This window comes from Trachypithecus francoisi, unplaced genomic scaffold (assembly GCF_009764315.1).
Source record: "Trachypithecus francoisi isolate TF-2019V2 unplaced genomic scaffold, Tfra_2.0 Lachesis_group5, whole genome shotgun sequence".
Taxonomy (NCBI): Eukaryota; Metazoa; Chordata; class Mammalia; order Primates; family Cercopithecidae; genus Trachypithecus; species Trachypithecus francoisi.
Window position 1 is genome coordinate 92,781,877 of NW_022681470.1, and position 114,833 is coordinate 92,896,709.

General features: G+C 51.2%; 6 protein-coding genes and 1 long non-coding RNA gene across 13 annotated transcripts; 3 read left to right on the forward strand and 4 right to left on the reverse strand.

The window, feature by feature from the left end:
* Window positions 1-6,884: 6,884 nt before the first annotated feature.
* On the forward strand, window positions 6,885-15,504 carry NES (nestin). Its single transcript, XM_033196923.1, has 4 exons — window positions 6,885-7,821; window positions 8,951-9,075; window positions 10,764-10,837; window positions 11,087-15,504. Exons 1-4 carry the CDS (start codon window positions 7,039-7,041, stop codon window positions 14,962-14,964), a joined length of 4,860 nt encoding a protein of 1,619 aa, XP_033052814.1. The 5' UTR covers window positions 6,885-7,038; the 3' UTR covers window positions 14,965-15,504.
* A 7,661-nt stretch (window positions 15,505-23,165) lies between these two features.
* LOC117074987 lies at window positions 23,166-38,809 on the forward strand. The gene is made up of 2 exons (XR_004433804.1): window positions 23,166-23,300; window positions 37,428-38,809. It is a non-coding gene; the product is annotated as an uncharacterized LOC117074987 (long non-coding RNA).
* Window positions 25,059-43,058, reverse strand: BCAN (brevican). 3 transcript variants are annotated; one of them, XM_033196955.1, is made up of 14 exons: window positions 42,303-43,058; window positions 38,420-38,518; window positions 37,407-37,781; window positions 36,917-37,091; window positions 36,489-36,616; window positions 35,743-36,036; window positions 32,921-33,154; window positions 31,717-32,361; window positions 28,216-28,323; window positions 27,509-27,667; window positions 26,831-26,913; window positions 26,316-26,460; window positions 25,853-26,043; window positions 25,059-25,559 (listed from the first exon to the last, which is right to left on the reverse strand). In XM_033196955.1, exons 2-14 carry the CDS (start codon window positions 38,508-38,510, stop codon window positions 25,452-25,454), a joined length of 2,736 nt encoding a protein of 911 aa, XP_033052846.1. In that variant the 5' UTR covers window positions 38,511-38,518; window positions 42,303-43,058; the 3' UTR covers window positions 25,059-25,451. The 3 variants fall into 3 exon arrangements, with proteins under 3 accessions (XP_033052846.1, XP_033052845.1, XP_033052844.1); XM_033196954.1 differs by having other exon boundaries at window positions 42,299-43,058; XM_033196953.1 differs by lacking the exon at window positions 42,303-43,058 and having other exon boundaries at window positions 38,420-38,629.
* A 17,888-nt stretch (window positions 43,059-60,946) lies between these two features.
* On the reverse strand, window positions 60,947-68,087 carry HAPLN2 (hyaluronan and proteoglycan link protein 2). Of its 3 annotated transcripts, none has more exons than XM_033197426.1 (7): window positions 67,369-68,087; window positions 66,746-66,886; window positions 63,107-63,214; window positions 62,522-62,875; window positions 62,214-62,330; window positions 61,898-62,080; window positions 60,947-61,571 (listed from the first exon to the last, which is right to left on the reverse strand). In XM_033197426.1, exons 3-7 carry the CDS (start codon window positions 63,189-63,191, stop codon window positions 61,288-61,290), a joined length of 1,023 nt encoding a protein of 340 aa, XP_033053317.1. In that variant the 5' UTR covers window positions 63,192-63,214; window positions 66,746-66,886; window positions 67,369-68,087; the 3' UTR covers window positions 60,947-61,287. The 3 variants fall into 3 exon arrangements, with proteins under 3 accessions (XP_033053317.1, XP_033053318.1, XP_033053316.1); XM_033197427.1 differs by having other exon boundaries at window positions 66,746-66,935; XM_033197425.1 differs by lacking the exon at window positions 66,746-66,886.
* An 18,050-nt stretch (window positions 68,088-86,137) lies between these two features.
* GPATCH4 (G-patch domain containing 4) lies at window positions 86,138-93,435 on the forward strand. Its single transcript, XM_033200681.1, is given in 9 exon segments — window positions 86,138-86,239; window positions 88,488-88,621; window positions 89,085-89,158; window positions 89,260-89,352; window positions 89,458-89,544; window positions 91,456-91,547; window positions 91,803-91,853; window positions 92,091-92,670; window positions 92,673-93,435. Coding segments are annotated over 8 exon segments (1,101 nt in total). The 5' UTR covers window positions 86,138-86,239; window positions 88,488-88,542; the 3' UTR covers window positions 92,718-93,435.
* Window positions 93,436-93,625: 190 nt separating this feature from the next.
* On the reverse strand, window positions 93,626-96,603 carry NAXE (NAD(P)HX epimerase). Of its 3 annotated transcripts, none has more exons than XM_033200682.1 (6): window positions 96,135-96,603; window positions 95,912-96,020; window positions 95,646-95,756; window positions 95,451-95,564; window positions 94,379-94,526; window positions 93,626-94,045 (listed from the first exon to the last, which is right to left on the reverse strand). In XM_033200682.1, the coding sequence occupies exons 1-6, from the start codon at window positions 96,314-96,316 to the stop codon at window positions 93,843-93,845; spliced, it is 867 nt and encodes a 288-aa protein (XP_033056573.1). In that variant the 5' UTR covers window positions 96,317-96,603; the 3' UTR covers window positions 93,626-93,842. The 3 variants fall into 3 exon arrangements, with proteins under 3 accessions (XP_033056573.1, XP_033056575.1, XP_033056576.1); XM_033200684.1 differs by having other exon boundaries at window positions 94,362-94,526; XM_033200685.1 differs by lacking the exon at window positions 95,451-95,564.
* A 5,612-nt stretch (window positions 96,604-102,215) lies between these two features.
* On the reverse strand, window positions 102,216-107,876 carry TTC24 (tetratricopeptide repeat domain 24). Its single transcript, XM_033200686.1, has 10 exons — window positions 107,171-107,876; window positions 106,807-107,010; window positions 106,070-106,198; window positions 105,792-105,904; window positions 105,376-105,467; window positions 104,013-104,135; window positions 103,756-103,862; window positions 103,160-103,273; window positions 102,942-103,038; window positions 102,216-102,519 (listed from the first exon to the last, which is right to left on the reverse strand). Exons 1-10 carry the CDS (start codon window positions 107,874-107,876, stop codon window positions 102,438-102,440), a joined length of 1,767 nt encoding a protein of 588 aa, XP_033056577.1. The 3' UTR covers window positions 102,216-102,437.
* Between the last annotated feature and the right edge of the window lie 6,957 nt (window positions 107,877-114,833).

Consider the following 114,833-nt stretch of genomic DNA (forward strand, 5'->3'; position numbering starts at 1 on the left):
ACACACAGCCTAGAAATTCTCATGTCTCTTCCCTCCTCTCCACCCCTAGGCTCAGTTCTCATCCAACCTTGCTGGTGGCAACTGCCTTCTAACTCGCCACCCTACCCCAACCCCCCAAGATGATCTTTCTAAGATGCAAATCTGAGGAGGCTACCCTTTGGTTGAGGTTAAAACCCTTCATGGCTCCTCGCTGCCTAGAGGGCAAAGGCCCATCTTCCTCCCTTCACCATGCCTGCCTCCTCCTCTGGGTTCCCTTGCTCATGCTTGCCTGTCTATAAGGGACACACCCCCTGGCTCCCAGGCCTGTCCTTTAACACACCCATAGGCTCCTTGGGGAAGGGCTCCATATCGCTCATCTTTGATTCCTTTGCAACATTTATTGGGTGCCTACCGTGCACCTGGTATTCAACAGGTGCTTAATAAATATTGTTTGGCCGGGTGAGGTGGCTCACACCTGTAATCCTAGCACTTTGGGAGGCCGAGGTGGGTGGATCACTTCAGCCCAGAAGTTCAAGACCAGCCTGGGCAACATAGGGAAACCCCATCTCTACAAAAAATAAACAAAATTAGCTGGGTATAGTGGCATGCACCTGTGGTCCCAGCTACTCGGGAGGCTGAGGTGGAAGGATCACTTGGGCCCGGGAGGTCGAGGCTGCAGTGAGCCCTGACAGCACCACTACACTCCAGCCTGAGGGACAGAGTGAAGCCCTGTCTCAAAAAGAAAAAAAGCTGGGCTCGGTGGCGCATACCTGTAATCCTAGCACTTTGGGAGGCCCAGGTGGGAGGATTGCTGGAGCTCAGGAGTTTGAGACCAGCCAGGGCAACATAGTGAGACCTCTTCTCTACAAAAATAAAAAACAAAAGACTAGCTGGGTGTGGTGGCACGTACCTGTAGTCTCAGCTACTTGGGAGGTTGAGACAGGAGGATCGCTTGAGCCTGGGAGGTTAAGGCTGCAATAAGCCGTGATTGCACTACTGCACTCTAGCCTGGGTGACACAGTGAGATCCTGTCTCAAAAAATAAAAGGAAGTAAAATTAAAAAAAAAACAAATCAGTAGGGAAACCAAGACCCAGAGGGGTCACTTGATTAGTTCAGATATCCCATAGTGACACAGGGCTCCTCGTTCAATGTTTTTTTCACTCCACTGGGCTGCTCCTTAGTTTCTACTCCCAGGACAGAGAATGGGAAGGCCACTTTTCCAGCTGTGGACATGAAGGGAAGGAGAGGGCAGGAAAGCCAGTCCCATCATCCCTCCAGTAGGGAAAGGAGAAAATGGAGTGAGAAGGAACATTCCCACCTCCTGGTGTCAGCTCCAAGCCTCCCTTCTGTGGCTGGGGAAAAGCAGGACAGAAAGGCAGGGGCCAGCCTGGGTGCAGAGCTCCCAGGTCCCAGCCGGGCTGCCCAGAAGAGGCCCTTCCCTTTCCCTGCTTCCCTTGGTACAGAGCTTCTCAAAGTTGATCCCCTGCCACCTGGTCTCCATCCTGTTTGTTTCCCTTTCCCCATCTCTTTTCTAAGACTCATTGCTGACCTTATCCTTGCCACACACATCCAGTGGGACCTGTCTAGCTGGGAAATGGAGGGAAAGGGAGAAGAAGGGAGAGCAGAGGAGGGGCTAAGTTAGGGATGAGGGCAAGAGTGACTTCCTGGCCCTTGCCCTAGCCCATGCATTGTGAGGCAAAGAAGGTTGGGGTAGGGGAGGTAACAAAAATGAAAGAGTTTTAGATCTGTCTGACCACTGCCTGCAGAGTTCTGTTGTATCTCCCCCGCCTGTCCTATAATGATTTTTTGGCAGATTCCAGAGCTTTCTGGGCACTTTGGGCTACACAAGTCCTACATAGTTCAATTGACCCAGTTTTTAAACTTCAATCTCCTATCCCATTAAAACACTCTTCATTACTTGCTAGCCAAGGCTTGATCCCAGGTCCAAAGACTGGCACTGGGGAGAGGAATGGTCTGCTCTTTGCACCCACCCCTACCCCTGTAGCTCCCTCTGATGCTTATTTCCCCTCTGTAGGAGAGGAAGACACAGGGTAGGTGCCACTTACCTAGTGTTACAGTCAACCTCCCTCAGACGTGAGCCTCCCTTGGGTGTGGTGACATCCGAACCGGCTGCACCATGGGGGCTCCTTTTTGGGGTCCTCTTGGCCCACAGAACCTCACCTGTCTCCTCCTGTGCCCCTCTCCTTTCCCCATTCATCTCTCTCCAGGCTCTGTGTCTCTTGTTCGGTGAGGCCAAGAGAGTGGATGAGCAAGTCCCCCACCCTGAAAGACAGCTGGCCTGGAACGGGATGCCAGTGTGTCCTTCGGCAGGCCCTGCCTTGAGGAGTCCTTCCTTGGGGAGGCTGCACGCACTCTCCTTGGTAGGCATCGTCCTTGCCCTCTGAGCAGAGGAGGGAAAGCCACAGCCTGCCATCCCGAGCTGGCCATTCCATACTCCAGTGCTGCTGGTCACGGCCTCCTCACATTCCACCTGCCTTCTCTAATGCAGACTTGGGTGGGGAGAAGGCCTTCAGGGTGGGGGCTGGCAATTTCCTCTGGGCTGTGTGTGTGCTACTCAGAGGCCATTATTTTTAGTTTCAGAACTTAGACACAAGTTCATTCAGAAAGTCTTCATCAAACATTATTCCAGGACGGGCGCAGTGGCTCATGCCTGTAATCCCAGCACTTTGGGAGGCTGAGGCAGGTGGATCACTTGAGGCCAGGAGTTCGAGATCAGCCTGGCTAACATGGTGAAAACCCCATCTCTACTAAAAAAAACACACACAAAATTAGCTGGGCATGGTGGCACAAGCCTGTAGTGCCAGCTACTTGGGAGACTGAGAATCGCTTGAACCAGGGAGGCAGAGGTTGCAGTGAGCCGAGATCACACCACTGCACTCCAGCCTGGATGATGGAGCGAGACTGTCTCCAAAATAAATAAATAAAATTTTAAAAATTTAAAAATTAAAAATACAAAAACATGATTCCAAGATCCCTTACCATCTGGTCATCTTCTTCTGGGATTAACTCCAATCCATCAAGGTTCCTCTTAAAATATAGTGTGCAGTACAACACTCCAGATGTGGAGGACAATGGGAATGTTGCCACTGCTCATCTGGACACCTCACATCTATAGTCACTTATATCCTTTTCACTTTTTTAGACAGCCACTTAGTATTGGTTTCTTCCTAACAAGCTTGTAGTCTTCTAAAACCCCCAGCTCTTTCTTCTTCGCTAGACATGCCCTACTCTTCAGCTGGTCTTTATTCTCCTCTTCTTATGCTGTTGATTTTTTGAAACCAAAAGCAGAATTTTACGCTTATCCCTATTAAATGTCTTTTTTTTTTTTTTTTTTTTTTGCGGAGTTTCACTCTTGTTGCCCAGGCTGGAGTGCAATGGTGCAATCTCAGCTCACCACAACCTCCACCTCCTGGGTTCAAGTGATTCTCCTGCCTCAGTCTCCCGAGTAGCTGGGATTATAGGATGCGCCACCATGCCCGGCTAATTTTATATTTTTAGTAGAGATGGGATTTTTCCTTGTTGGTCAGGTTGGTTTTGAACTCCTGACCTCAGGTGATCTGCCCACCTCGGCCTCCCAAAGTGCTGGGATTATAGGCATGAGCCACCGCCCCCAACCTGTTTTTTTTCTATTTTGTTAAAATATAACTCTCAGTTCTTGCATAGTCTGTAGATCTGATAAACATGGCTTCCATGTTTTCATTCAAGTCTTTAATTAAAACTTTTAATTGTCAGGACCAAGGACAGAATTCCCTCTGGGCAGCACACAGAACCTCCCCTAAGCTTGCTCATGGCCATCTCTGGGGATGACTGCTCAGCTGACTTTGTATCCAGTGGCTGTAGTACCACATAGCTCATATGTCCTGAGTCCAGAGACCCAATAAAAGGTACAGCCAATGGCCCCACAAACATCCCAGTAACCAAATGCAGTCACCAGGGAAGGAGAGGAAGGGAGGGCCTAAGTTTCTCTAGGGAGGGCCTTATCTCTCTAAGTGCCTCGAATATTGGGTATCTGTTTAGAATCTGGTAAGCACTGACATCAGATCCTCTAGGCTGTGAATGCTGGAGCCTACCATCTCCTGTTTTAGGAAAATCAACACCACACTCTTCCCCAGAATTCTTAACCATCTCTATTCCCCATAATTCCTAAAACTCACCAAGAGTGATTCACGAGAGGAGGTTTTCTTCAGCTTAATAGCTTTCATTGTGATGGTCCTCGAAAAAAGCTTTATACAAAGACTTCCCCATACATGGTCTTATTTGATTATTAGAACAAACTTATAGGGATAGGAGGGTATTAACCTGCTTTACCAAATAGTTAAACTCAGACTCACTTAGAGAAATTATGTGATTTGTCCAAGGTCATTCAGTTAGAAAGTGCAAAAGTCGGCCGGGCGCGGTGGCTCAAGCCTGTAATCCCAGCACTTTGGGAGGCCGAGACGGGCGGATCACGAGGTCAGGAGATCGAGACCATCCTGGCTAACACGGTGAAACCCCGTCTCTACTAAAAATACAAAAACTAGCCGGGCGAGGTGGCGGGCGCCTGTAGTCCCAGCTACTAGGGAGGCTGAGGCAGGAGAATGGCGGGAACCCGGGAGGCGGAGCTTGCAGTGAGCTGAGATCTGGCCACTGCACTCCAGTCCGGGCGACAGAGCGAGACTCCGCCTCAAAAAAAAAAAAAAAAAAAAAAAAAGAAAGTGCAAAAGTCATCTGCTCTTTGCATGAGACACAGTTCCAAATGTCTGCCCTCTGGGTGAGGGTGAGGGGTTCAGAAAGGAACCCCCAGCCCAATGCCACCCTACCTCTTTAGGGGACTCCCCCAAGAATCCCAGGGGATCTCAAACATTTAGTCTCCCTCTTCTCCCAGACAGAAAGTGAAAGAGAGAAGGAGGTCAGGTGCGGTGGCTCATGCCTGTAATCCCAGCACTTTGGGAGGCCAAGGTGGGTGGATCACCTGAGGTCAGCAGTTCAAACCAACCTGGCAAACATTGTGAAACCCCATCTCTACTAAAAATACAAAAATTAGCCTGACATGGTGGCAGGCAACTGTAATCCCAGCTACTCAGGAGGCTGAGGCAGGAGAATCACCTGAACCTGGGAGGTGAAGGTTGCAGTGAGACGAGATCACATCACTGCACTCCAGCCTGAGCAACAGAGCAAGACTCCCTCTCAAAAATAAAAATAAAAGAAAGAGAGGAAGAGATTCCAAGCCAGCTCTGCTGGCCACAGCTCTAGGGAGTTCTCAATCCAAACCAAACAGCAGGATTTATGAAGTAATGCAAGGTTGAAGGAGCCTGGGCATCCCAGATCCTCAGCCTCCTGGCCTGCACTGACTCTTAGTCAATCTCCTGTCACTAAGCCCTCCCTCGTTTCCATTCTACATATTGGTGGTGAATTCCAAAGCCCCATTGGCCTGGGGACAGTGATGGGGTCCTCAAGAGACTCCTCAAGGGGAGGGGGTATTGATGGGATGACTTCCTGGTTATTGACCTGGCTGTACCCTCTACCCAGAAAAACCCCTCCATCCTTTGTGCTGCCCGGCTCTGTCCCTAGCACCTTGGAGGCTGATCAAGTATTGTAGTCATCTTATTATGTTTACCTCCACCACCAGACTATGAGTGCCCATCATTGTTGACCTCACATCACCAAACTATAAGCATTTCCAGGGCTGGGACAGAGTCCCAGTAATCTCTTTGGTGCTGACACAAAGTAGGTGCTCAATTAACACTTGAGCTAAATTAGATTTAGCAGCTTGATCAGAAATGCCTTCCCCAAAGATCCCCTCTGTCTCATTATCCCTGCATCTCCTCCCCAGCCCTGCTTCTCCTTCACTGTAAATCCCCCAAATTCCGCTTATCCTTTACCTCCCAGCTCAAGGATGCGCCCCGTCCAGAAAGACTTCCCTACTACTCTCACCCTTGGTGAGCTCTCTACTTCATAAACTGTAGAATCCTTAAAAGGCTGTTTTGAAGATTAAGTCAGATCGTGGAAGTAAAATGTTAGAACACGACTGGGCACATCATAAAGGCTGGATAAACTTGGGCTAGTCGTTAGGAAGGAAAGAGTAGCCTCTTCTGCTGCTTCCACTTCTGAAAGCCGCCAGAGGGCGTCCACCACCCAAAATTCTCTGGCAGGGGGTGCGGGAGAAGAGGCCCTACCCCAAGAACAGAACTTTCTAAAGTGGATGTTCGAACCTCGCAGTTATACGGAAGAGTTGTAGGAAGGATGGAGAGACAAATGTTCTTAAGCCCATCATGGCCCTTCACCTGGTCGCTCCCTTTTCTGATGGAGACTCAGGCAATAGCGTGTGTGTGTGTGTGTGTGTGTGTGTGTGTCCGTGTGTCCCAATATCAGACATTTGTTCTTGTTTTTCAGGCAGTGTCTCTCCAGCTTCTTTCTGCAATGCTGTAGTACTCTCTCCAGTATTCAGGAGGATGAGCATTTGTTATTTCAAAAAAAAAAAACCTGGCCACATCCATTTCTTTCAGCAGCCATGCGATTTCCATCACTGCTCCCATTTTATGGATGAAGAAACTGAATCTTAGAGGAATTCAGTAAGTGATACCTCTCTCGGATGTGTTGAGTAACTGAGACTGCACTCCCTCCAGGCTGGAGTCCTGGTACCCCCACTCCCACAGGCTCGGTTCTGTGCATTATCTGCCTTTTTCGCGGATTGTGACCCTTCTTCATGGCCTCCTCCCTCAGAAGGCCACCACCGTCAGATCCGATTCTCCATGGTAGGGCTTCTTCTTTGGTTCCACTCTCCAGCACCCTGGGGAAGCAGGGACAGAGGCTGCTGCCACTCTCTGACCTCTAAGGGGTTAAGACCTGGGTCCCGCCCCTTTTCCCTCCCGCCTGGCGGGAGTATGAATAGCCTCGCTCCCACTCCCGACTCTCAGTCGCTCAGGCTACTCCCACCCCGCCCCGCCCCGTCATTGTCCCCGTCGGTCTCTTTTCTCTTCGGTCCTAAAAGCTCTGCGAGCCGCTCCCTTTTCCTGGTGCCCCGCGTCTGTCCATCCTCAGTGGGTCAGACCAACAGGATGGAGGGCTGCATGGGGGAGGAGTCTTTTCAGATGTGGGAGCTCAATCGGCGCCTGGAGGCCTACCTGGGCCGGGTCAAGGCGCTAGAGGAGCAGAATGAGCTGCTCAGCGCGGAGCTCGGGGGGCTCCGGGCACAATCCGGGGACACCTCCTGGCGGGCGCGAGCCGACGATGAGCTGGCAGCCCTGCGGGCCCTCGTTGATCAGCGCTGGCGGGAGAAGCACGCGGCCGAGGTGGCGCGCGACAACCTGGCTGAAGAGCTGGAGGGCGTGGTGGGCCGATGCCAGCAGCTGCGGCTGGCCCGGGAGCGGACGGCGGAGGAGGTAGCCCGCAACCGGCGCGCCGTCGAGGCGGAGAAATGCGCCCGGGCCTGGCTGAGCAGACAGGCTGCAGAGCTGGAGCGCGAGCTAGAGGCTCTACGCCTGGCGCACGAGGAGGAGCGCATCGGCCTGAACGCACAGGCTGCCTGTGCCCCCCGCTGCCCCGCGCCGCCCCGCGGGCCTCCCGCGCCGACCCCGGAGGTGGAGGAGCTGGCAAGGCGACTGGGCGAGGCGTGGCGCGGGGCAGTGCGCGGCTATCAGGAGCGCGTGGCGCACATGGAGACATCGTTGGGCCAGGCCCGCGAGCGGCTGGGCCGGGCGGTGCAGGGTGCCCGCGAGGGCCGCCTGGAGTTGCAGCAGCTCCAGGCTGAGCGCGGAGGCCTCCAGGAGCGCAGGGCAGCGTTGGAACAGAGGTTGGAGGGCCGCTGGCAGGAGCGGCTGCGGGCTACTGAAAAGTTCCAGGTGAGGAGGTTGAGGGCCTGGCTAAGAGAAAGTCCCAGAAAGCTCCAGAAAGTTCCTTGTGAAGCTCAGAGACCTTCTGGGAAGGGAGTGGGGCTAGCTGGCTGTTGAATCAGGAGCCAGTTCTCAGAAACCTGGTGCCACAAGTCCTAGACTTTTACAGTCCCGTCTAGTGTAGAGTGGGAATGGTGGGGCTTCTCGAAACACATCCCTGGGTGGGCAGTCAGGCCCAAGACCCACTGCAGCAGCCCCCCCACTCTCTGGGTGGCACCGTCTGGGTCTGATGATGACCGGGGCTCCTGGCCCCTCCCCAGGCTCTGCTGTTACTAGGAAGATGCCCAGCACTATCGCCTCTGCGCTGAGTCTGGTGGCCTGGTCACTCAGAACCTCCAAGTTCCTCACAGCCCTCCTCCCCTTGAGGGGAGGAGTGAGGGGCCATGATGAATGGCTACCAGCCCCCTCCCATGTCATGGCTTCTTGGCTCCCTGGAGCACATTCCAGAGGCCCATAACAGCTGCTCCTTCTCACAGGGCACAGATGTGACCAGCAGCTGCGAAAACAGCTTCTTGCCTGAGCCACACAGAGGTGCCATGGCCACCTCCCCATCCCTCCTCTCAGAGGAGAGAGAATCCAGAACATGTGGGAAATGGGGTGGGGTGGGGGTGGGAGCCTGCTGTGAGGAGCAGGAGACAGCTATGGGAGATGGGACCAATGGGGGACTGGGGCTGTTTGCCTTCCAGTCCTGCAGGCTCCAGGCCTCTTGATTAATCGTTTTTCCTTCTGCTTTCACTTTTTTTTTTTTTTCCCCTCTTCTCCTCTCCATAACCCATCACCTCCCCTTCCTGTGGGAGCTGTATTCTGAGCAACATGTGCTACCATTTAATCAGCATCCTCAGAGGAGGAGCAGTGGGAGAGGGCTGAGAGGGCTGACAGGGGCCCTAGGCTTATCTTGGCTGATCCAGAGGGGGGTCTCTGGGCAGGGAGTAGGGTAGGGGAGACGGGGGTCTGCTGCACAGAGAAATCAGCCAGGGAGCAGGAGGTGCTTCCCAGGCAGCAGCAGCGGGCAGGACACAGGTTGGTTCGCAGAAGGGACCCCAGCCCCTCCGCTGACTGCCTCTCGCCTGCCCTGCAGCTGGCTGTGGAGGCCCTGGAGCAGGAGAAACAGGGCCTACAGAGCCAGATCGCTCAGGTCCTGGAAGGTCGGCAGCAGCTGGCGCACCTCAAGATGTCCCTCAGCCTGGAGGTGGCCACGTACAGGTATGAGATGAACCCTGTCTACCCAGGCACACAGAGGTGCACACACATGCTGGGGCAGACTGTGTGGCTGAAGGGGACCAGAGGTGTAGGTGATGGTAACTCTGCTGCCACTGGGTTCTGTAACTCTAGGTTAGTCACTTCCATACCGAAACATGTCCTGCCTGAAACCATCTGCTCTCCCATAGGTTGGAGACCTGAGAAATGTCCTGTGCCCAGGAGATTGCCCCAGGAGAGATGATATTGCCGAGTGGGACAGCCTCTGGAGAGGGGCTGGACCCGTGTGGGGCAACTGCATCCAGACCCTTCCCCCAAAGGGCAAAGCTCCAACTCTATGCATGCCCACACCCCGGGGGCCGTGTCCTTTGGCAGCCACGGAAAGGAGGCATTGCAGGCATGGGGTGGCTGCACTGACTTGCCGCCTGACCTGGGCCTCAGCCTTGTCTAGGGGCTGAGGGCTGGGCTGGGGGACTTCCAAGGCCTCTTCTAGCCTGGATGTCACGGGGCCTGACTCTTCTGATGCCCCCTAGTGCCCTTGGTCCTGCCCAACCTTTCATTGTCCACATTTTCTGTTTTCCTAGAAATGGCTGAGACCAAGGAGGGGCGGCTTCTCACTTGCTATGTGGCCTTGGGCAAAGCCTGCAGTCTCTTCTGGGAAATTGGTCCTGTTGGCTGAGGGGCCATTGATGGACCCTGAGGAAGGGGCTCTGTGGCTGGTGAAGGGCCATATGAGGTCCAGGAAAGGAGGGGAGGCAAGGCCCAGAGACGGAAGGTCAGTGAGGCTCTGGGGAGGATGTGGAGGAGAGGGGCTCCACCATCAGGGAAGAGAAGCCCAGAAGGAAGGCCGCAGCACTGGGAAGGACAGAGGTGAGGCTACAGCAAGTGCTAATCAGGCTCAGAGATCATGGAGCAAAGCAGAGAGGAGTAGCTGCTCAGCCTAAGTTGTTGAGTTGATTGGTCCCTGCTCCCCTCATTGGTTCAAGGGGCACTGAGGCAGGGGCCTGGACACAAAGATCTCCGTGCACCGAAGAGCTTGGGATCCAGAGTGCTTAGAGATCCTAAGATGAGGGCCCTGACCCCAGATGAAACCACCGATGGGAAGGGTCTGGTGGGCCCCGAGGAATTTAAATGCTGGTTTTTGAGGCATGAAAAGGATTTGGAGAGGGGGAGCTGAATTCATTTGCTTTTGTCTGTCGCTAGCTCTGGGGGCCACCGGGGAAGGAGGAGGGAGCCCATCCCATGGGAACGGCCTGAGAATTCCTGCTTCCCCAGAATCCTCTCCTTCTCAGACCCTCCAGATGGTGACTTGGACAATGGCAGCAATTAGCATGAGAATCGGTCCCCCACACAGAGGATGAGGTCATCGGCCTGGGGTGGGAGGAGGAGGCTGGCCTAAGCCTTGTGTGCGTGTGTGTAGGGCAGTGTCCGACTGTGTGGGAATCTGCTTCTATGTCTGAGCTCTGCTGTGTATCCCAATACGGTGTGACTCTGTGTGACCAAGTGTGTGATGTCTGTGGGTATGTGACTATGTGATTTCACCCTGAGTGTGACTTTTGTGTGACAGTGTCAAATGAAGAGGAAGCCTGCAGGGCCAGGATGGTACAAGCTCAGCCTGAGTTGTCCCCAGCTGGCTTGCTGCCTGCAGGCCTGGGGGCAGAGGGCTGACCCCACTTTCCCTCCCTCCTCTCCAGGACCCTCCTGGAGGCTGAGAACTCCCGGCTGCAAACACCTGGCGGTGGCTCCAAGACTTCCCTCAGCTTCCCGGGTAAGAGGAGGGGCCAAGATCCCACAGAAACTACCCTTCTTTGCTCTTCATATCCCAGACCTGTCTTTCCCTAGAGGCACCAGTCTAAATCTCAAGTCCGTGGCCTCCAGTGTCAGTGAGCATGCTCTCAGCCCAGCCGTGGGCACCAGGGGCAGGCGCATGGGCACTCTTGCCAGTGGTGGCTGCTTTGTGGCTCCCCTCACTGCCAGTGGTATACTGATGCTGTTTCTTCCCCCTCTGCCTTTCCAGACGTCAAGTTGGAGCTGCAATTCCCTGGGACCCCAGAGGGCCGGCGTCTTGGATCTTTACTCCCAGTCCTGAGCCCAACTTCCCTCCCCTCACCCTTGCCTGCTACAGTTGAGACACCTGTGCCAGCCTTTCTTAAGAACCAAGAATTCCTCCAGGCCCGTACCCCTACCTTGGCCAGCACCCCCATCCCACCCACACCTCAGGCACCCTCTCTTGCTACAGATGCAGAGATCAGAGCCCAGGATGCTCCTCTCTCTCTGCTCCAGGCACAGGGTGGGAGGAAACAGGCTCCAGAGCCCCTGCAGGCTGAAGCCAAGGTGGCCATTCCTGCCAGCGTCCTGCCTGGACCAGAGGAGCCTGGGGGCCAGTGGCAAGAGGCCGGTACAGGCCAGTCCCCAGAGGACCATGCCTCCTTGGCCCCACCCGTCAGCCCTGACCACTCCAGTTTAGAGGCTAAGGATGGAGAATCCGGTGGGTCTAGAGAGTTCAGCATATGCCAAGAGGAAGGTGAAGGGCAAATATGGAGGTTGGTAGAGAAAGAAGCATCCATAGAGGGTAAAATGGTAAGCAGCTTACAGCAGGAAATATGGGAAGAAGAGGATCTAAACAGGAAGGAAATCCAGGACTCCCAGGTTCCTTTGGAAAAAGAAACCCTGAAGTCTCTGGGAGAGGAGATTCAAGAGTCACTGAAGACTCTGGAAAACCAGAGCCATGAGACATTAGAAAGGGAGAATCAAGAATCTCCGAGGTCTTTAGAAGAAGACTTAGATACACTAAAAAGTCTAGAAAAGGAAAATAAAGAGCTATTAAAGGATGTGGAGGTAGTGAGACCTCTAGAAAAAGAGGCTGTAGGCCTACTTAAGCCTATAGGAAAAGAGGACACACAGACATTGCAACCCCTGCAAAAGGAGAATCAAGAACTAATGAAATCTCTTGAAGGTAATCTAGAGACATTTTTATTTCCAGGAAAGGAAAATCAAGAATTAGTAAGTTCTCTGCAAGAGAACTTAGAGTCATTGACAGCTCTGGAAAAGGAGAATCAAGAGCCACTTAGATCTCCAGAAGTAGAGGATGAGGAGGCACTGAGATCTCTGACAAAGGTGAATCAGGAACCCCTGAGGTCTCTTGCGGAAGACAACCAAGAGGCCTTTAGACCTCTGGAAAAAGAGAACCAGGAACCACTGAACACTCTAGAAGAAGAGGACCAGAGTATTGTGAGACCTCTAGAAACAGAGAATCACAAATCACTGAGGTCTTTAGAAGAGGAGGACCAAGAGACATTGAGAACTCTTGAAAAAGAGACTCAACAGCCACAGAGGTCTCTAGGGGAAGAGGATCAGATGACATTAAGACCCCCAGAAAAAGTGGATCCAGAACCACTGAAGTCTTTTGACCAGGAGATAGCTAGACCTCTTGAAAATGAGAATCAAGAGTTATTAAAGTCACTCAAAGAAGAGAGTGTAGAGGCAGTAAAATCTTTAGAAACAGAGCTCCTACAATCACTGAAGTCTGCAGGACAAGAGAACCTGGAAACATTGAAATCTCCTGAAACTGAGGCACCACTGTGGTCTCTAGAAGAAATAAATCAGGGGACAATGAAACCTCTAGAAATTCAAGAACCACTGGAGTCTGTGGAAGTGAACCAAGAGACATTGAGACTCCTAGAAGAGGAGAATCAGGAACCATTGAGATCTCTGGGAGCACGGAACCTGGAGAATTTGAGATCTCCAGAGGAGGTAGACAAGGAAAGTCAAAGGAATCTGGAAGAGGAAGAGAACCTGGGGAAGGGAGAGAACCAAGAGTCACTGAGGTCTCTGGAGGAGGAGGGACGGGAGCTGCCACAGTCTGCAGATGTGCAGAGGTGGGAAGATACGGTGGGAAAGGACCAAGAACTGTCTCAGGAAAGCCCCGCTGGGATGGCTGGAGTGGAAAATGAGGATGAGGCAGAGCTGAACCTGAGGGAGCAGGATGGCTTCACTGGGAAGGAGGAGGTGGTAGAGCAGGGAGAGGCGAATGCCACAGAGGAGGTCTGGATCCCAGGCGAGGGGCACCCAGAGAGCCCTGAGCCCAAAGAGCAGAGAGGCCTAGCCGAGGGAGCCAGTGGGAAGGGAGGGGCTGAGGGCCTCCAGGACCCCAAAGGGCAATCACAACAGGTGGGGGCCCCAGGCCTCCAAGCTTCCCAGAGGCTGCCAGAGGGGATAGAGCCCCTGGTGGAAGATGAGGATGTGGCCCCACGGGGTGACCAAGCTTCCCCAGAGGTCACGTTGGGGTCAGAGCCTGCCACGGGTGAGTCTGCTGTGGGAGCTGAGCCAGGCCCGAGGCAGGAGGTGGGAGGGCTGGAGGACTCAGGCCATCTGACCAGGGAAGAGGTGATGGAACCACCCCTGGAAGAGGAGAGTTTGGAGGCAAAAAGGGTTCAGGGCTTGGAAGGGCCTAGAAAGGACCCAGAGGAGGCAGGTGGTCTGGGGACAGAGCTCTCCGAGTTGCCCGTGAAGAGTAGAGACCCTTGGGAGTCTCCCAAGGGTTGGGAGAAGTCAGAGGCTGAGGCCCCCAAGGAAGCAGAGGAGGCGTTCCCTGCTGAGACCCTGGGCCACGATGGAAGTGATGTCCCTCCACCTCAGCCCCTGGGGTCAGAGGAAGCTGAGAAGGATGTACCACCAGTGCTGGTCTCCCCCAGCCCAACATACACCCCGATCCTGGAAGATGCCCCTGGGCCCCAGCCTCAGGCTGAAGGGAGCCAAGAGGCTAGCTGGGGGGAGCAGGGGAGGGCTGAGGCCCTAGGGAAAGTAGAGAGCGAGCAGGAGGAGTTGGGTTCTGGGGAGATCCCCGAGGGCCTCCAGGAGGAGGGGGAGGAGAGCAGAGAAGAGAGTGAGGAGGATGAGCTGGGGGAGACTCTTCCCGACTCCACTCCCCTGGGCCTCTACCTCAGGTCCCCCACTTCCCCCAAGTGGGACCCCACTGGAGAGCAGAGGCCACCCCCTCAAGGGAAGACTGGAAAAGAGGGCTGGGATCCTGCTGCCCTGGCTTCCAAGGGCTTTGAGGCCCCACCCTCAGAAGAGGAGGAGGGGGAGGAGGGAGAAGAAGAGTGTGGCCGTGACTCTGACCTGTCAGAGGAATTTGAGGACCTGGGGACTGAGGCAGCTTTTCTTCCTGGGGTCCCTGGGGAGGTGGCAGAACCTCTGGGCCAGGTGCCTCAGCTGCTACTGGAGCCTGCAGCCTGGGATCGGGATGGGGAGTCTGATGGGTTTGCAGATGAGGAAGAAAGTGGGGAGGAGGGAGAGGAGGATGAGGAGAAGGGGAGGGAGCCAGAGGCTGGGCAGTGGGGGCCAGGGTCCTCTGTTGGCAGCCCCCAGGCCCTGAGTAGCTCCCAGAGAGGGGACTTCCTGGAGTCTGATTCTGTGGGTGTCAGCGTCCCCTGGGATGACAGCTTGAGGGGTGCAGTGGCTGGTGGTCCCATGACTACCCTGGAAACTGAGTCCCAGGACAGTGCTGAGCCTTCTGGCTCAGAGGAAGAGTCAGACCCTGTTTCCTTAGAGAGGGAGGACAAAGTCCCTGGCCCTCTGGAGGTCCCCGGTGGGATGGAGGACTCAGGCCCAGGGGCAGACATCATTGGTGTTAATGGCCAGGGTCCCAACTTGGAGGAGAAGTCACAGCATGTGAATGGGGGAGTGATGAACGGGCTGGAGCAGTCTGAGGAAGTGGGGCAAGGGACGCTGCTCGTCCCTGAGGAAGACCGAGGGAGCCCCTTTCAGGAGGAGGAGGGGAGTGCCCTGAAGACCTCTTGGGCAGGGGCTCCTGTTCACCTGGGCCAGGGTCAGTTCCTGAAGTTCACTCAGAGAGAAGGAGATAGAGAGTCCTGGTCCTCAGGGGAGGACTAGGAAAAGACCATCTCCCTGGCACTGGGGATTTAGGGGTGCAGGGAGTGGGAGGATGTCTCCAAGCCCACTCCCTGCTCAGGAGCAGCACTCTTAACTTATGATCTCTTGACCTGTGGTTTCTGGCTGAGAGGCCTGGCCGGCTAAGGTGAAAAGGGGTGTGGCAAAGGAACCTACTCCAAGAATGGAGGCTGTAGGAATATAACCTCCTGCCCTGCAAAAAGGATCTCTTGCCTGCACCATCTCATAGGCTAAGTAAGCTGAATCCCGATAGTACTAGGCCCCCTTCCCTCCACATCCCATCAGCTGGAAAAGCCCTGTAGCCCAGAGGCTTCTCCAAAGGAAGGATGACATGCTGGCTTTTGTGCCCAAGCTCACCAGCCCTGCCCCATCTCTCACTGCAGTAGCACCACCCTCCTGGGCTGTCTGGCCTGTGGCTAATGGAGGTGATGGCACTCCCGTGTCCTGACCTCCCCATCCCTGCCACCTGTGGCCCTGCCTGGCTAGTCCCTGCCTGAATAAAGTAATGCCTCTGCCTTCAAAGTCTGGACTCTTCCTTCTGCCACTCAGAGGAGGCCCTCAGAGTTAGTACAGGAGTGGAGATGGGGTGGTGGGGTAGACTGTCGGGGTGGTGGGGGAGACTGTCGGGGAGGAGGGAGGAGATGCTGGTGCTGGGGAGGGGCTGCCTCCTGAGGAGAGGAGGACCCTGGAGACCTCCTTGGGGGATGAGGGCAGACAGACCCAAGCTGCAGACAGCAGTGTTGGGGCCTGGGGAGGGCCAGGGGCTGTAGCTTGGCTGGGGGAGGCCAGTCCAGGTGACCTCAGCGCCTGCAGAAGCCAGGCCTGTCATCATCTCTGCCCACAGCACTGATTACAGGGATTAGGCCTTGGGGCCACCCCCACCCTTGTATGTCCCCCACCATTAGCCCCTTAGTGCCGCCAGCATAATAAGCCCCCTTGTCTCTAAACCCAAACAAGTCTGGCCTGATCTGCTCCACCTGGCTTGGTGGGAGCAGGGTGAAGGAAGAGGCAGGCCTGTTCGGCTTCAGTCTGGCTGCATGGCCTCAGGTCAGCATTGATCCTCTGAGCCTCAGACTCTGCCACACAATGAGAGAGGCTGGGCCAGGTGACCTGGGAGCCTCCCAGGGCCCAGGAGAGTAGGAAGGAGGCTGAGGACAGCATAGCTCTTCGGTAGGACTTCCCTCCCACGCTGCAGCAGGAGGCAGGGGAGAGGGGAGAGTGGGGGCCTGAACTGTCGGGGTGGGGACTGGGGCTGTGCTGATGACAGTGCTGTGCTGGCAGCAGCTTAGCCCAGGGGTCCTCCAGCCACAGCGTCTCCTCCTCCCCCCACTTCCCAGGAACTCTCTGTGTCCCTGTGTAGGACAGGGAGGGGACCAGGGGTTCCTGGATTAGGTGGGGCCTGCAGGCCTTGAAGTCAGGATACCTAAATAGAAACCACTCGCTGCTTCAGCTCTGCAGGGAAGGAAGATCTGGCGACACCTCTAAATAGCGCTGGTGGGGGTGGGATAGGGGCTGCCAAACAAATGTTCCAGTTTGGAGCCGATCCCAAGTCCGGGAGCAGGCTCTCCCTCCCTTTGGGCTCAGGGCTGAGGGCTGGAGAAAGATGAGAAGATGAAGTCCCAGCCCCTCTGGCTCCTACTCCTGTCCTCCAGTCAGAGAGGGGTGGGTAGGGGCCTCCCTGACAGGGCCTCACTGTCTGCCTCTCTGCCTGTCTTCATCTAGCACCTCTGTCTTGGGCACCCAGGCTCCATTTCACACCCACTATGCCCCATCCCTCAGGGGCCGGGATCCTGTCTCTCCCCACCCCACCCTCCTGGCAGCCCAAGCCTCCACTCTCTCCTTCCTGTACCCACTGCTAACAAGGCCCTATCTGATCCTGCCAGGCTGCTAGGCCTGGGGCCAGTGCATTGGCATCCAGGCAAGGAAGGTCCACTCCCTGCTCCTCCAATGGGACAGAGGTGCCCTGTGCTTGATCTCCCCAGGCCCTCGGGCACCTCCGCTTGGGCAAGGGCCGAGGACGGGGGCCTAGCCAAGCAGTCCTTCCCTGTGCCTGGTGCCCACCCTACTCCCCTGCCCACAGGACTCCTGATCCCGTATAGAGTTACCAAACTGGCCATTGCTGCCAACAATCTCAAACAGGGTAGAAGCGAGGACTTCCCTAAGGGGATATGTCGTGGGAGGCGTGTTCTCTTTGGAAGTGATTATCAATGCAGCAAGAGGAGTGAGGGTTGGACAGTAACAGGGACATTCCTGGTGTTGAGAACAGGAGTGGTCATCATTTGTCAACAACTATTTACTGAGCATCTACCACATGCCATGTGCTGTGCAGGCACTGGGGAGCCACAGATAAAGAACAATGGGCTTCCTCACTCAGGCAGCTTTACCTACCAGTTGAACAAGGGCTTCTGAGTGGAAATCATATCTGAAAACAGCGAAGTGCCCTAGGTTATGGGAGCAGAGTGCAGGGGACCTCGCCTGACCTGGGCTGGGGGCGTACGGGAGGGGTAGACAGGGAAGGCTCTCCTGAGAACCTGAAAGATGAGCAGGAGTGGGCAGTTGGGGAGGAGGGGGAGGAAAGGGGTTCTAGTCAGAGGGAACAGCATGTGCAAAGTTCAGAGGCAGGAAGAGAAAGCCTGGGCAACTGAGGAAGAGAAGGAAGGCTCCTGTGCTGGACGGTGGAGGAGGGAAGAGAAAGTTCATCATGAGACTGAAGAGAGAGTCAGGGTTTGGGGACAGAGGTCTTATTAGATAGCCAGGAAATAAAGACTTCTACGTATTTGGAGGCAATGAGTGAATTCTGAAGCGAGAGCTTCTAAAGGGTTGCAAGCAGAGGTGACCTGACCAGGTTTGCGTTTCTTTCTTTTCTTTTCTTTTCTTTTTTTTTTTTTGAGAAGCAGTCTCATTCTGTCGCCCAGGCTGGAGTGCAGTGATGCGATCTTGGCTACTCCAATCTCTGCCTCCCCGATTCAAGCAATTCTCTTGCCTCAGCCTCCCAAGTAGCTGGGATTACAGGCGCCCGAGGCCACGCCCAGCTAATTTTTGTTATTTTTTGTTTGCTTGCTTGTTTTTTGAAACGGGAGTCTGATTCTGTCACCCAGGCTAGAGTGCAGTGGTGCGATCTCGGCTCACTGCAACCTCTGCCTCCCCAGTTCAAGAGATTCTCCTGCCTCAGCCTCCAGAGTAGCTGGGATTACAGGCACCTGCCACCACACCCAGCTAATTTTTGTATAGTAGAGACGGGGCTTCAGCATGATGGCCAAGTTAGTCTCAAACTCCTGACCTCAAGTGATCCGCCTGCCTCGGCCTCCCCAAGTTCTGGGATTATGGGCGTGAGCCACCACCCCCGGCCCAGGTTTGCATTTCACGTCAAACTCTGGCTGCTGCGTGAAAACAGGTTGGTGTGGGCAGGAGGGCTTCAGGGAGGCTGCTACTGCCATAGTGCAGGCAGGAGACAGTGGCGGTGGCAGTGGTGGAGAGGAGACACGTGAGGAAAGGGAATCTCAACCAAGGACTTGGTAATCTATGGTAGGGGAGGGAGGGGGATATGCCAGCAGAGGGTCCCAGGTTTTTGGCTGGGCAGCTGGGAGACATAGGACTATTTTCTGAGCGGCAGAGTCCAGCAGACCTCCAGGAGGAGGTGCTTGAGGTGGGTGGACACGTGGAGCTGGAGCACAGGAGAGAGGGCCAGGTTGGAGACAAGAATTAGGGGGTCGCTGGCCTAGAGATCCCCCCGAGAGAGCATGTAAGATGAAGAGAGCCCTGGACAGAGCTCCAGAGGAGCTCCTGACAGAGAGGAGATGACCGGGAAGGAGCTGGAAAAGGAGGCCAGAGTAGGAGCAAAACCAGGGGACTGCCGGGTCTCAGACATGCTGTCATCATGGGAGTTTCTGGGACAGCAAGACCTTTGTCCTGGTCATCGCCCAGAGCCTAGCTCAGTGCCTGGGAGCCCAGGAGGTGCTGAATAAATGCGTGTTAAATAAATGAATGGCCATGACAGACAACGGGACACACTTCTGAGGGTGGAGTCCCAGGGGAGGGAGCACAGAGGGACAGTATCCCCCCTGCCCCCACCCCTCCAATCAGTGCAAGGACAAGTGGGAGGTTATTCTGGGGCCTCCTCTGGGTAAATATAGCTTTTGGATGGGGTGGGGCCGGGTTGGGGGCCGGAGGTGGCTTCCTCGGTTTGTTTGGGGCACTTCCTTATAAGGCTGTGCAGGCTGAGGCGCCTCAGAGGGTGAGGTTAGGGGCTGAGCTCTCCATTCAAGCCAGCCTGATGCTGTCCCATTGCTGCTGCTGCTGCTCCTGCCGCCATTGCCACCAAAGTCTCAGAGAAAATCAAAGGCCTAGGTGTGGGCTCGGTCAAGGGAGCACAGAGTGTGGTCTCTTAAAGGGCTCCTTCAGCCTTAATGTCTGTGTGAGAGCCCAGCCCTGGAGTGGGGAGAGTGCATTCTTCCAGGGTCCTCTCAGAAAGAGATGCTGGACACCTCCTTCCCCCATGGGGCCTTCCTGGGACTGGGTCATCCCCAGAGGCGCCACACAGCTAGGACATCCTGTGGTCTAACTTTGATCCCTGCCACTGCAGGGTCTGTGCCTCTTTCTCTGGTCTCTTGAGATGAAAGAATCAGAATTAATTTATTGCCTCCAAAGAAAGGCCCTGGTCCTCCACTTCCCTCCTCACCCCCTTCTCAGCCCCTCCCTGGGGAACCGGCTGCTGCCACTTGACCCTGTGGTGTCACAGCTGCTGTCAGCAATGCCATCCTCATGAAGCAGGGAGAGAGGAATGTGATTTAATTTCAGCTGGAATGTGCTCTCTAAGGCTGCCCATGGAAGGGAGAAGGGATGGAAAAAAAGCCCACCTAAGCCCAGGAAACCCGAGACGACTCTGGGCTTGGGCACAGGCTCCTGGGTCCCAACTGGACCCCCAGCTCCACCCACAGGGGAGAGCTAAGTTCCAGGATGGGTCCTACAGCAGGACAGATAGAAGTTAGACTTGAGGGTCTTCCTGAGAGGTGGGAAAACAGGATGTTTCTTGAATGCAGCTCGAGTACCTAAAGAAAGGACTCAGGCACTCTGTTCCTGAATCTACAGGCTGACATTAAAAAGACTAGGATGAGAATCTCAAGTGGCTGAACCAGGGGAGGAGCTGCTTAGCTGAGAAGCAGAGAGGGGGACAGAAAGAATGGCCCGCAGAGGAAAATGTAGCCCTCTCTCTTTCCTCTCTCATGGCACTGGGGTCTCCCATCTACCTCCCTGCTGAGAGCCCTCTTTCCCCTCTCTTTATTTTTCTTCTCCTTCTCCTTCTCCTTCTTCTTCTTCTTCTTTTTTTTTAAGAGATGGAGGTCTTGTCTGTCACCCAGGCTGGAGTGCAGTGGCACTATCCTAGTTCACGGCAGCCTTGGTCTCCTTGGCTCACAACAGCGATCCTCCCACCTCAGCCTCTCAAGTTGCTGGGACTGCAGGCGCAAGCCACCAGACCTGGCTAATTTTTGTATTTTTAGTAGAGATGGGCTCTTGCTATGTTACCTAGGCTGGTCTTGAACTCCTGGGCTCAAGTGATCTGCCTGCTTTGGCCTCCCCAAATGCTGAGATTACAGGCATGAGCCACTGTGACTGGCCTCTCAGCCTTTCTAACACAGCATTCCCACACCAAGATCAGGCTTGTCTCTTCTTCCACATTTCAAGGGTAAAGGCCCTGCCTCCTACTCCCCAAAGCCTTCCCCAAGCCCCACTATTCCAGGGGCTCCAATGTGGATGTCCCTTCTGTACTTGATGCTCTGGCCCCAAAGGGATGGACCCTAGGTCCCAGAGTCTCAGGCCCTAGAGCCCTCTTCCTTCCTCAACCTTCTCTTCTAGTCACAGTCTCCCCTCCCCCCAGTCCCATTCACTCTCCCCACCCCCATGACTCAGCTGCGGCTCCAGAAATAAACCAAGGCAGGTGCCAGGAGGCCTCTGTCGAGGAACCCCCTCCCAACAGCTGCCGTCTCAGCTGCTTGCAAGTGCCAGAGCCCCAGAGCCCCAGGAAGGGTGGCTGGGAGACTTTACAGTGGGGGAATGCTCCGCTGGCTCTGGCCCCCTCCTGGGTCTTCAGGACTCCAACCTCTTCGCAAAGGGGAGACATTTGCCACTCAGGGATCCAACTCTCCTTCCCTGTCTCCGCATTTTCACCTCTCTTCTGTCTTCTACCTACTTTCCTCCCTCCTCCCTGGTCCCTTCCCAAGTTCTGAGTCTTTTTTTTTTTTGAGACGGAGCCTCACTCTGTCGCCCAGGCTGGAGTGCAGTGGTGCGATCTCCCCTCACTGCAAGCTCCGCCTCCTGGGTTCACGCCATTCTCCTGCCTCAGCTTCACAGTAGCTGGGACTACAGGCGCCCACCACTACTCCCGGCTAATTTTTTTGTATTTCTAGTAGAGACGGGGTTTCACTGTGTTAGTCAGGATGGTCTCGATCTCCTGACTTTGTGATCCACCCGCCTCGGCCTCCCAAAGTGCTGGGATTACAGGCGTGAGCCACCATGCCTGGCGCAATTTCTGAGTCTTTTGGTCTCTCCAGGATTTCTTCCTTTCACTTGCCAGGAAATTATGTCAGAGAGAACTTCGGTTCACCTTGATGGGGAAACTGAGGCACAGAGCGATGTCCCTTGCCAGTGATACTAGGAATTCCTAGATGCCACTTGGGGTCTATATGGCATGGGCCAGGGCAGGCGAGGTGGCTTATGCCTGTAATCCCAGCACTTTGGGAGGCTGAGGCGGGAGCATCGCTTGAGCCCAGTAGTTCGAGACCACCTTGAACAACATGGAGAAACCTCATTCCTACAAAAACAGAAACAAAAATTTTCCTGCCTGGTAGCATGCGCCTTGTAGTCCCAGCTGCTCAGGAGGCTGAGGCATGAGAATCACTTGAGCCTGGGAGGCAGAGTTTGCAGTAAGCCAAGATCGTGCCTCTGCACTACAATCTGGGCAACAAAGTGAGACCCTGTCTCAAAAAAATGAAACAAAAACCCATGGGCCAGGGGACTGTGGGCTAGCCCCCTTAAATCTTCCAGTCCTGCGGTCGACAGCCTCCCCATTAGCAAGCTCTCTAAATACTAAGGAAGACGCATCCGGGAATAAACACAGAAGCCACAAGATCCACCCACTCAGACAATTAACTAGTCTAGAGTCTCTCAGTGGGGGGAATTTCCTCACATTCTTCCTTTTCTCCTGTTTTCTTTTCTTTTTCCTTCCTTCTTTCCTTTCTTTCCTTTCCTTCCTCATGTTCTGCCCCTGCCTCTTTCAGTTCTCCCTTCTCAGGAGGAAGTAGGCTGCTTTGCAGAATGCAGAGCGGAAGTCAGATCTCAGGAAGGACCTCCAGTCTGTGGATTGAAAGAACTTGCACAGCTGGGAGAGACAGCACCTGGGCCCTCACTCCAGGCAGAGATCTGCCTGCAGCCCCCAGGGAAAGTCCACTCACCCACGGGAGTCTGACGGGCTGAGCATTTTTGGAAGTCTTTAGGAGCTGCTGTGTCACAGCAGGCAGCCGGAACAATGGGACTCTTTCTTTCCCTGTGCAGGAGACAGGCCCACAGACAGGGCCTCACAGCTGGGACAAAGGCCCCAGTGAGGTCAGGACAGTGTTGTGGGAGTTGGGAGTGTGGGGGAGGAATGGGGAGGTAGGTGTGTGGTAGAGCAGCCTGGAAGGAAGGAAGCTGGAGGCCCTAGCAAATAAGTTGGGGCTCTCTGGAAGGCCATCTCACCAGGCTGCCAGGCCCCTCGGCAATGTTCAAGCCCCTAAATCTCACCCAGGCTGGGTCTCTTCTCTCCATACACATTCTGATCTCCTTCATTCCCAGGAAACTGAAAACTCTGCAAAGGGGGCCCTGTTTAGACATGTGGGAATGAGGCTGAGCGCTTAACCACACGTCCAGGGGCTTGGCAGGGGTGAGCACATCGTTAGATTGGTGCTGTGCCCTGGAAGCAGAGGCAGACACAGATGTGGCCCCTACTCCACATCCCCAAAGATGGGGCTGACACTCTATGAGGGGCCAATTCCTCCTGCCCAAGGCCAGGATAGGACACACACATACGCGCACACACACACAGGGACTGGGCCAGGGGTTGGACTCTGTGCAGGACGCTGAGTCACCCGTGGACCAGCTCCGCCTTCACCAGGAAGCCCAACAAAGCCAGGAGAGGGCTTCCGTTTCCGGGCCCCGCCAGAACACCCGGGCAGGTATCAGGGACAGGGCAGGATTCCAGCTTCAGCCTGTCTACCTCTGAAGCTCTCCTGATCAATACATCAGAGAAGATGACGGAGCCCTCCTGCCGCTCTTAGGGAGAGTCGGTGAGAATGCCTTGATAGGAAACCAAAACCCCTTCCAGCTCACCACCATGGGCTCTCTGGGGAATCCAATATACTATCAAACTCCACCTCAGGGGACCTCCCTTAAGAGCCCAAGGACAGACACTGTCCCTCCCCAGCCTTAAGGCCCTACTTTCAAAGGCCCACCTTGATCTTCATCCACTCACAGTTCCACCTAAATGCCCTGAGAGCCCTAAAAATGAATTGACTGTACAATCACAGGGTAATACAGGATAAAGTGAGGATCTACTCTGGCCCCAGAATCATCCTCTTCCCTATAGCTCCTTAAGAAACAGAAGTCCCTGCTCCCTAGCGACGCAGGGCTGAGTTGTGTGGGGGGCAGAAGGTGGGGCAGGTGAGGCCTGGGGTGAGGAAGGAATGTGGTGATAGGTGGGTGTGGGAGGTCACACTGGTATATCAGAGACCAGCTGGTTTCAAGTTTAGAAATAGGGTGGGGAAGGGCCAGGAGCTAGGCAGGGATGGCCTGGGGGAGCCCCAGCTCCTACCAACACAGAGCTGTGTTGAACCTGTGTCTGCCTGTCTTGCCCACTATCTCTGGGTCTCCCAGTATTACTATCAGTCTTTGCTCCTCTGGATCTGTCTCTCTGTCTCTGGATTTTACTGGCTTCAGAGAAGGAATAAGTATTGTCCTTGTGGGTGATGTGCTGTAACTAAGTGGGCACATGCAGGAGTGTGTACACACAACAGTGTGCACGTGTGTGCCTATGTGTGACTGTGTGTGCCTGAGGATCTGCAGGAATGTCCTCTCATCATGAGGACAGACCGCATCCTGATATGCACTTCACCAACAATTCTGTGCACTGGGAAAAGGGTGCACACACACACACACACACACACACGCGCGCGCGCGCGGGCGCTGGGTCACTCTCTCTGCAGTTCTCAGAGTGACCTCATCCTCTCAACCTCCGCTGACTCACAGCCCCCAGGGCCAGCTAAGCCTGGCCGGAAGTCCAACCCCCCACATAGCCAACCCCCCCCTTCCCCTCCCGCCTCCTCAGGACGCAAGACCGCGGCGCCCCCTGGCGGGATCCTGGGGCTCCTCGCACCCCTCTGCCAGTCTCCTTCCGCGCACGCTTACACGGCCCTCTCAGAGCGCCGTGCTGGGTCCGCGGCGCCCTCTGCTGGCCGCTGCCTGTGCGGGCTCCCAGGTCGTTCTTCGGAGCTCAGTCCGCCGCAGGGCTGGGAACCTCCCCTTGGCCCTTAGCTTGTTTCCCTATTTCTTGCATCTCTGCCTCCTCTGCTGGACGTAAACTTCCTGCGGCCTAACCCCCGGACGTGCTGCAGTGCCAACGGAGCTCTCCCATCACCCTCACTCTCACACTCCCATGAGAGAAGGCCCTTCCGGAAGCTCAGAACTGGGATACCAAGGCACCAACCTCTGCCTTCCTCTCTGGGACCCCAGCCCTTCTCCTGGGACCCCAGCCCTTCTCCCTACCAGGACAGAGCTCATTGACGTCCACTTGACTCTGAGGCACTCAGGGCACTCCATCTCTTTGCAAACATGCTACATCACTCCAGCTGTCCCCCAGCACCTGTGCATTCCTTCATTCCATAAGTACTTCCTGGCAGCTATTCTGGCACTGTTCTACTTGCTGACATCTTTGGGACATCTCTGACCTTTGGAAGCGAATAAACCCCGAAGCTCTATGTATCCTACGAGGCCCTGCCCAACCTAACCTCTCTCTGTCTGTCACAGACATACACACAGAAGCATCCAACTTGCTTGGGCTCGTAGGCAGTTTTATTTCCTGTTGATTTTACAGACAGTTCATCCTGCAAGCCCATTCCCTTGGAAAATCCAGAATGAGTGGGCACAGTGCTCCCCAGAGAAATGGAGGGGACAGGATGGCTGCCAGGGAAGGGCAGTTGAGGCACTTAGGGATTTACCCCGGCCCTGATGGAAGATCTGGTGCCCAGGGTAGGGGGAGAGGGCCTGGGCTGGGCTGGAGCCTCCCAGATATTTCCCAGAAGCCCCTTCCGGAACAGTCACCTGGACTCTAGCGCCACCCCTCGTCATGTTGTCACATCCTGTGGTGGCAGGAGCACAGGGTATGAGGGAGAATTTGGGTGACAGGGCAGTGCTGTGGCCGGCAGCGTTCAAGGCCTTGCCCCCTAGGGACCTGGCGTGGGGCTGGAAGGGGGGATCAACAGCGCCTTCCAGCGTCCCAGCAGCCTCCCCTGACGTCCTTTTGGGTCCTTCTCTGGGTGCAGAGCTCGGGCCTGGGGAAGACAAACACTCACCCTCCACCCTGGCTCCTCCTCCTCCTCTCCTCAGAGCCTGCCCTCTGATGTTCTTGCTCAGCCCATAAGAGCCCAGAATGTGGCTGCATGTTATCAGACATCAGCACTGAAGGAACCCCAGAGCCTCCAGCCCACCTTTTCCCCTTTGCCTCAGAGAGGGGCAGTGACTGCTCCAAGGTCACATGGCCAGTGACAGGCAAGACTGAGAGTGGAGCCCAGGGCTACCGTTGGCTACTGTCTCCCACTCCTACATGCCTCCTCCTGTCACTCACAGATCTTCTGGGCACACAGGAGATCTGGGGGGCCTCCCAACGGCCATTCTCTTGGCATCGGATCAGCGGCAGATTGCGCTGGGCCAGTCCTTCCCGGCACCGGTAGCGAAGCACTGTGTCCACCTCATAGCGCAGCCGTGGGCGGCCAAACACTTGAGCCAGGGGCAGCTCCGGTGGCGGCCCACAGGACACTGCAAAGGAAGACAGTTAGGAACTGGGAGCCTGGCTCTGTGGGTGACTGTTCCCAGAATCTCCATGGGGAAGAGAAAAATGGGCCACAACATGACAAAAAAAATTAGGGATTCAGAGTGGACCCATATAACTTGTTAGCTTTCCCATGGTCTGGAACATGTTCTGACTCCTCTGTGTAGCCTTGCACTCTCTGTCTACAAACATCAGTTGCCCTGGTCCCCTAACCCACCCCTCCACTTCCTTGCTGGGACCCTCCTTTGCCTGCCCTCACCCAGCCCCATCTTGCAGGTGTAGGACAGGTGGTAGTTGCAGGGCACATCACTCCATTGTCCCTGATCATGCCACACCATGACCACGCAGTTCTCTCCAGACAGGAAGTAGCTGTCAGGCTGCCCAGGGTTCCAGTTCTCATAGAGCTGGGGGGACGGAGGAGGTGGTGAGGAGCTCCTACACCAGGAGCACCGGGAGAGGGCCTAGAGGATCTGGGGAGGAGGACGGGTGAGCAGGGCCCAAGAGAGGGAAGGCTAGGGCTAGGGAGTAGGGGACCTCCCGGGGAAGGGGAAAGGAGAGGGCAAGGACTTTAGGGGAGGGAGAATGGGAGCCAGAAGGGAAGAGAGAGGACACAAGGAAGGGAGGAGAGCCCAGGGAGAAGAGGCAAAGGGCACGAGAAAGGGAAGGAGGCTGGAAAAAGAAGGGGGCAGGGTCAGGAGGGGTGGGGGTGGTAGGGAACAGAAGTGCTTAGAGGAAGTGAGCTAGACGGCGGGGGGGTCGACTGGGGCCTCTCACCAGGGGGACACCATCCGACCACAAGAAGTCGCCTTCAATGGTCCTATCGTTGAGCCCGATCCACTGGTACTCCCGGTACCGGTCTAGGGAGACGAAGGGGTGCAGTGAGCGCCACCGCCAGCAGATGGCGGCCGTTCCCCGCTCCCGGGCGGTCTGCGGTGACTGCCTGGGAAACCCTTACCAGCGATCCAGCACCCGCCCTTCCCAGGTTCTTCTACCTCCCTCCAGTCTCTGCTCAAGGGCCAGATGGAAAGCAGGGGAATGGGGGTGGGAAATAAGGAAGATATGAATCCAGGCTAGAAAAGGGGAGTTTTGGAAAAAGAGTAAAAATTTTTAACAAGATTGGAGTTGGGGGAGGCCGACGGAGGTCGGAGAGCCGAGAGGTTGGAGGGACTGGAGGCGGCCCCTTGCGCGGCGGCCCCTTGCGCGGCGGCCCGGCCCACACAGGCGCACTCTACTGCGAGAACCTCCACTTTCCGTTCCCGAAGGCCACTGCCTAAGCGTAGGTTAGGGAAGGAGGGAGAGAGAATGAGAAGGGGAGTGAACGAGTGAGTGAGGGAATGCACGCTTGAGAAAACCAAGGAATGAGTGCATGGGTTAATGAGGAAAGCGGTTAGGCGAGTGAGAGAGAGCACGCATGGCGGGCGGGGGGCCCCTCCCACCCTGTTCCCAGCCCACTGTTGATGAAGTCCTGTTCCTCGGGCGTGCTGATGCTGGCCAGATGCGCGCCGTACATCCGGCACTGGGTCTCTGCCTCCTCCCAGCTCCTTCGTGTGGAAAAGTGTTTGTAGCAGGCGCCCTGGAAGGCGTCCCAGCCCGGGTTGCAGAAGCTAAGGCCTGCGGCACAGACGGATGGAAATCTTAGGGCACCAAAACCCAGAGGGCCAGGTCCCCTGGAAGGGGCTGGTTTCCTTCCACTACCGCAGGCCGACAGGGGCGGGACTAAGGGGCGAAGGGGGTTGACGTCAAAGAGCTAGTAGAGAATGAGGGGGCTAGCATGAGCCTAGAGGGGCTCTTGGGCAGGGGCGCTGGCGTCTTTTATGAGAGACAGGGACCAGGGTGAGGGATGGAGTTCTGGCCTGAGTCTCCATCGTAACGAGCAGTGCTCTCCTCTCCAGGAGAATGGAGCCTGTCATGTATTGACCACCGATTAAATGTCAGGAGTATGCTTTGCACTGGTCTCAAATGGACCCCCTATGAGAGGCATTTTGGCTTCACTTAGATGAGAAAATTGAGGGTAGGACTCAAAGAAGTTATGCAACTTGCCTAAAACAGGGACTCATTAATGACAAGGCCAAAACCAACGTCCTCCCTCCCCCTTCCAGAAGCAGCAAGTTGTGGCAGGGTCCAGGCTTCAAACCTGTGCCCCGTCCCTCAACACTCACCAACATCGCACAGGTCCCCCCCATAGCCAGGCAGACATAGGCAGCGGATCCCTTCCTCTTCTTCCAAGCATGTCCCACCATTGTGGCAGGGGATGGGGACACAGTCACCTGAGAGGGGGAAAGAAGTGAGGCCGGGGGAGCGAGACAGCCCGACTCTGCAGCCTGAGCCCTCCAGAAGAGTGTGCAGAGGGCCCCCCAGCCCTGATCTCTCTGTCCTGGAAGCTATAACAGCACCCTAAAAGTTCTCCCTAGAGACTGTCTCTGGTCACAACCCAGCCCTGAGTTCTGGGTTTCTTTCCTCTTCCCGCTCCCCACTTCAGCACTGGCTCGGCCTTGTGCAAGCCACTGTTATGGCCACCAGTGTGAGCCCAGCCCAAAAGGGACTGGGGAGAAGTGGCCAGGAGGGCCCTCAGAACCCAGCCCCATGACGGAGAAAGATACTGGGCACAGAAAGTTATAGCTCTAAACTCTTATCTGGCTTCTGTGTGATATTGGGCAGGTCATTTTCCTTCTCTAGGCTTGGAGTTTAGTCCCACACCCCCTTGTCTTTGTGCCAGGTCCCAGCACAGTTCTGTATAGTCCAGGTGGAATGAATGGAAGTGAAGGAGGGAACAGAAGGATTACCATAGCAACAGTGGAGGGTGGTCTCCCTTGACTGCTCCTGAGACCTGATATTGGTGTAGTCCAGGTGAATACTAACCATTCTTCCTGCTGTCCACTGGGCAGTCAGCCAGCCCCAGAAGTTGTTAGTGGAGATCCAGCCCATTTTCCTCACTCTAGGCCCTGCCCTTTCTCCCCCAGCTTAGGAACTAAGTTGCAGCAGCTTCCATTGTCCTGCAGTGCTGACTGGCCTCACACATGCAGCTTTCTCTCAACATCACCCAATATCTCACCTCCCCTTCTTATATCCACAGACTCTTCCACTTACCAGACTCCCTCTCCGAACTCTACTTTGGGCCTCCTGCAGGTTCTCCAACCTAGAATCCATCTCACTCCTTCCTTCTGGCTCCCTGTTCTCCAGGCAGTCCTCTTAGACTGACACACTACCCTGAAGGTCTGCAATCTGTTGCCTGGCTCTAGCTCCATCTGGCTAAGCCATCTGCTTTACTGGACTTTTTTTCTATGGATCCTGGGGTAGGATGTGGCTGTGCTTAGGATGTGCTTGGGTGCTATAGGAGCTGTCAGTTTCCAATCCTTTCTGGTTCAGATGACCCAGGGGAAGATGGCTCCACAGAACAACTGTGTAGGTCATGGCCCTCAGCTATGGTAAGGTCAAGGCCCTCAGCCATGGGAGGCAAAACCACTCCAGGGCAGAACCCTTCAGACTTTACCATCCACCTCTGGAAGCCATGGCCAAGGCCCACAATGCTTTACGCTGGCCTGGCCACAGATCCGACTGCCTGGTGGGAATCAGTAGGGGTGGAGAGAGGAGAAGCTGGAGTCGATTCAAAGAATTTTGCTGGGATGACCTAGCTGTTTTGGGTGAAATGAATCAGCTTTTCCAGCACCACTCCTCCTGTCATCTTCCCTCCTGCCAATAGCTTCTTCCCAGCTGGTAGTGCTGCCCACCTCCCAACCCCAGAGGAAGAGGTATTTCATTTAACCCGTTAAGCACCAGGCCCCATGGAGGGTAGAATCCTGAACTTCGTCCCATTTCTCACACTTTCCTGTCCCTCCTATTGTCCTTTCTGCTCCTTCCCATTCAACCCTCCAACCCTGGGGGACAGAGGCTCTCAAACTTGGTCTTTGGTCCCCTACCCAGGCCATGGGTCCCTCCCCTTGGCTGTGGGCTACAGAACCTGAACCCAGCACAGGCAGAATCGGGTGAAGAACTCTTCTTCTTGTCATCTTCCCTCTCCCTTTTTGGGGACAACTACTCTGCACAACCAGAAAGTTTTCTCTTTCTTTCCACTGAAACAGCAGTCAAGGAGACCTCCCACTTACCCTCCAGGTGGGGGAACTAAGATACTGTAGATACTTCCAGTTGTGCTCCTTTTCCCACCAAACCCCCTCCCTATTCACCATAGGGCTGAACTCCAAGGCCAATTTACAAGGACGTAACAGTTGACATGGGTAAGCCTGGATGGGACACAGGATGTGATCCATCTAAGACAGGGGTCCTAGGGCTGAGGGAATCCCAGCCTTCCCCAGGGACTTCCACTGGGAATCTTAGCCTTCTTGAGTAGGGAGGGCTTCTCTCAGACCCCAGAACCTGACTCCTTCCTTCGCACTCTCCATCACTTGCTCTTCGATCTGTGTCTTCTCCAGCATTAGGTACTTTGAGACCCTTTGGGTTTGGGGAGGGTGAAGCCATTCCTTCTGGAGAGTAGGGAATGGTCATTAGTGCAGGAGTTAGTGGAGAACAGGAAAGCTGTAGGTAGTGGGATGAGCGTTAGACACCACCCCCTGCTGAGATGCAGGGCTGGGGGATGAGGGTGAGGGCACCTGAATGCCAGGGAACTGCCTCTATGCTGAGAGACCCTCAGTTCCCTCAGTTACTATGACACTTGGCACCACCAAGATGGACTGGAAGTGAATATAAATGCACAACCCATGCACCCCAGGCTGTAGGGGTTTCTCCTCATCAGGAGTGAGGGACTGCAACTCCCAGTACTGCCTCAGACTATGGATGATGACTTCTCCAGGGGTAATGTGTACAGTCACATTTTGGAATTTCAGCAGCCAGGGAGGAAAGTGTAGACAGGCCTGAGAAGGAGAGGCTGGGGGAACAATGAGGGCTGTTAGACTGCCAGGACAGACAAGGGGAGAAGTTGAAAATGAAAAATGAGGCCAAGACACACACACACAGAGGGAGAGACATGGAGCCAGAAAAGAAGCATCCAAGTGCTCCCCATGACACAGATCCATGGAATGAGAGGGGTGGACAGCAGGAGATGGAGACAGAGGGTACCAGAGCTTGGTTACAAAGCGGTTTAATAGAGATTTATTTCCAAGGCTTGTTTTCCATGAAACAGTCAAAAAATACTTCACAGAAGTAGTTGCTTAAGGCTCTGTTGGGGTACGGGTTCTCCTGGACTCCAGAGGTTGGAAGGTGGGGAAGGGACTCCCAGGCTTCCCTGAGATCAATGGGAGGCAGCTAAAGGGGATGGCACACAGGAGGAGGAAGGGAGTAGTGGAAAATCGGCTGAGCCCTGAAGACTGCAGTAGGTGATGAGGACCCCTGGAGAGGCCTGAGGATGCTCTGTGGGACTGGTGAGATGTGAGCCACAGGTGGAGGGCCCAATGGCAAGGAAGGGTCACAGATGGTCAGTGGCAGGGCTGGGGTCACAGGGTGAAGACTCGGAGAGCTGGGATGGAAGTCACAAGGTGGGTATCCGAGATTGGAGACCCATAGGTAAAGGTGGGTAAGAGAATGAAGGCAAAGGACAGGAGAGTTTGGGATGATAGTGGGTTAAAGGACTACAGGTCAGGTGACCCAGAGCTGCAGGGGGAGGAAAAGGAGTAGGGTAGAGAGGGCAGTTGAGCCTTGGGCAGAATTACCTGATGCGGGGACCACGGCCACTCCACCTCGGCTGGCGCTGTCAGTGGGCAGCACTGGCTGGGCCTGCACTGAGGTCCCTGCCGGGGCAGTTCTTCCAGAATTATCTTCAGAGGGGGCCTCCAGCTCCCTGGTACCCTCAGGGGCCCGTGTGGCTGGAAGCAGGGAAGGGGCACCCTCAGAGCTTCCTGTCTCCTCGCTCTCTCCTCGAGGGACCCCAGATAGCTCAGGACCACTGGTTTCCTCCCCCACCTCTCTTGCCCCAGCCAGAGTGGAAGGTGATGGGAATGCTAGGTTCCTCTCCCTGGGAGTGGACAGAGTCTCAGTAGGTGGTCCATGGACCCTTGGAGGCCTGGGAGTTTCTGACTCTCCATCAGGAAGTGGTGATACACCAGGCTGCAAGACTGCCCTTGCTGGCGCCTGGGAGAGTGACTCCTCCTGGGCTGCTGGCTCAGTGGGGAGAGAGACCTCAGGGCCCGGGCTGTTGAACTCGCTGGGCCATGACCACAGAGCCTCATCCTCCACCTCTTCCTCCTCTTCTTCTTCCTCTTTCTCTTCTTCATCTTCATATTTCTCTTCTTTCTCCAGTGCCTTGCCTTCCTCTTCTGAGAACACCGTGGGTGGTACCATGGATTGCGTTTCAAATTCTAGGCAAAGCACAAACGGTTCAGCACCAGGGACAGCGCCCGCCCGAGGACCGAAAGAGAAAAGGGAAGGGGAGAAAAGGGGGGCTGGGGAGGGTGAGCCCTGGGGAATAGGGAAGAGCCCGCCCTGAGGACAGGTGATCCTTGCTCCACACTGGAAGAACTTGACCCCAGCTACATTGTTGAGGCAACACTTGAGAAGGCTCTGTGAGCCATCATTAGCCCCGGAGAATATGATCATTGCATCTCCCTCCTACTCTGTCAAAACTCTAGTCTGTTTTGGATGTGTGAGGTGGAAGAGGGACCAAAGAAGGGAGGCCCCGCCTTTCCAGGGCGCAGCTCCTTAGTGCAAGCATCTCTAGCTCCATAGATTTGGGGGTGGAATTTACTGGAAAAGCAAAAGTTGGGAGAGGGACAGGAAAGGTGCCCTGCACCCCTGAGCTGCTGAGCAAGGACAGGGCAGAGTCATGCCATCCATGACTCGAGCATCAACCTAGGCTTGCCTCTTCTGCCCCCAACTTCTTTCAATCAAGACGTCCTTAGGGTAAGGGATTCGAGTTACCTAGGACTGTCCTAGGGGCCTCTGCTGGGTCTTCTGGAGTGGAGCTTCCACCTCCTCCATCTTCCATGATGGGGATGGAGTAGATGGCCCCACGGGATTCGCTCTCCATGGCTTCCTGAGGCAGCTGCAGTTCCTCCAGGGTCTCTGTCACTGTGATGATGGCCTCTAGTCCATCAGAGGCTGGGTCGGAGGCCGGGTTGGAGGCCTCAGGAATGGCAGAAGGCTGGGCCGAGTCTGTGGCAGGAGGAAAGTATTGATGCGAGGCTGAATAGGTAGCTCTGCCCTCCCAGGTCACAACCTGCACCATGGAATTCTCTCAATTCTCTCACATCTTCCCAGTGGAGCACCTACTGGGGCACAGGGAGCATCCCAGAACTTCATCACTCATTTCTCAAGCATTCATCAAGTGCCTACTCTGTGTCCTGCCAAGCATTCTCCTGGGCACTGAGGATACAGTGTAGAACAAAACAGCAAACCTCCTACCCTCAAGGGAAATTATATTCTAGAACAGATGACAAACAAACATACATTATAATGTTACAAGATAAAGAACACTTGAGCAGAGTTAGAAGATAGAATGATGGAAAGTACTACTTTGGAGTGGTCAGGAAAGGTTCAAGTGAGAGATATTCCCTAGCGGGAGGGGCTGGAGCCAGCAAGATGGATGAAACAGCTTTAGCACCTTGGGATCTTGGGCTTGGGACAAGGTGTGAGGGGTCCCAGCCATCCCCAAATTCTTTTATTTTTTAGACAGAGTCTCGTTCTGTCACCCAGGCTGGAGTGCAGTGGCACAATCCCAGCTCACTGCAACCTCTGCCTCCTGGATTCAAGTGACTCTCCTGTCTCAGCCTCCCGAGTAGCTGGGACTACAGGCATGCATCACCACTACCAGCTAATTTTTGTATTTTTAGTAGAGACAGGGTTTCACCATGTTTGCCAGGCTGATCTCGAACTCCTGGCCTCAAGTGGTCCACCCACCTTGGCCTCCCAAAGTGCTGGGATTACAGGCGTGAGCCACTGCACCCAGCCTCCAAAATTCTTGAAATAGGAGGGGAGAGGCTTGTCATTCCCTCAGGGTAGCTGGAGGGCAGAGTGCAGGAATAACTTCAGACACCACCTGAGGATCTCAGTGGTGGGGCAGGTAGGCAAGGGAAAAGGCCACCTCCTTCTGGGACCTACTCCCTTCAAATAACCAGAAGTTTAGAATGGTTTACTTGTCCTCTGGGGAAGGGAGCCAAGAGCAGAACACCAATGAAGTGAAGGTGGAATTGGGCTAAGAAAAGCCCTGAAGGCCGTCTGTGCTCAGCCAGGCAAGACAGGACAGTGCGTCCCTGCCCTTATCACCTGCTCCAGTGAGCCTTACTCCTCACCAGACCTTGTGTCCTTGCTGCCTCTGTCGTCCACCAATTGTAGTCCCAACTGTAGTCATATTCCCGCTCCCCTGACCCTCCTCATGATCCAGACCATTTCTTTCCAAAACAGTGCTTGGCTTGGCACACAATCATAGCCAGTACACAGAAGTTTTAGCTATTACTACTACTACTACTACTACTACTACTACTACCACCCTTGTTCCAGGAGGTCTTTTCAGATGGACCTGTCTTCCTATGGACTTTTACTTGCCCACCCCTCCCCAGCCCCCAGCCAGATATGTCCACAGATCTGTCCCAATGGAAGTAATGCTTTTCTCTCAGTCTCTGCTCATCCCAGGAGTGAGGCATCTTGTCTTCCCTTTGAATGGGGGTTCCCATGGCAAAAGCTGTGTCTTCATCCTTCAGACCAAGTGCTCCCTTAGGGTGAAGGCTGTGTCTGCTCCTTCTGTTTCTGCTTCCAGCTCTTGTAACAGCATTTCAGGCTTACAACTGGGGAAGGACCTAGACACCCCATGGCAATGCCTCTCTTATTGTCAGTTACCCTTGGCCTGGGCCTTTTGCCTCTGAGGGTCCCAGAAACTGCCTTCCCCTCAGCTCCCAACATAAGATATGGGCAGGTTTGGGTGCAGTGGCTCACACCTATAAATCCCAGCACTTCAGGAGTCCAAGGTAGGCAGATTGCTTGAGCCCAGGAGTTCAAGACCAGCCCGGGCATGAAACTCCATCTCTACAAAAATTTGCTAGACATGGTGGCATATATCTGTGATCCCCCCTACTCCAGAGGTTGACATGGAAGGATCCCTTGAGCCCGGGGAGGTTGAGGCTACAGTGAACCATGATCGCACCACTGCACTCCAGCCTGGGGGACAGAGTGAGACCCTGTCTCAAAAAAACCCAAAAACAAACCATAAGACGTGGGCAGAAAGCTATCTCTATTCCCAACTGTGCTTAAGGTTCTGCTCCCTTTAGGGGGAATTGAGTCCATCCACCAGTATTTGGTAGTTAAAGATCTGACACCTTCTTAAGCTGTAGTTTCTGGAAATCCTCCAGAGGGCTCCTGAGGGCATTTGGTTGTTGACTGGAAGAACTTGAGCAGATTACTCATTGATTTCACAGAATGTTGGTCAACTCTGTTCTGCCAATAAGCTGGCAGGAAATGGGAGCTTATTCAGCAGCCCAGCTGGAGCAAATAAGGCATGGACTACTAGTGGGAAGGCAGATAAGGAGAGGCCAAAAGGTGACCACCCCTTGGGCCAAACAGCTGACAGACACCACACCAGAGGGCATGCCCAGATTTAGAACCCTAGATGACAAACTGGACTTCACCCACGACCCCTTCAGGTAAATGGCAAAGCCCTGAGCTAAACTGATCAGACTAGGGTAGGATTTTTAGGGCTCAACTTTGCCTTTCTGAGATTGGTCTCAGCTTCTGCAGGGAGGTGGGCTCACCTCGGAAGCAGTAGACGTTGAAGCGGCTGTGCTTATTGGGGAAGCCAGTCTGGTTGGGGAAGAGGAAGAGAGTCTTGACACCAGGCAAGCCCCCACCACAGCGCTGGCTGGGTGTGACAATGGGGTAGCGCACACTGCCATCAGCCAGCCACCCTGGGCTGCAGCGGTCCAGGCCACCATCCCAGGCGGCATACAGCTGGCCCGTGGTGGCAATCTCTGCACCCCGCTCCTGGCAGTACGCCCGTGCTTCCTCCAATGTCAGCTTTTCTGGAGGGTCACCCAGGAACAGTTCTCCTAGGTGGAGAAGAGAAGAGTGGGTTACCAGGCAGCTGGTAGCTCCTTCCACTCTGGTCTCCCATGGGAACCCTGGGCAAGCTTCTCCAGTTCCCTCATCTGTGGCAGGGACTCAACTACTCTAGGATCAAAATCGGAATAGAACCTCAAGATGGACATTAGAGCTCAAAGAGATGGGGCCCAAACTTCTCATTCTGCAAAGCCATGCACAGAGTCCACCCAGCAGGTGGTAGATGAGTTAAACTCGGTATCCTGCCACCTGGCTGAGACTTTGGTCATGAGCTTGCCTCTGTGACAGTGTTTGGAGAGAAGGACATCAATTTTCTCCTTACTCCTGCTTGCATCCTTAAACTCAGGAGGGATAGTAAAGTCCTGCCGAGGCCCCGGGAGGACCTATGGGCAGTATGGGGGCATAGGAGATTGTCCCCTGGGAACCTCTCACTCCTAATCACCATTTAGGTCTTCAGCATAACAGTAGACATCATAGAGGTCATCCGGGTCCACCACACCATAGTTCCGGACCCCAGGGAAGCCATCCATATCTCCATAACAGGCCTCTCGTGGGGTCTGGATGGGATACCTGGGGAGGAAGGACAGAATCACTTAGTACAGATGCTTTCACCAGGGAGCCAGCCCATATTGACTCTACTGAATCCCACTGCCACCACAGTGCAGCCACTTGCTGACAGCTCACTGTCCTCCTAGCTCTACAGGGATGCACATGCTCACGGTCCTCACCTCCCCTCCTCAGACCAGCCTCATCCCCCAGAGGCAAAGAGCCCTGCGTGTCCAGCCTGACGCACCAGGCAGCACCCAGCAGAAGAGGGGCCATGACCACCTCAGGGGCAAATAGAAGCCCCAGTCCACAGCCCCTGCCCACCTCACGGTCTGATCCGACAGCCAGCCAGCATCACATTGCTCATAGCCCCCAAGGTAGGCGGCATAGAGCTGCTCCGGGGTGGCGATGTGGGCTCCAATGCGGGCACAGGCTTCCTGGGCCCCAACAAAGGAGAAAGCGTAGCGGGCAGAGCCCTCTCGGTAGAGAAAGACGACCCCTGTGGGGCAGAGAGGACCCCTGAGCCAGGTGAGCACCCAGCACACTGGCCTCCCCTCACCCTCCTTGTCACTCCTCTGTACACAGGGGTAAAGTTCAACTGTGCTCACTCTACAGCATGAGGGACTTAACTTAGATGGTGGGGAGAATTTCCTCCACCTGAAGAGAGAAAGGAGGCCTGTGTCTCCTCACTCTTTTTCCAACCCAGGCTGCGCCTTCCAGCTACGTTTGCTTCCCTCTCACACTGTGGGCTCCCGAGGGCAAGACTCCTCCCTTCCCTCCCTCCCTCCCTCTGGGAATCTCCCTGCCCTCTCACCTTTCACCTTGACCTCCACAGCGTCGCTGCTGTCATCGATGCCGTGCTGGACCTCGCAGCGATAGATGCCTGAGTCGTTGGGGCGCAGCTCGCTCAGCGCCAGGGAGACATCGGTGAGCGACGCTGGGTACGCAGGCAGTGCCACGCGGAACCGGTAGGCCTCATTCACCTTGACGCGAACTCCCCGCGCCACCAGCACCTCTGCCTCCCGGCCCCCAGACAGGAAAGTCCACTTGACCCGCGGAGATCCAAGCACGGCCCGGCGGCTCGGCGGCGGCCGCAGATAGTGGACGTGGCACGGGATGGTGAGGGCGCCACCGAGCACGCCCTGCAGTGGCGCGTGGCCGGAGATGCGCACGCGAAAGGCGCGGTCCTCTGTGAACGGGTGGAGCCTGCTGGAACTTAATGCTGTAGACCCTCAGAGTCCCACCCGGTGGGCTCCAAGCCCCGATCCAGGATCCCTCCTTCCAGCCCCAGGATTCCCGGGCCCCTCTAGAACCAGGGGCCAGGGTCCTGCAGCCCTACCTCTGGGTCCTCCAGGACCATCCCGGTCTCCAAACCCATCCCCCAAAGTCTCCCAGTCAACTGTGCCCCCAGATTCCTTGCCCTGCTCTCAAAGTGTTCCACTTCCTCTCCAAAATTCCTAGACCACACCCCAGGGTCCTCCAACCTCGTCCCCTGAGTCCTCCAGCCCAGTTTCCTGGTCTACTCCCTTTAGGGCCTCCTTCAGGGTTTCTCCTAGTTCCACCCCTTTCCCACCTGCTAGCTCCAGGATCCCCTATCCTCCACCTTAGGGACCCAAAGCCTTGCACCCAGTGCCCCTCGCTAGTCCTGCCCCATGATTTCTCCAATCTACCAGATGCTCACAGCTCAGCCTTTATTTCCAAGTGTTCCAGCCTGGACCCTTCCCCACAGCCCTCCCAATTCTCTCTCTTCTTGGGGCCCCTAAGCCTGGAAGCAGTTGGTTAGGACTGAACAAGACAGAGATGGTGACCCCAAGTGGGGTTGCTTACCTGAGCTGTCTCCTTCCAGAACATCTGCTAAAGCTGCAGGAGCCTGGGCCAGGACCAGGGCTGCCAGCATGGGCAGGAGTAGCTGGGCCATGCTGCAGGCTGACAGAAGGACACGAGAAGGAAAGATGGGGTTAGACTTCAAGATGGACTTCCCCCGGCTCCCTACTACACTCATGTGGGTTCGTTCATACATATCCTGGCTCCAGAAGTCCCCTACCTTCACATCACCAGGGACTCTCTGTTTCTGATCCCCATCTTTCCACCTAGGGATTCCTTCTCAGAACCAAGACCTGAGTCCTAGTCAACTCACTATGTGACTTAAGCCAGCTCCTTACCTTCTCTGGGCCTTTATTTTCTTATTTATAAAAGAGCATCATCATTACTATCTCATGAGTTGTAATGGAACCACGTGCTTTGAGAGTGCTTTGTATCTTAAAACTCCTGCACAAATGTATAGCACCAGGCACACAGTAGGAGCTCAGTATATAGCATGAATGGTGGGTGCTATTATACTCAGAATTCCGTCTGCTCCTCCCAGTGCCAGACTCCTTCCTTGAACCCAGAGCCTTCTCCCATAGTGCCTCTCTAGCCTTTCCTGCCTTCTAGACTGTCCCTGCCTCCATGGACACCATACCCACCTGGCCTTTTCCAGGAGGGCCTTCTAGACTGAACACAAGTAAGCACAACTTCTCCTGAGCTCACCATCTCCTCTACCTCCTCCCCACCGTTATTTGTAAGGAAACTCTTCTCTTTACTCCCCAACATTCTCCATCCCCCTTCCTTGGCTGCCTCCTCCCTTCTTCTCAGCCTCTCCTTTCTGCCTGGCACGGGCTTTCCCACCGGAACTCTTGGCTCAGAAATCAGTTGGGACAAAGCCCCTGTCTCTGCCAGTCTGGCCTCCGTCCAGCCCCTCCCTTCCCCCACCCTACCTTTTGTGAAAGGCTTGGGCTGGAGGGTGGACTAAGGGGGGTGAGAATAAATGGGAGGGGCTACCCCTTCCTACCCCTGGCTATCAGAAGCTGTAGAACTCGGAATATTCCTCGAAGCGCTTATACTGTCATAAAAAGGATGTTGCATGACACTGAGAAATGGAGACTCAGGCTCAGAGAAGGACAGGGCTGACCCTGGATCCCTAGCAAAGAAAAGTCAGGCATGAGGGCAATGTGCTCCCAGGAGACAAGGCTCAGAGCTACATCATCTTTAGGGGTTGGACTAAACTTAGAAGAGCATGGAGATCCAGGTCTGCCATGGAATAGGCCAATGATGCAGCAAGAGAATTGAAGGTTAGACTACAGGCAGGACTCCTAGAAATCAGGTTTATTCCACTGGCTGTGCACTCCCATTCCAGGCCCACTGTTTATCCCCCATCTTCCCTGCCCTGTCAGCCTCTGCCTTCATACCTGCCCCTGTACTTTCCTAAGCCTGAGCTGATGGGAAATTTCCTACTTTTCCCAGATCCTCCCACCTCCCTGCCATCATAACCTCCATCTCTCCCACTGTGTCTTGGTATCATTTCCTAGGGTCAGAGTTGGGAGAGAAGCGGCACAACCAGATGTTTAGGGCCTCTCTCTGACCTTTGAGAGGGAGGAGGTTCTTGATGGGGCCAGATTAGAGGTGCCGAAACCAGCTCCAGGCATGGGGGTGCTTGGGAGGACTGTTCTGGGGCTGGAGTGGGGACCATTGGGCATGAGCAGCCAGTGCCCACTGGGTGCTGGGAAAACTGTTTGCCATGCATCTGAGCTGTGCCAGGGCCTGGGCCTGGCCCCCTTCTGGCGCCTCCCTCCCTTCTCTTTGGGCTGGAGCTGGAGTTGGAGCTGCTCACAGACCTGGCTCCCATCTCTCTGACAGGTGGCCCAGAAACCCATATAGTTGGAGTCACTTTGGGGCCAACACCCGGTACCACTCTTTCACCTCTGTTCTGACAGTGGGAGAGTGATAGAAGACGGTCTAAGGCCAATGAGGACCTAACTGCTCTGGAACATGGAGGGCAACCTACCCTTGACCCCCAAAATGGGAATCACTGACCAGTGAGACCAAGAGGGCAGCCCCGTGCAGTTCTCAGAGAGCTCTGTCTCTCCAGTCTCGGGCCTCAGCCTCCCAGGTGCAGCTAGGAGCCCTGGAGGAAACTCAGACCCACATCTGGTACCAGCCTCGGAACCCAGGGGTCCAGGGTTCTGTGGCCTTCTCTATCCCACACACCACTCACCTCCACTTCGTCTTCTCTTCCTCCAGAGCAGGCCACACTTCTCCGTCTCTAACCCTGAGAGCTCAGTAGTCATGCTGTCCCTTCCCTTGATGCCACAACATCCCCCTCCCTGTTTCTGCTCCAGCCTCTTTATCTCTGCCCTTGTTTTGAATTGCTTGAGCTGTTCAGGAAACTTTCCTCTTGTCACGTTTCTGTCTGACCCTGGATGTCCATCTCACTCCCAGTCTTCATAGACCCAACCCAGAGAGTTAAGACCAGGCTCGCTCGCGCTCTCTCTCTCTCTCTCTCTCTGTGTGTGTGTGTGTGTGTGTGTGTGTAGGCCTGCACGTGTGTACACACATCTAACAACACCCACCACCTCCATGCTGAACACCCATCAGCTGGCAGCCAAAGCCTGTCCCATAGGAACTGAGCTCCCGCACTCAGCAGGGTCAGCAGGGAGGCACAAGAAGCCAGAGCTTTGGCTATAGCAGGAGGGAAGCTCTCTGCTACCCCCTTAACGGCTTCATGAGGAGCAACACGAGCCTACAAGATATCAGCGGGGCCTTAGGGCCTGTAGGAGTAATTGCAATCATCATATAAATAGTCCTTTTTATTGGAAGCACAACTGATAATACTATTAGCAATGTCACCAGCTGAGCTGTTGCAGATCCCTCTCGTATAGAATCTGAAATGTGGATGATGCTGTTATAAATAGCAAAGTTAGCCATAACAACATAGGCACTGGTAATACTGTGGATGGGTCTATGAGTAACAAGTTCCCTGATCTTACTGTTATCATCTGCAATCTAAGTAATGCAGATAATAATGGTGCCCCTCAGAATTGATGCCAATCTCTTGGTCCTATTAGAACCATGTAGGCAGAGCTATTTTAATAGGTGGGGGAATACCTGACAGGATATGGAAATACCTGGGAGAGGGAATTCCCAGGCCCCTGGGAATTGGACTTCCTGACAGTGCTAGGAAGGAATGCAATATTGGTAACGGAATTCCAGCTAATAGTTGGAATATTACTAATGTCTACCTGAGCCAGTTCTCCTAAATGCTTCCTGAGGATAGCCTCAACTGTGAGAAAAAGATTGTTTATAATTTGATCATCACACCGATGAGGAACCCGAGGTTCAGGGGAGTCAACTAACTACCCCAAGGTCACAGAGCAAGGAGCCGAGCTGGGATTCCAGCAGAAATGGGCACCCCGACTACCCCCTAGAGAGGCTCCGATCAGCTGTCCTGCCGGACTACAGTAAGGTGTCCCCAGAAGGGATGCTGGCCGCTGCTCCTGGAGCTGCCTGCGCGTGGGGAACGGAGGCAGGGACTGATCCCGACTGCTACCGCCCTGCCTGGGACAAGGTCGGAAATCTAGGGGGCAGCGCTGGGACTGGAGCGCGCAGCAGGGAAGACGTGAGGACCCGAGGAGTTGCTGATCAGACTGCAAGCAGCAGGGGGGCTGCCACTGGCAGAGCTGGCAGCGTGTAGATCAGAGATGGCAACAGCAGCTGCGGGAGCTCGGGGCTGTCCGGCAGCCTACCCCGCTGCGGTGTCAGGAGTCGACGAGTTGGGTGCCCCAGAGCCTCGAGGCAAGGGCTGACAGGCCGGGGTTGCAGACCAGGCGGGCACTCCCTTCTCTCTGTCCCCGACCCCAGGGCGGGCAGCGGGGCTGCGGAGGCACTCACCTACCCAGGGCTGGGGTTGGGGCGCGGCACTGAGAAGTTTGTAGCCTCCTCCGGGGGTCTCCTCCGGGTCTACGTCCGGGTCCTGCGGCTGCAGCTGAGACTGCGGCGGGGACTGCGCTAGCTCAAGAAGAGGCTGGGGCCGCAGGACATTCGGAAGAGGGCGCCGGCCCTCCCGGCACCGCACAAAACCCCCTTTCTTCCCCCCTCCCCTGCCCCGCCCTCCCCGGGGCCACCCCCGCCCCCTGGTCGGGAGCGCCGGGGGCTCGGGACGGTCACGGGACCTGCTGCCTTCTTTGCGTTGGCTCCCGGCGGCAGCGGCGAAAGCAAGGACGAGCGAAGTAGGACATCGTTCAGCGGATGAGAAGCCCAGGGCTTGGGGAGGGGGGGGCAGGAGGGGCGGGGAGGGAGCGTTCGCTGAGCTAGAGGATGACGATGTTGCAGCTGGAGAGGTGGAAGTTGGACAACCGGAGGGACTTCTCGTTGGTCAAAGAAGAAGGAGGAGGGATTCAATTAGACGTAGGAAGTGGATGAAGGGAGAATGGGGGCTTTGCTCCTGAAAAGAGGCACCCTCCCTAATAAAAATGGGAAACTCTTTTCTGGAGGCAGAATGGAGTGCAAATGACCGTAGCTACCTCCCTGGAGGCAGCTATGATTGGGCTTTGGCTCCTGTGGTGCTCCCACTCCCTGCACAGAGGAGGAGCTGACTTTGCAGCTGGAAGGATGGAGGTTAGACAGTAGAATCATGGGTTAAGCAAAGCAAGTCAGGAAATCTCTAGACCTGGGGTGGGGGTGGGGTGCGGGTGGCACTGTGAAGGGACATTACCAGTCATGCAAACCAATGTGCAAAATTCAGGCGTTGCTGGGAGCCCAGAAGGCCTACTGGCCAGGGCTGTGGATGCTGAATGTGCAGCCTGATGCCAGGGGGTGGGCCTTGAGTGCTGCCCAGCCAGGAACTCCTCAGTGCCCAGAATACCAATGACCCTTCTTTCCCCCAGCTCCAGGGCCTCTCTGCTTCCCTCTCCTTTCCCAGGCTCTCTGCTTTTCCCTCCTCCCTCCTGGGACTGTAGGCAAAGCCCCTGGCATGGACAGTGGGCAGGACAGCCAGATGCCTAGATTCCCTCCCCTGGATACCAATATTGGCACCAAGGATAGCTTTGAAGGGCTTTGATCCCCATAATCTCCACAGCATTTTCAAAATACCCCAAGTAAAGTGAGGTGCGCTCAATGCAAATGCAGCCTCAAGGCAGATCCCCAGCCTTCCATCTAGACTGCACCCTAGGTCCCTCTTGGGAACTCTGGACTGCTCCCCACTGAATGTGCCAGCGTCCCCACTCACCACTGCCTGGCTTTCACTCCCAGCGCTATGGACTTGGTTTCAAAGGGCTTTGAGAAGCTCGCAAAGAAAACCCACTCCAAATCTTTGAGGGTCTAAAGGGAAGATTCTGGCACCTTCTCAGAGACCCATCTACTGTAGGAACAGGACAAGAAGACCTGGGGGGTAGGGAGGGGTGGATGGTAAATTTCCTTACCAAGAAAAATGCAGGCTGGGTGCGGTGGCTCATGCCTATAATCCCAGCATTGGAAGGCCAGGGCGGGTGGATCACCTGAAGTCAGGAGTTCAAGACCAGCCTAGCGAACATGGTGAAACCCTATCTCCACTAAAAAAATACAAAAATTAGCCTAGTGTGGTGGTGGGTGCCTGTAATCCCAGTTACTCGGGAGGCTGAGGCAGGAAGGATTGCTTGAACCTGAGAAGCGGAGGTTGCAGTGAGCCGAGATTGTACCCCTGCATTACATCCTGGGTAATAGAGCGAGATTCCGTCTCAAAAAAAAAAAAAAAAAAGAAAAGAAAAGAAGGCCGGGCGCGGTGGCTCAAGCCTGTAATCCCAGCACTTTGGGAGGCTGAGACGGGCGGATCACGAGGTCAGGAGATCGAGACCATCCTGGCTAACCCTGTGAAACCCCGTCTCTACTAAAAAAATACAAAAAACGGCCGGGCGCGGTGGCTCAAGCCTGTAATCCCAGTACTTTGGGAGGCCGAGACGGGTGGATCACGAGGTCAGGAGATCGAGACCATCCTGGCTAACACGGTGAAACCCCGTCTCTACTAAAAAAAAAATACAAAAAATTAGCCGGGCGATGTGGCGGGCGCCTGTAGTCCCAGCTACTCGGGAGGCTGAGGCGAGAGAATGGCATAAACCCGGGAGGCGGAGCTTGCAGTGAGCTGAGATCCGGCCACTGCACTCCAGCCTGGGCGACAGAGCGAGACTCCGTCTCAAAAAAAAAAAAAAAAAAAAAATACAAAAAACTAGCCGGGTGAGGTGGTGGGCGCCTGTAGTCCCAGCTACTCGGGAGGCTGAGGCAGGAGAATGGCGTAAACCCAGGAGGTGGAGCTTGCAGTGAGCTGAGATCCGGCCACTGCACTCCAACCTGGGCCACAGAGCAAGACTCCGCCTCAAAAAAAAAAAGAAAGAAAGAAAAGAAAAGAAAAAAGAAAAATGCCCCAGAAAGGGATGCAAGACTGAAGGGAACAGAGGAAGGTGCCTGGGAGAGTCTGGGGAGGAAGGGATCTCAATCTATTTACTTTGTTAAACAAATATGAGTTGAATTGAATTCCAACTGTGGACTAGGAACTGTTCGAGGTCTGGAAATGCAGTTCCAATCTTCTAGTAGAAAGAGGGGATCTGAGAAGGCCTTTAGGGACAGGTCTGGGCAGCCTTAGGATGTCTTTTTGCTCCCCTTAGATGTTGCATCTCAGAGCTGCAAGAAAATCCCCCTTCCTCAGGACAGTCTCAGCATGGATGCGTGTGTCCAGCCTATCTCCACACTGGCTCTACAGGGCTTGAGGCCAGCCAGGCTGAGCCAGGCAACCGAGCGGCTGAAATTTAATCCCAGTGGTGGCTCAGATGTAACCACAGTTCTTGCCTCAGGGAAACCTGGCTGTGACCAGAGAAGGCAGAGAAAGTGACCTTCCTTACCACCTCTCCTCATGACCAGAAGGGTTGGCACTCACTTCGGTGCCCTGGGGGAGTCCACCCTTGACTGAGGCCAGCAGCACCTGGGTCTGGACAAGGGCTGGTATCAGACAGTCTGTTCCAAAAGGCAGATCCCTGGTGGGAGACCAGACGTGGTAAGAGAACAGACAGCTGCTGTTGCACAAACGAGGACTCTGGCATCACAGGCACTGAGGTCAAATTCCTGTTTTGTCATTTGCAGTGGCAAACCTCAGAAAGGGCCCTGTTCCTCCTCTGAAGCTCTCTTTTCTGAACAATGGGCTGAATAATATCTACTGCACTGGGCAATATCTACTGTACCTGAACTGGGCAAGGGAAACCCCTGGCTCATGACTTGGGCTCAGCAAAATCTAGTTCTTTTCCTTTCCCAGTCACATACACATGCGCACACACCCAGCAACCTAATCTGCCCAGATCGCCTGGCCAGGAGGTCAGAGGACCACTCCCCTGGAGGGCTCATTATTTGGGAGTAGAATCCTTTCCAGAGGATTTCTCAGGGGAGGAAATGGGCACTCTGAGCCTTTTTCAACATTTCCAGCTGAGAAATGTATACTGAAGGCTAACCTGCAGTTTGAACCAGCAATTGCTGATCAGGGACTCTCTTTACAGTTACAGCCCCTTGGCCATATGCATCTTCCCCTGTTTCTATTCACTTTCTTTTTTTTTTTTTTTTTTTTGTTTCTTTTTTTTTTTTTTATTTTATTCTATTCACTTTCTGAGAGGAGGCAAGAACCAAGACCTCCCTCTGCCTAGTCCGTCCAGATCTCAGAAAGAGATCCCCGGGACTGGCTGAAAGCAAACAGAATCAATGGCAGCGGGAAGAATGAAAGTCAAATTTCAAGTAGAACCTCCTGTCTCAGTAACAGGAGAAAAATTTCTCCAGTAACCTTGAGTATCTTCTGAACACAGAAACTGAGACCCGAAGAGGTCAAGCAACTGTCCAGAGTCACACAGCATGGAATTGGCTGAACCATGACCAAAAATCAAGTCTCCCAGGGCAACGTTCTTGCCAGGGCTCCCCAGATGTCTATCAGGGCAGAGAGAAAGAGGGAGGTGGAGAGAAGAAAGAGAGAGAGAGGGAGAGCGTGGACAGCTCTCCTCCCTCTCCCACATGCAGCCCAGCTGGCTGCCTCCCAGTCTCCTGGGCCCTGGGGAATTTTCCAGCCTCTCTGGATGAGAACAATCAATCTCCTGCCTCCACCAGACCCCCAACATCCCCCATCCATGCCAAAGCCGAGGCCATGACCCAAGTTCAGAAAAGAGAATATCCCCTCCATGTTCCTGTACCCTGAGTTCCCCCATCTCCAGTGTTAGCCCTGGGCCTTCCTCATTGGATTCTATTCCACAGTGGCTACTGGGAGAGCCTGTCCTGCCAACCTCCTTGAACACCTGCCTCCTTTCTCCCAGACTTGGGGTGGGGGCCTAGGCAGCTGAGTTCCTCTCCCAGGCCCTGCACAGGCATCTGGGTCTTGTGCCATGGGCATGTGGGAGTAGGGCTGAAGAGGGGGATGTGGCTCTGAATGCTGGCACAGCTGTGTTCAGAGAATGGGGGCTTTGAAAGCTTCTGAAAGAGGCCAGGAAGCACAGGACCCCAGCCCAGGCGGGAGGGGGTGGGGGGCAGAAATGGCTGAGTGTGGCTCTGAGGGTTACTGCTGCCACAGACAGGGAGTGTGGAGTGTGGAGTGGGAGGGGAAGTGGAGCAGTAGGGAGACAGCAATGGGAACTACAGGCTGAACAGCATCATCAGAGAGCCTCCCTGCTGCACCAGCAGGAGCCAGAGTCCCCATGAGCTGGTCAGACTGCGCTTTGAGGGTTGCAAACCCATGTGTTCAGAGAAGACCACCAGCTTGTTCCACAAAGAATAGTGGGAGGAATTGGAGGGCTGGAGCCCGAGTACATCTGACTCTACCTAGTGAGGTCCCACCAGAAGGCTGCCTGTAGTGCCTCTCCCAGCCTCCTATGGTGAAGGACCACTTATTTCTCTGTGATGTAGGGGCAGGTACTAATCTCTCTGTGCTTCAGTTTCTTCACCTGTAAAATGGTAATAACCCCTTGTTGTATGGTTTTGATGTTGGAGCCATGTAAATGTTTTATATAATTAAAATACAAAATTAACTAGAGTTTACATTAATTTTAGATTAAATTAAAAAGAAGAAAAATAAAGCAATCCCTAAAAATATAAAACAAATTATAACAAATGTACCTAACTGTATATGAAGTTGCAGCAAAACCACATAGAAGAATTTTCTTTCGGCCAGGCTCAAGCCTGTAATCCCAGCACTTAGGGAGGCAGAGGTGGGCGGATCACCTGAGGTCAGGAGTTTAAGACCAGCCTAGCCAACAAGGTGAAACCCCATCTCTACTATAAATACAAAAATTAGCTGGGTGTGGTAGTGTACACCTATAATCCCAGCTACTGGAGCAGCTGAGGCAGGAGGATCCCTTGAACCTGGGAGGCGGAAGTCTCAGTGAGCCAAGGTTGTGCCACTGCACTCCAGCCTGGAAGACAGAGTGAGACTCTGTTTCAAAAAAAAAAAAATTTATCTCAAGTGATTATAAAACTCAGCATTTTGACTATATCTCTCCAGCCCTCGAAGGGCGAAAGGAGCCATGGATAAATTTTAATGTTGGCATTATTATTTTGAGAGTTATATACACACACACACACACACACACACACACACATATATGTATATATATATATATGTTTTTTTTTGTTTTTTTTTTAAATGGAGTCTTGCTCTGTAATCCAGGCTGCAGTGCAGTGGTGTGATCTCAGCTCACTGCAAGCTCCGCCTCCCGGGTTCACATCATTCTCCTGCCTCAGCCTCCCAAGTAGCTGGGACTACAGGCACCCGCCACCACGCCCAGCTAATTTTTTATATTTTTAGTAGAGACGGGAGACGGGGTTTCACCGTGTTAGCCAGGATGGTCTCCATCTCCTGACCTCATGATCCGCCCGCCTCGGCCTTCCAAAGTGCTGGGATTACAGGCATGAGCCACTGCGCCCAGCCTATTTTGAGAGTTATTATAACGTACTATTTATCATAATAAAGTAAATAAGTAATTAGTAATATTAATAGTGTTAGAAACCAAGATTTTGACTGTAAGAGAAGGAAATTTAAGGAAAAACTGCTAATCTTTTTTTTTTTTTGAGACAGAGTCTGTGTTGCCCAGGCTGGAGTGCAGTTGTATAATCTTGGCTCACTGCAGCCTCCACCTCCTGGGTTCAAGAGATTCCCCTGCTAGTTCTCCCAAGTAGCTGGAACTACAGGAGCATGCCACCATGCTCAGCTAATTTTGTATTTTTAGTAGAGACGGGGTTTCACCATGTTGGCCAGGATGGTCTTGAATTCTGGCCTCAGGTGATCTGCCCACCTCAGCCTCCCAAAGTGCTGGGATTACAGGCGTAGGCCACCATGCCCAGCAAATACTGCTAATCCTTCATCTGAATTGAACTATCAGCATGAACTCGTGCCACTGAAAAGGCTCAGAAGCAGTGACAACCCAGTAACAATGAATCCCCTGTGTGTCCCAATTGTGATCTCCATATAGCACTTCCTACTAAAAGGAACAAGGACTCTTTGGTGAAATTCCAGATCTGGGCCAGGACAGTTTGACAGACTAGAGAATAAGGAAGTTTAGCTGGGTGGGGTGGCTCACATCTGTAATCCCAACACTTTGGGAGGCCAAGGCAGGAAGATTGCTGGAATCCAGGAGTTGGAGACCAGCCTGGGCACATAGCAAGACTTGGTCTGTACCAATAAGAGAAAGAAAAGAAAAGAAAAGAAAAGAAAGAAAGAAAGAAAGAAAGAGGGGAAGGGAGGGAGGGATGGAACAACAGAGAGATGGGGAGGGAGGGAGGGAGGGAAGAAGGAAGGAAGGAAGGAAGGAAGGGAGGATCGATTAGCTGGGTATGGTGTCACATGCCTATAGTTCTAACTTCTTGAGAGACTGAGGCAGGAGGATCACTTGAGTCCACAGTATGAGGCTGCAGTGAGCTAGAATGGTGCCACTGCACTCTAGCCTGGGAAACAGAGCAAGACCTTGTCTCTCTAAAACAAAAAAGAAAAAGAGAGAGAGAGAGAGAATAAGGAAGTTACAGTTATACAACTCAGGTTAGGTGAGGTTCATTTTAAAAAGACCCAGTAGCCAACTTGAGAAGACTCCCACTGGCCAAAGATGAAACAGTTTCAGCATTAAAATGAATAATGACTACGAGATTGAAACACATCAAATACATGAAAAGTTCGGCCGGGCGCGGTGGCTCAAGCCTGTAATCCCAGCACTTTGGGAGGCCAAGACGGGCGGATCACGAGGTCAGGAGATCGAGACCATCCTGGCTAACACGGTGAAACCCCGTCTCTACTAAAAATACAAAAAAACTAGCCGGGTGAGGTGGCGGGCGCCTGTAGTCCCAGCTACTCGGGAGGCTGAGGCAGGAGAATGGCGTAAACCCGGGAGGCGGAGCTTGCAGTGAGCTGAGATCCGGCCACTGCACTCCAGTCCGGGCGACAGAGCGAGACTCCGCCTCAAAAAAAAAAAAAAAAAAAGAAAAGTTCATGAGTTCATAATTATACTGAAAAATAAAGCCACTGGTCACCTTTGGACACTGATAGGGCACCGATTCAAGGTTTTGAAAATTAACAGGGGCTAGCACATCCTGTTGCTGGCCTGACCCATATTCTCTTAGCACTCAACAAACCAAAGACTGCTTGCTGCCCGAGTATATTTGTGTCTGTGGAGGAATGCTTGGCCTAAGTGCACAGTAAGTCAGAAGTGCCAGAAGGTGCCGGGCGCGGTGGCTCAAGCCTGTAATCCCAGCACTTTGGGAGGCCGAGGCGGGTGGATCACGAGGTCAGGAGATCGAGACCATCCTGGCTAACACGGTGAAACCCCGTCTCTACTAAAAAGTACAAAAAAAAAAAACTAGCCGGGCGAGGTGGCGGGCACCTGTAGTCCCAGCTACTCGGGAGGCTGAGGCAGGAGAATGGCGTGAACCCGGGAGGCGGAGCTTGCAGTGAGCTGAGATCCGGCCACTGCACTCCAGCTTGGGCGACAGAGCGAGACTCCGTCTCAAAAAAAAAAAAAAAAAAAAAAAAAAAAAAAAAAGAAGTGCCAGAAGGTTAATGCCCCTGGGACCAGCCCTCAACAAGTGACAGGTGGAGAGGTGGTAAATTATTATTATTGTTATTACTATTATTATTATTATTATTATTTGAGACAGAGTCTTACTCTGTCACCCAGGCTGGAGTGCAGTGGTGTGATCTCAGCTTTGTAACCTCAGCCTCCCGGGTTCAAGCGATTCTCCTGCCTCAGCCTCCCCAGTAGCTGGGATTACAAGCACGTGCCATCATACCTGGCTAATTTTTATATTTTTAGTAGAGATGGGGTTTCACCATGTTGGCCAGGCTCGTCTCAAACTCCTGACCTCAGGTGATCTGCCCACCTCGGCTTCCCAAAGTGCTAGGATTACAGGCGTAAGCCACGGCGCCCAGCCAGAGTTGGTAAATTAAAACCCCAGCCTCCTCATCTCTCAGGTGGGAAAACAGTGGCAATTTCTACACCAGCCCCCAGAGCGCCCCAGCAGGCGTGCATTTCATTTGTCCACGGCCATAGCCTGTTCCATTATGCAACCTTTACTGGATTCCTTCCCTTTCTCGTCTCTGCTTGCCATCAAGATCTGGGAATTTTCAGACCCACCAAGTCATGAAGACATATGGGCACAGCAGCAACACAAATGGTATATTTAGAATTGGATGTAAGCATGTCCAGAGGGCATGAATAAGCTACAAGTGCAGGGAGTCCAGATTCCACTTTACCTGTCTCTGTTGCTCCTGTACCTCTCTCAGCTCACCCTGTAGACTTGTGGGAATTTCCCTATAACCAGGCTTTAGAGGAGGAAAACATGTAGGCCTGGTTCATGGGTGGGTCTGTCTGATCCATCGATATGAGCTAAACTTGGATGCTGCCACACTACAGCCCCACTCAGGGGTGGCCTTGAAAGACAATGTGAGGGGAAATCCTTCAGGGAGGACATTTCAAGCAGCACACTGGTGGTCTACTCTGCAGTGAGCGAGGTGACTTGAGGAAAGTATATACACGTGGATTCTTGAGCAGTGGCAGTGGCTTCATTGGTTGGTCAGGGGCCAGAAGAGAGCAAGATTGGAAGGTAAGGATGTCCGGGGAAGAGGTATATGGATGGACTTATAGGAGTGAGCACAAAGTGATAAATCTTTGTGTCTTATATCAGTACCATTAAAGAACATTCACTGAAGAGGGGGCATTGAATAGCTAAAGGAACAGAAGGACTCCAGCCTTTGTCATGCCAGGGCTTCCATGGTGGGCCCATGAATGGAGTAGTTGTGGCAGTAGATCAGGAGTCTATGCAAGGGTCCACCAGCATGGGTGGCCTCTCATCAAGGCTCGTCTAGCTACTGCCACTGCTGAATGTTTGGCCTGTCTGCAGCAGAGACAGATGCTGACCCCTCAACATGGTACCAGCCCTCAAGAAGATCAACCAAGCAGCTGATAGTATGTTTTTTGTTTGTCTGTTTGTTTGTTTTTGAAACAGAGTCTCACTCTGGTTGCCCAGGCTGGAGTGCAGTGGTGTGATCTCAGCTCACTGTGGCCTCGACCTCCCAGGCTCAGGTGATTCTCCCACCTCAGCCTCCTGGGTAGCTGGGATTACAGGTGTGAGTCACTTGCCCGCGTGATAGTATGTTGATTTCAATGTATCTCTTTCAATCTGGGGGAGGTGCAATATGTCCTCACTGGGATTAGTGCATATTCTGGATAAGGATTTGTCTTTCCTGACTAAATGCCTTGGCCAGCACCAAATATCAAGGGCCCAAAGTCAATGATTTGTCCTTATGAGATCCCTTATAGTCTCACCTCTAACCAAGGGTGTCCACTTTATAGTGAAGGAAGTGTGACAATGGACACACAACCACAGGATCCATTGGTTCTATGCTATAATATATCACATCACCTTGAACCTTCCAGCTTGCTAGTACGTTAGTATGGCCTCATTACAGCACATCTAAAGCCAGCTTGCGGAAAAACCCTCTGGGACTTGGGTGCTGTCCTGCAAAATGCAGTACATGTTTTGAGCTAATGGTCATTATATAGTGCTATATGCCAGATAACTAGAAATCAGGGGTACAGGAACCAAGGTATGGAAGAAGGAATACCCCTCTCACCATCAGTCCTAGTGACTCATTTGGGGGAATTTGTGCCTCCTGTCTTTATACATTTAAGGTCTGCGGGATTAGAAGCCCTGGTTCTTGGAGTGGCAGATGCAGCCCCCAGAGGTCACAGTGAAGGTACTACTAAACCTAAGGCTACAGCAGCCACTGGGTCATTTGGGGCATCTCATACCAATTGGCCAGTACACAAAGAAAGGAATTATGCAAGCAGAGATAGTTCATCATCATTATCCGATGAACAGGCAGTTGTATCAATGATGGCCTGGCAAGGGCATGGAAACGTAAGGCAGAGAACTTTAGGCATGAAGGCCTGGATTTTCCACTGAGAAAGCCCTGCAGACCAACAGAATGAACTGTAGAGGAGGGAAATGTTGAATGTTGATTTCGGCCTTGGAACCAACTGCAGCAATGGTTATGGTTTGTCCCACTAACCCACCGGTTGTACAATTTTTTAAAAAAAAACAGATGCAGTCTCACTCTGTCACCCAGGCTGGAGTGCAGTGGCATGATTATGGCTCACTGCAGCCTCAAACTACTAGGCTCAAGAAATCCTTCCATATCAGCCTCCCTAGTAGCTGGGACTACAGACACATGCCACCATACCTAGTGAATTTTTAAATTATTTTTTAGAGACAGAGGTCTTGCTTTGTTGCTCAGACTGGTCTCAAACTCCTAGCTTTAAGTGATCCTCCAACCTTGGCCTCAAAAAGTGTTGGGATTACAAGCATGAGTCACCACACTCAGCCTGTTGTTAAGACTTTCTTTTAAAAGAGTTAGAAATTACAATCAGCCACCACCTTGAAGCATCAGAGACAGGATAGAATGAACTCAGGGAATGAGAGGCACGAATGGATCCTAGCAGTGCAAAGCGTGGATGGTACTGTGACCCACATCCTTCAGCATTCACCTCTAAAGGAGAAGGCATCTTTGTGAACATCTGTGACTCTGCCCGGAGGCATTTATTCTGGCTGTGGGAGCATGTTGTGCTCAGGGCAAACCAGGAATGCTGCAGAGTTAATGCTCCCAGAAGGAGGTCTCAACCAACAGAGAGGGAGTTGACAATTATATTCTATTTTTTTGCCCCTTGGGTAGGATTCTCTGAGGCAGCTTCTACACTTCTCCTAGGTTACTAGCAGGATTTAACACCATTTGCCCACCTGCTCTAATACATGCCTCTAACTGGCCCCCTTCCCTTTCCTATCCCACTTCTCCACTCCTCTCCCAGTGCCTTTAAGCATCATTTACCAAATAAACTACTTACGTTCCTGACTCAAGATCTGCTTTTAGGAAGTAGATCTTCCTTAGCCCACCTAAGACAAATGGGAGATAATCAAGCATTAATTCTACCTTTCCTGAATGGGTGAAATGTCAGAGTAACAAAGCAGTTATTGAGAGCAGTTTTTCTTATAGATGACTCACAGCTAATAAATGAAGGTGGGCCTGGTGCAGTGGGTCACGCCTGTAATCCCAGCACTTTGGGAGGCTGAGGTGGGCAGATCACTTGAGTCAGGTGACCTCGACACTGGCCTGGCCAACGTGGTGGAACCCCTTCTCTACTACAGATACAAAAATTAGCTGGGCATGGTGGCACGCACCTGTAATCCCAGCTACTCGGGAGGGTGAGGCAGAAGAATCACTTGAACTCAGGAGGAAGAGGTTGCAGTGAGCCGAGATCAAGCCACTGCACCTCCAGCCTGGGTGACAGAACAAGACTCCATCTCAAAAAAAAAAAAAAAGAAGAAGAAGGAGGAGGAGGAGGAGGAATGACAAAATTAGACAATCTCCATTTTGCAACTGCTAATGAATGAATGAATCTAGACAATGATCATCAGTGCCATCAGATAAAAGGTTGATAGGTGAAGGGGGTCAAATGGTGGTCACAAGAAAATATGTCCATAGGCTGGTCACGGTGGATCATGCCTGTAATCCCAGCACTTTGGGAGGCTGAGATGGGAGGATCACCTGAGGTTGGGAGTTCGATACCAGCCTGACCAACATGGAGAAACTCTGTCTCTACGAAAAATACAAAATTAGCTGGGGTGGTGGTGCATGCCTATAATCCCAGCTATTTAGGAGGCTGAGGCAGGAGCATTGCTTGAACCTGGAAGGCGGAGGTTGTGGTGAGCTGAGATCACACCATTGCACTCCAGCCTGGGCAACAAGAGTGAAACTCCATCAAAGAGAAAGAGAGAGAGAGAGAGAGAGAGAAGGAAAGAAAGAAAGAAAGAAAGAAAGAAAGAAAGAAAGAAAGAAAGAAAGAAAGAAAGAAAGGAAGAAGGAGAAAAAAAAGATAATATGTCCATGGCCGAATCCCTGAAAACTGTGAATGTTACTTGTTTCAGGAAAGGATCTTTGCTGATGTAATTCATTATGTGAATTCATTCCTTAACTTCAGTTAAGGGTCATGAAATGAGTTCATCCTGGACTAGCCAGGTGGGGTACATCCAATGACATGTGTCCTTATGAGAGGTAGAAGAAGAAAAGACACAGACGCGTGAAGAGGAGGAGGCTACATGACCACAAAGGCAGAGATTGGAGTGATGCAGCTAAGGAAGCCAAGGAACAGAAGTTGCGAGAAGCTGGAAGAGGCAAGGAAGGGTTCTGCCCACAACCTCCAGAGGGAGTGCCCTGCCGACACCTAGGTTTTTGTTGTCGTTGTTGTTGTTGTTGTTGTTGTACCACTGTGTTATTGAAAACCTAGATTTTGGACTTCTGGCTGATAGAGAATAAATGTCTCTATGGTAAGAGAATAAATGTATGTTGTTTTAAACACAAAATTGTGGTAATTTGTAACAGCAGACACCGGAAACTAATACAATGGAGACCTTTTATTTATTTATTTTTGAGATGGAGTCTTGCGCTGTCGCCCAGGCTGGAGTGCAGTGGCGCAATCTCAGCTCACTGCAACCTCCACCTCCCGGATTCAAACAATTCTCTTGTCTCAGCCTCCTGAGTAGCTGGGACTACAGGCGCCTGCCACCACATCAGGCTAATTTTTTAAACTTTTTTATTTTTAGTAGAGATGGGGTTTCACCTTGTTGGTCAGGCTGGTCTCAAACTCCTGACCTCAGGTGATCCTCCCACCTTGACCTCCCAAAGTGCTGGGATTACAGGCGTGAGCCACTGCGCCTGACCTACGATGAAGAACCTTATAATTAACGGACAGACACTCTGAATTTACTGATCAGTCTCAACATCACTGAAAGTAGATTAAGGCCCAGGCGTGGTGGCTCACACTTGTAATCCCAACATTTTAGGAGGCCAAGGCAGGAAGATGTTTTGAGCCCAGGAGCTTGAGACCAGCCTGGGCAACAATGGTGAAACCTTGTCTCTACAAAATAAAAAAAAAAAAAAAAAAAAAAAAAAGCCTGGGCTCAGTGGCTCAAGCCTGTAATCCCAGCACTTTGGGAGGCCAAGGCGGGTGGATCACAAGGTTAGGAGATCAAGACCATCCTTGCTAACATGGTGAAACCCCGTCTCTACTAAAAATACAAAAAAAGGCCGGGCGCGGTGCCTCAAGCCTGTAATCCCAGCACTTTGGGAGGCCGAGACGGGCGGATCACGAGGTCAGGAGATCGAGACCATCCTGGCTAACACGGTGAAACCCCGTCTCTACTAAAAAATACAAAAAAACTAGCCGGGCGAGGTGGCGGGCGCCTGTAGTCCCAGCTACTCCGGAGGCTGAGGCAGGAGAATAGCGTGAACCCGGGAGGCGGAGCTTGCAGTGAGCTGAGATCCGGCCACTGCACTCCAGCCTGGGTGACAGAGCAAGACTCCGTCTCAAAAAAAAAAAAAAAAATACAAAAAAAAAAAAAAAATTAGCCAGGTGTGGTGGCAGGCGCCTGCAGTCCCAGCTACTCAGGAGGCTGAGGCAGGAGAATGGCGTGAACCCGGGAGGTGGAGCTTGCAGTGAGCCGAGATCGCGCCACTGCACTCCAGCCTGGGTGACAGAGCAAAACTCTGTTTAAAAAAAAAAAAAAACTAGTTGGGTGTGGTGGCACATGCCTGTCATCCCAGCTACTCAGGAGGCTGAAGCAGCAGGATCACTTGAGCCTGGGAGGCAAAGGTTGCAGTGAGCCAAGATCGTGCCACTGCATTCCAGCCTTGGTGACATAGCAAGACTCCATCTCAAAAACCAAACAAACAAAAGAAAGTAGAACTACCAGTCACCAGGTGCCTCCTGATGTGATGAAAGAGGATACAGTATCACTTACGGAATGTTTCCAGAAAAAAAGTGAACGTGAATTTGTTTGTTTGTTTGTTTGTTTTGAGGTGGAGTCTCACTCAGTTGCCCAGGCTGGAGTGCCTTGGCGTGATATCAGCTCACTAAAACCTCCACATCCTGGGTTCAAGCGATTCTCCTGCCTCAGCCTCCTGAGTAGCTGGGATTACAGGCTCCTGCCACCATGCCTGGCTAATTTTTTGTACTTTTAGCAGACATGGGGTTTCACCATGTTGGCTAGGCTGGTCTCAAACCCCTGACCTCAGGTGATCCGCCTACCTCAGTCTCCCAAAGTGCTGAGATTACAGGTGTGAGCCACCATGACTCTTTGAATTTAATCAAACTTCTAAATACAATCACAGGGGACAAAGGAACATGTTAAATGACATTTGCAAGGGTACACTCAGCCAAATCCAGAATGTGGGAAACTTGACAGGAAAAAAATGACCTAGTTTCTTGAACAAACAAATACAATGGCATTGATAAAATGAAGGGGGCAGAAGTATTGTAACTTAACAGAGACTTAAAAAAAATTACTCAGGCCGAGGGTGATGGCTCACACCTGTAATCCCAGAACTTTGGGAACCTGAGGCGGGTGGATCGTGAGATCAGGAGATCGAGACCATCCTGGCTAACATGGTGAAACCCCGTCTCTACTAAAAATACAAAAAATTAGCCGGGTGTGGTGGCGGGCGCCTATAGTTCCAGCTACTCGAGAGGCTGAAGCAGGAGAATGGCATGAACCCGAGAGGTGGAGCTTGTAGTGAGCCGAGATTGCGCCACCACACTCTAACCTAGGTGACAAAGCAAGACTCCGTCTTAGGGGGAAAAAAAAATTACTCAGGAGGCTGAGGCAGGAGGATAACTTAAATCCAGGAATTAAAGTCTAGCCTGGGAAAAATAGTGAAACCCTGTCTGTTAAAAAAAAAAAAAAAAAAACCCTCAGCCCCCAAATTAACCAACTGCAAAGTTGTAGACCTTAGTTGGATTCTGGTTTGAGCAAATCAACTGTAGAATTTTATTTTTTGGACATTCAGGGAAAAATGATCATGAACTAAGTATTAGATGACTAATATTTAGTTTAATTTTGTTGGAGAAGTGTGATAATGGAATTATGGTTAATTTTAGAAGTCATTGTGTGTTAGAAATGCATATTGAGTCTTACAGGTGAAGTGATAGGATATCTGAGATTTACTTTCAAATACTCCAGTAAAACCCAACATGACTGAGAGGACCCATGAAAAAAGAAGGGCAGAATTTTGATAATGGCCAAGCCAGGTGATGGAGTAGTTCATCATACTATTCTCCTTACTTTTGTGTATGTTTCAAATTTTCTATAATAAGAAATAATGGTGATAGCAATATACAGAGTAGTTGTAGGAATGAGTGGTATTGTGGTTTTGTGACTGAAGAAATGGAGATTTGCAGCAAATGGAAAGCTCTTCTCATGGCCTTTTTCATTTTTTTTTTTTTTTTTTTTTTTGAGACAGGGTCCTGCTCTGTCACCCAGTCTGGAGTGCAGTGGTGTCATCTCGGCTTACTGCAGCCTCGACCTCCCTGGCTCAAGTGATCTTCCCACCTCAGCCTCCTGGGTAGCTGGGACAACAGGAGTGTGCCACCAAGCCCAGCTAATTTTTGTATTTTTTTTGTAGAGATGAGGTTTTGCCATGTTGCCTAGGCTGGTCCCAAACTCCTGATCCCAAATACCTCGGCCTCCCAAAGTGCTGGGATTACAGGCATGAGCCACTGTGCCCGGCCCATGACCATTTCTTGTATGATCTGTTGCCCTTAGGCTGAAGGCATTACACTGAAGAAAAGCCATCCTCCTGCTGGCTGAGCTGCTGGGGTCCAGTATCTTGGCTTTCTGGGGCTCTAACTTCATCATAGGCAATAGCTTAGAAACCCCAGAAAAGGGGTAGAGGGATGGGTGACTACCAATATGTCCCAGAGTCTAGACTGCTCTCCTTTGTGCTTATGGTGGACACTGATGCTGTTCAGCAAATATTTCCAGTTTTCCTATTTCTAGGCCAAAGAAGGATTGTTCTTTCTTGCCCCCTTGTGGTTGGGTGGGGCGATGTGATTAGTTCTGGCAAATGAGTTGTCAACTGAAGGGACAGGTGTCACTTCTGGGTGGGAGCTATTAATTGCCTTTATGAAACTCTGCAGAGCTCTTATTATTTTTTCCTGCTAGTATGGTGACTGACAGTATTCGAGATGGTGGGTACTCTATCAGCCTGTGTCCCTGAATGACAAAAATAAGAACTCCCTTGTTGACCGTGTAGCCTGAGAAATAAACCTTTGTTTTATTTTGTTTTGTTTTTTTGAGATGGAGTCTCGCTCTGTCGCCCAGGCTGGAGCGCAGTGGTGCAATATCTGTTCATTGCAGCCTCCGCCTCCCGAGTTCAAGCAATTCTCCTGCCTCAGCCTCCTGAGTAGCTGGGATTACAGGCACCCGCCCCCATGCCTGGCTAATTTTTACATTTTTAAAGTAAAGACGGGGTTTCACCATGTTGGCCAGGCTGGTCTCAAGCTCCTGACCTTAAATGATCCGCCCACCTCAGCCTCCCAAAGTGTTGGAATTACAGGTGTGAGCCACCGCGCTGGGCCTGATTTTCCTATCCTTAATAGTAGTCTCCACAAATGCTTCTGGGAGATCTGCAGGCTGCACATTTTGAAATATGTTTAAGTCATCTTAGATTTGCTTTCTGAGATTTGGGAGTTGTTTTCACAGCATAATCTACATGATCTTGACTAACATAGTGCTATACGACAACCAACCCTCCAGGCTGCCTGATAAGAAGCTGAAAAACTACTATTGTTGCTATATTACTGTAATCACAATAATTATTAATTATTATAGGTACCACTTGAGTGCCTGTTATGTGTACCAGGCAGGTACTACCCAGTACATGCAATGCCTCAACTGATTCTCACAACAAACACAAAAGACAAACACTACTATCCCATACCAAGATGAGAAAGTCAAGGTTTAGGAAATGGCACAAATATCTCATTTGTTGTGTGATGGTTTTTGAAGATGCTGTTCATTCTATCATTCTCTGTCCCTTATATAATGTTCCATGGCATGAATTCTCTTTAGCAATTATAGCAAGAACCCCCTTGGAAATCAATTTTACTATATATATCAAGCACCATTAGCTTGTTCATGCCCTTTGCCCCATTCATTAGTATTATCCAGCTCAGGCTTTTTGTAGTATAGTTAGAAACCTATGTATATACACACCAACATATATGTGAAAAGTGAATTAATAACATTAGAATTTGTCTCTTGAATTGTTAGTATGTTTCCTTTAGCCACGAGTTAAGAATGTTGCTTGTCCAGTTGCCCATTTCCTTTGGTGGCCCTGGTGTTTGGTGTTTGCCTCCTCCTTCTGCAGGGTTAATTTCCTGTCAATTCCAGCAAGAATATCACTTTCCTATCTTTAACAGTAGTCTATGCAAACGCTTCAGGGAAGTCTGCAGGCTGCACATTTTGAAATATGTTTAAGTTGCCTTTTTTTTTTTTTTTGAGACGGAGTTTCGCTGTGTCGCCCAGGCTGGAGTGCAGTGGCGCAATCTCGGCTCACTGCAAGCTCCGCCTCCCGGGTTCACGCCATTCTCCTGCCTCAGCCTCCCGAGTAGCTGGGACTACAGGCGCCCACCACCACGCCAGGCTAATTTTTTGTATTTTTAATAGAGACGGGGTTTCACCGTGTTTGCCAGGATGGTCTCGATCTCCTGACCTCGTGATCCGCCCGCCTCGGCCTCTCAAAGTGCTGAGATTACAGGCGTGAGCCACCGCGCCCGGCCCTAAGTTGTCTTATGTTTGTTATCTGGGGCACACAGGGTAGGCCTGGTGGCATGGGGCGCCCCTGGCAGATTTGAACTAATCTTAGGTGAGTGTGCGGCGCCCCCGCGTGGCGCCTGGCGCAACAACATGCTGGGTTCTCCTGCGTGGGCCAGGCGCCCACGTGGTCTCCAGTTCTCCCTCTCCGTTGGCCTATTGGTGCCCTCCCACTGCACTCCCGCTCTTCCGCTGACCCACCCCGTAACGGCAACAACCCTACCCCTTACCCTGTCTTAGGTGCTCAGTGGACACGCAGGATCACGGGTCATCAGCCCCGACATGCGCGCGCGCGCGCACACACACACACACACACACACCTCTCCACGCCTCGCAGCGCTTACAGCTCCGCCCAACACAAAAGATCCCCAGGTTATTTTATTGCTGTACTCAGAGGTCAGTTAATGCCCCCGGCCGCCTCTCCCTCCCCTCGGCGGTAGCTGAGTCCTCTCCTGGGGCTCGTGAACCGCACCGGGTCCGAGGGTCACCGCCGCATCTCGCCGCCGGGGGCGCCCCCGCTTCCCCTCTCCGCCACCGAGCCAGCCAGGGTCTGAGGCCCGCAGGCCCCGGCTGGGAAGACAGGTCTGGAGAGGCCGCTCCGGGTCTGGAGGGAGGGGAGGTTCTCCGGAAAGGGGTGGTGAGAGAACCCCGCCACGACTCCCAAGCTTCGTCGCGCGCGCTGGAGGGGACACGGTGGGCGCCTAATTCTCGGCGTAGCAGTAGGTCCCATAGGCTGCCTGCTGGGGCCTGGGGAAGCCGAAGCTGCGTACTCCGGGATCCGGGAGCCCCCCGCAGCGCGGCCGCGGCGTGATGATTGGGAAGCGCACACTGCCGTCAGCCAGCCAGCCGCCGTCGCACTGGTCTAGCCCCGAGAACTTCCAGGCGGCGTAGAGGTGCCCAACCTTGGCCACGACGGCGCCTCGTCGCCGGCACGCCGCGTGGGCTTCAGACAGCGTCAGCCGCCCGGGCACGAAGAACACTTGACCTGGGGACCACAGCGGGTCACCGACCGAAAGTAGGGTAGGCGGGGCGGGGCGGGGCGGCTGACTCCCAGAAGGCGGAGTTGGGGGGCGGGGCCGCAGAGGTGCTGGATCGAGCTTGGGTACTAGGAGTGGGGGGATCGAGGTAGAAGTGCAGGGAGGGTTTGGAGAGCTGGGCTGGAGCCCAGGCGGACGGGCGAGCAGGCTGATAGAGGGGCGGTGCCTTGGAGGGACCCGGAGACCCTGCCCTGATCTCAAGCTGAGGTCCACTCCTCGCTCCCCACATTTTTCAGACCCCGCCCCAAGACCCTGCCTTCGCCCCGCGTTTCACCTGCCAGCGCGGAGGTGAAACAGAAGGCGTCGTAGCGGTCGCGCATCCGGTCGCGGGGCCCGTAGCTGCGGATCCCGGGCCGGCCTCGGCCGCCGCACGGGGCGCGCGCAGTGAGCACAGGATAGCGCACGGAGCCCTCGAGCAGCCAGCCCGCGTTACACCAGTCCAGACCCTCGGTCCAAGCTGGCGGGAGACGGCGGGGGTCGGGGATGAGAGGCGTCACAGGCAGGAGCCAGACTGAGCTCGCCTGGCGCCCTCTCTCGGGCCCCTGAGACAGCTCTGCGGGGCCTGGGAGGTGCTGGGTTCGGCCGCTCACCCTGGTAGAGCTGGGAGTAGGTGGCCAGGCGTCCGTCCTGCTCCTCGCACGCTTGCTTCGCTTCGTAGTAATTGAACTGGTATCGGCCCCGGCTGGGTTGGTACGGAAACACCACACCTAGGGGGTGGCGGAGAGCCTGGGGAGGGCCAGCAGATGGGAGCGGAGGGGGAGGAAGGGCGGCGCGGCCTGGGAGAGGGAGCTGGCGTCCCCGGGGGTGAGGGGGAGATACTGGAAAGGAGCCCTGGGAGACCCAGGCGAGGCGGTCCCGCCTGCTACAGAGGAATGGGGCGGGAGTGGAAGGGCCTCACCCTCCAGACTCAAGGTCAGCGCCACGCTCTCGTCCTCGATGCCATTGATGAGCTCGCAGCGGTACCGGCCTTCGTCCTCCAGGCGCACGCCAGCGATGACCAGGGAGGCGTCTAGCCGATGCCCCCTCCGCATCCTGGCGCGCCCTCCCAGGGGCCCATACCCCCGGGCGTGCAGTCCGTTGGTGACGAGGATCAGAGTTTCCTGGAGCTCCCCAGGCTCCACCTTGCTCCAGCGCACCTTATAGCTAGGAGGCGTGGTGCCCAAGACGCAGGGCAGCGTGGCCGTGGCCCCACGATGAGAGTGAATGACCTCGTGGATGGGGGGCAGGAGGTAGTGGGGGCCCGGGTGGGATGCTGAGCAGAGGGGGCCACAGTGGCAGGAACCCCCGATCCTCATTGCTCCAAGTGCCCATCAGACCCTGCTCCCCAAATGCTTTCTCCAGAGCCCCCCAACCCTCTCCTCCATTGCTTTCTCAGCAATGACTTTCACTCCCTGAGTACCTGCAACAACTGCCCTTTCCCCTTTCCCCACCCTTGCAGCCTCCCCAAGCTTTCCCCAGATTCTGGCCTGGGCTGGGGTCTTACCTGGGTCTCCTTGGCCTTTGTGGAAGATGGTGAAGGCCCAAAGAAGAAAGCAGCAGAGTGTGGGGAGGGTGAGCCCACCTGGCATGATGGGGGGCAGCCCAGCACTGTCTGCAGGGCACAAAGAGTGGGCAGTTAGGACTGGGGCAAAAGGGTGGGGAAAAGCAGGGTTGTCAGTGAACTCCCATCAGAGATTCCTAGAAGGGACTGTCCAGTTGGAAGCCACCGGGCAGAGAGAAGGGGTAGGTGACAAAAGGAAGGTGATGAGGGGAGGAAGGCAGTAGCAATCCCCTTCCTCTCCCTCTCTTCCTCTGTCACATCCTCTCAGCCTGCAGGTACTAATTTAGCATCTCCTCTACCTGTCCCCTTCATCACAAGTGCTACTTCCCAAGCTTGCCATCTGGACTGCCAGCTCATCTCTATCCTCTCCCAGGACCCATTCTCCATCTTGAAGCCAAAGTCAAAATGATCTTATCACTCTCCCGCTTTTTTTTTTTTTTTTTTTCTTGAGACAGAGTCTTGCTCCATATTCCAGGCTGGAGTGCAGTGGCATGATCATGGTTCACTGCGGCCCCTAACTTCTAGCCCCAGGTGATCCTCCCACTTCAGCCTCCTGAGTAGTTGGGACTACAGACATGTGCCACCACCCCAGCTAATTTTTTCTTTTAAGTTTTTAGTAGAGACAAGGTCATGCTGCGTTGACAAGGCTGGTGCTGGGATTACAGCAGGCGTGAGCCACTGTGCCTGGCCTTGTCACTCTCTTGCTTGAAAGTGACTCCCGGTTGCCCTGAGGATAAAATCCAATCTCATAACCACAGCTTCCAAGGCTGTCTATAATCCAGGTGCTCCCTGCTTCTCCAGCATGGCCCCCACCTCACCTCTTACCACTTTGGCCCCTGCGCTGTGCCCCAGACATGCTGGACTTCTGGCAGTTTCCCACACAGTCCAAGTTTGCACTCATTTCCTTTCCTTTGTGCCTGCATTGGTTGCACAGGCCTCACCTCCTTTGGGAAACCTTTACTCACCCCCAGTTTTCCACACTGTAGTGCACTGTGATCTGCTGGACTGGTGACCGTTTTTTTTTTTTTTTGAGATAGGGTTTCACTCTCTTGCCCAGACTGGAGTGCAGTGGTATGATCATGGCTTACTGCAGCCTCGCCCTCCCAGGCTCAAGCCATTCTCCCATTTCAGCCTCCTGAGTAGCTGGGACTACAGGTGCACACCACGATGCCCCACTAATTTTTTTTTTCTTTTCTATTTTTTGTAGAGATGGAGTTTCAAAATGTTGCCCAGGCTGGTCTTGAACTCCTGGGCTCAAGTAATCCTTCTGCCTTGGCCTCCCAGAATGCTGGGATTACAAGCATGAGCCACCACACCCAGCCAGGACTGTTTTTGTCTTACAAGTACTTTTGTTAGCACCTAAACTTAACAGTGTGAATTTGAACATAATATGTATCCGTATATAGACTATATCAAGGAGGTTTTCCAGAAATTACGAAGTTAAAAAAAAAAAATTATAAAGTTATTTTTAAAAACTACTTTAAATGCAATTATCTATTTCAGTACAGTAGTTGATTTCCCCCCTTTTAAAATTTTTTTAAATAAGATACAGGGTCTTACTATGTTGCCCAGGCTGGCCTCCAACTCCTGCGCTCAAGCAATGCTTCCACCTCAGCCTCCTAAGTAGCTGGAACTACAGGTTTGAGCCACTGCACCCAGCTCCTCCTTTTTTGTATCATTCTTTTTTTTTTTTTTTTTCTGAGACAGAGTTTCACTCTTGTTGCCCAGGCTGGAGTGCAATGGCACCATCTCAGCTCACTGCAATCTCCGCCTCCTGGGTTCAAGCAATTCTCCTGCCTCAGCCTCCCGAGTAGGCTGGGACTACAGGCACCCGCCACCACTCTGGGCTAATTTTTGTATTTGTAGTAGAAACAGGGTTTCACCATGTTGGCCTGGCTGGTCTTGAGAACTCCTGACCTCAGGTAATCCACCCTCCTTGGCCTCCCAAAATGCTGGGATTACAGGCATGAGCCACCGCCTCCGGCACCTGTTGTATCATTCTTATCCCTTTGACCTTAAAAAAAAAAAAAAAAAAAGGCCGGGCGCGGTGGCTCAAGCCTGTAATCCCAGCACTTTGGGAGGCCGAGACGGGCGGATCACGAGGTCAGGAGATCAAGACCATCCTGGCTAACATGGTGAAACCCCGTCTCTACTAAAAAATACAAAAAACTAGCCGGGCGAGGTGGTGGGCGCCTGTAGTCCCAGCTACTCGGGAGGCTGAGGCAGGAGAATGGCATAAACCGGGAGGTGGAGCTTGCAGTGAGCTGAGATCCGGCCACTGCACTCCAGCCCGGGCGACAGAGCGAGACTCTGTCTCAAAAAAAAAAAAAAAAAAAAAAAAATTGGACTAGGCCAGGCACAGTGGCTCACGCCTGTAATCCTAACACTTTGGGAGGCCTAGGCGGGTGAATTACTTGAGGTTAGGAGTTCAAGACAAGCATGGCCAACATGGCGAAATCCTGTCTCTACTAAAAATATAAAATTTAGCTGGGCATGGTGGCATGCACCTGTAATTCCAGCTACTAGGGAGGCTGAGGCAGAATTGCTTGAACCCAGGAGGTGGAGGTTGCAGCGAGCCGAGATCGTGCCACTGCACTCCAGCCTAGGAGATAGAGCAAGACCTTGTCTCAAAAAAAATGAAGACTTCTCGACTTCACTGTATTCATTTTCCAAATCTGGCTCCTCTATTTCCTAATTGCATGACTATGTATAAGTTAATTATCATACGCAAGTTACTTAACCTCTCTCTGCCTCAGTGTCCTCATCAGTGAAATGTGGGGAATAATAGCACACCTACCTCACTGAGTAGTTGTGAGGAGCAAATGAATTGATATATGGAAAGCGCTTGAAATAGTGTCTGGAATGTAGTAAGTGCTGTGTATGTGTTAGCTGTTATCTCCAGTTCCCAGCATAGTTTCTGGTACATAGTGGTGTTAAATAAGTGTGTGTGGCTTAATGAATGAACTTTCATTAAGGATTCATGAGAAGACGGGATGGGGAATGGGGAAACAGAGGAAGCACCCTGAGAAGTCACCAGAAATCTAAAGAATGGAGCTCCATCTTCCTGTAAATGAGGACCAAAGACCAGCTTGCCGTAGGAGAAACGGAGGTTAGGCACAGAAAACTTCTCAGTGGTTAAAAGTGAAAGTATCTGGGATGTGAACATGAGCAAAAGAACACTTCTTTATAGGAGAACTTGGTAAGTAAGAGTGATCATGAGGACTGAAATTGACTGAGACCAACAATGATAGCTCAAATGAATACCTTTAAAATTGAATGTGCCTGACACTGCTCTAAGCACTTTACATGCACATTTTTATATTTACTCCTCCCAGCAATCCTGAGGCAGAAACAATTATAAATCCTATTGTACACATGCTGAAACCAAAGTGCACACATTTTAGGAAATGAGGTCACACAGCTGGTAAGAGGACGGGTTTGCTGGGATTTGAATCCAGATCTGACAGTGAGGCTCAAGCACTTAATCACTAATCTATATTTCTGTATTTCAAAACAAGTGCACACGCATGCTCTTCATACCCCTTACAGAAAATACGAGTAGTCAGCAGCTCCATTGCCTGCCAGTTAGAAGCTGGTCTCCTCACAGAGACGGAGGGAGCAGAGCTTAGCAGCTTTTTGTCTTGCTTGAGGAAGAGGTTCTGGATGAAGGTTTTGCCAGGCTCCTGGGAGTTCCAAGCACCTTAAAACCCTGGACTTGAGCACCTGTTCAACACAGTTGTTCCTTTTGCACCTTTGAGGAAAAGCTTCTGTCCTGTGCTCGAAGAAGAAGCCAAGATGCCAAGAACGACCCCCTCCCCCATCAGTCCACTCAGCCTTGTTAAGAGACCTGTGTCCAGCCCTGTGACTGTATCTGTGGAAATCACTATTCTGGGACTAGGGGAAGATGCTGGGCTTGGGATGAGGGCTGGGAACCCATGAAGGGCAGTGGAATAAAGGGAGCAACCCAGGAATGATGACCTGGAAGAGTGCAGAAAGTGAGGTGCTTCATTGTTTCTTGATGCCTTTGGACCAGAGAGGTGTAGATTGATCGGTGGATATGAAGGTGTTGGACTGATGAGGATGGGGATAAACTCTAAATGTGGCTCAAAGATCTATAACTGCCAAGCTCGAGCTGCCTCCCTTTCCATATGCACCTCATGTAAGCAGCATCCCCATCTCCCCTCTCCCCACAACAGAGTACTCACCTCTGCCCTCTGGTGCCTGACTGCGCATTGCCTTTGCAAACGGATTCTCAGGTGGGAACCATCCAGGACTTTGAGCTGCTTCAGGAAACCGGACCTCTTCTGTACAACCCCCCTGTCTGTCTGTCTGTCCTTTCCTTCTCAGTCCCCACCCCATCGGAAGCACAATTTCCCATTGTCTCTGTCTTTTCCCCTATTGTTGAATAACAGGGCCCCTTTCTTTATTCTGTGGGTAATGGCAATGAAATGTCAACAGCTGGGGATGTGGGATGCAGGACCGGCTGGCACATACCACCGGAAAAGGGCCTGGGTTGGGGGCGGTCTCAGAACAGGAATTGACATCCCCAAGAAGAAGAGAATAGGGTGAGGGGCAGAGAACGGATGGTGAAAAGGTTGAAATGGAATCTCTCTCAACACTCCAAACTACAGGGCTCTAAAGAGATTTTGTCTAAGGCCAGGGGAAAGGCTGGGCTCCATGAGGGCAGAGGGAGTGGCTAGCATTGCAATAGGAGAGATGGAGATTAGACAGTAAGGAGGATTTTTCATGTTCTCTGGGGAGGAACATGAGAATTTCTGAGGATAAAGGACTTTGGAAATCTCTCCAAAAGAGAGGTTATCTTATTGGTTCCCTAGTATTCTACCTCTTCCCTCAGCGCAAATAGATAACATTTTTAAAATACTCAGAAGGGGATCCTTAGTCTTCCTGGATGGAAATTCACTTTCTCTAAAGTCCTTTTTTTTTTTTTTTTTGACATGGAGTCTGTCACTGTCGCCCAGGCTGGAGTGCAGTGGCATGATCTCGGCTCACTGCAAGCTCCGCCTTCTGGGTTCACGTCATTCTCCTGCCTCAGCCTCCCAAGTAGCTGAGACTACAGGCGCCCGCCACCACACCCGGCTAATTTTTTGTATTTTTAGTAGAGATGGGATTTCACCGTGTTAACCAGGATGGTTTAGATCTCCTGACCCCGTGATCTGCCTGCCTTGGCCTCCCAAAGTGCTGGGATTACAGGCATGAGCCACTGCGCCTGGCCTTTTTTTCTTTTTCTTTTTAAGACAAGGTCTCCATCTGTTGCCCAAGCAGGAGTGCAGTGGCCCAATCATTGTTCACTGCAGCCTCGAACACGTGGGCTCAAGAGATCTTCCCCACTTAGCCTCAAAATTAGCTAGGACTACAGGCGCACACCACCACACCTGTCTAATTAACTTTTTTTTTTTTTTTTGAGACAGTCTGGCTCTGTCACCCAGGCTGGAGTGCAGTGGCGCAATCTCGACTCACTGCTCTGCCTCCTCCTCTTACCTTAGCCTTCAGAGCAGCTGGGACTACAGGTGTGCACCACCATACCCAGCTAATTTTTGTATTTTTTTGTAGAGATGGGGTTTCACCATGTTGCCCAGGCTGGTCTCGAACTCCTGGGCTCAAGCAATCTGCCCACCTCAGCCTCCCAAAATGCTGGGATTACAGGCATGAGCCACCATGCTGGGCCTAATTAAGTCCATTTTAAAACCTTTCCATTGCGGTATAATTTACATACAAAAAAGTCATTGAAATTATGTGTATAGCTAAATGAATTTTACCTGTGTACATTTAATGTACACAAGTAAAAACCCACCAGATCAAGATATAGAACATTTTCAACAATGCCGAATAGGCCCAGTTGTTTTTGTTTTCTATCAGTGCAGAGGGAGGGCTCCCTCGACCTGCCTCTGTAAACAGCCATTTAGAAATGTTTTGAGCTTTAAGTTCCATTTTAGCCTTATTTTCTCTCTGCTGTAGCCCCATGAAAGTAGCTTTGCATTATTAAAACCATATAATTTCATGTTCTGTGAGTTAAAAATTAAAAAAAAAAAAAAAATGAGGCCGGGCACTATGGCTCATGCCTGTAATCCCAACACTTTGGGAGGCCGAAGTGGGCGGATCACCTGAGGTCAGGAGTTCAAGACCAGCCTGGCCAACATGGTGAAACTCTGTCTCTACTAAAAATACAAAAATTAGCCAGGCATGGTGGTGTTTGCCTGTAATCCCAGCTCTTTGGGAGGCTTGAGGGGAGTGAATCCCTTGAACTCGGGAGAAGGAGGTTGCAGTGAGCTGAGATCGTGCCACTACGCTCCAGCCTGGGCAAAAGAGTGAGACACCATCTCAAAAAACACAACAAAACAACAAAAAAAATACCCTTTCAGAACTGGAGGAGACCTCAGGATGCTGAACATTTACTAGAGGAGGAGATGGAGATGAAGGTGGCTTGCCCCAAATCACACACCATACAGTCGTTGAGTCAAGCCTAGAAGTTTCTGCTTTTTCCACTAATCCTCTTCTGCCTCTCTCCTTGGCCGTCCAATTCAGACAAGCTCCAGGTTTTCACTAGGGTCATACCTAATAACAGGAAGCCACCTTGAATATACTTTCTTTCTTTCTTTCTTTCTTTTTTTTTTTTTTTTTTGAGACAGGGTCTCACTCTGTCACCCAGGCTGGAATGCAGTGATACAATCATGGTGCACTGCAGCCTCGACCTCCCAGATTCAAACAGTCCCTCCCATCTCAGCCTCTCAGGTAGCTGGGTGCACAGATGTGCACCACTACACCCAGCTAAATTTTAAAAATTATTTGTAAAGACAGGGTCTCCTTGTCTTGCCCAGGCTGCTCTAGAACCCCTGTACTCAAGTGACCGTCCCACCTTGGCCTCCCAAAGTTGTGGGATTACAGGCGTGAGCCACTGTACCCGGCTTACTTGAGAGATCTGATTGGCTATCTTTTCCCTATCTACTCCATCCCTGTTCTTAAGCGCTTCCCTCCTCCTCCCACGACTGTCTCTCATGAGAGAAGACAAATAGCCCCCTGTCTCCTTGGACAGGACACCCTGATCCAGTGCATCTGATTGGCTTCCTGCCAACTCAAACAAACAGCCTCCAGCAGAGGGAGGAGTAGATATAAATGGCTCCACAGTCTGGTCACTGCGTCCATTCCCAGGCTCATTTCTCCACAAATTTACTGCTCCTTTCTCCACAAATCACTTCTGAACTGTGGCTTGGAAGTCTCTGGTATGCAAATCCATAAAAGGCTGAGTTTGATGGGGAGGAAAGCCTAGAACTGTTTGATAGATGCAAAAACAACCCAGTGAGGATCGAATGAGAAAGGAACAGACAGGAATACATATAATGAATAGCCAAACTGTGTTTAGTTTACTCAAGGTCACTTTCATTCTCAGTTTCCCCCCAGACGCTAAAACGCGAGTAGGGTGAGATGGCTGAGGCAAGCTGGGGTCTCCTCACTGACCCAGCATCTCTGAGGAAGGGCTTTGTCAGTCCTATACCTACTGACCAGAATGTGGTGGAGTGATTCCAGACAAGCATGGAGTCCCAACATCTTCTCTAACACCCACGTTCAGCTTCCACCATCCAAGCAGGTTCAGCTGGCCAGGTTTCCTGACCCCTGGTGATAGCAAGCATGGTCCCAGTTTATGACTAGGATTGTTGTGTGAATGACTGGAAGGGTTGGCAAGACGACACTTTAGGGAGGACTTCAAAAGGAGTGACTCTCTCTGGTCTTTCTCTTTCCAACATTTTTTTAATAATTTTTTTTTTAAAGATGGGATCTCTAAAAATTTTTTTAAGAGATGGGATCTGGCCGGGCGCAGTGGCTCACGCCTGTAATCCCAGCACTTTAGGAGGCCATGGCGGGTGGATCACGAGGTCGTGAGTTCAAGACCAGCCTGGCCAGCATGGTGAAATCCTGTCTCTACTAAAAATATAAAAAGTTAGCTGGGCATGGTGGTGTGCACCTGCCCAACTACTCGGGAGGCTGAGACAGGTGAATCACTTGAACCCAGGAGGTGGAGGTCGCAGTGAGCCGAGATTGCACCACTGCACTCTAGCCTGAGTGATAGAGCAAGACTCTGTCTGAAAAGAAAAAAAGAGAGAGAGAGAGATGGGATTTGTCTCTGTGGCCCAGAACTGCAGTACAGTGGTGCGATCATTGCTCACTGCAGCCTCAAACTTCTGGGTTCAAGTGATTCTCCTGCCTCACCCTCCTGATTAGCTGGGACTACAGGCGGGCACCCCCATGCCTGGCTCTCCAGCATTTCTCCAGGGCCAAAAGGCAGCAACATCAAACTCAGCCTGATGCTTTATTTGGACACTCACCTAGACTCCACTCCTGACCACATATAGAGGCCTGGAGTATGCAAGGCATACTCCCCAGAGTGTGCAAGGTAGAACTCTGCAGTACAAACCTTTATAGCTACTGGGCATAGGAGACCTTCTAGTAGAGGACAGGAGGCTTGGGTTCTAGTTACAGTTCTGCCACAGTGTCACCTTCGGTGACACAGGCCCAGGCTTCGCCGCTGGGCCTGTTACTTCATCTGCACAATGGAAACTCAATTCTATTTAAATTATTTTCTGAAGGGCCTCAGTCTGCAGAGACCCAGAAGCAAATGACTTTATGAAGCTCCTGACTGTATGAAGTTCTCAGTCAAACGGAATAGCACCTCTTCTGCCCATCTCAGAAGTAGATGAGGGTAAAGTGAAATAATGGAAAGCACAAGGAACAGTAAAAGGCAAATGTCAAGAAGCTATTTGCAAAGTTACCAAGACGTAAAATTAGATTTTACTTATTAATAATCGTGTCACTTGTCATTCTGTTTATAACGGTCAGTTCACTGCTGATATTCAAGTGGACCATTTAAACTGTATTTTTGCTCAACTATCCCTCCAAATAAATATCTCAAGATCCTGACTGTTTATTTTCTTAGCCCATCTTATTCTCCCAGGCCTCAAAGCTTGGTGTCTCACATCCCTAGCTTGTCTTCTCATTCAGGTCAGTCTAGGCGTCTGGCTTCAGTTTGCACAGATTCTCACTCCCAGTCTCATATTGGTCAAACAAACCCAGAAGTAAAATCTACAAGTATTAATCGACCATTCTCAGAATAGGATTGGAATAATTTTAAAAAGGGAACTCTGGCCGGGTGCCGCATTCACACCTGTAATCCCAGCACTTTGGGAGGCCGAGGAGGGTGAATCACGAGGTGAGGAGCTCGAGACCAGCCTGGCCAACATGGTGAAAGCCGTCTCTACTAAAATTACAAAAATTAGCCAGGTGTGGTGGTGCATGACTGTGATCCCAGCTACTCGGGAGGCTGAGGCAGGAGAATCGCTTGAACCAGGGAGATGAAGGTTGCAGTGAGCTGAGATTGCGCCACTGCACTCCAGCCTGGTGACAGAGTGAGACACCGTCTCAAAAAAAAAAAAGTGAACTCCATCTTATAGCTGTATGCTCTTTCACATGGGAGAAATAAACTCTATCACAGTGTTATTATTCCCATTTTATAGACCAGGAAACTGATGTCCAGAAAGGGTTAGTAAGTTAGCAACTTGTTCAAGTTCCTATACTTACTAAGTAACCCAGGTAGCCTATCTCTAAAGCTAGATGAGTTCTTCTTTGCTGTGAAAGAATCATTTCTTGAAACTTGGAAAAGGTAAAATGAGGATTTTTTGGTTTCTTGTTTTGTTTTTTTGATATCACACTAGAGCATTTTTTCTTTTTTCTTTTTTCTTTTTTTTTTTTTTTGAAATGGAATCTCACTCTGTCACCCAGGCTGGAGTGCAGTGGCATGACCTTGGCTCACTGCAACCTCTGCCTCCTGGGTTCAAGTGATTCTCCTATCTCAGCCTCCCAAGTAGCTAGGATTACAGGCATGCTCCACCATGCTCAGCTAATTTTTTGTATTTTTAGTAGAGATGGGGCTTCACCATGTTGGCCAGGCTGATCTCGAACTTCTGACCTCAAGTGATCCACCCGCCCCGGCCTCCCAAACTGTTGGGATTACAGGCATGAGCCACTGCACCTGGTCTAGAGCATTTTCTAATAAGCTTGCTTGATACTCATCTGACTCTCCCAGGGAATGTGACTTTGTTGTCACAATACATTTGATAAATAATCTACAACTTACAAATGCACCGACATTTATAGTCCTGTCGGGTAAAGGCTAACCTGCAGAACTTGATAAAATCATAGGGTTTTATTGCCCAATTGAGAAGTTAATCACAAAGGGGTTTTATTGCCCAATTGAGAAGTTAATCACAAAGGGGTTTTGGTTTTACCATCCTAGAAAGTTAACCAGTCCTATATCTAAATTATCAATCTAATTTTGACAAATCTTTTCTTTTTTTTTGAGATGGAGTCTTGCTCTGTTGCCCAGGCAGGAGTGCAGTGGCGCATTCTTGGCTCACTGCAACCTCCGCCTCCCGGGTTCAAGCGATTCTCCTGCCTCAGCCTCCTGAGTAGCTAGGATTACAGGTGCCTACCACCACACCCAGCTAATTTTTTTGTATTTTTAGTTGAGACAGGGTTTCGCCATGTTGGCCAGGCTGGTCTCAAACTCCTGACCTTGTGATCCGCCTGCCTCAGCTTCCCAAAGTGCTGGGATTAGAGCGTGAGCCACCACGCCTGGCCTGACAATTCTTTTCTTATTGACTGTTTAAATCCCTATCTCTCAAATGCTCCTCAAAGCAGCTCTTTTGTCTCCTTATTGGTTCTCTCATTAATGAGTTAAATAAAATGATGACATGAGTTAATGAATAACAAAAACGTTTGAGAATTGTGTTTTTCCACTTCTTAACTTCCCTTTATCGAGGGCAACACACTAGCACCCTCTGCTTCCCTTTAATAATAAATCCACTGGCAGAATTACTGCAAGAGTTTTTAGGAAGCTAAAATTCTTGGAAGGGTAGGATCACTTTGTATCTCCAGCATGCAAGGAACCAGCTATGAACTCCAAGATGAAGTGACCATTATCAGCAAGACTCCTCTGCAAGGCCTTCGCATAGCTAAGGACATCCTTTGCTGTTTGTTGCTCCCATGGGCCACCGTTTCTTGCTCCTCAGTCCCACTAGCAACATCAAAGAGACTTTAGGTGCACCCATTTGTGCTTTCTCCGGGAAGCTTTCCTTAACAAAAGCAAGAAACAGGAGCCAGGAGCAGTGCCATGTGCTTGTGGTCTCAGATACTTGGGAGGCGGAGGCAGGAGAATTACTTGAACCTAGGAGTTTAAAGCTGCAGTAAGCTTTGATTTAGCCACTGCCCTCCACTCTGGAAGACAGGGTGGGACCACTCCCCGCTCCAAAAAAATACCCAAACAAAAGGAAGAAGCAACTTAACAGCTTCACGTGGATACACCAGGCATTCAGAAAATGTTTACTGGCAGGGCGGGGGCTCACACCTGTAATCCCAGTACTTTGGAAGGCGGAAGTGGGTGGAGCCTGGCCAACATGGTGAAACCCTGTCTCTACTAAAACTACAAAAATTAGCTGGGCATGATAGTGGGCACCTGTAATCCCAGCTACTGGGGAGGCTGAAGCAGGAAAATTGCTTGAACCCTGGAGGCAGAGGTTGAAGTGAGCCGAGATCATGCCACTGCACTCCAGCCTGGGCAACAGAGCAAAACTCCGTCTCAAACAAAACGAAACAAAACAAAAACTCAGAAGATATTTACTGAATAAATAAATAAAATTGAAGTTTTCTTCCAATTTCTGCAAGTTTAACAAAAAGGCAGTATGGTGTAGAGGTTAAGTTCCACAGGCTCTGTTCCTTCTTTCCCTGTGCGCAAAACAAACTAACAAAAAAGTTCCATAGCCTCTGGGTTGAATGTCTAAGCATAAATCTCAGCCCTGCTACCTACTAACCAGGGAACATTAGATAACTTACCTACCTTCTCTTTGTTTAATTGTTTTCATCTGAAAATGAGGCTAACAACAGCATTGATAAGCAGAACAGTGCTTGGCTCATAGAAAGTAATCAACACATTTTAGGGATTATCGCTGGTAGGGGAAGAAGTTTCAAAGGGAACAGAATCAATCAAAACACAGAGAGCTACTGATTGATTGAAGGGATCACCTGTTGTTGTTATTGTTTTGGTGCTTTTTTTTTTTTTTTTTTTTTGAGACAGTTTCACTCTTGTTGCCCAGGGTGGAGTGCATTAGTGCAACCTAGGCTCACTGCAACCTCCGCCTTCCTGGTTCAAGCAATTCTCCTGCCTCAGCCTCCCGAGTAGCTGGGATTACAGGCTCCCGCCACCACGCCTGGCTAATTTTTTTTGTATTTTTAGTAGAGATAGGGGTTCTCCATGTTGGTCAGGCTGGTCTCGAACTCCTGACCTCAGGTGATCCGTCCGCTTCGGCCTCCCAAAGTGCTGGGATTACAGGTGTGAGCCCCCGCGCTCGGCCTGCTACTTTGCTTTTCCACCTAATAATATGATGTGAGCATTTGTCCTATCAGCACATGACATCAAATTCTCTTATTTTTCATGTCTGCATAGTATTTCAGTGGGTGGCTGTAGCATTATTTACTTGTTTGTTTGTTGTTGTTTTTTGAGACGGAGTCTTGCTCTGTCATCAGGCTGAAGTGTGGTGGCGCGACCTCAGCTCATTGTAACCTCCACCTCCCAGGTTCAAGCAATTCCACTGCCTCAGCCTCCCAAGGACCTGGGATTACAGGCATGTGCCACTATGCCCAGCTAATTTTTTGTATTTTAGTAGAGACAGGGTTTCACCATGTTGGTCAAGACGGTCTCCATCTCCTGACCTTGTGATCTGCCCACCTCGGCCTCCCAAAGTGCTGGGATTACAGGCGTGAGCCACGGCGCCCAGCTGCTATTTGTTTGTTTATTAACTTTTATTTTATGCTCGGGGTACATGTGCAGGTTTGTTCTATAGGAAAAGTCCATGTGTATAGATTATTTTGTCCCCCAGGTAGTAAGCGTAGTATCTGATAGGTAGTTTTTCAATCCTCACCCTCCTCCCACTCTCCTCCCTCAAGTAGGCCTGGTGTCCATTGTTCCTTTATTTGTGTCCATATGGAGCATAATTTACTTAATGAGATGCCTATTGATGAACATTTAGGTTGCTAAAGGTTGCAACAACTAGTTATCTGGAAAAAGGAAACAGCAGATCTATAACTCTCCTTAAACTAAAATCCAGAAGCCTCGAAAACATAAATGTAAAAATAAGGCCATGAAAATGCCAGGATGAATCATAGAATAATATTTTTTTAATTGGAAGACTACTTGGATTAATTTTTTTACTGATTACACAGTGATGCACTTAATTGTAGATAATTTAACAAACATATCAACATTAAAAAATGAAAAGCCCCCTTAATCTTACCACATAGAGAAAATTACTTTTAATCTTTTGTTGTCTTGCAATCTTTCAGGGCATTTGTAGACATTCATATATGATGTGCATGAATATATTTAGTCATGATTGAAATGGTAACATGTAATAAGGCAGAGAGCCAGCAGGTGGAGCAAGAAGGCTGTATCCCCAGCGCTGAGGGCCCCTGCAGCGTTCTGGGCGCTGCACCTGGCTCAGGTCCTGTGGATGTTTAGGGGATCACCAGGTGTCTGTGGTGGAGAATGCGCAAAGATAAAGATGCTACAGCAGAGCCCTCAAAGCTCTGGGGGCATCCTTCAGACTCAGCGCTTCAGACCTCTGCTTTTCCTGTGTTCAGCTAAGCTCTTGTTCGAAGGGAGAATGAATGAGGCTGGGATTCCTTTGTATTCTTCTTACCATCATGGTCCTGCTTCTCAGCTCTACTCCCACTGGGGTTGGCATCTTCTATACCACCCCTTTCAGAAATTTTTCCACAGCATCTTTACTGATGTATCTGGAAATATGTCATATGAAAAATATAAAAAAGCAACCCAAATGGGTGTGTTTGCTACCTTGAAACCCACATCCTCTAGGACAACTCTAGAAGCACAGCAAGCACTGCAAAAGAAAGAGGGCGGGTGGATCACGAGGTCAAGAGTTCAAGATCAGCCTGGCCAAGATGGTGAAACCCTGTCGCTACTAAAAACACAAAAATTAACCGAGTGTGGTGGTGGGTGCCTGTAATCCCAACTGCTCAGGAGGCTGAGGCAGAAGAATCACTTGAACCCCGGAGGCAGAGGTTGCAGTGAGCCGAGATCACACCACTGCACTCCAGCCTGGGCGACAGAGTGAGACTCCATCTTAAGAAAGAAAAGAAAAGAGAAAAGAAAAGAAAAGAAAAGAAAAGAAAAGAAAAAGAGGGCCCTGCTATACCCTGCCTCCCTTCCTGGCATTCTTCACCCACACCATGACCAGCATTTACACACACTGAAGGTTTTGAAGGAGACAATGAGGCCAGGGAAAGGCAGAGACAAGACCCAGAGGACAAGGATGCAGGTCAGAGACAGGGCTTCATCCAGATTGGAAAGAATGATGACACTAAGAGGCAGATGGCAATAGTGCTTTAAATAGAAATAAATGTTAAGCTGAACCTGCACTAGATGGCATCAGAGAGCAGCAGTGATAGTGCTGAGATCACGTCTCATTCCATCTCTGTCTGCTCTGTTGGCCCCTATCTGTAGGTAAGCACAAATCTGGGCAATATTATGGTGAGACTCAAATACAGTAATGTTTGTGAAAATGATATTCTAAACTGTAAACCACCATGTGAAAATTATTTTTAAATAGTAAAGTACTGTTGGCAAAGGATCATAATATCTTTATTATCATGTACTCAAATGGTTAATGAAGTCAGAAAATTGGCCGGGCGCGGTGGCTCAAGCCTGTAATCCCAGCACTTTGGGAGGCCGAGACGGGTGGATCACGAGATCAGGAGATCGAGACCATCCTGGCTAACACGGTGAAACCCCGTCTCTACTAAAAAATACAAAAAACTAGCTGGGCGTGGTGGTGGGCGCCTGTAGTCCCAGCTGCTCAGGAGGCTGAGGCAGGAGAATGGCGTGAACCCAGGAGGCGGAGCTTGCAGTGAGCCGAGATCCGGCCACTGCACTCCAGCCTGGGCAACAGAGCGAGACTCCGTCTCAAAAAATAAATAAATAAATAAATAAATAAAGTCAGAAAATTAGAACTTGCCTAGGCTAAGGATTGAATCATGTGAGACGCAGGGTCACCTTTTTTTTTTTCCCCTCAACAGAAAGAAAAGTGAATAATATTCGAATAGGTAAGCATTGCCAGTATTTGCTATATAGGTTTTAAAAAAAAAAAGAATCCTACACTCATTGCAACCACGAGATATTTTCTTTCCTCAGTCTCAGGGTTCACTGGCAGAAAAAATAACTGAGAAGAACTGGAGGAAGATAAATTGTGTAAACTAGTTTATGAACCATGGGAAGATGCTGGCTTGGCCTGACTTTTATAACACAGTGTGTAGATTTGAACCCAGTATAGAAAAATAACACAGTGCCTTAATTTTTAGGATTTAATTCTGCTTCAGGCATGTGGAGAGGCATTCAAGGTTTGGTAGTCAGTCTCAGGGGCCACACATACTTCCTCCTGAAGGTCTTCCCCTGTGGCCATAGGCACCTCACCTCTGCCCCACCTCCCTCAGCACTCAGGGACTCTCATTTGTAGCCATTTCTTGATTGTTTTTGTTTTTTGAGATGGAGTCTTGCTCTGTCACCCAGACTGGAGTGCAGTGTTGCAATCTCGGCTCACTATAACCTCCGCCTCCTAAGTTCAAGCCAATGCCCCTGCCTCAGCCTCCCAAGTGGCTGGAACTACAGGTGCGTACCATCATGCCTGGCTAATTTTTGTATTTTTAGTAGAGAAGGGGTTTTGCTATCTTGGCCAGGCTGGTCTTGAACTCCTGACCTCAGGTCTTTCACCCACCTCGACCTCCCAAAACCATTTGTTATTTTAAAATCACTTTCCTGAAAAAAAGTACATTAATTGTAGACAATTTTTAATGAAGGGAAAATATCTTGTTAAAGAAAAAGATTATTCAGTGGCACTTGTCAAAGCATGGTAAGGCAGACTTTATTCAGGACCATTGTGATAGGTATAGGGACCATGACAATGGGATTTTGCAGTGGGGCAGAAAGAGAAATTGGGCTCAACTCTCAATACAGCCTGGGAAGTGGGAATTTATAACTGAGGTGCAGGGTGGGGGTCAGGAGATGGGAAATTATTAAGAGAAAACACCAGGGGTAAAGGGGATTCATGCTAAAACCTTACAAGATTCTTGCCAAAGACAGGCTGAGGTAATCAGATATCACTTGATGGATGGTGAAGGATGAGGAACCTGATCAGATATCAAGGGTGATCAGGTATCAAGAGTAAGGGGCTTAGGCTGGGCAAGGTGGCTCACTCCTGCAATCCCAGTACTTTGGGAGGCCAAGGCGGGAGGAACACTTGAACCCAGGAGTTGGAGACCAGTCTGGACAACATGGTGAAACCCCGTCACTACAAAAAATACAAAAATTAGCCAGGTGTGGTGGGCCATGCCTGGGGCTCCAGCTACTTGGGAGGCTGAAGTGGGAGGATTGCTTGAGTCCAGGAGGTCAAGGCTGCAGGGAGCCATAATCATGCCACTGCACTCCAGCCTGAGCAACAGAGAAAAACCCTGTCAAAAAAAAAAAAGAGTGGAGGGCTTCATGCTAAATTGACTTCACAGGATTCTTTCCTTTTTTTTTTTTTTTTTTTTGAGACAGAGTCTCACTCTGTCACCCAAGCTGAAGCACAGTGGTACAACCACAGCTCACTGTAGCCTTGACCTCTCAGACTCCCACCTCAGCCTCCCAAGCAGCTGGCACTATGGGCATGGGCCACCACGTTCAGTTAATTTTTTAATTTTAATTTTTAATTTTTTTTTTTTTGACATGGAGTTTCGCTTTTTTGTCCAGGCTGGAGTGAAGTGGCACAGTCTTGGCTCACTGCAACCTCCACCTCCTGGGTTCAAGCGATTATCCTGCCTTAGCCTCCTGAGTAGCTGGGATTATAGGCGCCTGCCACTATGCTGGCTAAGATGGGGTTTCGCCATGTTAGCCAGGCTGGTGTCGAACTCCTGACCTCAGGTGATCCACCCACCTTGGCCTCCCAAAGTGTTAGGATTACAGGCGTGAGCCACCACGCCCAGCCTGATTTTTATTCTTAGTAGAGACAATGTCTCACTATGTTGCCCAGACTAGTCTCAAACTCCTGAGCTCAAGTGATCCTCCTGCCTTGACCTCCCAAAGTGCTGGGATTATAGGCATGAGCCACCATGCCCGGTCATCACCATTTGTTGAAAAGACTATTCTTTCTCCATTGAACTGTTTTGGCACTCTTGTTCAAAATCAATTGCCCATAAATGTATGGGTTTATTTCTGGATTCTCAATTCCACTACATTACATTGATATATATGTCTATCTTTTTGAAAACCACACAGTCTGTAGCTTTGTAGTATGTTTTGAAATCAGGAAGTGTGAGTCCTACAACTTTCTTCCTTTTAAAGATTTCTATGGCTATTCTGGCCCTTTGCTTTTTTTTTTTTTTTTTTTTTTTTTGAGACCAAGTCTCGCTCTGTAGCCCAGGCTAGAGCTAGAGTGCAGTGGCATGATCTTGGCTCACTGCAACCTCGGCCTCTTGGGTTCAAGTGATTCTCCGGCCTCAGCCTCCAGAGGAGCTGGGATTACAGGCATGCACCACTGCACCCAACTAATTTTTTGTAATTTTTTTTTTTTTTTTTTTTTAGTAGAGACAGGGTTTCACCATGTTGGCCAGGCTGGTCTTGAACTCCCGACCTCAGGTAATCTCACCATGTCGGCCTTGAAAAGTGCTAGGATTACAGGTGTGAGCCACCACGCCCAGCCTGCATTTCTATTCTTTTCTTTTCTCTCTCTCTCATTTTTTTTTTTTTTGTTTTTGTTTTTGTTTTTGTTTTTGTTTTTCTTTTTCAGAGTCTCATCCTTCGCCTAGGCTGGAGTACAGTGGTAATGATCTCAGCTCACTGCAACCTCCACTTCCCAGGTTCAAGCGATCCTCATGTCTCAGCCTCCCAAATAGCTGGGATTACAGACTTGTGCCACCATACCCAGTTAATTTTTGTAGTTTTAGTAGAGACGGGGTTTCACCATATTGGCCAGGCTGGTCTCGAACTCCTGACCTCAAATGATACTCCCGCCTCAGCCTCCCAAAGTGCTGGGATTACAGGTCTGAGCCACCGCTCCCAGCCGGTCCTTTGCATTTCTATATGAATTCTAGGATGGACTTGTTGATTTATGCAAAAAAAAAAAAAGCCAGCTGGGATTTTTTACAGAGATTGTGTTGAATTTATAGATCAATTTGGAGAGTATTGTCATCTTAACAATATTGTCTTCTATTCTGTGAATACAGGATATCCTTCCATTTATTTAGCTCTTCTTAGTTTCTTTCAATGTGGTTTTAAAGCTTCAATGTATAAAGCTTGCACTTCTTTTGTTAAATTTATTCCTAAGTATTTTATTACTTTTGATCCTATTGCCTATGAATTTTTAACATAGATAGGTTCTTACTGTAGGTAACATTTTGTATCTTCTTTTTTCATTTCAATTATATCACAGACATGTACCCAAGCTATTAAGAATTCTCTCGGCTGGGCACGGTGGCTCCGCCTTTAATCCCAGTACTTTGGGAGGCCAAGGCAGGCAGATCATGAAGTCAAGAAATCGAGACCATCCTGGCCAACATGGTGAAACTCCATTTCTACTAAAAATACAAAAATTAGCTGGGCATGGTGGCGTGCACTTGTAATCCCAGCTACTCAGGTGGCTGAGGCAGAATTGCTTGAACCCAGGAGCTGGAGGTTGCAGTGAACCAAGATCATGCCACTGCACTCCAGCCTGGCGACAGAGAGAGACTATGTCTAAAAAAAAAAAAAAAAAGGAAAAAAAAGAATTCTTCAACACCATTGTTGAAGACTACACATTAGTCCATTGTATGTTTACACTGTAATTTATTTAGCCTTTCTCCTGTTGTGAGATATTTTGATTCTTTCCAATTTTTCCATTTTATAAATAACACTGTAATAAATATTTCTATGCATCTTGTTATCTGATTTCAGGCCATTTCAAGTATTCATGTATTCTTTTTCTCTCATAATGGCCTTTATTTCTACCCTTGTGAGGAGGTATGAGACCCCATTAAACTGTGAACTCCTTGAGACCCATTTCTCTTGCGATCCCTCATAGCCCCCAGGGACAGGCTGCAGCCTCAATGACTTCTTCAAGAAGTTCCCAGGGGTCTTAGACTGGGTCAGATGCTTCTTTTTTTTTTTTTTTTTTTTTTTTTGAGACGGAGTCTCGCTCTGTCGCCCAGGCTGGAGTGCAGTGGGGCGATCTCGGCTCACTGCAAGCTCCGCCTCCCGGACTCCCCATTCTCCTGCCTCAGGCTCCCGTGTAGCTGGGACTACAGGCGCCCGCCATCTCGCCCGGCTAGTTTTTTGTATTTTTTAGTAGAGACGGGGTTTCACCGTGTAGACCAGGATGGTCTCGATCTCCTGACCTCGTGATCCACCCGTCTCAGCCTCCCAAAGTGCTGGGATTACAGGCTTGAGCCACCGCGCCCGGCCCAGATGTTTCTTATCTCATTCCCATACCACTGTGTCCTGACCTTGCCACAACTCTCATTACTCAATGATATAAATGCCTGATAATTAGTTTAAACCCCCACAAGATCATGAGGCCTGACAGGACAAGAGATGGACCTTTTTATACCTCTAGCCCTTAGTATATAGGAGACCTTTAATAAATATTTATTGGGCCGGGCACGGTGGCTCAAGCCTGTAATCCCAGCACTTTGGGAGGCCGAGACGGGCGGATCACGAGGTCAGGAGATCGAGACCATCCCATCCTGGCTGACACGGTGAAACCCCGTCTCTACTAAAAACTACAAAAAAAAAAAAAAACTAGCCGGGCGAGGTGGCGGCGCCTGTGGTCCCAGCTACTCGGGAGGCTGTGGCAGGAGAATGGCGTGAACCTGGGAGGCGGAGCTTGCAGTGAGCTGGGATCCAGCCACTGCACTCCAGCCTGGGTGACAGAGCCAGACTCCGTCTCAAAAAAAATAAAATTAAATAAATAAATATTTATTGAATGAGTGAGTCAGACAGAACAGTGAGCTCAAAGACTTAGGCCAGACTAGGAATCTTGATTCAAAGATTTATGGTCACTAAGTTTTGAGAGTGGCTGGCAAAGTGTGTCACACAAAAACTCTAGGTTGGAAAGGGTCCTTGAGGGTGACCTCATTAAGAATTTTAAAACTTCTTATATATTTCATATATATAAGTATATATTTCATGTATATGTTTCATATATACATACATATACACATATATGAAATATTCTACATAACAAACAATTTTGTATGTAATACACATCCACATATATTTTAGATAGAAAGGGTAGAAGAAATGGAGAGGTGGGGTGTGGGGGGTGGAAACTGAAGCCTTGTCTGTGGAATTTTCTCAGTGGCTGCAGGATGCTACAACGAAACTCAAGTTTGCCCTGGCATAGTGGCATGCACCTGTACTCCCAGCAACTGGGGAGGCTGAGGCAGGAGGATCATTTGAGTCCATGAGTCCAAGGCCAGCCTGGGAAACACCGGGAAACCCCATCTAAAAAAAAAAAAAAAATTGTTCAGGCTGGGCGCGGTGGCTCAAGCCTGTAATCCCAGCACTTTGGGAGGCTGAGACGGGCGGATCACAAGGTCAGGAGATCGAGACCATCCTGGCGAACACGGTGAAACCCCGTCTCTACTAAAAAATACAAAAAAAAAACTAGCCGGGCGAGGTGGTGGGCGCCTGTAGTCCCAGCTACTCGGGAGGCAGAAGGCAGGAGAATGGCGTGAACCTGGGAGGCGGAGCTTGCAGTGAGCTGAGATCCAGTCACTGCACTCCAGCCTGGGCGACAGAGGGAGACTCCGTCTCAAAAAAAAAAAAAAAAATTGTTCAAGGTCACATAATGAGTGGCAGAATGGGAAAAGGAGTCAGATCTGACTCTCCTTCACAAAATGTTCCTCTGTTGAATCCACCTCGAAGGAATGCCTTTGAAGCATCCCACATCCCTTCTGCAAGAGTCTAAAATTCCAGTAATTAAGATCCATCGTTTAAAGTATTATCCCCATGTAGCATGCTTTGAAAGTAAAATTAATTTTATGGAAAAAAATTATGGGGATGAATGGGTATGAGATACAGAACAATTATGACAAGGCTTTCCTGTGAAATGGCGATTTTTCTGTTTGGCAGTTTCTAGGGGGCGCTAAGTGAACGGAAATACCGATATGGGGAGGCAGAAAGGGATGCTTTTCTCGGGTTTTAGTTCTTGGGTGGCTCAGCGAGGCAAAGGAACAGCTTGCAGGGGTAGGGGCATGTGCAGTCCCTCTTGCTGACTTGTTTGCAGTATCTTCTTTCCCTCCTCTGCTCAATAGATCCTCATACCCATAAGGCAAGTCCAAACTCCTCAGCCTGGCATGCATTCTGGGATCCTGCATCTTTTTTTTTTTTTTTTTCTGGCTCACTGCAACCTCCGCCCTCCCCACCCCCCACCGCTGGCTGAAGGGATCCTCCCACCTCAGCCTCTGGGACCCACAGGTGTGCACCACCATGCTCGGCCTTTTTTTTTTTTTTGGTATTTTTAGTACAGTCGGTGCCTCGCCATGTTGCCCAGGCTGGTCTCGAACTTCTGGGCTCAAGCTATCTGCCTGTCTTGGCCTCCTAAAGTGCTGGGATTACAGGCATGAGCCACCGCGTCTCACCCATCCTGTACCTTTCTCCAAGTTCCACTGGCCATGTCCTCCATCCGATCCCACCCAAAGTCCCAACTTTCCCAGGCTAGACTAGGTGTTCCCCGAAATCAAGACCTGTGTCTTAAGCATCCTTGTATCCCCCAGTACCAAAGGGTCAAGTTCTGGCACACAGTGGTGAGTCAAAAAGTGTTTGATGAGGCCGGTCATGGTGGCTTACCCCTGTAATCCCAACACTTTGGGAAACCGAGGCATGCGTATCACTTGAGGCCAGAAGTTGGAGACCAGCCTGGACAACATGGCAAGGCCCCTTCTCTACAAAACATACAAAAATTAGCCAGGCGTGGTTGTGCATGTCTGTGGTCCCAGCTACTCACGAGGCTGAGATGGGAGGATCACTTGAGCCCAGGAGGCGGAGGTTGCAGTGAGCCGAGATCGCACCACTGCACTCAAGTCTGGGCGACAGAGTGAGACCCTGTCTCAGAAAAAATAAAAAATAAAAAAAAATATATAATAATAATAAATAAAGTGCTTGATGAACATACTGAGATGTCTCTAGGCTTTTATAAATAACTGTTCCTGTGAAGGCTGAGTATTCATGAGTATTCAACCCTGCAAAATCAGGACACAGCTATCACCCATTCTGCCTCCACGAATTTCTCAGGCTACTCTCTTTTTTTTTTTTTTTTTTTGAGACGGAGTCTCGCTCTGCCGAGTGCAGTGGCCGGGTCTCAGCTCACTGCAAGCTCCGCCTCCTGGGTTTACGCCATTCTCCTGCCTCAGCCTCCCAAGCAGCTGGGACTACAGGCGCCCGCCATGTCGCCCGGCTAGTTTTTTGTATTTTTTAGTAGAGACGGGGTTTCACCATGTTAGCCAGGATGGTCTCGATCTCCTGACCTCGTGATCCGCCCGTCTCGGCCTCCCAAAGTGCTGGGATTACAGGCTTGAGCCACCGCGCCCGGCCGGCTCTCAGGCTACTCTCAATGCTTCCCTCGAGTTTTTCTTCCTCGTATTTGTGCCCGGGACTAGCTCAGTGTAGGACACATAGCGTTCTTGGCATCCTGAGAGGGCCAGTTAGTACTGAAGTCCCTTGGCTGCTCAAGGATTGCAGGGATGAGGCAAGTGGAACAGCCTCGGAACCTCCGAAAATGGGCACACTTCAGGTCCCAGTTTCTATGGCAACCATACCGGCAAATTGGCCTCCGCAATGGTTTCTCCTGGGAGGACCGTGATTTTGGTTCCAGCGCACGTCTCTATGGTTTCGACAGCCTAGAAGGAACAAAACGGCATTTCCGGGAAGATGGCGGCGCACAAGTCAGGTTTGGCACATGTTTCCAAGGAGAGGACCCCTCATTGACGGTAAGGGGCTCCCTTCCCCCGAACGGTGGTAGTCGGAGCCCGAGCTCAGTAGCAAACGTGAGAGGAGCGGAGTATTTTTACCCAAGTGGCACTGCGGTAGGAGGGCTGGAATTTAGACCTCAAGAGGAAGGAAGCCTAGGGAAAGGGCAGCCGGCTCTTGAGGACAGCTCTAAGACTAGTGCACCTGGGGCCACGTCTGAAAACGCAGATTGACTGTAGAGGGGCTATTGCCCAAAGTGTGATCACAGGTTTCAGAAAGACTGGGGCGCACACTTCTGTCCAGTTAGCCATTGAAAATCCGGTAAAGCCATTCCTAACTATGCCATTCAGTTCAACAAATAACGACTGAATGCCTTCTAGAATTCTGGCGCCGCGTTACGTGCTCAGGAGTTGCGGAATAAAGCCGATCTCTTAACTTCCAGGCCATGTAGTTTTCAATTACTGCGACAAGGTTTAGGCTGTGGTCTTACGGGAGAAAGCACAAAGAGCTATAGGAGACTGAAGAGTGTAGTGATGAAGAACATCAGTCCTTGGTCGGGCGCCTTGGCTCACACCTGTAATCCCAGCACTTTGGGAGGTCGAGGCGAGTGGTCAGGAATTCCAGACCAGCCTGGCCAGTATGGTGAAACCCCGCCTCTACTAAAAATACAAAAATTAGCCGGGCGTGGTAGCATGAGCCTTGTAGTCCCAGCTACTCGGGAGGCTGAGGCAGGAGAATCGCTTGACGCTGGGAGGCGGAGGTTGCAGTGAGCCAAGATTGTACCATTGCACTCCAGCCTGGGCAACAAGAGCGAAACTCTGTCTCAAAAAAAAAAAGAGGACCACTTTGGAGTCAGGCGACTCGGGCTCATTCCAGCTCCATCATTTGCCATGTAACCTTAGGCAAGAAACCCAGGCCTTGTTTTCCTCTTTTGCAAAATAAGAATAACATCTATCTCACAGGACTATCAAGATTAAATGAGTTAAGCCCAGACAGTGGCTCATGCCTGTAATCCCAGCATTTTGGAAAGCAGAGGTGGGCAGATCGCGTGAGCCCAAGAATTAGAGACCAGCCTGGGAAACATGGCAAAACCCTGTCTGTACAAAAAAAAAATACAAAAATTAGCCAGGCGTGGTGGCATGTGCCTGTGGTCCCAGCTACTCGAGAGGCTGAGGTGGGAGGATTGCTTGAGCCTGGGGTTTGAGGCTGCAATGAGCCATGATCGTGCCACTGCACTCCACGCCATCCAGCCTGGGTGACAGAGCAACCCTGTCTCAAAAAAAAAAGATTGAGTTAATATTGACAGTATGTCAATATGTGTAATCCACCTGTTATGTATTAAGTGCTCAGTAAGAGTGCCCTTCCTAAGCTGGACAATTTCAAAAGGAGAACTCCAGCCAGACTGAAATACTGCAGTGGTGTGTGAGAAGTGTGTAGCCCCCACACCAAGAGGACAGTGTAAATGTTGAAGCATAAGTACAGGATCTGGTCTCTACCAAGTACCATTATCTTATGACTCAGGTTAATAAGCACCTCATTAGTTTTATTTTTACAAGGTAATGTATTTTGACAGATACTATGTAGTGGTAAAGAGTATAGATTCTGCAGACAAGCTGCCTGGGCTTGAATTCTAGATGTTAACCTGTGTGACCTTGAAGTTCCTTAACCTCTTTAGGCCTTACTTTACTCATTTGTAAAATAGGCTAATATTTCCCTGAATGGGCTGGGAAGATTAAATGAAATAATCTTTGTAAAGTCTCAGCACATCCTGGCATGTGGTGAGCACACCATAAATTTAGGTATCAGAATTGACACCATTCATCCTTGACTTCTCTATATGCTGGTCTTTCTGTAACCAGATAGGGAGCTCCCCAAAGACCAGGCCACCTCCTTCCTCTCTCTCTCCCCAGGGCTCAGGAAAGAGAATTCTTTTTTCTTTCTTTTTAATTTTTTATTTTTTCCTAGAGACGGTTTCACTATGTTGCCCACACTGGTCTGGAACTCCTGGGCTCAAGTGATCCTCCTACCTTGGCCTTCCAAAGTGCTGGGATTACAAATGTGAACCACTGCACCTGGCTGCTTTATTCTTTTTATAAGAGGGGGTTCTTGCTATACTGCCCAGGCTGGACTCAAGAAATCCTGCCTCAGCCTCCCATGTAGCTGGGACTACAGGTGTGTGCGACTGCACCCAACTAGCAGAGAATTCTTAACAAACAGGTAGGATGGAACTGATGGCTGTTTGGGCACTTTCTCCTTTCTTCTTAAAAGGATGATATCACCTCTTCTCTGGTGAGAGTCGGAGGATAGAGACCTTTTTCTCACCATGAATGTCACCCCAGAGGTCAAGAGTCGTGGGATGAAGTTTGCTGAGGAGCAGTTGTTAAAGCATGGATGGACTCAAGGTGATCCCCATGGGGTCTCACATCCCACAACTCCCTGCCTACCTTCTGCCCAGGGGAAAGGCATCATCCTGGATTACCGCCCTCCTTTATTTAAAGGAGGAAAAGCTAGTTTAAAGGGAAATTTGCAGAAGAAAATTTCTGACTTTCCCAGAAAAGGGAAGAAAGGAAGAAATTTGACTGTGGATAATGAAGAAGTTGTGGTTGGGAGGACTAGGGGAGAGAAGAAGAGACATGGCCTCTCTTCCAAAAGAATTATGAAGGAAAAGCTAGTTCAGGCTCACACAAAGGCAGGGGACTATATGGAGTGGTACTAGAAAGAAAGGAGCTGGGAGGTCTTCTGAGAGGTACAGAGTATACCCCCAATGTCAGGTGTGTGAAATGGCAAGAGGCCTGTGGGGGGCGTGCCTTGTGAGGTCTCACAGCAGGCAGGAGAATAAGCCAAGTTGCTCACTGTCCTCTGCAGGCAAAGGCCTCGGCCGGAAGGAGAATGGTATCACCCAGGCTCTCAGGGTGACACTGAAGCAAGACACTCATGGGGTAAGACTGGGTGGACTGAGGAAGGTTAGCATGCATGGGAGAAGGGACCCTTGAGGGTATGTGAGGCAGGCACTCAGAGTTCATACTTATTCCCCTGGCAGGTGGGACATGACCCTGCCAAGGAGTTCACAAACCACTGGTGGAATGAGCTCTTCAACAAGACTGCGGCCAACTTGGTAGTGGAAACTGGGCAGGTATGAGCTCTTGATAGATGGGCACATGAAACAGAGGGCCTGGGACCTGTGGGGTAGGCAGTCATGGTATGTCACCCATTCACTGGTATTGATAATTCTCTACAGGATGGAGTACAGATAAGGAGCCTTTCTAAGGAGACTACCCGTTATAATCATCCCAAGCCCAACTTGCTGTATCAGAAGTTTGTGAAGGTATTAGAGACTGGGTAACAGCATCCATCCTTTTTCTCTTCCCTGGTCTCCCTGGGGCCTGAACAGTTGCCTTATATGCCTTATCAATTCTCAGGACTTTCCTAACATAGTGGGATCCTGTGACCAGCCTTGCTGTTGCTTACTTAGACTGCCCAGACCCTCAGCAGGAATTGAGATCTTCAGGTTCCATGGATCCTGCCATCTGTTAAGGGAGCAGCAATAGGGAGTGAGAGGTAGGGTACAGTCTCTTTAAGTCAGGAGCTGCCAAATTTTGGGGGGGCCAGGGGACATCTAATTCAAAGGACTTAGAAGCCAGAGGAGGCCGGGCACGGTGGCTCACGCCTGTAATCCCAGCACTTTGGGAGGCCAAGGCAGGTGGATCACGATGTCAGGAGATCGAGACCATCCTGGCTAGCACAGTGAAACCCCGTCTCTACTAAAAAATACAGAAAAATTGGCTGGGTGTGGTGGCAGGCACCTGTAGTCCCAGCTACGCAGGAGGCTGAGGCAGGAGAATGATGTGAACCCGGGAGGCGGAGGTTGCAGTGAGCCGAGATTGCGCCACTGCACTCCAGCCTGGGTGACAGAGCGAGACTCTGTCTCAAAAAAAAAAAAAAGAGAAGCTAGAGGAGACCTGAGAGATTATCTGGACCATCCCACCTTTGCAGATGTGGCTAAAAGGGTGAAAAGTGGTTTGCTGAAGAGCCCACGGCTGGCTAGTAATGGCAGTGGCAAACAGGACTGGAACCCAGGTCTTCAGGCCTCCACTTTCTACTGTGCCAATATAAGGAATGTAATGTAATTACAATGACATGTAATGGTCATTATGTGCTAAGGGCTATACATGTTACCTAGCAAATCTTTCCCATTTCTCTACATCTCTGTTACCATCTACTACCCTACGTCAGGCCATCATCATCTCTTGCCTAATTTCTTTCTCCAGCAGCCTCCTAAGGACACCTCTAGTCTCACTCCCCACCCCAACTTTTGTGGAGGATGTTCTAAAACATAAATGTCATAAATGTCACTCTGGATGTTTTAGAACATCCTGAGTGTTCTAAAACATAAATGTCATCATGTCACTGGGTCTTCTTTGACCTAGGATGACACAATCCAGATTTATCGGACTGGCTTATATGGCCCTGCATGCCTGTTCCTGCCGTCTGCAGCCTCATCTCTTTTCACTTTTCTCCAGGACCACTACACTTTAGCCTAACCATCAGCCTAACAGATTCCAATCTGTTTCTTTTCTTTGAAGGCACTACATTCTTCCATCTTCAGGTTATTGCACATGTTGCTCCCTCTGCTTGGGACATTCTTCTCCCTTTCCCCCTTCACCTGCTGAGTTTTTCTTATCCTCCAGAGCTCAGCTTATACATCAGTTATTTTTAGAAGTCATTCTCTGAAGTCTGAGTTGAGTACACTTCCTCTATCACAGGCAACACTTCTATCATAATTGCCTATGTAGATTGCATCTGGGCTGGACCCATCTCATTCTTATTCCACTCGGAATCCCCAACTCTGTGGCCCATAGTAGACTCTCAGTCTGATTAAATGAAGGTACTATAAACGGGTACTGTGGTTAGGGTGGAGCGGGGCATCTTTACTGCTAGTCACTGGCACTTGTCCACTGTGAAGACCTGATGAACCAGAGCATTTCCTCTTCTTCTGCTCACCAGCCAGCTGTAGGCCAGAGAGGGCAAAACTGCTGCACATCCCAGCAGCAGCAGCCCAACTCCTATCCAAGTTCAAGTATGCAGGATGGCATGCCTCCCTGTGGCTCCTCAAGGAGCAATGGTGGGGGCTGGCAAACTCCTGCTGGGAACTATGAATTCTTAGGGGGCTTCCACAAGGGAATAGGGATGGTGGTGGTGTTGAGAAGGCCTTGTCCACCCCCGTGACCCCTCCTAGATGGCCACGTTGACTTCAAGTGGAGAGAAGCCACACAAAGACTTGGAGAGCTGCAGTGATGATGACAACCAGGGGCCCAAGTCCCCAAAGATGTGAGACTTCATTTTAGCTCTTGGGGAATGTGGGAGGAGATGTCCTTAGATGGTAAGAGAAAGGGCTAAGTCTGATGCTTGACTGGGGGCTTCTTGATGGTGGGTGGAACTGTGTTGTACTAATCTTTGTATCCCTAGTACCTCAAAAAGTGCCAGGTCCTGAACAAGAACTCAGTGTTGAAGGAATGTTTTAGAAGGAGGAGAGGTCAAGCGTTTCTACCGGGTCTGTTTGTAACTGCCGATCTCCCCTAACAGTCTGACTGATGAGATGCTGCTCCAAGCCTGTGAAGGGCGAACAGCACACAAGTAAGTAGTAGTCAGCTCCTTGAGCTCCCTTCTTTTCTCCCCACCTTTGAGCATGGCCTGTGCCACCTCTTGGTTCTTTTTACCCCAGGGAAATGATTCCTATTACCTACCCATCTATTGCCTGAAGATAGGCAGCTCCCCACTCCTTCTACCCTCCATCAACTTTCCCTGCAGGCTTAAGGACTAGGTCCATTTCCGCTGATACCTTTGCTCTGACTTGGACCCTGTCTGTTTCAGGGCTGCCCGTCTTGGGATCACGATGAAGGCCAAGCTTGCTCGCCTAGAGGCCCAGGAGCAGGCCTTCCTGGCTCGTCTCAAAGGCCAGGACCCTGGGGCCCCTCAACCACAGTCAGAGAGCAAGCCCCCCCAAAAAAAGAAAAAGAAAAGGAAGCAGAAAGAGGAGGAAGAAGCTACAGCATCTGAAAGGAATGATGCAGATGAAAAGCACCCAGAACACGCTGAGCAGAACATCAGAAAAAGCAAGAAGAAGAAAAGGCGACATCAAGAAGGAAAGGTCTCAGATGAAACAGAGGGTACAACTAAAGGGAATGAGGAGGAGGATGCCGCAGGAACAAGTGGGCTTGGGGAATTGAATAGCAGAGAGCAAGCCAATCAGTCCCTCAGGAAAGTGAAGAAAAAGAAGAGGTGGCACCATGAAGAGAAGATGAGGGTCTTGGAGGAAGGAGGAAAAGGCAAGGAGGCTGCAGGCAGTGTCAGGACAGAGGAGGTAGACAGCAGAGCTGACCCATGCAGCCAAAGAAAAAAGAGGCAGCAACAGGAGGAGGACTTGAACCTAGAAGATGGAGATGAGGAAACTGTTTTAGGTGGTGGAACCAGGGAAGCAGAGAGCAGAGCATGCAGTGATCGGAGAAGCAAGAAGAAAAGACAGCAGCATCAAGAGGAGGACATCTTGGATGTAAAGGATGAGGAGGATGGTGGGGCTAGAGAAGCAGAGAGCAGAGCACACACTGGCTCAAGCAGCAGAGGTAAGAGGAAGAGGCAGCAGCGTGCCAAGAAGGAAAGAGCTGAAATCAGCATCAGCCAGAAAGCCAAAAAGAAGAAACAGAAGAAGCGAGACTAAAGGTCTGGTCAAAGTGGGGCTCGATTGATTTTCAGGAGTTGAAGCCTCGAAGACCAGGGATGATGCAGGTCTGCAGGTCTTCTGCACCCCCACTCAATGAGGAGTCCCTCCCAGAAAGGAAACTGATCTCTGGGACGTCAGCTGCTGAGAGGAGCAAGCGGTAGTACCATCCCTTAGTTGAGGGAGTCAGCATAGTCCCCTCTGCAGCTTCTAACCCAGGATCATCAACTCAGGTGCCTAGAGAAGCCAGGCAGCTAAAGGATAAGGAATGCTGGGGGCTGTGGGAATAGGAATGCAGATACCCTTTGAAGGAGCATTCCTGCTAAAATTAAAAGAAGCTGAAAATGTAGACCTATGTGAAGTGCTCTGATTTTTAAATATTGTGAAGGTTAAGAAAAACACAAATTTAGGTCTATGGGCTAGATTTAGCCCACAGTTGCCAGTTCCTAGCACTACCAAATGAATAATAAACATCAGCTTGGGCTCCTAGCCTAGAGATAACTGGCTAGGACTGACTGGCTCTCTGTTCCCAGCCTGGGAAGGTCCTGAATACAAATTAGAAGATACTTCTTGGAGGCTTTTGAGGAAATTCCTTCTGTTAACCTCCTTATAGTCTTGCTACACTGATAAGTGAACGTAGCTCCCTGTCTGTGTCCCAAATGAGTAAGAATTGTGTAAAGGACAGCACAACTCACTTAGCATCTAACAGTCCATTTTCATTGTTTCCAAATACCATAGCAACCTCTTGCCCATTGTTACCCCTAGAGAGATGGCACCCAATCCCCAGGGTTGCTCCCTGATTTCCACCATTCACTGACCTTTATTGCCAGAGGAGCTCCCAGGACCCCACAGTTCCGGAAGAGAGGGGCTCTAAGTCTTTATTGGGAAGAATACCCACCCACTTTCCCTCACTGCAGACGATAGACACACGCGGTGTCAGGGTAGGGTGGCAGATTCAGCTGGTACTTCTTTTCCAGAGCAGGTGGCACAAAACGACCCCCCAGGTAATGGTAGCGACCAGTAAACTGGGTTGCAGATTTTTTGGGGGCTGTGAGGGAGATGAGCAAGTCTGGCTGGATCCCTCCAGAGTTTCCCTTCTCCACGTCCCATCCTGAAAAGAGGGTGGTATTCAGGAAGAGGCCAGATGTCTCATCCCCTTCTACACCTTATTTTACCCTAGTCCCAGAGAAGTGGGAAGTCCCCTCAGTTCCTACCTGAGGAACTCTCATCCAACAAGCTCCACGTACCCTTGGGCCGTGGTCTCTTCATGGGGCCAACATGTAAAGGGGACTTCTGAATGCTGTTCCCCAGCCCTGATGGGGGTCCAGAAAGCTGTGTTCTGCCCCTCTAGACTAAAATTATTTTAGACCTGGTGTGGGCAAGAGTCAGAAGGGTAGGGCCCCAATCTCCGCCCACCCCTGCCCCACCTTCTGGGTCCCAGCACCTGAGGGAATGTCGATGCTAGCAATGGGCACAGTGAGTCCCTTCAGGACACTCAGGATGCTGTGGAACGGTTCCCGAACATCGCCCTTGAAGCTGAAGCCAAAGATGGCATCGACCACCAGCTCATACAGTTCATCAATCATCGTGGGCTGTAGTGGAGCAGGAAAAGGATGTCAGAGCCAGCAGCTGCACAAACAGCCTTAACTGGAGAGGGCTGTCCTCTGCACTTGCAGACCATTCACAGAGACACAAGTATTGTATCTCATTCAGAGGGCAGCCTGAGGCCTAGAGAAAGTGTGAGTTGGTCACTGATTCAGGCCAAACTGAGTGAGACCAGACAGTTTTTGTTCTCGGTGCCTACCTGCCCGCCACTGGGGAGGCTACAGGGTGAGATAGCCTGAGACTAGGTCAGGAGAGCCAGATTATGGTTTCAGCTCTGCCATGATACAAGTCAGTGACTTTAAGCAAACCACTTCTCTCCACCTCAGTATCTTCATCTGTTAATGGGTTAAGGAAAAAAATTACCCAATTTTTTGTTCTCGGTGCCTACCTGCCCGCCACTGGGGAGGCTACAGGTGAGATAGCCTGAGACTAGGTCAGGAGAGCCAGATTATGGTTTCAGCTCTGCCATGATACAAGTCAGTGACTTTAAGCAAACCACTTCTCTCCACCTCAGTATCTTCATCTGTTAAATGGGTTAAGGAAAAAAATTACCCAATTTCCCATCCCTTAATCCATGCATCTGCAGGAAGGGTTTCAGATAGGGCAGCCACTCTGGCCTCTGAGGGGCAATCATGTGTTGACTGCATGCTAGGGCAAGAGGATCTGATTACAGACTGGAAGGAGGGACCAGGGAGATGAAAGGGCAGGGAAGCTTTAGAGAAGGTGGTGTGTGGGACTCATGGAGCACACTTTATGAAGGGGGAGAAGGCTCTTGCACACTTATTTGAATACCATCCTTTAGGCATCTTCTGTACCAGGCACTAAAATGAGCTCAGCCTGGAAACACGATGGAAGAGCAGACCACAGGCAGTGGTTACTGGGAGATGAAGTATTCAACTGGAGCCGCCTACCTCTGAGGGCATTTCCCCAAGGAAAGGGATGTCCATTTTCTGACACTGGGTCACCAATGCAGTGAAGAGGGGCTTGTTAGGCCTTTTGGGGTAGTAGATGGTTGGCTCATAGCCCTAGGAAGAAAGTGGTAATTCAACCCCAGATCCCAGAGCCCTCACACCCTCCTCCCCCACAGCCCCTCCCCACATACTCACAAAGAGTTTGAGGTGTCGAGCACAGACCAGACCATCTCCTCCATTATTCCCCGGGCCACAGATGACCAGGACAGTAGGGGGGCTCCTGGACATGGACGTGGGGGGATATGCCTGAAGGCAGAGTCAAGGGTGGTTCAGCGGGGTTTCAGGCGGTAATAGACCAGATTGGCCCAGCTGTTTCTCCCACCCCTTTGTGCCTGGGCCAGGGGGCTGGGACAGTGACTCCTCCCTGGCTGCTCCCAAAGGTCGAGAGTTGTGCCACTGACCTTGGCGATGGCTGTGGCACAGCTCAGCCCGGCCAGCTCCATAAGTTGGTCCACGCTGAACTGGTATTCGTTAAATAGCTCCTGGTCCACGGCCTGGGCCTCCTCCTGGCTGAGGAAAACCCGCGGCCTGAGTCCCGCCCCTCGTGTTCTCCGTCGCGCAGGTGGCCTGGCCGTCCCAGGCCCCGCCCCGCGGCAGAGCAGGCCACCCGAGACCCGCGCCTACCTCAGGTACTTCACCGCCGTGCTCGCCATGACCTCTGAGTCCCAGCGGCCACCCGAGTTCAGTCGCTGCGGTCCCCACCAGGTGGGTCCCCAGCGGCAGGCGATGGTCTGGCTTTTGATTCGCGGCAGGCGCGAGCCCGCAACCAGCAGCCCGAGGCCCAGCAGCGTCCGCACCCCTAACATCCAGCTCGCAGAGCGCTCGCCCCCTCCAGGCCCGGCTCGACTCGACCCCGGCGCATGCGCGGCGCTCGCCCCGCCCCCGGAGAGGCCGGGCCAGCACGTGCGGGTTCCGGAAGCGGCTCGGGGCTGGAGGCCTGTGGTTCTAGCAGCCCTTGGGCAGGGCAGCCGTTTCCACCTGGGCCGGCTTCCCTTATACTTGGGATCCCAGCTCTCCTCAGGAGCGTTTACAAATCGCCACACATTTCCAGATACGCCGAAATGCCTTGCTCCCAACCGCCCTTTGATAATAAGTGCTGGCTTTGTAACTCTTTCAGAAAGGTATATGGTATAGCAGTTAGCCTTTATTCCTGCCCCACTGCTTAGAGGCTGAGTGAATGGGGGAGCTGCTGGTGTCAGTTTTTCGCCTATACAACAGGGAAACGAGTACATACTTCATAGGTGCTAATGCCTGCAAACCGGCGCAGAGGGAGTGCTATAGAAATTAAGCTACTGTTGTTATTTACATCACCGAGCCTATATAACTTAGGCCCCCTCTCCACTAAATTAGCTTCCCCTACCTCTATTTTACCAGGATATCGCGCTGTACTTCCCTAGTCATACTTACCCCCTTTACTGAGATAATAGCTACGAAAATAGAAAATTATCCTTAAATAGGTTCTGTAAGCTATGGTTTAAAATGTAATTGAAACCATAGGCTCTGTCAGGCCTCTGAGCCCAAGCCAAGCCATGGCATCCCTGTGACTTGCACGTATATGCCCAGATGGCCTGAAGTAACTGAAGAATCACAAAAGAAGTGAAAATGCCCTGCCCCGCCTTAACTGATGACATTCCACCACAAAAGAAGTGAAAATGGCTGGTCCTTGCCTTAAGTGATGACATTACCTTGTGAAAGTCCTTTTCCTGGCTCATCCTGGCTCAAAAAGCTCCCCCACTGAGCACCTTGTGACTCCCACTCCTGCCCGCCAGAGAACAGATCCCCCTTGACTGTAATCTTCCTTTATCTACCCAAATCCTATAAAACGGCCCCACCCTTATCTCCCTTCGCTGACTCTCTTTTCGGACTCAGCCCGCCTCCACCCAGGTGATTAAAAAGCTTTATTTCTCACACAAAGCCTGTTTGGTGGTCTCCTCACACGGACGCGCATGACGGCTCCAGGTCACGATGATGTTTCACTAGAAGTCTTGAGAGGAGGAGTAGAGTTTACCCGAGTGGTTTTGAGAACGCAAACACACTCTGTTGTATGGTTAGGGGAAAAGGTTGGAGAGTAACAAACCAGTTACCATCAAGGCACTAAGATAAAGATAATTATCCAGACTGCTATGGACTCAATGTGTGTGTTCCTTCCCCCCTCACAAATTCATATGTTGAAGCCCTAACCCCCAGTGTGATGGTATTCTGAGACAGGGCTGTTGGGATTAGCATTAGTTGGGGTATAAGAGGTAGGCCCTAGTCTGGTAGAATTAGTGCCCTTATGAGACTTTCTTCCTCTCCCCGCCGCTCCTCTCTGTCACCATACTGGAACCCTAATCTGACTTCCAGTCCCCAGAACTCTGAGAAAATTAATTTGTTGCTTGAGCATCCAATCTATGATATTTATTGTGACAGCCCAAGCTAAGACACAGGTAAAGGGAAGGTCTTTTTTGTTTTTTAGACAGGGTCTCACTCTGTCGCTCAGGCCACAGTGCAGCTGCCTGATCATGGCTCACTGCAGCCTGGACCTCTGGGATCAAGTGATCCTCCAGCCTCAGCCTCTCCAGTAACTGGGACTACAGGCATGCGCCACCACACCCGACTAATTTTCATATCTGTTGTAGAAATGAGGTCTTGGCAGAGCACAGTGGCTCACACCTGTAATCCCAGCACTTTGGGAGGCCAGGGTGGGTGGATCATTTGAGGTCAGGAGTTCAAGACCAGCCTGGACAACATGGTGAAACACCGCCTCTACTAAAAATACAAAAATTAGGGCCAGAGGCACTGGCTCACACCTGTAATCCCAACACTTTGGGAGGCCGAGGCGGGTGGATCACCTGAGGTCAGGAGTTCGAGACCAGCCTGGCCAACATGGTGAAACCCCATCTCTACTAAAAATACAAAAAAATTAGTGGGGCGTGGTGGCAAGCATCTGTAATCCCAGCTACTCAGGAGGCTGAGGCAGGAGAATTGCTTGAATCTGGGAAGAGGAGGGTGCAGTGTGCCGAGATCCTGCCACCGCACTCCAGTCTGGGCAACAGCCAGACTCCATCTCAAAAAAAGAAAGAAAAGAAAAAGAAAAACACTAAATATAAGAAGAGTGCTCTAACCTCCCCTTTTCTTCCTGAAAGCAGGAAACAAAACTCCCATGTGAACAATGCCTTCCTCCAGGAGGAAAGAAACATTATCACCAGAGACAGGGAGTTGAAGGTGAGAGAATTCTGTATAAACAGACCTTATTAAAATATCTCTCATCTTCCTTTAACCTCCCCATATATTTTATTTTATTTTATTTTTTTTGGAGACAGAGTCTCACTCTGTCACCCAGGCTGCAGTGCAGTGGCACAATCTTGGCTCACCGCAACCTCTGACTCATGGGTTCAAGCGATTCTCCTGCCTCAGCCTCCCTAGTAGCTGGGACTACAGGCACGCACCACCACACCTGGCCAATATTTGTAGTTTTTGTAGAGATGGGGTCTCACCATGTTGCCCAGGTTGGTCTCAAACTCCTGGGCTCAAGCCATCCACCCACCTTGGCCTCCTAAAGTGCTGGGATTACAGGTGTGAGCCCCTGCGACTGGCCTCCCCATATATTTTAGCTGCTTTTCCACAATTAGCTCTTTGTTCAACCTAGTACAAAACATTTAGGTTTTCCTTCTTTGGGTCTTCATTGCTTTATGAGGGCTCCTGTGTCACATAAAATTATATTAAGTAAATCTGTATGCTTTTCTCTTGTTAATCTGTTTTATGTCGATTTAATTCTCTGTCCCAGCCAGAGACCCTAAGATGGTAAAGTTTTGCCTTCCCTATGTTCTGTTATCTGACATGATCAGGAGTGGATTATTTTATTTCAACTTAAAAAAATACATTAATTTTCCATCTGTCAAGTGTGGTCAGGGTCTTTTCTTTGAGGATGGAGCCCGTGATTGGATTCCTCATCTTCTTTCTTACATAAACCTCACCAGTTATGTACCACCTGCAATTTCCAGTTTGCTTCCTTAAAGTGAAACAGTTAATGGCATGTTTTTTTTTTTTTTCTTTTTTTTTTTTGAGACGGAGTCTTGCTCTGTTGCCCAGGCTGGAGTGCAGTGGCCGGATCTCAGCTCACTAAAAGCTCCGCCTCCCGGGTTCCCGCTGTTCTCCTGCCTCAGCCTCCCGAGTAGATGGGACTACAGGCGCCCACCACATCGCCCGGCTAGTTTTTTTTGTATTTTTTAGTAGAGTCGGGGTTTCACCGTGTTAGCCAGGGTGGTCTCGATCTCTGGACCTCGTGATCCGCCCGTCTCGGCCTCCCAAAGTGCTGGGATTACAGGCTTGAGCCACCGCGCCCGGCCTGAGCCACCACGCCCGGCCTGAGCCACCGTGCCCGGCCAGTTAATGGCATGTTTGAAGCAATCTTGAGTGTATAATTTATGTTTTTATGATTATTCTCCCGATTTGTAATAATCTTGTTGCTCACATCTAATTCCATAGCAGCTTTTATCTTTTCTTTTGAGACAGAGTCTCACTCTGTTGCCCAAGCTGGAGTGCAATGGCATGATCTTAGCTCACTGCAACCTCCACCTTCCAGGTTCAAGTGAATTATCCTGCTTCAGGCTCCCGAGTAGCTGAGATTACAGGCGTGCACCACCACTCCCCAGCTAATTTTTTGTATTTTTAGTACCGACAGGGTTTCACCATGTTGGCCAGGCTGGTCTCAAACTCCTGGCCTCAAGTGATCCGTCCACCTTGGCCTCCCAAAGTGTTGGGATTACAGGCATAAGCTACCGTGCCAGCCCACAGTAGCTTCTTAAAGTAACTCAGAGGGCGGCCGCAGTGGCTCACGCCTGTATCCCCAGCACTTTGGAAGACCGAGGCAGAAGGATCACCTGAGACCAGGAGTTTGAGACCAGCCTGGCCAACATGGCGAAACCCTATCTCTACTAAAAATACAAAAATTAGCCGGGCTTGGTGGCATGCACCTGTAATCCCAGCTACTTGGGAGGCTGAGGTAGGAGAATCACTTGAACCCAGGAGGTGGAGGTTGCAATGAGCCGAGATCACGCCATTGCACTCCAGCCTGGGAGACAGAGTGAGGCTTCATCTCAATAAATAAATAAATAAACAAACAAATAAATAAAATGACTCATAGGCTGGGCGCAGTGACTCACACCTGTAATCCTAACACTTTGGGATCCCAAGGTAGGAAGATGGCTTGAGCCCAGGAGTTTGAGACCAGCCTGGGCAACATAGTGAGACCCTGTCTCTCTCTATATATATTTTTTAATTAGCCTGGCATGGTGGTGCACCTGTAGTCCTAGTGGGAGGCTGAGGTGGGAAGGTCGCTTGAGCCCAGGGGTTTGAGGCTACAGTAAGATGTGATCGTGCCACTGCACTACAGCCTGAGCAACAGAGCAAGACCCTGTCTCAATAAATAAATAAACTCACTTTTTCCTCCATCATTGGAGGAAAAATATATTATTATAAAGAATAATAATAATACAGAAAAAGTAACTTACTTTAGTCGAGTCTTCTAAGAATCCATAAGGATCCAACTTAGTTTTTTTTTTTTTTGAGATGGAGTCTCACTCTGTCGCCCAGGCTGGAGTACAGTGGCCGGATCTCAGCTCACTGCAAGCTCCGCCTCCCGGGTTTACGCCATTCTCCTGCCTCAGCCTCCCGAGTAGCTGGGACCACAGGCGCCCTCCACCTCGTCCGGCTAGGTTTTTGTATTTTTTAGTAGAGACGGGGTTTCACCGTGTTAGCCAGGATGGTCTCCATCTCCTGACCACGTGATCCGCCCTTCTCGGCCTCCCAAAGTGCTGGGATTACAGGCTTGAGCCACTGTGCCCGGCCCCAACTTAGTTTTCATAGAAACAATGATTAGTTTTCCTACTCTCAGTTCATCCATTTATTTTTTTTTAAAGATAAATTTTCTTTTACATCGACATGGGGTCTCACTATGTTGCCCACGGTGGTCTCAAACTCCTGGGCTCAGGCAATCCTCCCACCTTGGCCTCGCAAAGTGCTAGGATTACAGGGATGAGCCATTTCACCTGGCCTGTTCATCAATGTATATAGTATTTAATTAAATTATGAATTACAGTAACACATACAATGAGCATAAACACACTTGGTATTAAATCACAACTGCCTCTGGGTAAGCAAGGGCTTAGCTGGGGAAGTGGAATTGCACAGCATTCTAGAAAGTGCTCACTGCCTGGGTTTGATTCCCAGCTTCTCTACATACTAGTTATGTGATCTGGGAATTCAGACTACTGAAGCTTTGTGCCTTATTTTCCTTATTTGTTAAAGGGGATGATGATAGCACCTCATATATTTGTTGTGAGGATTAGAGGAGAATACACTTGTGAAGCACCTAGAATAGGGTGGGGCATGAGCCAAGTACTTTGGGAAATGTTACAGCACGTCATTGTCCCTGTGGCTGCTGGCAGGAGCTGTCCTACAGGCTACAGGCTACAGCCTAGGCCTGCGCCCAGCATCCCCTATGTTTCACAGAGGAAGTAGGGTGCATCGGTTGGGTAAGATGCCTCTTCTGTAGTATTATATCCTCATTTCCCATAGGCAAAAATGGAGGTCTGGAGACAGTCAGTGACTCCAAAGCTACTTGACCACAAAGTCAGTTTTTAGAACTCCCAGGCCCCTAGCAATCATAAGATTTGGATCCAGAAAGACAAAGGGAATTTGCCATCCATTTTCCTTTTTTATTTTACCTACTGAGGCCAAAAATCCCAAGGAAGAGCAAACAGAACCTTTCAGGGCCAAGCCTGCAAAAAGCCCTTGCCCAGCCTCCTCAGGAGTCCACTAGCTGCATTGTGTTCCGCATCCCCGCAGGGCTGAGCAGCTGGGAAGAGGCTTGGTCCCCAGGACCCCCTAGCATGTGCGTGTTGGGCAGGTGCTTCAGAGATGAGGGCTGCAGCCGGCAGGGGGAGGTCACACGATAGTGCAGATGCCCGACTCCATGGGTCTCCTCTGGCAGCTCCTGCTGAGGCTTTCCCTGGGCCACTTGGATGACCTGAAAAAGGCAGGGAGGGGCTTGCCAGTGGGGGTGACTGGGGAGACAGCAGGAGGCAGCCTGCCCTGGCTTCAGCTTCCTTTGCCCTATTTGGCCCTTACCTCTGCTGGTGGGCTCCAGAGAAGGAGGGAGTTGGCTTAAGCTTCATATCCCCCCATCCTGCAGCACCCTGTCTTTCACTGAGGCCTACCATCAGGCCATTCAGGAAGCAGGGCATACCCCGGGCTTCCAGAGCTGGGTGAGGGTTGTTCACATTGCTAAAGGGCAAAGACAAAGGGGAGCTCGGGGCCCTATATCCCAAGCATGAGAACCCAGCTTCCCCTAACTTCAACAGCAGTAGTGTTCCATTAATATCATCCCAAGCCACATATTCTACTTTCTTTGCTATTCTCCAGGCCTCCTGCTCTCCTCCAAGGACCCACCTATTGACTTGAGGGCCATTGGGTACCAGGATGCTAGGGTACTCCGCTCTGGGAGGGCCTCGACCTACAAATGGAAAATGGGCCCTGGGTCCTGGACCTAAATGGAGAAGGACAGACACATTCATCACATGCCTCTCTGCACCAAGAACTATCATGGTGGAAAAAAGCTCTGGAGAAGAACCAGGAGTTGGGGCGGTGTCAAGGGATGCACTGCTCACTATACTTGGAGGCTTTGCCGCGGACTATCCCACTGCAGGGCGTGTACCTGGTAAACATGGGGCAACTAGAAGCTAGATGGTGGGAATGATTCACTGTGCCTGGAAGGAAACACACTGAAAAGGAGACATCGGTAAATTCAGGTCAGCTCAATAAGTAGCAAGGAACTCTGCTCCCCGAGTTGCAAGTCTTTGTGGGAGAGGCTATTGAGTAGTGAGCTGGGGATTACGAACAGTGCCCAGTGCTGTGTTGGGCACAAAGTAGGCTTTCAACAAAACCGTGGGGTCCAAGATGCAAAGTTCTAGAAGTTAGGAAAGCCATGAGAGCAGGAAGAAAGAGGCAGTTCTAGAAAGCGTTCAGGGAAAATGGTCCAGGGCCTTGAGAGACAAGCAAAAATCAGGGGAGGGCTGTTGGGGAGTTGTGAACTGGGACAGTCAGGGTCAGGGGTGGTGCAAAGTTGTGCCAGGCCTCAGAGAAATGACAACAAGAAGGCGGGATGGCAGGATGGGTGTAAGAAGTGGAGGCAGGCGGGTGGGGGCGGGAGTGCCACATTTGCAGTGGGGAGAGGCACCACCAGGAATACTCTACATCAACTCACGCTCCAGTTTCCCCGGCCCAGCCCTCATGGGAACGTTTGCCGACCTCTCCTCTTTTTTCTCCTGGTGGCCCTCCTCAAACTCTTCATCTTCCCACCCACTGGAAGATCTGTAGGGGCAAGGAACCAGGGCACAGCTTGGCAGAACGACACCAGTCCCCTCCTCCCTGGGGGTATGCATGGGGTCCTACCCCACTGTGACAGCCCCCAACACCCTGCAGAGGCTGCATACATCCCTGTTGCACCGTTCCCACCCTCACCTGTGCTGAGCACCTGCTGCACTGCTTCCTGTCTTTGCTGGGGTCCCCTCCACCTGGCTGGCCCCACCTGGAGCCTGGAGTCTTCCCGGAGCCGAGGTCTGGGAATGAAGGGGAGTAGAGGGACTAGGTCTGAGAAAAACGGCCATCCCAGCTATGTGTGTGCCAGGGTCTCAGAGAATACAATTCTGGGGTGAGGTTCTTTGTTCTGTTAAGGTCCCTGCTAGTAACTCTCAAGCTTGAATTCAGATTTAGGGACTAGCAGACCTGGCCAGCGTCTAACGGCCACCCCATCCCTTCTGGGGCCTGATATGGTAAAGTCACAGAAAGTAGGTGGCAGACATTGGCTGGGACCCAGGTATTCTGACCCCTCAATCCAATCCTCTGCCTGTACCAGGCAATTTAATTTTTCTTGCAGATTTTAAATATGGTGTCTTTAAATGTGATCTTTAAAATGCAGGAGCGCCGGGCGCGGTGGCTCAAGCCTGTAATCCCAGCACTTTGGGAGGCCGAGGCGGGCGGATCACGAGGTCAGGAGATCGAGACCCTCCTGGCTAACACGGCGAAACCCCGTCTCTACTAAAAATACAAAAAACTAGCCGGGCGCGGTGGCGGGCGCCTGTAGTCCCAGCTACTCGGAGGCTGAGGCGGGAGAATGGCTGGAACCCGGGAGGCGGAGCTTGCAGTGAGCCGAGATCGCGCCACTGCACTCCAGCCTGGGCGACACAGTGAGACTCCGTCTCAAAAAAAAATAATAAAATAAAAAAATAAAATAAAATAAAATGCAGGAGCATAAAATCTATTACATACATATAAATATTAAAGTATAATTTCAATTCCTGGAGTGGTAAGAGGTTTTCTGGGGTTGCCTGAAAATGTGAAGGAGGAGGCGGTTGGAGAGTCAACGAATCGTACAAAGAGACCCGGAGATAGAAACAAGTTAAAGCAGAGATAGGAAAGGAGTAACACGGTGGAGACCCACAGAGAAATGCACTCCAGAGACTTAAAGACGGCAGAGAGGGACTTCCTTGGAGCACATCTCCATCCTGTGGCCATTTAGGGAACTGCAGCCAAGGACTTGAAACTTTCTATCTCCTTGCACACATGGTCTACCGATTCTTTTAAATTTATTTATTTATTTTTAATCACCTACATATCAGCCCTTGTGTTGGAGACATGCCGCAGTCCCCCACCCACCTCCCACTCCTGGAAAGTGATGTATCCCATGCGCAGGCTCAAGGCGGATGAACACAGATGAGCGGCCAAGCGCGCCGCATCCTAGGGAACATCGGCTCTGCTTACCACCAACCCCTTCTCTGGGTAACCTCTCTCCACCCCCATCTCCTTGTCTCAGGTGTCATCTCACCAGGGTGTGACCAGCCCCACCTGGGCCAAGTGCGTCCTCACGGTGTCTGCCAGCTTGGCCACCAGCCGTTCTCGCACAGAATCTGGCTCCTTCTGGGAAGAGGGTGATAATAGGTTAATGGGGAATGCCTGGACTTTGTGGTCCTCTGGGGGTTGGGGAAGAAGGAAGCAGGAAAGGGAGGAGGGAGCAGGACTTTGTTTCCCCCTCTCTTCTACCCCATCCCCATGCCTTTCCCAGGGTCCTGCCACCACCTGCCCAGAATTGCGGACAGTGATGGACTCTTCCTCACAATAGTATCCCAACACCTAGCACACAGTGTGTCCGATGCTGTGGGTGAAGGCAAGGAGTGAAGGCAGGAACGTCAGCCAGAAGAGGGATAGCAGGGGAGAGGTGGATTCTGGGATACAGGGTCTCACCTGACACTGGGCCAGTGCTTCCTTATAGTACTTCAAGGCCTGGTCATACTGCCCCAGCCTGGCTGCAGCAGCCCCTAGACCCTCACAGGCCTGCCACTGTCCCTTCATGTCCCCTGAGAAAGAGAGCCTGGAAGGTCCTTTCATGGCTCCCTACCCCACTGACCCGCCCCTTCAGAGGCACTCCCTACCCTCAGTTCCCCCCATCTGCCTCCCCACCAGCTCCTAGGACCCTCAGCCTCCCCGCTGGCCCAGTCACATCCCAACCCCCTCACGCTTACCAGAGTCACGGGCAGCCTGCAGGGCATGCAGGTAGTTGTCTCTGGCAGCCTTGTGGTCCCCCAGCTGGCTCAATGCAAAGGCCAGGCTGCCAAAGCTCCGGCCCTGCTCCCACCGCTGCCCCACAGAGCCTGAGGACAGAGCCCACCCCATCCTCAGAGGGGACTCTGGCTGCTGGGACATTAGGACTCCACCCTCCAGCAACCAAGACAGAGCTCCCAGGAGGCCTGGTGCCCAGCCCCAGCACACTTCAGATGCATCCGAGAGGCCTGAACCCTCCACTCCCAGCCTGGACCCATCCTGAGTTCTGGTGTGAGTGCCTCCACCTGGCTAGTTTGAGTCAGGCAACAACCTTGTGATGCAGGCAAGGCAGGTGTTAATGGCCCTGTTTTTTAAAATGCGAAAACTGAAGCTCGGAAAGTGAAAGTGATTCCTGAATGTCACACAAACAGTCAGCAGAGGGGCTAGATTCCACTTCAGGCCTCCTCTCCCAGCCAGTACCCTTCCCCCTGCCCACTGCTGCCTTCCCAGCTCTGAGGTCTCGGCCTCTGGGCCCACAACCCTCTGTCCTGTCTGACTGTCCCATCTCCTGCACTTCCAGCTCTCCCCCACTGGTTATGGGTTTTCAGGCTCCATAAGTGGTCCCAAAGGGCCATCCACCCTTAAGCCTTGGGGCCCCTCTTGGAAACCCTTCTTAGTGTCTTAGTCCCAGTCCCATTCCCCGGCCCCGGGCACCCACCGTGCAGGTCAGCAGCCTTCTGGTGAAACTCCTGAGCTTCCTGATAGTTGCCAAGGGCGTTGTGGGCCATCCCGAGGTTTCTTAGCACTGTGGCCTGCTCTCCTGGCACCCAGCACAGAGGAAGGGCCTGCAGGAAGGCCTCCACAGCCAGCGGAAACAGCCGGAGCTGGGAGTAGCCCAGGCCTAGGTCATTATAGAGGTGCCCTAGAGGGCATAGCCAGGGTCACTGGTAGCCAGACCAGGTATAAATAAGGCTGGTACAGCCCCTATCCACTCCTCCAGTGTTCCCCAAACCCAGCCCTCTGAATAGCACCAGGCTTTGTGTCTCCCCAGATCCCACACCTTCCCTGCCTGAAGATCTTACCCAGCAGTCCCCTCTCAGTGCTCCTCTCGGCAAGCCTCCGGCTTTTCTCCAGCACCTGCACAACTTCCCCTACCCGATGCCGCCCACTCTTCAGCATACATCCTGCCGCAGCCCCCAATGCCAGGGCTGCGGCCTGCAGCTGCCTCTCTTGGACATAGGCCCGGCTTGCTTCCTGCAGGCAGTGGGCTGCTAGCTCAGGCTGTCCCAGAGCCTGGTAGCAGGCTCCCATTTTTGCCCAGGCTTCTCCCTGGTCACCCTGTGGCTGGTAGTGGCTCAGGGCCCTGTAATACCAGGCCAAAGCTTGAGGCAGCTCGCCAAGGGCATGGTAGGCCAAAGCCACATTGAAACACTGGTCTCCATGACGCCTGCCCTGTGCCTTCTCTTCAGGGTGGGCTCGCAGGAGCAGCTCAAGGCCTCTGGCTGGGTCCCCAGTCTCCACATAGGCAGCCCCCAGGTTGAAGGCACAGGCCCGGAGCACCGGGGTGTCCCCAGTTTGTGGGGTCTTGGAGGCCAGAAGGAAGGCCCTCTGGAAGTTGTTCAAGGCTTCATGGTTCCGGCCAGCCTGAAGGGCCCCGTGGCCAGCCCTGGTGAGGGCTTGGATGCTGGCTTCTTGCCACAGCCACTTTCTTTTCTTCTTTGTCTTATTGGAGCTTGAAGGCTCAGGCTCTGGCCTCTGGGGCACATCCTCAGGGTTGGGGGAAGACATAGAGCTGACAGAGGGGAACAGAGGGATCTGTATGTCAGCCTTGGCTTCCTCTGGAGCAGGACCCCCTTCGAGAAATTCAGCTCTACCCCTGCCCTAGCATGACCCTCAGGGTTTCAAGGATTGCTCTCTCACCTCTCACTTTGTTTCTTCTGTCCCACTGGGTACCATATCCACTCTCACTCTAACGTCCTGACTAATTCTTAGTCCTCCTTCAAGACTCAAGTCAAGTAACAGCTTGCTTCAGAGCACACCTTCTTCTCAACGAACTGGGTACTCCTGTGGTCCCATAGCACCTGATGCCTATGTCTTTTATAACGTTTATCACACTGGGTCAGAGTTGATGACTTTCTTGTCTTCCCCCCGCTACTAGATTTGGAGCAACTTGCAGGGTCTGGCACATAGTAGATTCACAATAAATGTTTTTGGAAAGAGATGAAAAAGTTCTGGAGATGGATGGTGGTGTTGATTGCACAATAATGTGAGTGTACTTAAGGCTACTGAACTGCACATTTTAAAATGATTAAAATGGTAAATTGTATGTTATATATATGTTACCACCTACAAATGTTTTTGGAATGAACAAATAGGCCAGGTGCAGTGGCTCACACCTGTAATCCCAGCACTTTGGGAGGCTGAGGTGGGCAGATCACGAGGGTCAAGAGATAGAGACCAGCCTGGCCAACATGGCAAAATGCTGTCTCTACTAAAAATACAAAAATTAGCCGGGCGTGGTGGTGCACACCTGTAATCCCAGCTACCCAGGAGGCTGAGGCAGGAGAACTGCTTGAACTTGGGAGGTGGAGGTTGCAGTGAGCTGAGATCATGCCATTGCACTCCAGTCTGGGTGACAGAGTGAGACTCCATCTCAAAAAAAAAAAAAAAAGCTGCAAATAAATAGATGAAGGAACCGCATATGCAGGCCCTCTCCTCTATAACCTCCTTCACACTGCGCCTCTACTAATACTCACCCATTCATCATCTGGGTACTCCTGCTATCTAATCTCAAGATGTAGTTTAGGTCAGTTCAACAAGCACTCAGTAAGTCCCTGCTATGTGCTAGGAGCCACACTAGGCACTGAGGAGGCTCCTGAATTGGCAAGGAGCCAACCTCCAGGAGCGCAGGATTCTCTGAAAAGGAGTGTGGTGTGGGATGGAACATCCATTTACTGCCCCTTCCCTAGCTCAAGACGAAGCTCTCTCTCTCCATTTCTTCTGCTGTCTGCTGGCTGGTTCCAGGCCCCCAGCCTCCTGCTCTGGTCTCCAGAGCCTCCTTAAACCTGAATACAAGCATCTCATCAGCTTGTATATCCTGTTAGTTATCTTTCCCCTGGAAGGGCAAAGGCTTTTCATGAACTCTCCTCCCAAGAGACGGGAAAAAGAGTGGAAAAGACGCAGGCCCTGGGCTCTTGACCCCTCCCATTTTATTCTTTTTCCCCCTTTTTTTAGGAGGGGCAGGCAGAGGAAAAACAGTCTCTTTTAAAATAAATTCCCCTCACTTCTAAGAACACTCAGAAATCGTGACTTTTCAAGGCCTTCCACTCCAGGGCATTTCTGACTACCCCCATGCAGAGTGGGGACACCCACTGCAGGATACCTTACCTCCTTGGGTCTTCTCTGCAGCTGGCTCTCTGGAATGGCCCCTCTGGCTTGGGTTACCTCCCTAGCTGTTAGCTCAAAGCCCTGGCGGTTACTAGACAACCAGGTACCACCCTCCACTCCTAGGGAATTATTTGAGTGACAGTTCTGGGGCCGTATCTTAGTGCTAAACCTCGATAGTGCTGCAGACACACCCCCTCAAGTCCCTCACTTCAAGCAATGAATCAAGGCATCAGAGGGGTGCTTACTAGTTACACCCCCAGATATCATCTACTTCATCCCCTCATTTCACAGAGGAGGGGACCAAGCCTCAGACAGCAGATGTGACTTAACTAAGGTCAAAGAGCAGTCATGTAGCTGGGGTTAGACTCTAGGTTTTTTTTGAGACGGAGTCTCACTCTATCACCCAGGCTGGAGTTCAGTGGCACCATCTCGGCTCACTGCAACCTCTGCCTCCTGGGCTCAGGTGATTCTCCTGCCTCAGCCTCCCGTGTAGCTGGGATTACAGGTGCACGCCACCACGACCAGCTCATTTTTGTATTTTTAGTAGAGATGGGGTTTCATCATGTTGGCCAGGCTGGTCTCGAACTCCTGACCTCAAGTGATCCAGCTGCCTCAGCCTCCCAAAGTGCTGGGATTACAGGCGTGAGCCACCGTGCCCAGTCTCTTTTTTTTTTTTTTTTTGAGACAGAGTCTTGCTGTGTCGCCTAGGCTGGAGTGCAGTGGCGCGATCTCGGCTCACTGCAACTTCTGCCTCCTGGGTTCAAGTGGTTCTCCTGCCTCAGCCTCCCGAGTAGCTGGGATTACAGGTGCCTGCCATATGCCTGGTTAATTTTTGTATTTTTGTAGAGACTGGGTTTCACCATGTTGGCCAGGCTGGTCTTGAACTCCTGACCTCAGGTGATCTGCCTGCCTCTGCCTCCCAAAGTGCTAGGATTACAGGCGTGAGCCACCGCGCCCAGCCAACTCTAGGTTTTTCGATTCAAGGTGAGTAGCCTAGGGTCCCTTCCACTACACTGTGTGATTGCAAGTTTTTTTGCTTGTTTGTTTGTGTTTTTATTTTTTTGAGGCAGAGTCTTGCTCTGTCATCTAGGCTGAAGTGCATAGATGATCATAGCTCACTGCAGCCTCTACCTCCTGGGCTCAAGCGATCCTCTCACCTCAGCCTCCTGAGTAGCTGGGACCACAGGCATGTGGCACCACACCTGGCTAATTATTATTATTATGATTATTATTATTGTAGAGATGGGGTTTTGATGTGTTACCCAGGATGGTCTCAAACTCCTGAGCTCAAATGATTGTCCTGCCTTGGCCTCCCAAAGTGCTGGGATTACAGACTGCACCTGGCCTGACCTGTGATAGCAAGCTTTAATGGGGCTTGAGCTGTCCTGGAAGTGAACTCTCTCTCTCTCTCTCTTTCTCTCTCTCTCTCCTCTCTCTCTCTCTCACACACACACACACACCACACACACACACACACTCACATACTGTGCTTCTGTGTGGTGGTTTCACATTTGGGAACAGGGTGAAAGGTTGATAGTCAGGAAAGGCCTGGAGATCAGAAGAGACTCCCCCCAGACTCCTTTTTCCAACTCCACTGATCTGCAACCTACAGTTTCTGCTTAATGAGAGGACAGCAGGCCTCAGGACGATGGGAATATAATGCCCTAACTCACCAAGGGTGGCCTGCATCAGAAAGCAAACGTCCTCATTGCCTAGGGAAAGTCCTCTTTTAAGTAAAGAGGCCTTTGCCAGAAACAAAATTATGAAGTGATGGGGCTCACCTGCATTTGGCCTGCAGCCTTTGCTAAATGCCTGCTATGTGCAGGCCTAGTGCTGGGTGCTATAGATGGTGCTGTGGCAGAGTGAAAAAATGGCTTCTCTCTACCCTTCTAGATTATATGGCTGGGCTACAAATTAAATTGACATAAGACAGATTAGCAGGAGAAAAACCATTTTAATTACAGTCGTGCTTTGCTTAGCAACAGGGATATGTTCTGAGAAATGCATCATTAGGTGATTTTATCGTTGTGCAAACATCATAGAGTGTACTTACACAAACTTAGATGGTGTAGCCTACTATACACCCAGGCTCTCTGGTATAGCCTATTGCCCCTAGGCCACAAACCTGTACAGCATGTTGCTCTCCTGAATACTGTCACCAAATATCATTCAATGATATTTGTGTATCTAAACATATCAAAACAGAAGAAGTACCCTAAATATATAGTATAAGAGATTTAAGTAGGGTGCAGTTGCTCACACCTGTAATCCCAGAACTTTGGGAGGCTGAGGTGGGTGGATCACTTGAGGCCAGGAGTTCGAGACCAGCCTGGCCAACATGGTGAAACCCTGTCTCTACTAAAAATACAAGAATTAGCTGCACGTCGTGGCACACACCTGTAATCCCAGCGACTGGGGAGGTTGAGGCGGGAGAATTGCTTGAACCCACGAGGCGGAGGTTGCAGGGAGCCGAGATCACACCACTGCACTCCAGCCTGGGTGACAAAGGGAGAGCCTGTCTCAAAAAAAAAAAAAGGCGATTTAAAATGGTACACCCATATAGGGCACTCACCATGAGTGGAGCTTGCAGAACTGGAAGTTGCTCTGGACAAGTTAGTGAGTGAGTGGTGAGTGAATGTGAAGGCCTAGGACATTACCATTTTTTGTTTATGTTTTTGTTTTTTGAGACAGAGTCTCTCTCTGTCACTCTGGCTGGAGTGCAGTGGTGAAATCACAACTCACTGCAGCCTTGACCTCCCAGGCTCAAGTAATCCTCCCTATTAGCCTCCTGACTAGCTGGGACTACAGGCGTGTGCCACCATGCCCAGCTAACTTAAAAAAATTTTTTTTGGTGTACAGACAGGGTCTCACTATGTTGTCCAGGCTGGCCTTGAACTCCTGGGCTCAAGTAATCCTCCTGCATCAGCCTCCAAAGTGCTAGGATTACAGGCATGAGCCACCACATCCAGCCTAGGACATTACTATACATATATATATGACTGGCAGCACGGTAGGTCTGTTTACACCAGCATCACCACAAACATGTGAGTGACGTGTTGTACTAAGATGTTAGGGTGGCTACAACATCACTAGGTGATAGGAATATTTTAGGTCTATTATAATCTTACGGCACCACCATTGTATATGTGATTTGTCGTTGACCAAAACGTTGTTATGAGGCTCATGACTGTATGTGCATATACACAGGAGTCCCATAACACGTGAGACTCAAAGAAAGGTCAGATGATTGACGTTTATATAGCATCCCCAGCTACAGAAAGGAATAGAGGTTGGGGCATCTCGGGGGTGGTGTTGATCCAAGTTATTGGAGGGTGAGGGGAGCAAGTGCATGGTGAACAGAGGTTGTCCGGCTAGGACAAACAAAAGTTATCTCAGAGCAGCCCTCTTCTTGATACAGATACTTTACTAATGTAGATTTCCTTTACAGATATAAATTTCTTTTATGAAAGGACAACTTTTCAGGGCTACTCCTGTGTCCGCAGTTTCTCAGAATAACCTGCTCAAAATATGCCAAAGAAGTATATTTTGAGGTGGCATATTATAGTTTCCTACAGTCATATTTTGGGGTGGTGTGTCCTGAGTCCCATGCCCAAGGCAGGCTAACCCAGCTGTCCGCAGTTTCTGCAGACAGCTGGGCCTTTAAGATGCTACCACAGCCTGGTCAGGGCCAAATATGCAGCTCAGTTTGTCCTTCACTCAGTAGGCTTCCCTTAAGAAGGGAGGATGATTTAGGGAGAGGGCAGGGACTGAAACTGTTCTCACCAAGGCTCCAATGACCTTCCAATTATCCAGCAATCATTTCTGAATCATTTTCTTGTTTGATTCCTTTCTGTATCCACCACATCCTTGCACTCTTTTTTCACTTGGCTTCCATAACGTTCTGTCTCCTGGCTCTCTCTTTCCTTCTCTGAAAATTCCATTTGCATCTCCTTTGCTGGGCCCTCTGTCTGCCTCTTAAATGCTAGTGTCCCCCAACGTGCTGCCCTTTGCTATTTTCTCTTCTTACTTTATATACTGTTCTAAGAACATTTCACTGACTCCTGTGATTTTAACACCACTGATGGACTGATAATTTCTAAATGTATACCTGTAGATGTAACCTGTCCAAGTGAAACTCACATTTCCCTAACTGTACCCTTCCTGTGTTCTCAGTGTTAATAGTAGACCAACAACCCAGTCTCTAAACCAGAAACCGAGGAGCCGTTCATTCTTGACTCCTTCTCTGGCTCTCAATCCCAGCCTGTTGATTCTACCTTTGAAATCCTCCTCTAGTATACCCTTTGTACTGCAGTCTCATGCCTTGGAGGTGGTATAGTATATAGTGGTTAAAAACTCAAGCTTGGGGCCAGGCATGGTGGCTCATGCCTGTAACCCCAACACTTTGGGAGGCTGAGGCAGGCGGATCACCTGAGGTCAGGAGTTTGAGACCAGCCTGGCCAACATGGTGAAACCGCGTCTCTACTAGAAATACAAAAAAATTAGCCAAGCGTGGTAGTGGGCACCTATAATCGCAGCTACTTGGGAGGCTGAGGCAGGAGAATTGCTTGAACCCAGGAGGTGGAGGTTTCAGTGAGCCGAAATCGTGCCAATGCGCTCCAGCCTGAGTAACAGATTGAGACTTTGTCTCAGAAAACAACAACAAAAAAAACTCAAGCTCGGAGTGCAACTATCTGCATTTAGCTCTAGTCTCTACCCATTATTAGCTGTGTGACCTTTCTAAGCCTCAGTTTCTAATCTGTACTGTAAAGATTAAATAAGACAGTTCTTGTAAGATGATGCTAAATATAGTACCTATCATATAGTAACCACTATATGTGTGTTGGTCCATAACTCTGGTGTGGAGGAAATTCATCTCTACTCAACTTCTGTTTCAAGCCCTGATTCCACTGGGATGATGGGAACAATGTGAATCAGTTTGGGGATTTGCCCCCTCCTTTTCCCCAGGGTGGAGTCTAAGTAGGGGGAGGTATATGATGCCAAGGTGAGGCTCATCTGGTCCTCAGCCATCTATTCACAAAGGTGTCCACTGACACCTTCTTTCTTCTCATCTACCTGGCCCTTTCAAGCCCAGGGACCAAGCAGAAGAGGGGAGTAATTCATTCAGATACTTCCTTTCTGGCTAGGTCAGGAATTTCTGCAAATTTGTCTATTGTCTGCCTGGCTTATTATACAACTGTTCTTTCTCAGGGTCCTGTACACCTAGGGTCCTTTCCAGGAAGCAAAGAATGGGACCCCAGGTGCCATGAGTCACCGACATCTACATTCTATTTCCCCCGGCTGGTGAGAGGTAAGGGGAATCCCTCAGCTCTTCAGGGGGGCATCCGCTCTCTTCAATCC

Excerpts from the sequence above, each read along its gene's own strand:
- BCAN (XM_033196953.1), bottom strand. The coding sequence starts at position 38,612 with ATGTATGAACGAACCCACATGAGTGTAGTAGGGAGCCGGGGGAAGTCC. Across the intron at positions 36,617-36,916 it reads CTGTCGGATCAGACCGTGAG|GTATCCCATCCAGACCCCAC; the intron begins GTGGGCAGGGGC and ends CTTCCTCCCCAG. Across the intron at positions 27,668-28,215 it reads GGGGGACCTGTGCGATGTTG|GCCTTAGCTTCTGCAACCCG; the intron begins GTGAGTGTTGAG and ends TCTGTGCCGCAG.
- NAXE (XM_033200682.1), bottom strand. The coding sequence starts at position 96,316 with ATGTTAGGGGTGCGGACGCTGCTGGGCCTCGGGCTGCTGGTTGCGGGC. Across the intron at positions 95,757-95,911 it reads GTGCCACAGCCATCGCCAAG|GCATATCCCCCCACGTCCAT; the intron begins GTCAGTGGCACA and ends CTCTGCCTTCAG. Across the intron at positions 94,527-95,450 it reads TTGGGGAAATGCCCTCAGAG|CCCACGATGATTGATGAACT; the intron begins GTAGGCGGCTCC and ends GCTCCACTACAG.
- NES (XM_033196923.1), top strand. The coding sequence starts at position 7,039 with ATGGAGGGCTGCATGGGGGAGGAGTCTTTTCAGATGTGGGAGCTCAAT. Across the intron at positions 9,076-10,763 it reads CTGGAGGTGGCCACGTACAG|GACCCTCCTGGAGGCTGAGA; the intron begins GTATGAGATGAA and ends CCTCCTCTCCAG. Across the intron at positions 10,838-11,086 it reads GACTTCCCTCAGCTTCCCGG|ACGTCAAGTTGGAGCTGCAA; the intron begins GTAAGAGGAGGG and ends CTGCCTTTCCAG.
- TTC24 (XM_033200686.1), bottom strand. The coding sequence starts at position 107,876 with ATGTCTTCCCCCAACCCTGAGGATGTGCCCCAGAGGCCAGAGCCTGAG. Across the intron at positions 105,905-106,069 it reads GCAGGCTGCCCGTGACTCTG|GGGACATGAAGGGACAGTGG; the intron begins GTAAGCGTGAGG and ends TCTCTTTCTCAG. Across the intron at positions 104,136-105,375 it reads GTGGGGCTGGTCACACCCTG|TCCCTCTACTCCCCTTCATT; the intron begins GTGAGATGACAC and ends TCTCAGACCTAG.
- HAPLN2 (XM_033197425.1), bottom strand. The coding sequence starts at position 67,522 with ATGGGGTGGGGACTGAGAAGGAAAGGACAGACAGACAGACAGGGGGGT. Across the intron at positions 62,876-63,106 it reads CAAAGGCCAAGGAGACCCAG|CATCCCACCCGGGCCCCCAC; the intron begins GTAAGACCCCAG and ends CCCTCTGCTCAG. Across the intron at positions 61,572-61,897 it reads TTTCACCTCCGCGCTGGCAG|GTCAAGTGTTCTTCGTGCCC; the intron begins GTGAAACGCGGG and ends TGTGGTCCCCAG.